This window comes from Eubalaena glacialis, chromosome X (genome assembly GCF_028564815.1).
Source record: "Eubalaena glacialis isolate mEubGla1 chromosome X, mEubGla1.1.hap2.+ XY, whole genome shotgun sequence".
NCBI lineage: Eukaryota > Metazoa > Chordata > Mammalia > Artiodactyla > Balaenidae > Eubalaena > Eubalaena glacialis.
In genome coordinates, this window is record NC_083736.1 from 117,496,519 (window position 1) to 117,608,496 (window position 111,978).

Below are 111,978 nucleotides of genomic sequence, written 5' to 3' on the forward strand. Positions count from 1 at the left end.
AAGCTCTGGAGTTTGACCAGCTAACATCTATTGAGGACTTGCTAAGTGTCAAGCCTATCAATCTTCACAATAACCCTTGAAGTAAATATTGTTATTTAGCACCATTTTTCAGAGGAAAAAAAGAAGTCTTGGAGAAGTTGAGTAATTTACAGCTAGTGAGGATCTGAAGGCAAGTATCTCTACTCTAGCTGCTCCTATCAAAAGTCTAACTACCCAGAGCCATGTTATAAAATTAACCACAGGGTCTGGTGGAAGGAGTGTTGTCCTAAACTCTTGTCAGTGCTGTCAGATTAAAACTTTGTTTCCAGTTCAACCAATGATTTTAGGTAATTTTGACACCAAGGGTTCCAAAGAATTCAGATATCTTTGCCAGAGTTTTTCAGATTGTCTTTTTTAAGAAGGTTCCAAGTCCACCAAATCATGGATAATCTCCCTGTTGCTTCAGCTCTATAGAGGAGCTGGGAGTGTTGGCTGACTCATTGGCCAGGTAGCAGGTCAGAGATGGCTGGCTTTCGCTGGCAGCAATGGAATTTTTAAAAATGTATAAACCCTAAAACAAAGGCAAAAGTAAAGAGACTATCACTGGACAAGAAATATCAGTAAATTTCTGAACACAGAAAGCAGATGTAGAAGTGGTAATTGATGAAGTGAGGCAGAAGAAGCAATAGCTAGAAAATGCATAGAGGAATACAGCCAAGAAAGGAGTCAGTATGCCCTCTATCATCCCACAAAAGCTTATTGTTCAGAAGCACCAGAGACAACAAAAAGTAGGAGTGAGGTGTGGAACTGACAACACAGGAATTAATTAAAAGTCTGTATGTGGAACAGTTGACTCTCCCCAATGTCCAAATGCCCATGAACAGAAATATTAACCACCAGATTTTTTCCCAGGTGAGGAAAAGGGGGCTTCTTCTCTGGAGAAATTAAACAGTCCTACAGCAAAGGCCTCTGCTTTCTGATCTTTGGGAGTTCCCTATCAGATGACTCTAGTGTGAAACATACCAGTTGACCAGCTTTATCCAAGCACAGAGTTCCCAAGCAGTTGTTTATATTTTATTTCATTATTCTTATACATGAACCCAAGGATCATCAGGCATTAGAAGAAATTTTTCAATGGAGAAGAGATCAATAATAAACAGGAAAATGGCCCCAAGGGAAACAGCAATAGTTCAGGGAATAAAGAAAAGTAAAAAAGCAATAAAAATAAAATAACTTTTTATTGTGTTAAGAGCACTTAACATGAGATCTACTCTTTTAACAAAATTTTGAGTGCACAATACAGTATTGTTAAATATAGGCATTATGTTGTACAGCAGATCTCTAGAATTCACTCATCTTGCATAACTGGAACTTCATACCTGCTGAACAACTCCTCATTTTCTCCCTCCCCCTAATCCTTGGCAACCACCTTTAAACTCTCTGCTTCTTTAAGTTTGACTATTTTAGATGCCTTAGAGAAGTCAAATCTTGCAGTATTTATCCTTACGTGACTGGCTTATTTCACTTAGCATAATGTCCTCTAGGTTCATCCATGTTTTAGGATATGAAAGGATTTCCTTTCTTTTTAAAGTTGAATAATATTCCATTGTACTTATATACCACATATTCTGTATTCATTCATCCATCAATGGACATTTAGGTTGCTTCTGTGTCTTGGCTATTGTGAATAATGCTCCAGTGAACATGAGTGTGCACATATCTCTTCAGGATACTAATTTCAATTCTTTTGGATATACACCGAGAAGTGGGATTGCTGGATCATGTGGTAGTTCTTTTTGGGTTTGTTTGTTTGTTTGTTTGTTTTTAGGAAACTCCATACTGTTTTCTATAGCATCTGCACCATTTTACATTCTCAACAACAGTGTACAAGGGTTCAAATTTCTCTAAATCCTGGCCAACATTTCTTGTCTTTTGTTTTTTGATAATAAAGGTTGTGAAGAGATAACTCATTATGGTTTTTGGGGGTTTTTTTCTACTTCTGCACTCTGTGTGCTACAATGCTCCCTAGATATTAAAAAACAGTGAATCAAATTCATTATGGTTTTGACTTGTATTTCCCTGATGATTAGTGATGTTGAACACCTTTTCATATACCTCTTGGCCATTTGTAAGTGTTCTTTGGAGAAATGTCTGTTCAAGTCCTTTGCCCATTTTTTAATCAGGTTGTGTTTTTCTGCTAATTGAGTTGTAGGAGTTCCCTGCGTATTTTGAATATTAACCCCTTATCAGATATATGGTTTGCAAATATTTTCTCTACTCTGTAGGTTGCCTTTTCACTCTGTTGATTATTTGCTTTACTGTGCAGAAGCTTTTTAGTTTGATGTAGTCCCACCTGTCTGTGTTTGCTTTTATTGCTTGTGCTTTTGGTGTCATGTCCAAGAAATTATTACCTATACCAAGGTCATGATGCTTTTTCCCTATGTTTTCTTCTAGGAGTTTTATAGTTTCAGGTCTTACATTTAAATCTTTAATCCATTTTGAGTTGATTTTTATGTATGGTGTAAGATGTAAGATGTCCAGTTTCATTCTTTTGGATCCCATTTATTTACAATAGCATCAAAAAGAATAAAATACTTAGGAATAAATTTAACCAAGGAAGTGAAAGACTTTTACATTGAAAATTACTAAACATTGATGAAAGAAATTAAAGAAGTCACAAATAAATGGAAAGACATCCAGTGTTCATGGATTGGAAGACTTAATATTGTTAAAATGTGCAACCTACCCAAAGCAATCTACAGATTCAATGTGATTCCTATCAAAGTCTCAATGGCATATTTTTACCAAAATAGAAAAAAAAAATCCTAAAATTCATATGGAACCACAAAAGACCCTAGTAGCCAAAGCAATTTTGAGAAAGAAAAACAATTTTAAATAACATCCTCATAGAGATTCAAGATATTGTATTCCTAAAACAAGGACAAAATGCTAAGACAAGGGACCAATGAGAAAAAAAGAAAGAGATTGTGTCAATTTAAAATGTAATTTCCAAAATAAAATTTAGTGACAAGGTTGAGCATAAAGCTGAGGAAATTTCCCAGAAAACAGAATGAAGGCACAAAGAGGTGGGAAATCTGAGCAAAAAATATAAGACACAGAGGATCAACTCAGAAATTCTAAATCTGATGAACAGGAGTTTCAGAAAAGAGAATTTAGAGAGGAAAGATAAAGAAATTATCATAACAAAGAATATAAGAGCATTTTATAGAGCTCCGTGAAGAATAGAGTTTCTATACCAAAGAGGCCTCCTCAGTATCCAGTGCAATGAATCAAAAACACTCCACAACAAGCCACATCATTGTGAAATTCCAGAACACCAAATATCAAGACAAGGTGCTAAAACTTCCAAAGAGAACAAAAGTGGTCATCTACAAAGGTACAAGAATCAGACTGGCATCATATTTTTCATCAGCAACACCAGATGCTAGAAGACAACTGAGCCACACCTTCAAACCCTGAAAGAAAAGTACTTTCCAATGAGAATCCTCCAACTACAAACTTATCAATTAAGTGTGAGAATAGAATCAAAACATTTTCAAACATTTAAAACTCAAAAAGTTTATTTCTCACACATTCTTTCCTGGGAAGCTACTTGAGGATCTATTCCTGGAAGAAAAAGTAGTTAACCAAAAAAAAAAAAAAGACACTGAGACCCAAGAACCAGTGGCTCCATCCAAGAACTGCAGTGAAGCGAAGTCCTAGGATGATTGCTGCTCCTTAGAACTGGGGAACAATCCAGGCAGAATGGAGCGACTTCTTGATGCTTTTTTTCATCAATTTTTTTCCTCAAACTTAGAGGGATTTATTACAAACTGATTTACCTTTCAGTGAATAAATATTTTTCCAAAGTATATAGTTTCTTCAGTTTGACCTCATTTTCTCCTTACTCCATTAAATTCTAGCAAAAGTAAATTGAATAATTTTGATTAAAAATATGTATTATATGATCCAAATTTTATCAAAAATTGGTTTGTACATAGCAGCCTACGTGCCCATCAAGAGATGTATGGATAAAGTAGATGTGGTACATATATACAATGGAATACTACTCAGCCATAAAAAATGAATGAAATAATGCCATTTGCAGCAACATGGATAGACCTAGAGATTATCATATTAACTGAAGTAAGTCAGAAAGAGAAAGACAAATGCCATATGACATCACTTATGTGTGGAATCTAAAATATGACACAAAATGAACTTATTTACAAAACAGAGACAGACTCACAGACATAGAAAATAAACTTATGGTTACCAAATGGGAAGCAGGGGAGGGATAAATTGGGAGTATGGGATTAACAGATGCACACCACTATATATAAAATAGATAAACAACAAGGATTTACTGTATAGCACAGGGAACTATATTCAGTATCTTGTAATAGACTATAATGGAAAAGACTCAAAAAAAGAATATAGATATATACATATATATGTATAACCAAATCACTTTGCTGTACACCTGAAATTAACACAATATTGTAAATCAACTATACTTCAATAAAAATAAATAAATAAAATTGGTTCTGTACATCTATCACTGATCTGTCTATATGTGTGCAATCAGATAGTCTAGAATGCTGTTAATCTCATGTGAATGGTGATTGTACCAGGGTGATGGGAATTGGGGTGGTTTTAGTTCTCAACTTTTTACTTTGAATTGTTTGAACTATTTATAACGAGCATGTATCATTTTTAGAAGAACAATAAAGTCATGTTGAAATGAGAGGATTAGACTCAAAGGTCTCCAAAAATCTCTAAGCTCTAAAAGTCTATGATTTAATAGTCTATGAAGCAAACACAGATTCATAATTCAGTGATGTCTCCACATTCTTTTTTTTAAATAATATTTCACTGAAACTTCTAGCCTCTTTGATCACTGATCTTTGTCTAGGCTCAAGGTCTATTGGAAAAACACTAAATGACCTCAAATAATTAACCTTAGAGGACACTGTGTTCTCATCAACCAAAAGCAATTTTTTAAATACAAACAAAAATTTTAAAACAGGAAGCAAACTATCTAATCTAAGAACAATAAAGAAACATCAACTTACACATAAAGTAGTTTTAATATTTAATTGTAATGACTGTAAACTGTCTACTTAGAGAGGTTGTAAATATATCTTACATTGGCATACTTTTCTTCAAAACAAGCAGTCCAAATATATTATCCAGTAGGAACATCCACTATTCCCCTAACCTCCCAGGTCTTTCAGACCTCTGTATCTTTGGACACATCCTAATGCTTTCTCCCTCATCTATAATTTGGACAAATGCCATTCACCTGGCGAAACTCAGTCCCTCCTACAACTACAGGCCCATAGCACTTGGCATATACCTCTGTTATAACAGTTCTCAGGGCCACTGTGTGTAATTGTGCAGGTTGTGCACTGCACAAAGGCACCCAGATGAGGGAGTAAGTAGGTGTGCAAATCTATCCTGAGCTTAGCGGCCAAGCCAGGTTGTACCTGCCTAGAGGAAGTCTCTTTATTAAATTTGAACGAAGGTATCTTATAGATTCACACTGACTTTTAGAGTTGTTTGGATTGAAATCAGAGTTTACTCATCTATTGCCCCTCCTAGAGTGTGCACTCCTCAAGGACCTAGCATAGAGTAGGCACTTAATGTTTGTTTAATGGATCCTGAACAAAGATAAGATATAAACAGTTCCCTTAATCTCTTAACATCAGAGTGAAAACAAGTGTCAGGCATCTTTCTCTCCCCTTATTTAGGTTGAAAAACATTTCTCATAAAGTTGTACAGAAGAAAATAAAACTAATATTTCATGAGTAGCAACTCAATGTCAGGAACTTCACATATATTATCTCATTTTATGTTCCAAATAACCCTACCTATTAAGTCTTACTAGGAGGGATAGTCAAAATACTTAACAACCAGTACAGCATGGGTACCTACCAGTCAGAGTGGACACTGGCCCAATCAGAACAGAGCCCAGCGGCAAACAACTGATCCACCCATGCTGGTAAGGTTCAGCTGAAAGTCAGCCCTGAGTATTTCATCCCCACATTACAGATGGGCAAATGAATGCTCAGAGAGGTTAGGTAATGTGTCAAGCTCGCATAGCTAGTAAGTGGAGAAGCTAGGACTAGACCCTGATAAGTCTGAGTCCCAAAACCGGTGCTCTTTCCCCAATACCATGATGCCCCTCCCTGGTCTCTAAAGCCCAGCAGAAGTGTGACAAGTTGGGCTTAAGTTTCCTGATGTCTAGTCCAATGTCTATTCACTAGACTACTTCACTTCCCCAAAGAGGGATAACATTGTTTATGACTCTAAAATAATGACCCTCATTCCATAAGTCACACACAACAAATAGTCCTGTTGCTTTAGAGTCACACCTCATATCTCAGTAATTCTGAACGAGACATTTCTATCACTTTATACATTGAAGAGGTTAGCAAAAGGAGACAATCCTTGAATAATGCTCCTAGCTCCCTATGCAGTTTTTAAAGTCTGTATTCTTTAAATCTGAACTACATAATGCAGTTCCTTTCAGCAAATACACTTCAACTGTTGAAGAATATACCAAATGTAATTTTGTTCTGTGAAAGTTCAGGGCAATACTTTGCATCCTAGACATTTTACCATCGGTTGATGAATACTAGCTTTTTCAAGACCTCATATGTTCTCTGAACATAGTTTCATTTTGGGATTCTGTTATTTACCCAATCCTTGCATCAGCCACTGCACAGCACTATGGCCAGACACTATACATCATGGCACATCTCTACTGGGAATGAAAACATTCAACAATGTTTGGTTTCTTCCAAGGTTGTTTTCCATTACAGCCCTGTAGGAGACTCTAACAAATTTGTTTCTCCTATGAAATCAGTTCTTTTCTGTAAAGAAAAGGGGATTTTTTCCTTAGGTCAGTTTTACTACAATATAATACTAACCTACAGGTAATTGACTCATTCTGATTTGTGACCAAAATTTATTTTTCTTGCAATAAAAGAGTGAACCTAAGGAAAGATTATCACTTAAAAATGCTTTTCTAAAGATCCGATTTCTCCTCTTTTTACAGAAATAAATGGTGAACGTTTTTAAAATGCAAAATTTGTAGAAAGACATGTTGAAATTGCTTTAAAAGAAATCAACCAAAGTATGAAATACATAATTTACAACTACACTAATGCAAGTATGCATAGAAAATATTGCACATATGCATTTTGTAATACAGGTTTTGGATCTTCTTTCCATGCAAGTCATGGGAATGGCATTCAAAATATTTAAGAAACAGTGTAGCATGCACATCAGCCAATCAAAATGGAGGCCATTCTAGCTCTGAAATAGAAGCCCAAACTCCTCTGCTAAACTACAGATTAACTTTTTAATTGCTGGGTAGTAAGAAGATCTTGGGGTTCCCTGGGAGGGGTCAGGTCATCTGGGGTTGGGGGGCACTTGAGGGGCTCAGGGAAGGAACTATTTACCAATCACTAAGAGGTATTCAATATGTTAATAACCAGTACAGCTGGTTATTAAACAATTACAAGTAGTATATTTTGATTTATATTTTAATATTATATTAGATATTACCATATCAATCAAAATAACCAGTATGGTGGGTACCATCTGAAAATCAACTTTGCCAGTCAATACACTATACTCAAAATGTTCATCAGTGCCTGCCAGGCCCCAGGCCCTTTGTCCAACTCCCCTACCCTTAGCCCTGCTGCCCAGGCAGCCATGTTCTATGCCATATTACTCTGCCCTTCACTGGCCACAGCCAACAGGACTCAGGGACTCACAATCCAAAGGCTGAAAATCCCTAGGCCAGCCAGCAACCGTTTTTGGCCTGACACAAAAAAATAACCTGGTCAACCAATTCGATTCCTAGTCTTAGAAATTTGAGTTAGGAAATACAAGTAGCAGTTAGTACTTTCCTGGCAGGAAATGAGAATGCGAAAGGTGATAATAAAGATATCACAAAATACACAAAGGATGGGAGGAACTTGGGTTGGACACAGTGGCAGCAGTTAATCATGGAACTGTGTGTGGACATCCCAACCGGCACCCGAGGAAGGGTGGCAAGCCAGGTGCCAGGAGGGACGGGACACAGGGAAAACTGTTTGGGGTTTACAAATATAGGGGCTCCCAGGCACACAAGTGACAGAAGACCTAGAGAAATTATCCTGGATTGAAACTACCAACAAAACCCCACTTCAACTTGATCACCAGAGGCCTGATTCAAGTACCCTAAAACGGCGGTTTTTAAAGTGTGATTCCTGCTTTGGATATACACACTACTATGTATAACATAGATAACTAATGAGAACCTACTGTATAGCACAGAGAACTATACTCAATACCCTGTAATGGCCTATATGGGAAAAGAATCTAAAAAAGAGTGGATATATGTATATGTATAACTGATTTACTTGGCTGTACAGCAGAAACTAACACTACATTGTAAAGAACTATACTCCAATAAAAATTAATTTTAAAATATTTAAAAATTAAAAAATTAGAGATTGGTTCAAGATGGCAGAATAAAAGGATGTGTGCTCACTCCCTCTTGTGAGAGCAACAGAATCACAACTAACTGCTGAACAATCATCGACAGGAAGACACTGGACTTCACCAAAAAAGATACCCCACATCCAAAGACAAAGGAGAAGCTGCAATGAGACAGTAGGAGGGGCACAATCACAATAAAATCAAATCCCATAAACACTGGGTGGGTGACTCACAAACTGGAGAACAATTATATCACAGAATTCCACCCACTGGAGTGAAGGTTCTGAGCACCACATCAGGCTTCCGAACCAGGGGGTCCGGCAATGGGAGGAGGAATTCCCAGAGAACCAGACTTTGAAGGCTAGCAAGATTTGACAGCAGGACTTCGACAGGACTGGGGAAAACAGAGACCCCACTCTTGGAGGGCACACACAAAGTAGTGTGCGCATCGGGACCCAGGGGAAGGAGCAGTGACCCCGGGGGAGACTGAACCAGACCTAACTGCTAGTGTTGGAGGGTCTCCTGCAGAGGCGGGGGGTGGCTCTGTTTCACCGTGGGGACAAGGACACTGGCAGCAGAAGTTCTGGGAAGTACTACTTGGCATGAGCCCACCTGGAGTCCACCATTAACCCACCAAAGAGCCTGTAGCCTCCAGTGCTGGGTCGCCTGAGGCCAAACAACCAACAGGGAGGGAACCCAGCCCCACCCATCAGCAGTCAAGCGGATTAAAATTTTACTGAGCTCTGCTCAAAAGAGCGACAACCAGCTCTACCCACCACCAGTCCCTCCCATCAGGAAGCTTGCACAAGCCTCTTAGATAGCCTCATCCACCAGAGGGTAGACAGCAGAAGCAAGAAGAACTACATTCCTGCAGCCTGTGGAACGAAAACCACATTCACAGAAAGTCAGACAAAATGAAAAGGCAGAGGACTATGTACCAGATGAAGGAACAAGATAAAACCCCAGAAAAACAATTAAATGAAGTGGAGATAGGCAACCTTCCAGAAAAAGAATTCAGAATAATGATAGTGAAGATGATTCAGGACCACAGGAAAAGAATGGAGGCAAAGATCGAGAAGATGCAAGAAATGTTTAACAAAGACCTAGAAGAATTAAAGAACAAACACCTAGAAGAATTAAAGAACAAACAAACAGAGATGAACAATACAATAGCGGAAATGAAAAATACACTAGAAGGAATCAACAGCAGAATAACTGAGGCAGAAGAACGGATAAGTAACCTGGAAGACAGAATGGTGGAATTCACTGCCACAAAACAGAATAAAGGAAGACAAATGAAAAGAAATGAAGACAGCCTAAGAGACCTCTGGGACAACATTAAACACAACAACATTAGCAGTATAGGGGTCCCAGAAGGAGAAGAGAGAGAGAAAGGAACCGAGAAAATATTTGAAAAGATTAGAGTTGAAAACTTCCCTAACATGGGAAAGGAAATAGACACCCAAGTCCAGGAAGCACAGAGAGTCCCAGGCAAGATAAACCCAAGGCGAAACATGCCGAGACACATAGTAATCAAACTGACAAAAATTAAAGAGAAAGAAAAATTATTAAAAGCAACAAGGGAAAAGTGACAAATAACATACAAGGGAACTCCCATAAGGTTAACAGCTGATTTCTCAGCAGAAACTCTACAAGCCAGAAGGAAATGGCATGATATATTTAAAGTGATGAAAAGGAAGAACCTACAGCCAAGATTACTCTATCCAGCAAGGATCTCATTCAGATTCAAAGGAGAAATCAAAAGCTTTACAGACAAGCAAAAGCTAAGAGAACTCAGCACCACCAAACCAGCTACACAACAAATGCTAAAGGAACTTCTCTAAGTGGGAAACACAAGAGAAGAAAAGGACCTACAAAAACAAACCCAGAACAATTAAGAAAATGGTCATAGGAACATACATATCGATAATTACCTTAAACGTGAATGGATTAAATGCTCCAACCAAAAGACACAGGCTTGCTGAAGGGATACAAAAACAAGACCCATATGTATGCTGTCTACAAGAGACCCACTTCAGACCTAGGGACACATACAGACTGAAAGTGAGGGGATGGAAAAAGATATTCCATGCAAATGGAAATCAAAAGAAAGCTGGGGTAGCAATTCTCATATCAGACAAAATAGACTTTAAAATAAAGAATGTTACGAGACAAGGAAGGACACTACATAATGATCAAGGGATCAATCCAAGAAGAAGAGATAACAATTATAAATATATATGCACCCAACATAGGAGCACCTCAATGCATAAGACAACTGCTAACAGCTATAAAAGAGGAAATAGACAGTAACACAATAATAGTGGGGGACTTTAACACCTCACTTACACCAATCGACAGATCATCCAAACAGAAAATTAATAAGGAAACAGAAGCTTTAAATGACACAATAGACAAGAGATTTAATTGATATTCATAGGACATTCCATCCAAAAACAGCAGATTACACTTTCTTCTCAAGTGCGCACGGAACATTCTCCAGGATAGATCACATCCTGGGTCACAAACCAAGCCTCAGTAAATTTAAGAAAATTGAAATCATATCAAGCATCTTTTCTGACCACAACGCTATGAGATTAGAAATGAATTACAGGGAAAAAAACGTAAAAAACACAAACACATGGAGGTTAAACAATACATTACTAAATAATCAAGAGATCACTGAAGAAATCAAAGAGGAAATCAAAAAGTACCTAGACACAAATGACAATGAAAACACGACGATCCAAAACCTATGGGATGCAGCAAAAGCCGTTCTAAGAGAGAAGTTTAAAGCAATACAATCCTACCTCAAGAAAAAAAAAATCTCAAATAAACAATCTACCCTTGCACCTAAAGGAACTAGAGAAAAAAGAACAAACAAAACACAAAGTTAGTAGAAGGAAAAAAATTATAAAGATCAGAGCAGAAATAAATGAAATGGAAACAAAGAAAACAATAGCAAAGATCAATAAAACTAAAAGCTGGTTCTTTGAGAAGATAAACAAAATTGATAAACCTTTAGCCAGACTCATCAAGAAAGAGGGAGAGGACTCAAATAAATAAAATTAGAAATAAAAAAGGAGAAGTTACAATGGACACCGCAGAAATACACAGCAACATAAGAAACTACTACAAGCAACTCTATGCCAATAAAATGGACAACCTGGAAGAAATGGACAAATTCTTAGAAAGGTATAACCTTCCAAGACTGAACCAGGAAGAAACAGAGAATATGAACAGACCAATCACAAGTAATGAAACTGAAACTGTGATTAAAAATCTTCCAACAAACAAAAGTCCAGGACCAGATGGCTTCACAATTGAATTCTATCAAACATTTAGAGAAGAACTAAAACACATCCTTCTCAAACTCTTCCAAAATATTGCAGAGGAAGGGACACTCCCAAACTCATTCTCTGAGGCCACCATCACCCTGATACCAAAACCAGAAAAGATACTACAAAAAAAGAAAATTATCGATCAATATCACTGATGAATATAGATACAAAAATCCTCAACAAAATACTAGCAAACAGAATCCAACAACACATTAAAAGGATCATACACCATGATCAAGTGGGATTTATCCCAGGGACGCAAGGATTCTTCAATATACACAAATCAATCAATGTGATACACCATCTTAACAAATTGAAGAGTAAAAACCATATGATCATCTCATTAGATACAGAAAAAGCTTTTTGACAAAATTCAACACCCATTTATGATAAAAACTCTCCAGAAACTGGGCACAGAGGGAAACTTCCTCAACATAATAAAGGTCATATATGACAAACCCACAGCAAACATCATTCTCAATGGTGAAAAACTGAAAGCATTTCCTCTAAGATCAGGAACAAGACAAGGATGTTCACTCTCACCACTATTATTCAACATAGTTTTGGAAGTTCTAGCCATGGCAATGAGAGAAGAAAAAGAAATAAAAGTAATACAAATTGGAAAAGAAGTAAAACTGTCACTGTTTGCAGATGACATGATACTGTACATAGATAATCCTAGAGATGCCACCAGAATACTACAGCTAATCAATGAATTTGGTAAAGTTGCAGGATACAAAATTAATGCACAGAAATCTCTTGCATTCCTATACACAAAAAATGAAAGATCAGAAAGAGAAATTAAGGAAACAATCTCATTCACCATTGCAACAAAAAGAATAAAATACCTAGGAATAAACCTACTTAAGGAGGTAAAAGACCTGTACTCAGAAAACTATAAGACACTGAGAAAGAAATCAAAGATGACACAAACAGATGGAGAGATATATCATGTTCTTGGATTGGAAGAAACAAGATTGTGAAAATGACTACACTACCCAAAGCAATCTACAGATTCAATGCAATCCCTGTCAAACTACCAATGGCATTTTTCACGGAACTAGAACAAAAAGTCTTAAAATTTGTATGGAGACACAAAAGACCCCGAATAGCCAAAGCAGTCTTGAGGGAAAAAAAACGAGCTGGAGGAATCAGACTCCCTGACTTCAGACTATACTACAAAGCTACAGTAATCAAGATAATATGGTACTCGCACAAAAACAGAAATATAGATCAATGGAACAGGATAGAAAGCCCAGAGATAAATCCACACACCTATGGTCAACTAATCTATGACAAAGGAGGCAAGGATATACAATGGAGAAAAGACAGCCTCTTCAATAAGTGGTGCTGGGAGAACTGGACAGCTACATGTAAAAGAATGAAATTAGAACACTCCCTAACACATACGCAGAAATAAACTCAAAATGGATTAGAGACCTAAATGTAAGACCGGACACTATAAAACTCTTAGAGGAAAACATAGGAAGAACACTCTTTGACATAAATCACAGCAAGATCTTTTTTGACCCACCTCCTAGAGTAATGGAAATACAAACAAAAATAAACAAATGGGACCTAATGAAACTTAAAAGCTTTTGCACAGCAAAGGAAACTATAAACAAGATGAAAAGACAACCCTCAGAAGGGGAGAAAATATTTGCAAACAAATCAACAAAGGATTAATCTCCAAAATATATAAATAGCTCATGCAGCTCAATATTAAAAAAACAAACAATCCAATCCGAAAATGGGCAGAAGACCTAAATAGACATTTCCCCAAAGAAGATATACAGATGGCCAAGAGGCACATGAAAAGCTGCTCAACATCACTAATTACTAGAGAAATGCAAATCAAAACTACAATGAGGTATCACCTCACACCAGTTAGAATGGGCATCATCAGAAAATCTACAAACAACAAATGCTGGAGAGGGTGTGGAGAAAAGGGAAACCTCTTGCACTGTTGGTGGGAATGTAAATTGATACAGCCACTATGGAGAACAGTATGGAGGGTCCTTAAAAAACTAAAAATAGAATTACCATATGACCCAGCAATCCCCCTATTGGGCATATACCCAGAGAAAACCATAATTCAAAAAGACACACGCACCCGAATGTTCATTGCAGCACTATTTACAATAGCCAAGACATGGAAGCAATCTAAATGTCCATCGACAGAGAAATGGATAAAGAAGATGTGGTACATATGCAGTGGAATATTAGCCATAAAAAGGAACGAAACTGAGTCATTTGTAGAGACGTGGATGGACCTAGAGACTGTCATACAGAGTGAAGCAAGTCAGAAAGAGAAAAACAAATATCGTATATTAATGCATATATGTGGAATCTAGAAAAATGGTACAGATGAACCGGTTTGCAAGGCAGAAATAGAGACACAGATGTAGAGAACAAACATATGGACACCAAGGGGGGAAAGCGGGGGTGGGGGTGGGGGTGGGTGGTGGGATGAATTGGGAGATTGGGATTGACATATATACACTAATATGTGTATGTATAAAATAGATAACTAATAAGAACCTGCTGCATAAAGAAGAGTAAAAAAAAATTCAAAAATAAATTTAAAAATAAATAAATAAAACTATGTAAGGAAATTCTTGCCGCAAAAAAAAAAAAAAGAAAAAAGTGTGATTCCTGGACCAGCAGCATTGATATCACCTGGCAACTTGTTAGAACGCACATTCCCACAGAAGCAGAAACTCAGGGTGGAGCTCAGCAGTCTGTGGTTTAATAAGCCTTCCAGGTAATTCCAATCCAAGCTCCAGTTTGAGAACCAACCCCCTCAAGCTGGCTTTGCCAGGACTGCCAGCATTACCTGGAAATGTACTGCTGCTGCCCTTAGGGCATCTCAGGGGTAATCCTCCCAGAGGCAGATTCTCCAGTTGGTCAGATTTGCTGATCAAGGAACTCACTTCTCTGCAGTATGTGTACGCCTACCAGTTCCAGTATAAAATCCACCATCCCCAAGCAGCTGCAGGATACAGTATATACTCTGAACCAGGAATCATAGACAGGCCCAGGAACTGAAGATTTGAAGATGCCACCTAAAAGTTATAGACACTGAGTCTGATGAGCAGCTTTTCATGTGCTCTTTTCATATTACTTCTAGATAAAATCGGGTTGCCTTCCTCCTGGAAGTGGGGGGAGCAGGTGTTTGTGGCTGAGGTGTAATAGACCGTTTTAGGCAGAGGCAACTTTGGTCCTGCATGGAGGAGAAAGGTTGGTGCACCAACGGGCAAGATGACCTTGTCCTCTAGCCATAGGGTGTATCCCCGACCCAGGCGCAATCAAATCAATCAAAACACTTACCTACGACGTGACCTGATGTAGAAGATGATCTGTACCCCTATGAGTCTCCCAGTAAAAAAGGTGAAGGCTGAAGCAGTTAGAAATGACAGCTGAAGCTTACCAAAATTGCCCTGAGGAGGAGCAGGATCTATGAAGGGTCATAGCAAGGCAAAGTAACAACAAAAACAGAATGCATTGCACAGCATGGGCTTCCAGGAAATAAAATCGGTAGGCCATCCATCCATTAAGGCTAATCACAGAGAGAAGCAGAGATACTGAGAGAGAATGACAGTGACAGGGACAGTGAGAGAGACGTCATGGAATCCTGGAGAGAGACGGAAAGCGTTAACTACCTGGATTGCTGTTGGCTGGTGTCCTTAGGAGAGCCACCTTTCCGTGTTTAGATGGTCAGAGTGACTGAAATGCCTGAGGAGGGGGCTATTTAAATTAGTTTGAGTGTAAGAGCATGTGAGGGCGATTAACAGGATGAGGGAGAGCCAGAGTCCATTAGAAAGACAAAGACAATGAAAGAAAGAAACAGAGAGAAATACACACAGACCAACAGAGACAGAGAAAGACAGTGCCTATGGATGCAAAGCTTGAAGGGCATTCTGTCAGAGACAGGGTCATGGCCACAACCCCTTCTCCCAGGAGTTTAACCCGAAGTCCAATTAAATGAAGAATGAATGAATGCATGCACAAATGAATAAATAATAAATTAATAAATTTTAAAAGGAATATGCAAAGCTAATGACCTTTGTCAGGATGGACACAGGTGACGCTGGCCAAGGCCCAGTGGCAGAAAGAGCAACAAAGCTTCTGAGATCAAATCAGTATAAGAGTAGAAAGAGATGGCACTAGTGGGCCAGACCTTGCCCAATATAGTCAAAGAGGAACAGAGGGACGGGGTCTGTGGGGTGGCAAACCCAGCAACCAATCTCAGCCCAGCTCTTCCGGTGGGTGTCCTGAAGAAAAGTTAGTTAATGTTTCTAAAGAGCTCAAGTGTTCGAATTTCAGACCAGTTTTGTTTTTTTGGCCATGCTGCACAGCATGTGGGATCTTAGTTCCCTGACCAGGGATTGAACCTGTGCCCCCTGTGGTGGAAGAGTGGAACCCTAACCACTGGACCACCAGGGAATTCCCCAAACCAGTTTTTGATAGAGCACCTTAACTCAGTGGTGGCCTGGGTGAGGATCTCACTCAGGGGCCTGGGAAGTGATGGGAGTGGGAGTGTTCTGCCCCAGACTTATCAGTTCAGTCATCACACGTGGCAATGCACAGTCCAACACCAGCAATGGCCTCAGTGGCAATCAAGGAATCACAAACCTTGCCAACTTCAGTGGCAGCAAAAGTGGCATGGAGGGACTTCCCTGGTGGTCCCACGGTTAAGACTTTGTGCTTCCACTTCAGGGGGCCAGGGTTTGATCCCTGGTCGGAGAACTAAGATTCCGCATACCTGCACAGTGTGGCCAAAAGAAAAAAAAAAAAAAGTGGCATGGGAAGCCTGTTCTGAAGTAAACAACTTAGGGTAGCAAAGGTGGAGGTTTCCAGCCTCAAAAGGGTTTATCTGAATTCTGGCCCAGTGCCAAGAGAGGAGTAGCAGGACCGGCCCTAGGCCTTGGTAAACACGTGGGGCCTTAGGGCATTCCAAGACAACACAGGACATTTGCTCTTATGGCCTCTATTCTGACCCTGCCATTTTGACCCCCAGGACGTTTTTGTTCTGAATTTTGCTCTTGCCTCCACCCAGAGTATGGACCATTCAGGTTAGAGGAATTTAATTTTACTAGGCGTTTAATACCTCTGTTTCAACTTATAAGACATTTCTGGGAATGTAACTAGGGATTTGACGCCTTGAAAGCAGCTGAGCCCAGGAGAGGAAAGACACCATGTGCTAATCTTCCCAGTTATAGAGTCCTCCTGCTTTACCAGTTTATAGCAATGATAACCTCCAGCATGGTGCCTGAGAAAGAAAAAAAAAAAAAAAGGCAGCCTCTGAAATCTGAAAGCTGGTAGCCTGGTGCTCACAGCTAGGCCATGTTATTCTTCTATTGGACATTAATAAGTTTGCATAAAACTAACTTCAAACAAGGTTATCCTCAGAATGTGAGACAAAACAAGGACACTTCATAATTTTAAGCAAAAGTCAAGGTCACTGTGTCCCAAACCAACTACCAAACACCGCCCCCTCTTGGCTAAAATGAGGAACTGCTATTTCTTTACCAGTTACAGCTTTATTCTCTCTCCAGCTGGCCCTCCCTATAAAAAAGATTTTATTGAGATACCCAGTCATAGAATTGTCCCTGATTTCTGACAGAATCAATCTAGAATGAACCCTCATTTCCTTAGACCCTCCCTCTACCTAACTAAAGCCCAAATCCTATAATAGGCTCTTTCTACTATCCTCTCACTGAGACACCCCACGGCTCCCCAAGGTGTGTACTCACCCTCCCTGTAACAAGTAATAAACCCAACTTGATCAACTCAGGTGTGTTCCCGGTGGGCTTTAGCTGAAGGGCATTGGCATGCCCCTATAATTCATGCTTTTAATTGATTTATTTTGTCTTTATTGTATGTTTGTGTGTATGTGTGCGTTTTGCATGGAAGGTGGAAAGACATAAACTTTCAATATCATATTTATGATTTTGGAGGGGTAATACAGTTTTACATGTTGAGTGTAAAATATCTACAAAAAGTTTAAGAAGAACAGGTAACCAGCCATAATTATATTAGGAGAAACTGCCTGTTTAGGCTGTACTATGATAAGTAATGTTAATTATTAAACCACCTGAGTCTTTTAATGGAAATTTGGTGATATTTTAACAAAATGGGTGTCAATTGGGGGGCTCAGGGATGCATAACATTTTTTCGCATTTAAAGTAATGGTAATGGTAATTGCAACTTTGATTCAGGAGGATTTGCACCAAGGGAAATTGCCAGGAACAAATCACAAGGGGAAAGATTATACTCATAAGCATTGGATGTGCAATAGCATAGATCCACCCTGAAGAATGGGAAATTTCTGGAACACCTGAGGGGAGGTGCTCACAATTTCCTCATGGAATCACCAAGAAATTAATATCAATTTCCAAGTCATAATAAATATAACTGGTAGACCTAATCAACACAAAATAAAATGGTCAATGTCTAAAACAGCACAGGGTAAAATTTATTAGAAACAAAAAACTGAAAAAAAGACATGTCATTTGTAACACTGGAAACTGAAAACTGACCTGAGAAAATTTAGACTTGGTGGAAATAACCACCATAGAAAAACATGGCAAGTTGTGAAATTGCACAAGATAAAATTTTTTACTGACTATAATTTTACAGAAAAATCACACGTTCTTAAAAAATTTAGACATGTAAAATTTGACCGAAGGAAACAGACTTTGATAAAAATAAAGTCCACAAGTTACAATTTACAATGCAAAGTAAATTTTACTATGAAAAATAGTTTATTGATAAAGCAAATCCTTACTGTAAACTTAAAATGAAACTAACGAATCCCAATGAAAATACTCTCAGCAGAATAAAAATACAAATGGAAAAAATCTGTACAGTTTAGAAAATCGATCAAGGACTTTAGCTGGCTTAAGGGAATTTGTTTCAATAAAAATTTGCTCAATAAGAAAAATCATCAATGTTGGGGTATTAGTTAGGATATAGCTCCATATACCAATGACAACAAAAATCAAAAACAGTGGCTTAAACAGATGGAAAACTATTTCTCTCTCAAGATAAAGTCTGGAAGTGGGAGCACCCAAGGGCTGGTCAGGCAGTACCATGGCCATCAGGGACCCAGGCTCCTCTATCCAGCTGCTACACCATCCTTGACGTGCATCCACGTAACTCAAGATGGTTGCTCAAACTCCAGCCATAATAGCCACATTCCAACTAGCAGGAAAGAGGAAAGGACGAAGAAAACCTCTCCTTTTAAGGACACTGTCCAGAAGTTGCAATGTCACTTCTGTTTACATCTCATTGGTCGAAATTTAGTATGCAGCCATACCTAGCCACAAAGGGAACTGGGTAATATAGTCTTTTAGCCAAGTGGCAATGTGAACATCTGAAAATAGATATTCTTAGTACTAAGCAAGAAGTAAAAGATGTATATTGGGAGGCAATTAGCAGTCTCTGTCTCTTTTAGCATAATTGTGATATACATGCTTGTACTCAGAAACAGGGCATCCAAATGTTCTTGTAGCTAAATAGATGGGGGATCCAAATTGTTGGCTCAAAAACACTACTAGTTCAAATGGTAGAGTCAAAAAGGCACGTACAAAATATCTTTGTGCCCTTCACGGACACATCAGGAAGGAAGGTTCTAAGTGACTGACTCTGGACTTTCCACTGAGCTGTGTACAAGGGGATTCAATGTTATAATTTGGGGTACTACTAGAGGGCTGTTATTTGCACACTAACTATAAAACAGGACACCTCAACAGCAGAAGCTCGTGGTAGATTCCCCTCCACCCCCATCTTGTATCCAGACCTTTTGCAATGTAACTTTGCAGCATCTCCCCTCGAGAAGTGGAGTCAATTTCCCTATCCCTTGAGTCTGGTCTGGCCCTGTGATTCGCTTTGACCAGTAGAATCTAGAATGAAATCCAAGCCTGGGCCTCAAGAAGGCCTTGCAAGCTCTTGCTCTTTCTTTTGGATCCCTGCCAAGCTGCTGTGTGAACAAGCCCCAGCTAACCTGCTGGATGATAAAGAGACATGTGGTCAAGTTACCCCCATTGCCCAAGCCAACAATGAGTGACTCCCCACAACCAGGGTCACCTAACTGACCATAGTAGACATGTGAGTGAGCCCGGCCAAGACCAAAAGAACCACCCACCTGAGCCCAACCCACAGAATTGTGAGTTAAATAAATGGTTGTTTTAAGCCACTAAGTTTTAGAGTGGCTTGTAGCAAAAGCTAACTGATGCAGAGCCTAACTAAAATAAAGCCAAACCAAGCTCAGTTATCATCAAAGCCTGAAGCTGACAATTCTGAATATTCTCCTTAGCATATTAAGTCCAAAGCCCTGCACCCTGGGAGATACAACCACTAGTTAACAGTTCCATGAGGCTTGGGCAGTGCCTCTTGCCATGCTCCAGCACCTAGCATTGTGGAAGATCTCCACATGAAGAAAATTATGGCATGTAAATTATTCACACATGGTTTATATTGCTTTTCTTAACTATAAAATAAAAGTGAATCTTTTAAAGACATAGTCCATCCATATTCAAATTTTAGCAGTAGATGTGCATTTATAATACAGCATATGAAAGAATCACTTTTTCTCCTACTATCATGACCAGCAACAGTTGCCACCTCCCAGAAGACTCAAAATACTGTGACACTGTCATACAATTAACCACTGTTCTCAAGGACTCATGTTCACTGACAAACTGTCTCACCGATAATCACAAAATATGGTAAATAAGAAATCCCACATAGGTGATACGATTCTCATGAGAAGTTATCAAGTTTGCATTCTTATTATAATGGTACTTCTTGTGATACCTTTTACGCTCATCAGTGTTCCAGCCATATACCAACATGGAATCAACCACAGGCCATAGGAACTGACCTGGCTACAGAAGCTGAGCATCTAGGCAGTGTAGCATAGTGTCCATATTGGCCTCCAGGGGAAGGGGTTCAGAGCTCCTCTCTGGTCCTCTTCCTATCTCTTACAGGAGTCGTGGAGGAATGCCGAAGTGATGGGTAAAATTCCCGAACACTTGTTGAATCACAGTTTCTTGTGGGTGGAGCCTTGAGAATATAAACAACCCCATATGGATGGAATGCCTCTTTCTGGATTCATTCCCTCTGGAGCTGGTAGCTGTGAGTTTTTTTCTCATAGGAGTGGCAAATTCTGAGATTTGATTTTGGCCTAAGGGAAATGCTATGCTATTCATCCTGCTTTGGTTCTGAGTTCCAGGCTGCCTCTACCCTAAGCTGCCTTGTGATCAAGCCCAGCTCAGTAGAGTCCTGAACTAGGGTTTGGAGCCAATGTGCAAGTTAATAAAATGTTACTTTGCATTCTTTTGACACTCTTTCATGCATATGCATCCCTTGTGGAACACCAAGAGTGGTAGGGCCAAGGCACAATTTAAGTATTCCTGAGTTCCCTGGCCTAATACCACCATAATTCCATCCCTTAGTAGTACCTGGACCTTATCTCCACTCCTAACACTATGGTCTCAGTAGACAGAGCAGAACTATGTCCCAGAAATGGACATTTAGAGAGCAAAGTCCACAAAAGAGATTGAGGTTCAGTTTCCAGACTTGAAGCACTGTTCTGCAGGCACAGACTATAATCTCCCATGAGTAACAGGCGGGTGTTGGTATTGGTGCAAATAATCATTTTAGGAGCTAGCCTTGTTCCTGACTTCAAAGTGCAGAAGCAGCAAGGTCTGCAACACGACCTAGGTCTCACGAAAAGAAGCAGTGTGACATTTTTGGCCTATAGGATGGTTAGATCCAAACAGTCATATGGCCAACTAGATGGCAGGTCCAGATTGTTCCTCTTAATCTTGTTTTAACCTGCATCCAGGGATAAAGAGAAAATGATGATGAGATAAAATTCTGGGGTATCGTGTGCCTTCTCTGAAGTTTTCTGAGTCCCTTCTCCACCACATGTTCTCATGCTGACTCTGATTTGGGCATCATCTAAATCCTAATCTACGAATTTGTAGAAAGAAGATAAAGGGATAGAGTAACAAAAAATAACTGTTAGTGATTTGCAAGGTTTAATCAGGAGACAATACATTCCTTGCGATGGCTGTTCTGATCACGTATCTTCAGTGAGCATTGGCCAAGTTCCAATCGTGGTTGTGGATTTCAGAGACTTCAACAGTGGGATGCAATCACTGCAGGGAGGTAGAGTTCACTAGTAAAAAAGATTGAGGCCTTTACTGCCTGGGGAAGGTAGCCTCGTGGACTGAGTTGGAGAGGAAAATTTCAGGAAAGAAAAAACAAGTCCAAAAGTCAAAAAGACTTTAAATAATGCCTATACCTAGAATGCCCTGGCTGTGAGAATTGGATGGCCCAGACACAGTGGAAGGCCTTTACCAGGTAACATGATTACAGGATATTTTAAATGAACTAAAAACTCTTGGCCAGGAGATAATTTGAGCTCTAGGAGTGGTGGAAGGCAAACTAGGAAAGAATTAGGAAATTAAGGAAAAGAAGAAACACTGAGGTCTCGGAAACCACGATGGACATATACAAAAGGAAAAAAGGGCATACAAAGATATAACCAGACCTAATTAATTGTAATCAGCTATCACGAATGTAAGGGAGGCCATCTATCCAACACACACTGGGAAACAGTAGATGGAATACCATGCCAATCTTAGTAGAAAATGGGTAAATTACCATATTTTGGCAATGCTCTCATATGGCCAGTACAAAAACTAAACGGCATTTGGAGACTTACAGTTGATTCTAGGACAGAGGTAAATAAGGTATCAATCCCAATTGATGATGATGGTCACATACCAAATACTCTAGCAAAGATGGGACCTTATTCAAAGATCTTTTCTGTCTTGGATATAGCAAATAGGCTTTAGTGTCTACCACTGAAGGAGATATGTTAGTTCAAAACTGTATTCATGATGGGAGGTAGACAGTTGGACATAAATAGTACTCACCATCAACCTCCCATAGATATATGGAGACACTAAAAAATAGGCCACATAATTTGATAGTCCTACATATAGACAAATCTAGTATCATGTCACAGAAGGAAGATCAGAAATTAGCCAAGCATACCTTGGGGGCAATATGGAAGGCAAGGTTGAAAGTCAAGGGAAAGATATAGCTTGAATCTGACTACAGTGGCCTAGATGAAAGTTTCCCCAGTGGGAAAGCAATGTATCAGGAAAGGGACAAATAATCAGGTCACTAGACCAACAGATGAAAAAAAAGCCTGCTATCACCAGGCTTCTGTAATGGTTACATGGCACAGTACGATGAGAAAGGCCAACACGTGGTCCAGTTACCTAAATGAACCACTGCTACAGCAAAGGGGCACCAACCAGCATGGAGAACACTTAAAGAGACAATAGCCCGGGTACTAGCTTTGGCCTTACCAAAAACTTGGGAACCTTTAACTTCTGCCTGATAATAATTCCCAGTACCATAGCTATCAGTGATACAAGAAAGTCTGGTTTGTTAATGGAGAGAAATGAGAACCCAGTACTTTGTACCAGTGCAAAATATCCTGGGCCAGTCACGTCACACAATGTCCACACAGGGGTAGATCTTCTAAGAACAGATCAATGATATACTATCCAGTCATTATTCTCCTTAAACACCCCACACCTTTTTATGAAATAACTAAGGGCTAAGAAGAGCTATGCATACAAGGTGAGTGTATTAATTTGGGTTTCCTCAGAAGCAGACCCTGAGACAAAGATTCTAATGCAAGTAGTTTATTTAGGAGTTGGCCCCAGAAAACACTCAAGACAGGAGTGAGGAAGTGAGACAGGGAAATGAAAGCAGTCAATAAGGAGCATGTTATCAACACAGCCACTACTGCGGGAGACTGGAGCTTCATCCCATGAGTAAACTTTGGGGAACCATACAGATGACATACCTTAGAGTGACCTTGCTTAAGGGGTGTGAGAGCTCTTGCACTTACACACCAACTCCAATCAGCTTTTGGCCACTCTGAGGTGTTAACCCTCTTCCAGCCTACTATGCAAAGGGTAGAAAAGCCTTCAAGGCCTCTGATAAAGCCCTCAGATAAAAAGATACTGGCAGTTAGAAATCAGCTGGAGCACACAGAAATAATACGGCGGAGGGATAGGGAACAACTACGTGTACCTGAACCACAGGAAAATCTTACCCCTTGTCTATTGGGGAGGGTAGCTTAGGCAGACTAAATGAAGGAGACACGGGGTAGAATACTGATAGAAGTTTGAAATTTGATGGCAACTGGAGGATTTCAAAAAAACACCTGGAGAGAAAGCATGCGGACACCAGCATCATCATTGAAACTGGCCCGGGAATCTGTACTAGTTGCCTTGGCTACTGCACCATAGAGGAGAAACAATAGACCACACCGGGGACCTTTGCCAATAACTGGGAAAAAATAGCATTTCATTTTGGTGACAGTAGATAGTTTCACGAGTTAGGTAGAGGCTTTTCAAACCAAACACCCAGCAACTAAGATAGCTGCAAAGATTCTAATCGAACAACTTCTCTTAACTAGGAGGTCTCATATAATGGACCAAATTTGGGGGCATATTTCATGGGAGAATGTGTAATCTGATAAGAATCCGGGTTTTCCAGACAGCATAAGCACTAGTAGGCCAGGGAGCCAGAAGGACCGGTGGGATAAAGACTGAGAGACAAGCAGCTATGATGAAAATGAGAGATTTCTGAGGTCTCTGCCTTCTTTTGATTCTAAGGAAATTAGGGCCCGAGTATCCAATGGATCAAAACAGATGCTTTACTAGGGCCTCTGTGGGAGCCTGAGGGTTACTGGGAAACCTATTCACCTCTTGTCTCCTACAGAGAGGCCCTGAGTAAAGGAAACCACTCAGAGTCTCTGTACTTCTATTCACTTCCCTCCTTCACATTCTCCAAAGAAAGAAGCAGGTTGGGTCAGATTCCAGTACAATCTGTAGACCGCGTTTACTGGTGGGCTGGATCACTGCGCATTTGTCAGATTGTATTCATAGATACGGCACTCTCTCCTGCTGCTTCTGGTCTCTGAGCAGCTGACTCAGTAAACTGACTATCCTGCTCCCTCAATCCAACACGGCAGCCAGGTCTAGGGTTACTATCCTATCAGTCTAGGCCTCTTGTGTGAAGTGGGATTTATTTGTTGGGAGTTTTAAATCTTCTTTGACACTTTAATTTCTCTGTGGAAAACTGACCATAAGAGGGGTTTCAAATAGAGACTTGGGGCATTCTGCATCCCCAACATTGTATTGTTTGGACTGTGCTATCATCAGGTGTTCACTGTATGGACCTCCCTGGTAGGCTATGTTCAACAATGATGCTGTACGTAATCTAGGAGAGCTAGATTTCACATCTCTTTGGTCCAAGAAAGAGCCATGATATAGCCAGGGAAATGGCCCCATGAAAAGACTGACAGAACTTACCTGCAGATTTTCTCTCTTAAAGTAGATGGTCACATACAGCTTAGCCATTAACCCCTTTGGGTTAACAGAGAAAGAACAAGAAGTAGAGATTGTTAAGTTTCCATGAAAGAAGTTCAAAGACCCTAATTGTACCTGCTCCCGCCCTCCATCTTCATTCCTCCCCAAGAAATGCTGAACTGATTGATCAGAGTCCGGTACCCTCACTGGGCTATTTTTCAGCGCACAGAACTTGGGGGTATTAATAAGACCCTCTAAGGTATAATTTTCTCCATCTCAGATGACTGGAACTTTTAATCTCATTGGAGTGGAAAATTCCAAGATTTCATTTTGGGCTTAATAGTTCTGGATTGAAGTTTGGAGCCAAAGCACCAGCTAGTGAAGTATTACTTTGCTTACCTTTGCCTCTTTTGTGGACCTTATAGAAAGGGCAGTTAGGCCAAGGACAGATTTGGATATCTCTGGGTCCCCTGACCTAATATCATTGTAAACTCATCTCTTAATAGCACCCTAATTTCATCCAACCTCCAACAGAGTACAAGAGTCTAAGTCCTAATAGTGGAAACAGTAAAAAAGAATCCTATCAGGAGCATGGCAGTAAGAAATATGAAGTCTGGACAATGAAAAAAGACTTGGAAGAGTCCAGCAGACAGTGGGTTGTCATTCTAGAAGATCTATTCCTATGTTGCAGAACCCCAATGAGAATGAGGATGTGAAAGACGCTGACTTGCACTCAGGGCTACCCAGGGTTTGCCAGTGGTACACTAAAGAGAGTCCGATAGGAAATGCAAAAGATCTTGGGAGGGGGAGAGAGCAACTCTTTAGTGGTCCAAATTTTGTTTTGAAAACAAACACCACTGTCCTGCATTCCCAGCTTTGCTTATTTGCTATGTGTTTCACACTAGGTTCTGATCCATTTTCCCTGTTCCCTTATAACCTGACCTTGACTCTGATTAAACACACACTAACAGTTTCGTGTGACAGCCCCTGTGGCAGAGGCAGTAATGTAAAAACATTCCATTTGTTCCCCTACATTTGCCAGTCCTCTTGCACATACACAGGACCATGTGACTAGTTTTGGACAATGAAATATAAATGCATGTGACATTTGTCACTTCTGGGCTGAGGCAATAAAGAGCCTATATGCGATTCTCCAGCCTCTTTTTCTCCTACAGCAGCAGCTGAATAGGCCACATGTTCCAGATGGTACGGCTGTAAAACAGTGGCGCCTCAGCCAGCCTGGAGCCTTGAGGGACTGTGTGGAGCAGATCGCCTCCCAGCGTGGGGTCTGCGGTGTGGGAAAGATAGAAGCTCTTGGTGTGTAAAACCTCTGACACTCTGAGATCATCTGTTATCTGACCATACTTGTATTCCTATGGAAGACCCTCCCCCTTTCTTCTGCATGCATAGCACTTACTTCATACTCTTAACTTAGTTGTTAATAAATCTACGTGTTATACCCAGACTCCCCTGGACTGGCTCTATGGGACAAAAGATCAGGCACAAGTCAGCAAGCAAAGCTTTAACTTTCAACCAAATACATAGTTGTGAGCAATTCAATTCAGTAAACACAACTATTTTCTACTGCACAAAAAACAGGAAATAATTAAATTTCTTATAGACGTTTCTTTATTATACTTTCCCACTTGAATATTTAGAGAATAATTTAAATGTAATGCATACTGACAGCAAGCACAGTATCAAATATTAGTTTTTTAAATTTTTTTCTGTTCTCACCCTTTATTCCTTTAGGAAAAAAATATTTAGATGACCTCAAAGAAACAATTATTATGCTAATCACAGTATGCAGTAACACGTACAAGCCCATACTCAATAGAAAAGAAAGCAACAAAGAAGTGAAAAAGTCTTTCTCCTCAAATCATTTTAATTCAATTTTCCACAGCCATATAAATTTAAAGTATGAAACAACAATAATACAGCTATAGAATCTAGGTTCTCTTTCAAAGCAGCGGCATATAAAACATAGAAAAGCTAAAACCTCAGCACAAGCTTCAAAAGAACAAGGACTGAGAGGGTTTTGATGAAGACATGAAATGCACAAAATACAGTACACAAAAATACTAGAATGCATAAAATATAAAGCTACACATTTCAGGTAGAAAGCATTGTAAAATATATAAAATATGCAAGAAATCAAAACCAAAGAGATTTTTCTTAGAGTACCATGAATACACTGGAACTGGCAATTAGCATTTGAAGATGGGAACAAGAAAATAGCAGTTTCCCATTTAAAACTTTATTTCTAGGCTTTAGGATTTCACCTTCTTGACATCCTTCTTTCCAGAGCTCTCAGTAGCTGACTCTGCTTTTCTTTTCTGTGACTAAAATGGAAACAGATTTAATGTTCTGCTCCAATATGCACATTTTTAAATGGCCCAACAATGTTAAATCTAGGATGTAAATGCATTAAAAAAAAATTTTAACATGAATATTCACTTAAATGTTATACTCACATTTAATGTTCTATATAGCCCAACAAACTATGTAACCCAATGTAAAATAACCTCCAAGCATGTTTCTTTTTAAGAAAAGACATAAAATACCCATCAAAAATAGTCATCAAGTTTCTACTTACACATGGTACTATAAATGTATGCTTATCTTAAAGAACTACTTAATACTTAGAGTTTTCTGGGAAAAAATGTTATTTATGAGTGTATTATTTTTTAAATCTTATGACAGATGTTAACATACCATATTTCATATATTCTATGATGCACATTTGTTTCCCACTTTAGCATCTCTGAAATCGGGATGCATCCTATAATTGATGACAAATCATAGTTACTTGGCAGCAGTTTTTCCTAGTGGCACATAAAATAATGCTGTGTCTTACAATGGAAGGCATCTTAGACTTGATGAAATATGGTAGTTTACTTAACCACACTCAAATAATATGATCTATTAAAGAGTATTTGAAATTGTAACTATACAAGGCAACCTGACTGAATTAAAATTGTCATCTTATTATCCAACAGTTAACTTATTACCAAGTAAACCAAGTAAAGCTTTGCTGTCTCCTCAGAGTTCTTATTTGCACTCATAGTTCCACAAAGATCAGAAAACTTATTTGATCAAATCAGAACTCCCAGTTTCAACCTCAGTCCCACCCCACCCCACCCCTCTCCTACTCCCCATGACAACTCTAGTCTCAATTCAAAGGATTTTACTTGCATTATACTTCTGCTTAAAAGTCATGAGGAATTTTTTTAAAATACTGAGCCCTGTTACTACGGGAGTTCCTAACCGTATGTTCTACAAACAAATAGGAAGCATGTGGTTGTAGTGTAATTCTTTTTCTGTCAAAAACAAATCAGCATTTCATAAAACCAGTTTTTATAATAGGTATCACTATGGCATTAAACATAATATAGGCATTTTAATTATGTAAAAAAAATGGGATCTACCTAAAAGTTAGGAAAATGCTGAAAATTTTACCATTGGAGTTTTAGTTGCCCGTTTCTTCTTTTCTGCTCTCTCTCTTTCCTCAATTTCCATATTTTCTTTCTCAATCAATGAAATCAGAGTATTACAGCGTCTCTGGAATTCCTAAACCAATTAATACAAGACTTTTAATTTCTTCAACCCCGGCACAATCTTTAAAAAGTGGTAATTCTTTAACTGTATCATTTTTGTGATACAGAATTTCTAAGTTGGTATTCTTCAGAACAATATTCATACAGAGTATATTCCACCAAAAATATGAGAAGTGAATAAATATCATTCAGTGGGTAAATGGGTAAACAAACTGTGGTACATCCATACCTTGAAATACTACTCAGCAATAAAAAGGAAAGAAGTATTGGTATACGCAACAACCTGGATGAACCTCAATGGAATGACGCTGAGTGAAAAAAGCCAATCTCAAAAGGTTACATACCGTATTGTTCCATTTATATAGCATTCTTAAATGACAGAAGTTTAGAAATGGAGAACATATCAATGGTTGCCAGGGGCTAGGGAAAGGGGGGGAGAGTGGGTGTGACTATAAAGAGCTAGCACAAGGAAGTCTTGTGGTGGTGCTAGTTACACGTATCTATGTGTGATAAAATAGCACTGAACTACACACACGTGCACATGCACACCCCCTCCCCCCCCCCCACACACACTAGTGCATCTATAACCAATGAAATCTGAATAAGCTCTGTGGATGGTACTAATGTCAATTTCCTGGTTGTGACACTGTACTGTATTTATGGAATATGTTACCATCTGGGAAAACTTGGTGAAGGGTGCATGGGCCCTCCCTGTACATTTCTTTACAAATTCCTGTGAATCTTAAGTATTTTGAAACAAAAAGTTAACAAAAATCACATAAACAAAAAAATAAGAGGATGTCCTATTGTCAAAGCACATTTTGGAAGTACTCAGTTTACAAAAGTCAAACAGATTTCTTTTCTACGGGGCTGCTCAGAGCCTTTAAGTTCCTCATGAGCACTGTCAACCACTAGGGTAGGCGATGTAAGAAGCAAGCAATTCCCCAAGCTATTCAAACAGCAGAACTCTCTTCTCAAAGGACATCTTATGGGATCAGAGTTCTGAGGAGGGCGTCTCAGGAAACACTGATGCGTTTGTTAATTCAGAGCGAACAATAGCTGAAAAGATTCCGCATTAACCTTGCCACTACCTATATTTCACTGCCAGCAAATCAATGCATCCAAACTGTAAACAGTTTTTATGAACATATGGTGAGCATTAAACATATGATTAATATGGATGCTCATATATATTAACCCTGTACACTTTGCTGTATTTTAAAGGTAAATAAGTTTAATATCAAAGGATAAATAATATTTAAAAATGATTTCGTTTTTGTATAAGCAAAAATATCTGATAAAATATAAAACAGCTAAACCCTCAAATAAAAATGTAGATTTATTGGCAATTAAGAACTCCAACCAAAAAATGGTCCAAGTACAAGAATAGAAAACTCATGGGACTCCCCTGGTGGTCCAGTGGTAAAGAATCGCCTTCCAATGCAGGAGACGCAGGTTCCATCCCTGGTCGGGGAACTAAGATCCCACGTGCCGCGGGGCAACTAAGCCCGCGTGCCACAACTACTGAGCTTGCGCGCCTCAACAAGAGAGCCTGTGTGCCGCAAACCACAGAGCCCACGCACCACAACTAGAGAGAGAAAACCTGCATGCTGCAACCAGATAGAAGCCCGAGCACCGCAACGAAGAGACTGCGTGCCATAACGAAAGATCCTGCTTGCCTCAACGAAGATCCTGTGTGCCGCGACTAAGACCCGATGCAGCCAAAAAAATTAATAAAAATAAATAAATAAAATAAATATTTTTTAAAACTCATAAAAAATTAAAATGTCCATATATTAAAAATTCTTTTTCAAAGAAATGCAAAGTAAAACAATGATGTATTTATTAAATTAGCAATGACACGTTCATGCAAGTGTGTGTGTGTGTGGTGTGTGTATCCGGTGTTGGCAATAAGATGAAATGGGAGCTCTCATTCACTGATGATGGGATGCCAATGTTAAAAATTGTGCCCCCCATAAAATCTGTAAGTTGAAGTCTTAACACCCCTGCAATGTGACTGTGTTTGGAGAGAGGGCCTTTAAGGAGGTAATTAAGGTTAAATGAAGTCATAAGGGTGGGGCCCTAATCCGATAGGTCTGGTATTCCAAGAGGAAGAGACACCCAGAGATCCCTCTTCTCTCTCTCTCTCTCTCTCCACTCACACAGAAAGGGTCATGTGAGGACACAGCAAGAGGACACCATCTACGAGCCAGGGAGAAAGGCCTCACCAGAAACCAACCCTCCTGGCACCCTGATCTTGGACTTCCAGTCTCCAAAGCCATGAGAAATTTGTTTAAGCCACCCCATCTACAGTACTGTGTTATGGCAGCCCAAGCAGACTAAAATACTATCTTTCTAGAAAGCAATTTGGGAATATCAATGATACATCTTAAAAATTTCATACTCTTTGAATGAACAATTCCACTCCTAGATACTTAATGTAAGGCAATAAGAGATGTATATAAAGATTTACAGAACAATATTTAGAGCAGTGCCATCTTTAGCAGAGAAGTACTGGGAACTAAATTTTGGGTACTTTGTCAATTACCGTATACACACATACACATCTTACTATATATGCATATACACAGCAGAAATACCTGAGAGAGTACTAACTACATACAGTGTTACTAGTGGTTAACAGCAGCTATTTCTGAAAGTAGGAGCAATGGTAACTTTAATTTTCTTCTTTATACTAGCATGTATTTTCTAAATTTTCTGCAATGAACATTTAGGTCTTAGGCAATCTAACATTTTTAAGAAATGGCAAATTTTTAAAATACATTTTATCTTTCCAAATAAAAGCCAGAAAAATGGCACACAGAAATATTATCAACTATTCAAGCATTTTCTACTCTGTAAAATTCAAGCCCAAAAGAAGGCAGAAAACCAAAGATAGTCTAGCCAGAAAAAAATTCTTCATTAACAAATTATTGTTTGACTATTAAAAATAACCTTACAAAACACTGGTACGTTCATGTTTCTTGTGCATCCTCAATTACCCAAGGTTAAATAATTTAGGAAAAATAACACTGGAATTTTCCTTACTTACCAAAACAATAGTGGTATCTTTAATACGCAGACCAAGCACTCTTCACAGCTTCATTCAGTAACACACATACAAATTAAACAGCATGTTATTCAATTTATCTATTATAGAAAGGGCTAAGTTGACCCCGATGAGATTTGATTGTTGGTTTCTAGGGAGACTAGATAGAGTCTTTATGTGAAGCTGATTCTTGAATCGTTAAGCTATACCCTCTGGCTATTATTATTCTCAATAAGTAATAGTTGCCTGTGACTGCAGATATCTTTAGATACATATTCATGGTTCATAATGGGTGATTCAGAAAAAAACTAATACTTTTGAGACAGTCTCATATGCAGTGAAACAGAATATTTCAAAATGATTATAAATAGACTGTATAATAAGTTCTTACCTTCATTCCTTTTAACCTGTCACTAACTACAGACAGAAAAATAATCTAACTCTCTGGAGAAAGGCACCAAGGAATGAGTGAGTCTGGATGTTACCTTCCTAGCATAGGTAATGCCACTTTCTCTAAAGATACCAACCCCATCTTTTATTCACATGCTTGAAAACTGCCTAACTAAACAGATGGTATCATAAACAGAACACTAGCTAACACCAGAAATTAAAAGGAGGCCAGATTACCAATAAAATAGTGATTCACTTTTTGAATAACTAAGTGACTATGAAATGACTATGAGAAATTTCATGATGTCAAAAGCACTTTTATCTTACATAATTTTGCCTTTCACATACATATTCCCCTAGATTCTTGTACCTTTTTAATCTTCCTATTTTCCTCGGATTACAGGGAGTGGCTCATGTGCTCTCAAACTGTTTCCACAATTCTGTAGTCTAATTATCTCTTTCTCTCACGATTTCCCCATGCTGGATTTAGGAATGAAATTGGAGGGAGAAAAATAGCACACAAGAGGAAGAGAGGAGATACAAAAACAATAAAGACAACAGAAGAGAGTAGGAAAATGACAAATGGAAAACTGTTCTGCAGTGTTAACAGCTGTGGCCAAAGGAAAAAAAAGTACTTTGTGTTCACACATGCGCAGGAAATGCTAGATTTTTAAAAGGTTAAACAAATTTCTTCATGGCAGTACTTCTCAGAGCTTTTAGCATTCTAATGTAGATTGGAAGGGTCAAGGGCAGGATTCAGTATCAGCATTTCCCAAATTTATTTGAACACAGAACCCTGTTCTGCATACTGTATACAGTAAGGCCCCTCCATACAAACCGAGAACTTTCAAAGATGCGAACGTGCGTTCCATCTTGCAGCTTGCCCTCCGTCTCCTACTGCTGACGATCCTTCAGCTCTACCATCTCCCACCTCCTCTCCCTCCTCCAGTCAGTAACTCTTCTTGCCTGTTCACTCGATGCCAGCCCCTGTATGCCAGCTATTATACTGTACTACTGTACTTTTCAAGGTACTATACTGTAAGATTTTAAATGTTTGATTTTTTGTATTTTTTATGTATTATTTGTGTGAAAAGTATTATAAACCTATTACAGTAGTACTATATAGCCGATTGTGTTAGTTGGGTACCTAGGCTAACTTTGTTGGACTTACGAAGAAATTGGACTTACGAACGCACTCTCGGAATGGAACTCGTTCGTATGTAAGGGACTTACTGTATTTGCAAATCCTGGAACAATGTTTGGTAGAAATCAACTTGGGAAATGCTGTGCAGGGTAAGAGTGATAGATAAGACTAAGTTTGAATCAAAATACAAAGAACCTAGAAGCTAAAAACAAAGAACTAAGCAATTTTACTTAATTCAGTTGACAAAAGGATCTCACTGATGATTGTTAAGCAGGAGGAGTCATGTAATCAAAGGTGTATTTTGCACTCTGAAATCTTCCCTTGATACAGAGTCTCAATAGTGGCAGCTCATAAAATTACAGACTCTCAAGATTGGAAAGGACCTTTAAAAATTATTCAAGTTGATGCTGAATCCCTTCTACTAGGTCCTTACTAATTAGCTATTCAGCTTGTCTGAATTCTTCCAATGACGGGGTACTCACTACCTCCCAAGGCTGTCTATCCCACCTTCGGACAAGTTAAAAATGTTCCCTTATGCAAAGCTACAATGTACTACCTTATAGTTTCCAACAATCGGTTCTAGGTCTAACTTTTGTAGTCAAATTGAACAAGCTGATTCCCTCTTCTGTATGACAATCTTTCAAATATTACAAGGCAGCTCTCATGGATCCATCACAATCACTGCAATTACCACCAGACCTGCCAGACATCCCTCTTTTAGGCCAAATAGCCTCCCCCTTTACCCATCCTTCATTTAACACTTTTCTTGAAGGACTGTATAACACTTATGTCTACCCTTGGTTATATTATTTCTTTCCTTCCACCTTTCTTACACATTCTTTTAAACCAGGAGTCAGCACAGCCTTTCTGTGAAGAGCCAAACAGTAAATACTGTCAGCTTGGTAGACCACATGGTCTCTGTCACGACTGCTCAGCTCTGCCATTGCAGCATGAAAGCAGCCATAAACGATGCATAAGTGAATGCGTGTGGCTGGGTTCCCATAAAACTTTACAGATACTAAAATCTGAATTTTGTATAATTTTCACACGTCACAAAATAGTCTTCTTTTGATTTTCTTTCAACCACTTGAAAATGTAAAAATCATCCTTGGCTTGCAGGCCATACAAAAACAGGTAAAGGGCTGCAGTTTGCCAAGCCCTGTTTTAAACTACAGTCTTTAGATTGACTTTAAACAAACTGTCTGCCTTGGTTTTCCGTATCTTTTTAATGGTTTATAATTCCATTCAATGCAAAGTCACCCAAGTTTCAACTTTTGAATACTAGGATATGTATCTCTACCTTTATTTAATAAATAATGGGATGTTTGCAGTAAGTGGCGCTGCCCTGTACTGTGTGGTGAATATCAATCACGCCAGGCACCAAGTTCAAACATCCTCTGCTCTGCCCCAATACTCAGCTTGAAAGCATCAATTCAAAAGGCACAGAAAGCATCAGTAGACTTGAAGTGACTTATTGAAAGAGATTAAAGAGACTCCACATTACATTTCCTATGTACTAAAATCCTAGACACTAAGCCTGCCTAAGTCTGAATGACAGAAGGTTGCTGCCCGTTATGGTTGAAAGTCAAAAGCAGGTGAATGAGCAAGAGCAAAAAAATAAATAAATAAATTGCACTCCACATCTGCACATCTAAATTGGTAGATGGTTCTATAAAGTCAGAATCTTCTTCTACAGTTCTTAGTAAAACAAAATGGGTGTTTTTTTTCTCCTTTGCTCTTTTATAAACTCCCTATACTTTACCTTTGGGAATTGATACCTTCAACTATACATTCTGTGGTATATTTCCTAGGTTCTTTGTCACTTTGGAATCTCTATCATACTAACAAAAAGCAATGGCATTCTATACTAAAATCTCAGGGCCCACGCACACTGGTAGTTAGATGGGAGTTATATATTCTAATAATAATAATTAAGAAATATATCCTATATTTCTTAAACAAGTATCAAATGTTATGATAGTTTTACCTAACTGCTGCTACTTAAACATCGCTATTTGTAAAATGTCACATACCTCTTCACAATACATAAATACATAAAACAAACTCCTGTTAGTGCATGTATCATATTTCAGATTGTTAGAACAATTCAGTCTTAAATCAAACACTATAGTTACTAATAAAACACATGATATTTACAACTGGCTACTCAAACAAAAGCTGCAGGGATTACAGCCAAGTAAAGTCTATCATTAGAAAAAGGTAGATGAAAAGAAAAGAAAGGAAAGGAAAAGAAAAAAGAACTCAAACCCGTTGCTACATTTCTTCACATTCTATCCAAATCTGATCCAACTGTAGGGGTCTATGAGATAGAAGCAAACTGAAGTACGAAAGTTCCATGCTCATTTATTCACTGAATGCCTACTTTGTGCAAGGGTTATGCTGGTACTTTTAGGTGTAACCATTTGCACCTGAAAGTTAAGAGAGCAGTAGTAAAAAATGACTCTGGGGCAGATAGTGCTATATTAGCCAAGGGAAGTAAAAGAAGAGGAGGAACAGAGAAAAGACAGAGATATAAATTTGGGAATTGTCAGCCTATATCGTAGTTGAGGTAGACATTTGCCGACTTCCACAGAACAGTATTTCTAAAATGTAAATCTGACCATGTCGCTGCCCTGTTAAAAATCTTTCAATGACTCCCCATTTCCTATAGAATAATGACCAAAGTTCAATACCAAGGACAGGGCTCTTCGTAATTTGGCTGCCAGCTCCTTCCTCATCTTCCAGGACTTCCCTACTCACACTCCAGCACAACCTACTTGCAGTTTTTGCATGTGCTGTGCTTGTTTCTACCTTTGCACATGCTGTTTCCACAGTCCCAGGGCCAACTCCTTCCTGGTCATTCAAGACTCAGTTCCAAGAAGGACCTCTTCTATGAAGCCATTCCTCTGACCTAACCCTCAAGGCAAAGTTAAACACAACCCCTTCTGTACATACCTCTATATAGGACCTTTCTGAAAATTAAGGCTGAAAGGGACATTTTAGTCTTTCAAGCACATTAGGAAACAATATATCCTTATAAGCATAAATATATTTTAATATTTTCATAATTCTACAGTCAAGAAGAACCCATCATTAATTTTACATTTTACCAATTTTGTGCATAATGTATTAATTCATATCCTCACACTTCATTAAGAATGTAATGCTCTAAGAAATCAATATTAGCTGTTATCACACAATTAAGTACTAATACACAAAATAAAAAATCATGAGTGGCCTTCTTTATAAAATTTCCTAGGCTATGCTGCATAAGCAACAAACAAAAGTGTTATTGTGACTATAAAACAGGTTGGAAAATTTTTAATTTGACTTTTGTTTTTCTAAAGTATCTATAAAGAAAATCCTTCTCTGACTGGACAGATAATTTATCAAATATCCTGTGCTGAACTAATAATTTAGTTAATGTTTACTATCAATGATAAACCTATAAAAAGGGAAGCAAGCTAATAAAGAGCTATAGTGATATTTTCTAAATAGTATTTTTTCTCCTACAATTCTGATGAGGAATGTCATGTTCTTAATTTTAAATAAGGAACACCTTCATTAATAATAAAGCTGTGATTTGAAAACAAACAGCAATAACATGAAATTTTTATTACATTGTATACAACAGTGTGTGATTCTCTCTCTGAGATACTACCCAAAAAATTCATTTAAACTACTACAAAAGGCAGGGTAATTGTAATAACTAATTACTAATACCCTGATTCAACTCTAAAGTCCATGGCCACAGGCTATGTACACGGAGCTTCTTGCGAGGCTAGGAGAGGAAAGAAAAAAGCTTCCTAGAGGCTAAAAAGTAAGAATATTTTTTAACTAAAATTAAGAGTCAAAGCAACCCTGCAAAGGAAGCATAGTGGCTATATCAAGAAATGTTCTTTATTTCAGAGAGCCAAATTCTGCTTTTTCTCCTTTAAGTACTTAAAAGAACCTAAGCAGGTCCAAAGAATTACTGATTAAACTTTGGATACTTTCAATATGTCCTTTCCAGTAAACTTATGTGCTAGATATTTTAGACTTCTCAGATTCTTTTCAAATCTCCCAGTCACGTTAGTCTGTCACTAAATGAACAGAGATAATGCCCTGACATTCATTCCCTAAAAGGAATTAATGAGCTAATGTTGGTAAAGGGATTGGCAACCTTATGGTATAAAAGGTAGTATATAAATACAAAGTATTATCTTTTCCTCTTACAGTCATCTGGCAAAGGTCCTTTTAATTCTGATAGTTTTTAAATGTCCTAAGACTAAGACCTCATTATAATACATATTTTTCTTAGAAGGAAAATGGTAGGGCAATTCATGTACTCTGAGCTTAAAAATCTAAATTGATCATATCCTTCCTACTCGTTTATGTAGTTCAATAGAGACTGATTACTTACTTAAAGACCACACAAGTTCTCAGAGAAAGAAATCACAGTCTTTTTAGCACAGAGAAACAGAACTAAAACTCATTTTCTCTTTTGTATAGCCAGCATTTTTAAATGGAGAAGAGCCTCAAAGAAATTTTCAACCTTTAGCTGAAGGCTTTCAAAATGCGGCATATTTAGAAGTGGAGGTTCATGCCTTTAAGTACTTTAAGACTGTTAAGTCAGAAGCCATGAATTCAGTACTTTGAGATCTCTGAATAAAATATAACTACCAAGGTTTCTTTTTTTTCCCCTAAGTATTTCACACTATTTATTGGTGTCTCTGGGAAAGAGTCATCTTTAAGCAAGATTATGTTTTTAAAGATAGCTTCTTTAGTAAGCTAAGTTTAAAGTTTAATCATTAATAAAATTTTAATTTGAACACAGTGACACACTCACATAATGAATCAAATTACATCCTCTTTTATTTCTAAGATGGGGTTTTTCAATGAAGCAAATTATTTTAATTTTGGAAATCACAAATGCCTCTTTCAAGGGGGAAGTTTCACTTCCTAGATTGTGAATGTGATTCACTATACAAGACCAATTATTTAAAATGAGGGGAAAAGAGATCATCTAGAAATAATAGTAATCCATTTCTTTAATTCCCTAATGATTTTTATTATCATGAAACGTTCCAAAAAGATGGTCTAAATATATTCATGCATATTTTAAAATATATTACTTATATTCTAAATCCAGAAATATACGCAAAAATTGTCCATCAACTAGGAGGGAAATAATATAGTAGAAAAGTTAACAAAAACTCTGGACTAAAATATTTAATATGAAATAAACTACTATATGTTTTTAAAGATTCTTTAGAAATCATAAATTCCACCTTCCAGAACATAATTAAGGACAGAATTGTCTTCATTTTTAACAGACAAAATAAAAGTTTCATTTTTCAATCACGTATGTAGTTAATATCCACTCTTTGGAAAACATACATTAGAGATTTAAACCTCTTGGTAAAGAAAGAGGTAAATGTTTTGTTGAAAGATGGAAGAAAAGATTCTTTACAAGGGAGTTCAGAGACATCTAGTGGTTGTTAATAATACACCGGGTTTCTTCCCGGAAAATGAAATAAGGTTATGTATGTAGTTCTACAGTCATGTTCGTATTACAAATAATATAAGATTTTCCTTGCTCTTTTGAATCTGTTTCATCCTACTGCTTTAGTTTAATGTTTCCAGAAACTGAAAACAGCATTAAACTCAACCTTTTAAAAAATTAGTAAACTATCACTGAAATAATACTCAAAATTCAGCAAATGTTCCATCACATAAAAGAGCATGTATGATCGAAAACATGATTCATCAACAAATGCAGGTGGGCATTTGTCTTTTACAAACTGCTGATGCCGCTCTAAATTAGATCATTATACACATAAAACCCCAAATGGCTAAAAATTTTAAATGCATGGCTTTTGAAAGGAGTTCTCTGCTGAACATGGTCATAGATGCACCGAGCTAGAAGGCACCTTAAAAGGCCAACTAGCTCACTGCCAAAGTCTTCAGACTGTCAAAATAGAATCTCATTTTCAAAGCTAATAGAAAGCTATTTAACACTGTTCTTCAATAATCTATTTCAACCATCCAAAGGACCCTGTCAAACAACTCTTCCCTACATCCAACCTCAGCCCTTCATGCTACAGATTAATTCCTATTTTTTTTATTCTTTTCTCAATTCTTCCTACTGTATCTTATTAACATATACACCTCTTCCTATTCTTTTGTACAAGTATAGCACTTTACATTCATCCCTACAATTGTCATGTTGCAAGGGAGATTCAATCAATTCATCATTCCAATTTCTCTAGTTCCTTTTGGATTCTGGCTTGATCCAAAGTATTTGCTACCTCTCCCAGCATTATGTATTCCATAAACTTGGTAGACACATTCTAATAATCCAGGAACCCTCTAAATTTGTGTTAAAATTTTAAGAAATATCTGATCTTATAAAGCATCCACCAAAATTAGCATCTTCAATATAGCAACTCAGAGTTTTCTTTTCTTTTCTTCAACTTGAACTGAAAATATAAAATGGGTCAAACAAAATGTTCAGCATTGCTTCACACCCCTATGAACTTTTGGCCAAGAAAACATTTATGATAGACAGAAACTAAAGAAAAATGTTCACTGTTTGGATTGTTAGTTTCTGGTTACTTTTAATGTTTAGGCTGTATGAATCTACTTTTGTCTTAATTACCTCGACTAACAAAAGACTGACGATGCCAACATTAAAAACATGTGGCATTTATTTCAATATCAGCAAGAACACTGCTAAGCAGCACTAGGATTTAACAGGAACACAATTCATGTTAGAAAGTAACAGTAAATTGCATGAAGCTAAAAGAAAATCTCTTCTTAATTATTCTGTCTCATAATATTCTTATAAAAACTCTACTTAGGCAATAATTCCTTCTCATTAAAAATAAATCTTTAAGTTATTCACACAGTCTCAAGTATCACCTGCCTCATTACAAAGGGGAAACTACCTTTAAAGTGAAGAGCTCTGATGGTCACCATATTAACCAAGTAATCAAACTCAGCATCACCAAGAATGTGACAACCTGACATAATGAGCCTCCTGATGTGATGCAATGAGAAATACACATCACTTAGGCAGCATTCCTGCCGAAAATGCTTAACCTAAATCTAACAGTGAGCAAACAATGAGATACATGTTGGGCATTCTACAAAATGAGTCTGGGTACCTTAAAAAAGTCATTGTCATGAAAAACAAAAAGCTGTAGACTGAAGAGACTAAAGAGACTCAACCAAATGCAATATGTGAACCCTTTCTGGCTCATCAACTTAAAAAAACAGCTATGAGAGACACTTTCGGGACAACTGGAAAATTTTGTACATGGACTGTATACTAGATGACATTACTGAATCAACGTTAACATTTTCAGGTAGGATGATGGTACTGTGCTCATGTAGGAAAACATTAGTTTTACTTAGGAGATAAATGCTGAAGTATTTAGAGGTGAACACTCATGATGTCTGTGACTTACTTTCAAATGGTTCAGAAATATAGATCTGTATATAGATTAATAAATATAAAACACAGATCTGTATTTCTGAATATAGATATGTTTCTGTATTTCTGAGTACAATATATAGATTCTATATGTATAGACAGATGCCATGTATGTATGTATAAGTATATACACACATATACTAGTGAGAGGAGAAAGCCAACGTGGCAAAATGTTAAGAATTAGAGAATCTAAGTAAAGGATGTATGATATTTGAAATTTTTCAAAAGAAAAAGTTGGAGGAAATAAGTAAGAAAGGAATACGTACCATGGCGGTTCTAGACTTGATAAACCAGTCAAATCTAAACTGAGGGGCATTCCGAACACACTGTCTTAATTCTTCATACACGTTTTCTCTATCAAAGCCCATTTTGTGTAACATACAAATCAAGAATCGATCTTCTTCCTCAGTATAGTTCTTTCCTTTGCTGGTTCCATACTGAATACGTAACTGATGAAATGGAGCCTTGTATCTTGCAATCTGTAGATTTAAACAAAATAGTGCTTTTGACTAAATGTGCAATAATAGTAAGTCAAAGCTAATCACCATTTAATCAATTAAAACAATCTATTGGTAATTTGACAATTATGAAATATACTACTTTGGCATCCAGGGCTTTCTTGATACTGATCCTTCGTTGAATTCTTGCTTCTCCACGTTCAATTTGAGCCATAATTTTCTCAATGTCTTGTAATTCATTGCAACGTTCCCAAAATACAGCTGAAAAACAGAGTTATTACTTTACAATTCTATCATCTTAAGTAAATGAATCCAAGGAACTGTAGAATGAAGAATTAGCAGGAAAGGATACAGTGAACTTACACTGTTTATAATTAAGATTCAAATTCATCTGTATATATATGTTCAATTATTAAATACTCCTAAGGTGTAATAAATGAGGGGTATTAAATACCTCCTTCCATTTAAAAGTAAGACCTCAACAAGGAGGTTTTAGGTTAGTGATTTTCCTTTCATGAAATATTACGAAGTTTTTAATTATCCATCCCAGATGACTAGAATTTCAAAAGATACTACAGATACTGATTTAAGCTATGCTTTTATTCAAACATTATATAGAAGGCACCAAACACATAAAGTGAAACAGAAGAGAGGGTGGTCATATAAACTTAGAGAACATAGTTTCCTAGCAAGCAAAAATAAAAATGAAACTATTATCAACAGGTCAATCAAACTTCCTATAAAGCAGAAATTTCTACTGAAACTGTTACTTCGCTTTTGGAACCACTCACTATTCTTACAGTATTTCCAGTGACATATAGCTTGTTTTTTAAACTTACTTGGAATAGCCTCTTCTCTTTAAAAAAAAAAAAAAAAAAAAAAAGGAAAGCCAAGTCACCCAAATTTTATAAATGAGCTAAATGATCTGGCTGCATTAATATGTCACATCTTATGACTTCAGTGAGAGGCCCTCTAATGACATATTCTACATTCTCAAATTTTTTCATTTTTAGAGTCTATCAAGAAAGGAATGTCAGTACTCTGATTTTTATAAGCACCTGTATTCATTTATTCATTCTCTCACTTATTCATTCAACACAATTTAAACGCCTACTATATATAAGATACCACGAACAGCCAACTGTACACATTTCATCTCTTATTGCAACCAACTACATAAATTCATTCAAATCTCCCCATCCTCTGACTTGGCCCCAATTAAGCTGCCCTGAGCTAGTCATGCTACCTGGCTTGCTGTCAATTTGAGGGAACATCTGACATGGTATTTTTTTTTTAAATAAGCTCTTTTTAAAAATATTTATTTATTCATTTGGCTGCGCCAGGTCTTAGTTGTGGCACGTGGGATCTAGTTTCCTGACCAGGGATCAAACCCAGGCCCCCTGCATTGAGAGCACGGAGTCTTAGCCACTGGACCACCAGGGAAGTCCTGACATGATATCTTTTTAAATCATTTTTTTCTTGCAATTTCATACACAATGATGCTATCCCCCTTCCTAACTTTTGAAGAAAATTCTACTTCAGAAAATCTCTCTGCACATATCCTTTTATACTCCTTTCATTCAACTCTTGCTGCTAAAATTTCTCTCTCTCCTCTATTTTTCCCCTCTTTAAGCCCCCAAATGTCCTAAACTTATGTGATAAATTTTAAGGGTAGTAGTAATGTTATACTGTTATCAAAGTAAAGGACGTTCATAGACTTGATGTTATACTACACGAAATAAAAACTCAAATATAATCCATCTCTCAAGTCCCTGGCAATCACCAGAAGACCCTTTCAGATTTCCAAAAGAAAAAAAAGTATCTGTTCTCTAATTATACATGGATTTATTCAAGCATTAGCACCATAAATAAATTAAAAATTGTGCCTAATCTATATTAATCTTTGGTATATTTAGTAGTATTTCAATGTTTCCTCCCTACTATTTTTCATGGCAAAAATGCAGAATTTCAGTTGTTAGGCTAAATAGGCTTTGAGAGACTAGCTCAGAAACCTAAACCTACTTTGTAACATTGTTTCAAAAACACTTTTGTTGGGAGGGGTAAGATGTGACAGGGTGAGAGAGTGGCATGGACATATATACACTACCAAATGTAAACTAGATAGCTAGTGGGAAGCAGCCGCATAGCACAGGGAGATCAGCTCGGTGCTTTGTGACCACCTAGAGGGGTGGGATAGGGAGGGTGGGAGGGAGGGAGAGGCAAGAGGGAAGAGATATGGGAACATATGTATATGTATAACTGATTCACTTTGTTATAAAGCAGAAACTAACACACCATTGTAAAGCAATTATACTCCAATAAAGATGTTTAAAAAAACAAAACAAAACATTTTTGTTGTTTCAAAAACCTACTTTGTAACATTGTTTCAAAACATTTTTCCCAAAACATGGGGGAAAAAATGCCCTAGATTCTCTACAGCTGATATTCAGACTAAATTTGAGAGCTCAACCTAATTGGATTTTAGAAACTTCCTATGTTCTTCTACATAAAGAAAATTTACTAGACATATTTACCTATTTTAATAAGATTTCTTTTCAGAAGCCTGAGGTTGGATGCACTGTGACATGGAAATCAGTATTAACTCCATATACTTCAGCACCTAATCTAGTTCTGGTCAAGACCAAAGACACAGCTAAGTAAGAGAAGGAGCTGATTCTAGGACCAATCAACAGATTTATTCAAGCAGTCTTTTCAGATCTACTCCAGCTTGCCTGGAGTTAACGGAATCCACACATAACTTGCCTGGAGCAAACTAGAACCCTGAGAGTGTTTGAGGATCTAATTATAGGAATTCTCTCCTTCAAGGACAACCTAGAAAGACAATAATTCCATCCACTGAAACTGAAGCCTTAGACTTGACTTGCCCAGAAGATGATCAAGTTCCAGAGGTGGGAAAGTAGGCATTTTGCCAGTGCTCATCCAATAGCTACCCTTGTTTTATCAGTGCTATACTTGGCTCTATTAGCTAACTAGTAGGGACAACAGCAATTTGTTTTGATAAATCTTATAATCTTTTCATAGAAATACAATTATATTTTATACTTTCACTTACAGTTTATTCATAAAAGTCTAAAGGTCTCTGAACAAAGGTAAAATTAAATTGACACTAAAGAAATGCATAAGGTTACAATTAAACACCATTTTTGTAGTTGTATACAAACCTGAATACTCCATGACCTCCTCAGGAGATTTGCCCTCCACCTCTCGAGCTATATTATCAATGTCATCTCTTCCATACTTCTCATTAGCTTTAATAAACTGATTAAAATCTCGCTTAGTCCAGTTTGTGAATCCCTGTGAACAAAAAATTAAGCATCATCAACAGAGGTTAAATCAACAAATCCAAATATTGTTCTATTTAGTTCTATACAATGATACATTAAAAACAGTTCAAAAGGCTTAAAATTTTCCTCCTTATAAAATCCCAGGTTTTTTAATGTTGGAATCAAAAGTTGAGTTAGTGTTATTAATAACTGCTTTTCTATCATGAAGAGAATATACTTCCCTCCAAGTACTAAAAACTGATTTATAGTTCCAAGATATTGTGTAGTTTTTAACTCCGTATTTTATAGATGCCTACTACATTAAAATACAAATGCATTAAAATTAAAATACTAATGTAAATGCTGAAGTCCTGGATATTCCAGTACTTCATTTTTTTCACAGACTTATTCCCATGTAAATTAAGAAAAAATGTGGATGCATTAAATCAAAAAAATACATGAAGGAATAAAAAAGACTGAAGAAAAATTTTTGTAGCTCTTTACATCATTCCAAACTACTGTGAACAAATAATTTCGGTTCAAAATTATATTCATAAATAGGATTCGATAAACAGAATGTTATTGGGCCTGCTCAATTTCTTTCCTAAAAGATAGAACAGTTCAACCAATCAGTGTTTTAAGTCTCTTTGGTATTTATTAGCATATCTCTGAAGTCACAAGATCAAATTTTTGTCTTCCACTCCTCATGTCCCAACCCACATAAATGTGATACCCTCGACAGAGCAAAACTCTATCCCTAGGCTTTAGTTGATAAAGATTTTAGATTATCCCACATTTTGTTCCTTTGTACTCCCATGATTTTTTAAAAGATTAATTATTTAGGGCAGTAGAGAAAGGTGATTAAAGATGACTCCAGGCTTCCCTGGTGGCGCAGTGGTTAAGAATCCGCCTGCCAATGCAGGGGACACGGGTTCGAGCCCTGGTCCCGGAGGATCCCACATGCCGCGGAGCGGCTGGGCCCGTGAGCCACAACTACTGAGCCTGCGCGTCTGGAGCCTGTGCTCCGCAACGAGAGAGGCCGCGATAGTGAGAGGCCCGCGCACCGCGATGAAGAGTGGCCCCCACTTGCCGCAACTGGAGAAAGCCCTCGCACAGAAACGAAGACCCAACACAGCCATAAATAAATAAATAAATAAAAATTTAAAAGAGAAAAAAGAAAATCAATAATTAAAAAAAAAAAAAAAAAGATGACTCCAAGTACTAGGAGGGGCAAAAAATTGATTTTGTTTCTAATTACAAACTAAAGCAATTTCTCAGTTGAGACTGTATATTCACAATATATTGTACATTCACAATATACTGCAAGCCAAGTAACATTCTAAGACCGTAACTTTATTTTTGTGTTCAGGAAATAAATTTTGAAAAAAAATCATGAATATTTAAATGTTTTATTTTATTCTGTGGTAAGTCGTAATATTCAACCAGTTGCAATTACATTTTCAAACTAAACTTTATGACTTCCAGGCATTTGGCTCAAAAATTATGAATGTAATTTGTAAAACTTCATTCAATAAAATTACATGTTATAACAAAGAAAAGACCTATATAATAAATAAGATATAAATATAAAAACTATCTTTCAATAATTAATGTGGAAAATTCCCTAGCACTGTGCTTTGCATATTGTTCAAAAGAATTTGTTGAATAAATAAATCTTGCTGGCTACTTTCTATACTAAGGTGGTATCATACAGTACACATGTTTGTTTATTATTTTCCAAGGATCTTTTGCACTGTAATTCTTTTTATCTTCTACAGATTATTTTGGAAGTATGACACTTGTAAAACTCATTAAAGCAACAATGACCAGAAAGCATTAATATGTTGTTCAAATCGAAATGTTCCCTACTTATTAACTATTAGCTTTTAACTATACAATGAGCACCTTTTATAGTTTCAGAAATTTCTCATCATTGTATTAAAGTTCTTTTCAAGAAAGAATATAAGGCATTTTCAGAATTATGAAATCATTCCATAAATAAAAGATTAGTAGAGTATAATTTCAGAGGACAGTTCACAATCAATAAAATAAATTAAAATTTTCAAGAATATGTAGTAATTACTGTCTATCAGGATTCATATGTGGATTAACTGACTTCATTATAATTGATAAAATGCATGTCTGATTTCTTATAATTGACACCTATATTTTGCATTTATATATTTTTTAGTATTTCTAGAAGAGTGTATTCTATAAAAGGGATAAAAAAATAGGGATATTTGGTCTAAATGTATGTTTACAAAATAGCCCTGAGTTGTGTTGGTGTGTCCAATCAGGGTACCAGGCCCATACAATAAAAAGTAAGTGTAATTTATAATATCTTTTTTTCTATTGGTTGACTAGAAGTATTTCAATCACTTAAAATATGTTACTTGTGTGAGAAGTTTTTCCTTTTCTTCAGTCTCTTCTGGTGTAAGAGGTTCAGCTCCATCAATCTTTTTTTGCTCCTCTCTTTGAGCCACAGCTGGATTTGGGATATCAGGATTCCTTGGGACCTAAGAATCAAGAGGTGTGTTATGAGTAAACTGTTGAGAAAAATTAATTAAGGGTATACATACTTATATCAATATTTAGAGTTATTTCAGCAGTAAACAAAATAAAGTCATACCAGAATGACACATGATCCTCTCCACATTTCTACTACCATGATATTGCCAAAGTAAAACTGTTCTTAAATGTGCCACGTGGTATTTTACAGTTAAAAACCAGTTACAGCTAAATGCCACATTATATTCTAGATATAATTACACTGTGGAACAAAAAAATCCTTATGATATTGTAATACATGGTAATAATAATATCATTATCCCCAACACCAACATTATACAATAAAATCTCAAGCCCAGAAACAAAAAGTTGGGTAGTACAAAAAGAGCCCATATTCACCTGGCAATACAGACCAGGGTACAGAAGTGGCAATGCACCTGAAGATTGTATCCAATGCTCTAATCAGTTCAACGTGCAAAAAGAAAGGAGTACTTTTATTGCCTTCCAGGATATGGAAAGAGACAGCATCTTCACATAAAATGCAAAGACTGAAAGAGTGACAGGATAATGAAGAAGCAAAAAAAGAGACTATATATAAGAGGGAAGGGGTAAGCAAAGCACACAAACAGCTGCGATGGGACCCGCAGTCAAGGGGAAAAAACTACAGTAGCAGTGAGCAACAGAAGGTATAGTGTATACTCTACAGCTCTGCATAGTATACAGAGCTGCAATACACTGACAACTGAGAAGAAGAGAGCTCAAGTTCAAAAGACTGAGGACAGAAGCTCAGCTCTACAAGGAAGCAAGCAGTCAGCCAGTCATTTGTATCTCAAAACTGTAGCCCCAGGGGCCTCAGTGTGTCACCATGAACTTAGACAACCCATACAGTTCAGCAGTATAAAGCAGCATTCATTGTACGGAGTGATAAACTAAGTCACTCAGCGCAAAGCCTCACATCATTTTTATGTGCATCTGCAGTGACAATGCAGCACATTGATTTACGAGGGCAGGTATATAACATGTATAGTACATTTTATAGCATCCATCAAACATGGCAAGAACAGGGTTGGCAGTAAGCCTTCCACTGTTTGGAAGGCACACCTATCATAAATGACTCATCCTCTAGAGGTATCAAATAGTCACGGTTTTACTAAAACATGATTATAATACATACTAGAGTACATTTCTCTAATTGTTATACATATTTCATAGAGTTTGAACCATAGCACTGTAATTTAAAAATAAGTATTTTTAAAACTATTGTATCCAATAGTTGTTTAAATATAAAACCTACTAACTGGGCATTAAAAAGACATACTGAAAAACAGATTCATTTGTACATAATCATCAGTACGAGACAATCAAATTAGGAAGTATTGACTAAATGTCTATTTTGTCCATAGCACTATGATAGGTGTTCACTGGAATATAAAAAATAGTGGACATGGTCCCTGCCCACAAGGAGCTCACAACCTAGTTGCGGAATTCTGAGCTATACTCTAAGAACTATAAGAATTTGGGGAGATGGAGAAGAGAGAAAGAATATTCTAGGCTGGAGCAGTAAAGCAAAAACGGTGAAGGCAAAAACAGGAAGGAGCATATAAGGTTTATGTTGAGACGGGATAAGAAACAAGGCCAGGTGGAAACAGAATTAGAGGGCCTTCTGAAACTACACAGTAGGCAACAGCAAGCCATTGGAGATCTTTCAACAAAGGAGTACTGTTTTCACCTGCAAGCCTTGTGCTGGATGGATTGAAGTGGGGAAGCGACTAGAGGCAAGAGAACCAGCTAAACTGTTGTAATCTAGAAATGAGGTATGATCACCTGGCCTAGGATGGTAGCAAATGGAAATGGAAAAGAAGGTGTAAATTAAAAATGAAATGTAGTCCAGTGATACGCATGATTTAAAATAACTTTTTTCAATAGCTAAATTCCACTTTTAAATCACAGGCACACCAGCAATTCCATTCCTAACATATCTATACAAAGACTTTTAGGAGAATGTTTATAGCAGCTTTACTCACAAGAGCCAAAACCCAGAAAACAGTCCAGATGTCCATCAACAAGAGACTGGATAAGCAAACTGTGGTATATCCTTACAATGGAATAGTACTCGGCAATAAAAAGGAATGCACCATTGATAATGGGACAACATGGATGAATCTCAAAAACACTATACTAAGTGAAAGAAGCCTTACACATAATATATGATTCCATTTATGTGAAACTCTAGAACAAAAAAACTAATCTATAGATGAAAATAATATCAGAACAGTGGTTGTGTCTGGGGCATGAATATGAGGATTGACTGGGAAGGGGCACTTTCTATATCTTTATAGGGGCTTCAGTTATGTAGGAGTATGCATTTGTCAAAATTCATCAAATGACACACAAGATTTATATATTTCAATGTATATAACTTTTATCTTAAAAAGAATCAAATAAATATTGAACTCTGGCTAATGATATGCATGTTGAAGTGTTTCCGGGTGAAATATACTTATGTCTGCAACTTTGAAATGCATAAAGAAATAAGAAGGATATCCATTTGATAGAAAGCTGAAGAAATGGACAAATAGGTGATAAAGCAAATACAGTAAAATGTAAATTGGAAAATATATGTGGTGTGTATATGGATGTTCACTGTATAATTATTTTCGCATTTTTCTGTTTGGAAATTTTTCATAATAAAATGTTGAAAAAAATTACAGACATAGCTTTAAAAGTTTAACAGACCCCTTCAGTCGCTGGTGAAATTACTTTGGCCTCAAATTTTAACTTTCATTGAGGAAAACCTCTTTAATCTTAAGATATTTCTCTACCAAAATGCTTCAAACTTTCCATATCTGACAAACCATACTTTAACAAAATATTTCATAAACATCTAATTTTATGACAGAAAATGGATAATATACCCACACAAAATAAACTTTTTATTCCTATGTAGATATCTTCAATACTAAAAATTTTCCACCTGAACTTTAATAAAGGCAAAATCAGAATATTATATCATACCATTAGATTTTAGGATCTACTGCCCATATTTTTAATACAGCAAAACTTTAGAATGACTTCATCAATGTCACATTTACAATTTTAGTTCTAAAAATTACTCAAACAGCTGCTAAAATTTTTAGAATTAGAAATGACTCAAAATTCCTAAATTCCTGTATCTCTTCCTACAAATAATCTCCTTCTTAATATTTATTATTTTTAAAAGGTATTCATTTTTTACCTCATGAGGTTTTATCGGCATTTAGCTTCCTAAAGTGATTTCAAAGTGCTATAAAAGAATTAAGTAGACGAATTATAGGCCAATAGGACTAAACAGATACCTAGGCGGTATCTCAAGTACTCATACTGTATATATTACTGATGACCCCCAGTAACACTTAATATACAAGAAGTTATCTTTCAAGGAAACAGCTCAATTATTATTTGGATTTCTAGTCAGATAGTAAGGAATTTGTGATTAAGAGCTATGTTCCATGGAAAAGTGAAAAACTTTTTGGGGGGTCTTGTTTCTTAGGAGCTTCAGCAAGCATTTCATAGAAATATGGAATACTGAATTAAATGTGACAACACACAAAATAGAAGTAGTACCCTGAAATCAGCTCACTGTATTTTAATTCTACCACAGCAAAACAGGTGGCCCACAATGATACATTACGGAAACTCACAAAGATTATAGAACTTCCTGCATTTGTCAAATGTTTATATCCCCCCCCAAAGAGTCTTTATTGAAGATATATATTAGAATGTTCTACAGCTTTCTTCAGCTTCTAATATGGCAAAACTCTTTCACTCCAGGTCTTAGACTCAATGGGACTTGTGGATACTCCGGAGTTTGAAAATTCTGCAATTGAAATTTCAATTCAGTCACCTTCTTCCAATGGAAGGGTTTTAGTGAGCAAGTGATTAAAAGCATTAAGTAACTCCTTTAAGTCACAAGAGCAATGAAGCTTCTGAATACGTCAACCTGCAACAAGGTCAGAGCTCAGACAGCAGGGAAAATTGGCACATAATGCACAGCTATCTACCAGGTGGTTAGGGCAAAACAAACAACTACTTCTCTCAGCCTCAAACAAGACAGAACTCTTTAATTCCAGATCTTATTATCAGGAATACTGCTGTGACCTTGTTGTGCTGAGTATTGAGGGGAAAAAACAAAACAGAAAATAAAAATGCAAATAAGCAGGCCCTGAAGAAAAATGCTGTTTACCAACTGCTTCAAGCCTACTGAGCCCTTCACTAACCACACTCCAAGTCACTACAGAATGTGACAGTGGGGACTCAAAATGGACAAAATGGAACCATACACCACAATGCCCCCAGCTTCAGACAAAACCTCTCTCCCCTGAGCTAACAATCATTTAAGCAGAAAGAGGGAAAGGAGTCCCTTTTTGAGAACCTAACTATGTAGAGAATATCAGGAAACTCCACTACAGCAGTCCTGTTCATCTGAGAACAAACTATTGTTCCATTCATATTGTGGCTTGGGTTAGTTTTCTGGAGGTTTAGTAGGGGGAAAAAAATCAATGCTAGGAATCCTTGAGAAGATATGCCCAACACTTATCAATATCATATCGTCCTTTATAGGAAGCTTTTGCAGGTGATTAACATGCCATGCTCATCTGTCTATACAGTCGGCCCTCCGTATCCGCGGGTTCTGCATCTGTGGATTCAAGCAACCTCAGATCAAAAATATTTGAGGAAAAAATTGCAGAAAGTTCCAAAAAGCAAAACTTGAATCTGCTGCATGCTGGCAACTATTTACATAGCATTCACATTGTATTTAAACCTATTTACATAGCATTCACATTGTATTTATACCTATTTACATAGCAATCACATTGTATTAGGTATTATAAGTAATATAGAGATGATGTAAAATATATGGGCGAATTTGCATAGGTTACATGCAAATACTACGCCATTTTATATAAGAGACTTGAGCATTCACGGATCGTGGTATCTTTGTGGGCTTCTGGAACCAATGTCCCGCAGATACCGAGGGACAACTGTACTCAAACATGAGACCCACCCAATTAAAGCACCCACCTTAGCTCAGGTCTGTAGCCCCTGGTAAAGAATGGAAGAGACAAGGTTCAGAAAGAACCAACATCCAGAATGTATTCTTCTTTGTCTTGTAAATCCCCAGCTAAGTATGCATACAGAGGATCAAGGCAAGTCTTAAGACAATACAAAGGCAATCCAGGATGGGGCTGAGGAGAGCCTGGGGCTAGGAGTGGAGTGGTAGGGGGTCGATTCTCCTTCCACCCCCACTGCCACCACCATCTTTTCATCTTCACACTGCAGCAGCCTCCTGGCTGGTTTCCCTGGAGAAACTCACCATTCTCTGCGTTGCAGCCAGAGTGATTTTTAAAAATGTAAGTCTGATCATATTCTACCCCTTATAAGTGGTTTGACCTTGAGCAAATTACTCAGGGCAAATTACTCAACCTCTGTATGCCTCAGTTTCCCCACCTGTAAAATGGGTATGTAGTTCCAGGGCTCTTCTGAGAATACTGAGCTAATCATTTTGAACAACTAAGAAGAGTAAGCAACACAAGTAAGGACTAAATAACTATCTGCTGTTATTATTCCATCACCCACCTACCCCTCTGCCTTAAAGACATCTCAAAGGCTTTCTTTGCTCTAAAGTTCAACCTAATTAATATGACCTATAATTAATGTTCAATGCTCCACATGGTCCAACTCAACCAACTCACCAGTTTCATCTCAAGTCATTCTCCTTCTCACCACTCCCTAGCAACACTGGCCTTCTTTCAGTTTCTGAAGGGGCAATCCTCCTTCCTACCACAACACCTTTGTACCTGTGGCTCCCCCACCTGAACGCTTCTGTCCCACACTTCACTTGGCTAATTCCTGTGCATCTCTCTGATCTCAACTTAAATGGTGGTCCTTAGGGACCACCTCCCTGATCTCCCACTCCACACTAGATACCCACGTTATGGTCCCTCATAGCACCCTTTGTAAGTACTGAAAACAAATAACGTCACTACGCTGTGCTTTCAGCTTAATGTCTGTCTCCTCCATTAGAACGTAAGTACTGTGCACTGAGGAACCCCCTCTGTCTTATTCGTCAGTTTATCCTCAGACCTTGACATAGGACCTGGCATAGGGGAGCACTCGATAAATATGTATTAAATGAAAAACAGTCCTCCTTTCACTCACACTCCCTCTCCAGTCACTTCTCTCCGGGAGGTGAGGAACAGAAAACAGTAAGGTGCCATAGCATGGATGCCGTGCCGTCTTCCCCCTGCTCGCTCATCCCTTTCCTCTCTGCTCACACCTTCCTCCTTCCTATCACCCTTCGCAGCTGTCCCTTCATTCCTCCCTCTTCTAAGGTTTCCTCTCTCCTCCGTCTCCTTCCAGCTGGCCACCACCCAACTGTCATGTAAGACCCTGACCCTTAACCACAAACTGCCTGTAATGAAAGGCACTATTTACATTAAAACCAGAGCTGTGGCGAGAATGTGGTGGGCACTGTATTATCACAGGGAACAGAATTTCAGTATCTCCAAAGAAGGAGCATAAACAGTTATATTAGCAGAGGTGATTTTTTTATTGCTGCTACTTGACTACCACTTGGCTCACCTCCCAAACAACATGTCAAACCACTGTAAACACAGTCCTTATTTAGGGCTGCAGAAAGAAGCAGAGTTATGTCACATGCAGAAATAGCCCAGAATGTCTGAGTGGAAAGAGCATAGCATTTGAATGCTCAGAACCTGTGTTTGAAACCAGCACCCTTGGCAACTCTGTTAGCTACCTGACCTTGAACAAGTCATTTAACCTCACTGAACTTGTTTCCTCACCTATTATATAGAGGTGATAATAACACCTATCTCACAGGGTTTCTAAGAAATCAAATGAAGTATGTGGTAAAGCATTTATTCAATTATAAGATGCTCTACACAGATATTTGGTTGATTACTGAGGTCTAACATTTCAACTTAATTCTCCTTTTAAGTCTCACTAATAATAGTCAATAAAAGTTAACAGAAAATAATGATCTAAACCTAAAATGTTTAATAATTCTTAGTGGGATCATGTATATATTTGTTTACCTTGTGAAATCTTATTCACTACTTTATTAATTTTACTATTTTTATTTTACATTGTAAACCTATAACTTGCCTGTTTCTTCTAACATCGCTGTTTTCACTTTCTTTGAAACTGGTTTTATGCCTGATCCGATGTTCAACCATGATTACTGTACTCTTCTACAACTTCCTAAGAAGGATTTTATCCAGTCCTGTTGGTTAAATACATTCAAATTTAATCATATTTCCCTAACCAGATTATAACTAACCACTTCATTTATATATTTTTATACTTATATTCACCCTAACTTTCTTGTTCCTATTTATATATATTTCCACTTATATTCACCTTAAGTTTCTTGTCCCTATTTATAGATATCTAAACTTTGGTACATAAATAGCAAGCAAAACTTTTTTGCTCCATTTCAAATGACAGTGCTCCCACTTTGGACAAATAGTAGAAACACTCTAGAGATTCACTCAGTTCAAAATATTTTTTTTAACATCTTTATTAGAGCATAACTGCTTTACAATGGTGTGTCAGTTTCTGCGTTATAACAAAGTGAATCAGTTATACATATACGTATATCCCCATATCTCCTCCCTCAGTTCCAAAATATTAACTAACTAAATATCTTATATATATATGGAGCTTTTCTAGGCATATTACAGTTACTAATCAAAATAACTGGTCACAGTTCCACTTGTGATAAAGGTTCACAATATAAATTTTAAAACACAGCTTCCAATTCATAAAACAGAAATCTTCATAAAATTATAAGTGTTAATACTTTTATAATTTTGTTCATACTATTGATTATTATTTGGTCATCCCTTTCCACTCACTAGGAAGCCAATTTCAACATACAGAAATAACCTGGTATGCTTAATCTCTCAATGTGATAGCTGTAAGTATGACAAACATTATATTTCACTCACTATAAACGGGTTCTTATCTACCTATATAAGTAAGAAACTTGAATTCCAAAAGATCATTTTTAAGTTCCATAATTCATTATCGTGTTTATCATTATTTTAACACCTAAGTGAACACAATCTACTAACCACCAACAGGGCTTCTATCAATCTATGAGCAATAAACACAAAAATACTATTTCTTGGTCATTTTGAGGAAAATAATCAAAAATTTCCTATCATCTATCATACATTCACTTCTATTTAAACACATACCTATTGTTTATTCTACATATTCTTTGAGCACTTGAACACGAGCATTATTTAAATGTTATTACTATTTTGAAATATTGGATAATTCTCCACGAATCTCATTTAGTGATGATCTTACTGGTGATTGGGTAGCTTGATGCTTTGCTTCTAGTTAAACCTCCACTTTGGTTTTAAAAACACCACCATTTTGACTTACTCTTAAGTTCTCTCACATTAAAATGGAACACTTTAGTCTAGCTTAATACATTATATTAGCTTAAAAGATTGTATTATGCTAATCCAAAAAACTGAAAAATTACCTTATAGCCTATGGTCTTCCTATAATAAAGAATTTCCTTCTCGAGGAGCTCAAATAAGCGTGGTGGGAAAAACTGAAAATCCTGAACATTTGGCTGTTTTGGAGGTCGTGGAGCCTGCGGGGGAGAAAATGCATTACATATATATTTGTTTTCAGTACATGAAGTGAACATACTTATCTTTTATTATTTCTTTTATATATAGAAAAATAAATACAATGGAATCCATTTATATGGCTGGAGCATATCAAGTACTTTTCTGTATTGTTATATTTTAGGGACTAAGATTTAGCACTAATATAAGTAAATCTGAATCAGAGACCACGTTACAAGAGAATTCTACTGTAGGACATAAAACCTGGCCTCATACTGCTTTACCTTTGGAATCTTTGGCTCACTAACACGTAAAGCCTCTCTGAAGTAGGCATCCACCGCATAGTTGGCTTTGCGTTCTCGTTTGGGAGGTTCAATCCATTCCACCATTCCAAGCTATACACGAAAACAAGAATGAGGAGTTTAATAATTCCAATTTGGTTTATAAATATCAAGCACATCAAGGTTGTAGAAGTGTGAGAAAACCAAAGCCATTAGGAAGAATCAAAACTTGCTTTGTAAAACTCTAATTGGAAAAGATACATGCACCCCAAAAGAATCTGAAAAAAAAAATAACTAAATCACTTTGCTGTACACTTGAAACTAACACGATATTGTAAATCAACTATACTTCAATTTAAAAAAAAAAAAACTTGCTTTATAAGTCACAGTGATACATCCCAAGTTCCAAAACCTCATACTGTATACCAAGTTTAGGTGCAAGTGCAAGGATGGTTTTCTTTTTTTTTTTTAAGTAAGTTTGAAACTTAGCTCTTCCTTAGTAATTGAGAAGAATTTGCATAATCTGGTTAATATTTTATGTCAAAATAAATAAATAGCGTCTAATATAGGTGGAAGACTAATATTGATTCTGGTAACTGTGTTAAGTGTATGAATTAGAAAATAGCTGAAAGGCATAAATAATGAATATCAACATGACAGCCATATATCCCTTCAAATCAAGAGAAATTTTAAAATAAGACCTCTTGGTAAGGTAGCTGTGGGAAAAGCCAGTGGAATCAGAAAGACCTGAATTTGAAGCCAGGTTCTGCCACTTTACCAACTGTATAACTTTGAAGAAATTATTTTCTCCATCTGTAAAATGGGAATAATAATAAAACCTACTCTGAGGATTAAATGTGACCATATACGTGAAAGCATTAGGTAAACTGCCAAGAGTTAAATGTAAGTTATTATTAAATATCCAAAGTGGGGTGAACAATGATTTGGTAGCCTTACAAAACTTTACCCCAATATCAGCTAGAAAATGCAATTTAAAAGTCAATATACAAAAGTGACAATATAAAGTTCTGGAGTCTGTAGGTATGCTTTTCTAGTTCAGATATTTTTCTTGATTTCACAGTGCCTAGCCTAGTACTTTTACACAAAAGAGGCCATTAATCTATTGGGTTGGCTAAAAGTTTTGTTTGGTTTTTTTCTGTAAGATGGCTCTAGTAGCACTTAGTTGTCTTTAACTTCATTTGAAACAATTCTGTTAGATTGTATGTGACAGCTGTCATATCAGCATGCATTTAAAAAAAAGACTTATCAAAATTGGTGAATTTTTGTGTAGCCATTTTAACATTGAAGATGGAAGAAAAAAAAGCAACATTTCCAGCACATTATGCGTTATTTTTCAAGAAAGGTAAAAACGCAACTGAAACGCAAAAAAAAGGTTTGTGCAGTGTATGGAGAAGGTGCTGTGACTGATCGAACGTGTTCAAAAGTGGTTTGCGAAGTTTCGTGCTGGAGATTTCTCGCTGGGCGATGCTCCACAGTCAGGTAGACCAGTTGAAGTTGATAGCGATCAAATCAAGTTATTGAGAACAATCAACGTGATACCACACGGGAGGTAGCCAACATACTCAAAATATCCAAATCAAGCACTGAAAATCATTTGCACCAGCTTGGTTATGTGAATCGCTTTGATGTTTGGGTTCCACATAAGTTAAGCGAAAAAAACCTTCTTGACCATATTTCCACATGCGATTCTCTACTTAAACATAATGAAAATGTTCCATTTTTAAAATAAATTGTGACGGGTGATGAAAAGTGGGTACCGTACAGTTATGTGGAACGGAAGAGATCGTGGCGCAAGTGAAATGAACCACCACCAACCACACCAAAGGTCAGTCTTCATCCAAAGAAGGTGATGTTGTGTATATGGTGGGACTGGAAGGGAGTCCTCTGTTATGAGCTCCTTCTGGAAATCCAAACGATTAATTCCAACAAGTACTGCTCCCAATTAGACCAACTGAAAGTAGCACTCGATGATTAGTCAACGGAAAATGCATAATCTTCCATCAGGGTAACACAAGACCACATGTTTCTTTGAGGACCAGACAAAAACTGTTACAGCTTGGCTGGGAAGTTCTGATTCATCTGCCATATTCACCAGACATTGCACCTTCAGATTTCCAATTATTTTGGTCTTTACAAAATTCTCTTAATGGAAAAAATTTCAATTCCCTGGAAGACTGTAAAAGGAACCTTGAACAGTTCTCTGCTCAAAAAGATAAAAATTTTTGGGAAGATGGAATTATGAAGTTGCCTGAAAAATGCCAGAAGGTAGTGAAACAACAGGGTGAATACGTTGTTCAATGAAGTTCTTGGTGAACATGAAAAATGTGTCTTTTATTTTTTCTTAAAAACTGAAGGCACTTTTTGGCCAATCCAATACAATTAATGGTCCCACTCTATTTGACCTCATCTACAGGCTGAGTTCTAACCTTGTTATCACATTTTAAGAGTGGATGATAAACTAAGATGACCAGAATGGTTAGAAATCATAAACTCTGTGTCTAGAGAAGTAAAGACTAAAGACAAAATGGTGGCATCCACATATGGAAAAGTCTATCAGATAGAAGAAAACAGTTCTTTGTTGATCCATAAGATTAAAACCAACATGGAAAGTCACAAGTAAGTAGATTGCTACTCAATATAATTTAACAAATATGTCTTAAGTGCCTACTTGCAAGTGTCAAGGATACAAAAATGAATAAAACAATCTCTTCCATCAAGGAGCTTATAAGCCAAATAAGAAGTATTTTGAGGGACTTCCCTGGTGGCACAGTGGATAAGACTCTGCGCTCCCAATGCAGGGGGCCCAGGTTCGATCCCTGGTCAGGGAACTAGATCCCACATGCATGCTGCAGCTAAGAGTTTGCAAGCCACAACTAAGAGTTTTTTGCCTGCTACAACTAAGAAGCCCACCTCCCTCAACTAAGGAACCCACGTGCCACAACTAAGGTGCCCACCTGCCTCATCTAAGGAGCCTGTCTGCCACAACTAAGACCCGGTGCAACCAAATAAATAAATAAATATTTTTTAAAAATAGAAGTATTCTGAGAACCAGAGAATATAATACAGTGAAATGAAATGTCCTGAGAAGAGTAAGAATCCCAACATGACCGAGTTCAACCAGAGGCTGGATGGGGGGAAGAAAAAAAAAAACAGAGGCTAGATAACTGTCCTAGATGCTATAGATGGGATTTCTTAATCACAAACAAGGTTAGACTAAATGTCTCTTTTACCTCTAAAAGTTCACGAGATGGATAATGTGAGTTATGTAAGATGATGAGTTTTGTTTTGTTTTTCCCCTCAGATGGGTTAATGTGAGATGACAGTAATAGAAAAGATATTTTTTAATAACCAATATTTATTTGTCTCAATTGGGATGAAAAATCAATAATAACTTAACTTTCTGAAAGTAATGTATTTGGCCATTTAACCTATACTTGTCTGAAGGTTTAGATATTCAAATTTGAAGTAAGTATTAAAGGCCAATTCCTGAACTTTCAAAAACAGAATAAATCATGCTGAATTAGTCTGTTTTAGATAAGACTACATTAATACAAACTTATTCAGGTTAATTTATCCAGAATCAATGTCAGTCATTATGACTTAATTCACCAGGTATGGTTATAAACTAATGCAACTGGTTCGACAAATCTTATATGAAAATCTACCTCACTGTGCAATTTCCATATGTATGAACAACATTCTTGCAGGTTTTCAATTCTCTTCAAAGGATAGTATGAACCTATTTTATGAACCTATCTAGAAAATATGGAAAGACATAATAAAATATAATTTCAACTCAGAATATTCAGAAAAAAATCTGATTTAGTCAGTCAATTATAAAAGTCATCATAATTGTTATCATTAAAATTTCTTTATATCTGTACATCATTATTTTGCTAGAATTAGAAACACAGGAATACTTGTTATATTAGAAATGGACAAATATTTTACTAAGCCTAATTTTCCTCTAAGAATGTAGGTAGGAAGCACCACCGATATTTAGACTTTTCACTGTTACTTTATAAAACACTCATAATAACAATAAGCTCACGGGAATAATTGTAAAATTAATAAAATTCATATCACATAATGAGATCTAAAAAGCATATTAGGAAGGTAGTTTCCACTCTGTGTATGCAGGCTATCACCTCCATCTCCTCAGAGTAAGCCATAAGTAGTCTGAATTAAGGTTATAGATAGAATAACCACATAGATTTTGGTCAAGATACTAAAAACTAACCAGAAGTAATGATAGCAACAAAGCATTATCAACATACTAGTTGCAATGCAAATTAAAATGGCTCACCTCTGATTTTTCAGTAAAATCAATACCCAAGAATAAGCTTTTTTATTTTAAAAAATTCATTCTGTCAGTTAAAAAATATAACAGCTTTATAGAACAATTTGAGTAACAAAATAAAAATGATAGAATTGTATTATAACTCAAAAAATAACTATCCTTGAGTCCATGTTGATATAAATAAATGAGTACATAAATAAATGGGGAGAAGGGACAGCTCTTCCTTACAGAAAAATCCCAATTAATAAATGTAGACGGAGTGAAGGAAATACAAAATTACCGTTAAGTAAACACCACAATAACTATTGCAGGCAAGCTCCACCAAGAGATGCTAAAACCAGTGGGCAAAAATGTGAGGAGTATCTCCCCCCACCAAGATACTTATCAATTACAAAGGGAAAAATGGGAACTCTACAGTGGAAAAACCCAGCAGACGTCACCTCAACAAAGTGATTAAGGTTACTGTCCCCAGTAACATGACATAGTGACGTCATATGTTCCCTGGTATGATGTACTGAGAAAGACGTAACATCCCTTCCAACACATTCTTGCTAAAAATGCATAATGTCAGTCAAATCATGAAAAAAATGTCGAACAACCCCAAAGTGAGATTCAAACTACAAGACAACTGAACAATACTCTTCAAGAGGGTCAAGGTCATGAAAAACAAAGAAAGACTGAGAACTATCACAGATTAGAAGAGACCAAGGAGACACAGCAACAAAATGCAATGTGGGTCAAGAGAATGAGAAGACAAGCCACAGACTGGGAGAAAGTGTTTGCAAAAGACATATCTGTTAAGAGACTATTATCCAAAATATACAAAGAACTCTCAAAACTCAACAATAAGAAAAAAACCATTCTGATTTTTAAATGGGCAAAAGATCTGAAGAGACACTTCCCTGATGAAATATACAGATGGCAAATAAGCAAATGAAAAGATGCTCCCCATTATGTCATCAGTGAAATGCAAACTAAAACAAAGACATACTACTACACACCTACTAAAATGGCAAAAATCCAGAACACTGACAACACCAAATGCTGGTGAGAATGTGGCGCAACAGGAACTCTCATTCACTGCCCACGAGAATGTAAAATAGTATGGCCACTTTGGAAGACAGGTTGGCAGTTTCTTACAAAATTAAACATACTCTTACCATACAATCCAACAATCGTGCTCCTTGGGATTTACCCAAAGGAGTTGAAAATCTATGTCCACACAAAAACCTGCACATAAATGTTTATGGCAGCTTTATTCATAATTATCAAAACTTGGAAGCCACCAAGATGTCCCTCAGTAGATAAATGCATAAATAAGCTGTAGTACATCCAGAAAATGGAATATAACTCAGCACTACAAAGAAATGAGCTATCAAGCCATGAAAAGACATGAAGGAACTTTAAATGCATATTACTAAGTGAAAGAAGCCAATCGGAAAAGGCTACATACTGTATGATTCCAACTATATAATATTCTGGAAAGGGCAAGACTATGGAGAAAGTGCAAAGATCAGTTGTTGCTAGGGGTTGACGGGAGGGTGGGATTAACAGGCAGCACACAGAGGGTTTTTAGGGCAGTAAAACTATTCTGGATATCATAATGGTGGATACCAGTCATTTATACATTTATCCAAACCCACAGACTGTACAACACCAAAAGTGAATCCTAATGTAAACAATGGACTTTGAATGATAATGATGTGTCAGTGTAGGTTCGACTGGTGTGGGATGTTGACAGTGGAGGAAGCTGTTGGGGGGAGGCAGATGGAATATGAGAAGTCTTTGTATTTTCCACGCGATTTTGCTGTGAACCTAAAACTGCTCTTAAAAATAAAACTCTGGGGCTTCCCTGGTGGCGCAGTGGTTGAGAATCTGCCTGCCAATGCAGGGGACACAGGTTCGAGCCCTGGTCTGGTAAGATCCCACATGCCGCGGAGCAACTAAGCCCGTGAGCCACAACTACTGAGCCTGCGCGTCTGGAACCTGTGCTCCACAACAAGAGAGGCCGCGATAGTGAGAGGCCCGCGCACCGCGATGAAGAGGGGCCCCCGCTTGCCGCAACTGGAGATAGCCCTCGCACAGAAACGAAGACCCAACACAGCCAAAAATAAAATAAATTAAAAAAAAAAAAACAACTCTGTTTTTAAAAACTGCAATGTGGGATCCTGGATTATAAACCCCAGAACAGGGAAAGGACATTAGGGGGAAAACATGTTAATTTCCTGGACTTGATCACTGTAATATGATTAAGTAAATTGTTAACATTAGGGGAAGCTGAGTGAAGGATACATGTGAACTCTTTACTATTTTTTGCAATAAAGTCTAAAGTCATTTCAAAATTAAAAGTTTTAAAAATTACAGCCATAATTTCAGTTTAAACAGACAAAATAAATAAAATTCCCATTTCTTCAAGAGACCTTTGTTATCCATGAAGTATATTACAAGGCATTCTTTTATAAATGAGACCACCTGTAACAAAGTCCTTCTGGCATTTAAGTAACTATATGTAAACAATAATATTATTACTAATATAATTAATACTAAGTGCTGCATATTTTGTTCTAATTACTCTATAATGTAATTACTCCAACCTCCATTTGATAGGTGAAAAAACTGATTATCCAAAGTCACTTAATTATGGTTACCAAAGGGGAAAGGAGGGGAAGAATAAATTAGGAGTTTGGGATTAACATATACACACTACTACATATAAAATAGATAACCAACAAAGACCTACTGTACAGCACAGGGAACTATACTCAATATTTTGTAATAACCTATAAGGGAAAAGAATCTGAAAAAAATACATATGTATGTATAACTGAATCGCTTTGCTGTATACCTGAAAGTAACACAACATTGTAAATCAACTATACTTCAATAAAAAAAACTTTTAAGTCACTTAATTAGTGATAGAGTTGTGATTTCAGCTTCAGAATCCAGGAACTCAACCACATCCTATACTGCTTCTCAAAAACAAAAGTGGTGGTAGTAGTAGTAGCAGCAACAGCAAAAATGATGTTGATGGTGGTGGTAATAATAATAATAATAAACCAGCCCTTAGATAAGATCATTTTGACATACATCACTTTCACTCTACAGCACAGTATTGTGATAGGTAAGTGCCAGTGTTTTGTTAAATATATAATTGTTACGGGAAGAAATGCTAATTTGAGAGAATAATCTAATGGTTGAGGGTAAAAAGTTACCTTCTGTTTTTCTCTATAATCTTCTCCTTCAAACTTGTACAAACTTTGTTCAGTGTCCATTCTAAAATTTCTCAGAGAAGACTCTCCCATTTTCTGCAAGCGTTCATTCATCTCTGCAGTCTAAAGTTGAATGCATTGAAATTAGAAAATTATCCCTGAATTACTTATAAAAATCTGTGGATTTTCTATCTTTTTAAAAGTCAGGTTTTGATATGAAATATGCAATCTGTTAATTTACAAAGTAATAATGCAATGTTAACATCAAATTTGAATATAAATTTAATTTGCCCCAAGTATTTTAAACACTTAAATGGTTCTTAAGTGTTCTCACTTAGGCTTTCTTTAAAATCTTTTGTCATTGAAAATGTAGCCATATTATAATTTCTGCTGCATAATTTTAATGGGACACATGGCTAATGCTAAAACAGAGGCAAACTTGGATTAAACAACACATTTGCACACTAACATGAAACACAGTAACACAAGATTGTTCAAATTCCAACATATGACCTCAGATACATGAAAAGGTACTAAATATAACTAATCGTCAGGGAAATGCAAATCAAAGCTACAATGAGATATCACCTCACACCTGTTAGAATGGCCATCATCAAAAAGTCTACAAATAATAAATGCTGGAGAGGATGTGGAGAAAAGGGAACCCTCCTACACTGTTGGTGGGAATGTAAATTGGTTAAGGCAATGTAGAAAACAGTATGGAGGTTCCTCAAAAAATTAAAAATAGAGCTACCATATGATCCAGCAATTCCAAATTCCACTCCTGGGAATTTATTTGAAGGAAATGAAGACACTAACTTGAAAAGATACCTACCTGCACCCCCATGTTCGTTACAGCACTATTTACAATAGCCAAGACATGGAAACAACCTAAGTGTCCATCAATGGATGAATGGATAAAGAAAATGTGGTGTGAATGTATACAATGGAATATTACTCAGCCATTAAAGAGAAGGAAATCCTGCCATTTGCGACAACGTGGATGGACCTTGAGGCTATTATGCTAAATGAAATAAGTCAGACAGAGAAAGAAAAATACCATATGATCTCACTGATATGCGGAATCTAAAAAAAAAGAAAACCTAACTCATAGACCCAGAGAACAGATTGGTTGGTTGCCAGAGGTGGGGGGTGGGAGGTCAGTTATGAAATAAATAAGTCCTGGGGCTATAATATAAATGTATGGAGATATAGCCTCAGAAACAAAAAATAGTGTGAAAAGTAAATTCGACCAATTTACAGGAAATACAGTAAATAAGTGAACATGGTAAAATACCCCGTGGGGATGGAATCAGCAAAATCTAGACTGTGAGCAACTCAAAAGGCAAACAATCCAGTTTCTTCACCAAATAAATTACAAGGGAAATAATACATAAATGGAGGGAGAACCTACAGATTAAAAAAGATACACATGACGTATCAACCAGTGACAATGTATAGACCTTATATGCATTCTGATTTTTAAAAAGAGTTTTAAAAAAGCTTAGCTACTTCTGAGATAATTGGAAATTGAATTATAACTGGATTTTTGATGTTAAAGAATTATTGGGGTTTTTCAGGTGGGACAATGCCATCATGATTATGTTTTTAAAGAGTTCTTATATTTTAGAAATACATAGTGAAATATTTACAGCTGAAATGATATGGCTGAGATTTGCTCCCAAATAATCCAGGAAGGGGGAAGATGAACTGGGGGTGTGAATGGGGCAGGACTGGTTGATGGTTGTTGGAAACGGGTGATAAGTACATGGGGGTTCATTACACTATTCTGTCTACTTTTGCTTATGTTTGAAATTATCCATAATAATTTGTGAAAAAAGGTAAATTCAACACAAAATTGCAATATTCTGAAACAGCTTATTATACTTTAACAAATAATGCTTTAATATTTTACAAAATGTTCACAAAAGTTTCAGTCGACACAATGTATCAGTAGATAATTTCTAATCCCATGCAAAAAAGTCACAAAAATGCAGTCCTGATACAAGTGATTAAACACAAAATTTTTTTGGCTTTTAAGTAGAGTAAATACCAATATTATAAGCATGAGATACAAGGTCACTCAGTTTTAAACTCTGGTTCTTACTCTTCTCACCAAAATTTAAACTAAAAAAAAAACCTAAATTATCTCCGGATATAAATCTACAAATTCTTAGAACATGAATCATTTGAAACATGCAGTTTGACACATGCATTTGAAACAACTCACTACAATAATCATGCTGAAATAAACTGATGTTAAAGCAATCCATCATGAAAACAAAATGCCATTTTAACTAACCTTCTTTTCCCCTCTTTCCAGAAGAGTTGTAATGTCTTCATCTGTCAGCTCACTTTCTTTAGAAGCAAAAACATGGGTGGCTCCATGACGTATCATTTGTAACATTTCCTCTTTTGCCATCTTGTTAGACTGCTGGTCAATAAGTCTTCCTGATAATAAAAGTAAAAGTTGTATATATTCAATGATATTCCAGAGAAAGCATAGCATATTAGTTCTAATCAGAAACTAGTACATTTAAACATAAGTAAAACTTTATAACGGAAAATTAGTGAGCTTTAAAGTAATTTTTTAAATGAACAACCCTGCAAGTTTTTCTTCTACCATACCTTCTATTTCAATATGAATTTCCTTCTATAAAATTCAGTTAAAACATAGAAGGACAGAAACATTTTTTCATGTTCAAACTTCATTTCTCAGATCAAATTGTTCTGTATGAAAAGGCACCCTCTAATACATGTTTTAAAATTTTTAAACCAAACATTTTATCTGCTAAATAATACCAAGTACTTCAAAAGACATGCCACTGACATTCAACTATAAGCTAGTGATGTTCAAGTATCTACTCCATATACTGAATGCCAGGTTTCAAAATAGGCAGATTTAAATTAGCATTTTTTTTTTAATTTGACTTTTTTCTTTTACTAAGTTTGCAGATTTTGGTCAACTTTCATTAAAAGTAATCTCCGGGCTTCCCTGGTGGTGCAGTGGTTGAGAGTCCGCCTGCCAATGCAGGGGACACGGGTTCGAGCCCTGGTCTGGGAAGATCCCACATGCCGCGGAGCAACTGGGCCCGTGAGCCACAACTACTGAGCCTGCGCGTCTGGAACCTGTGCTCCGCAACAAGAGAGGCCGCGATAGTGAGAGGCCCGCGAACCGCGATGAAGAGTGGCCCCCGCTCGCCGCAACTGGAGAAAGCCCTTGCACAGAAACGAAGACCCAACACAGCCAAAAATAAATAAATAAATAAATAAATAAATAAATAAAAGTAATCTCCTCTGAAGAAAATTGCACGTGTTTTTCAAAAAAAACCACCTAATTCAGTTTACACATATAAATACCTTGTTGTATGACAATTGAGTCAAGTCTCAGTTTTATCTCAGCTCTTTCAACAATCCTTTCTTCAACGGTGTTGTCGGTGATGAGACGAAATACACGTACTGGCTTCTTCTGACCGATACGATGTGCCCGATCCTAGTAGAAAAAATCCTAATATAAGACATTGGGTATTCTGGATAAAATGTATGGTATAGCCAGCTTATGCTATAAAATTCTGAAAATAAAAATTAGTTCCTGATCTCTCTAGACCTGCCACTTTTGAAACGAGGGTAAAGAATATTAAGAATATCTAGAGACCCCTGGGAACACAGAAATCTGCAAATATTCTGCCGTACCATTAATGGAAATTTCCAGAAGGACAACAGACAAAATCCCTTTAAGATGAGGACTAAAGAGAGCTGAAAGCTTCTGGATTAAGTTACTAAGTAACTTTAAGCCATTAAATAGAAACATCTTCCACACTAGCAAGGAGTTTTTTAAGTGAGGGGCAAAGTAGTTAATAAGGGTTGCTTTGGTGGCAAAAGTCAGCTTTCTCTCATCAGCAAGCAGTTCTTTCTGTTTACTGAGGCAATTCAGGGATCTGTAGTAAAGGGTCATAAAAATTAATGGGCTATTAATACCCTTACTGTATGGTCTTGAACTGGTCCTATGGTTTACAGTTGGTAAAGGTGTGACAGGTGGCAAGTTCTGATAACATATAAACAGCTAGGGGGAGTGTTTTTGTTTTTTGTTGTTTTTTTTTTTAAACATCTTTTTTGGAGTATAATTGCTTTACAATGGTGTGTTAGCTTCTGCTTTATAACAAAGTGAATCAGTTATACATATACATATGTCCCCATATCTCTTCCCTCTTGCATCCCCCTCCCTCCCACCCTCCCTATCCCACCCCTCTAGGTGGTCACAAAGCACCGAGCTGATCTCCCTGTGCTATGCGGCTGCTTCCCACTAGCTATCTATTTAACGTTTGGTAGTGTATATATGTCCATGCCACTCTCTCACTTTGTCCCAGCTTACCCTTCCCCTTCCCCGTATCCTCAAGTCCATTCTCTAGTAGGTCTGCATCTTTATTCCCGCCTTGCCCCTAGGTTCTTCATGACCTTTTTTTTTTTTTTTTTTTTAAGCAGCCACTATGGAGAACAGTATGGAGGTTCCTTAAAAAACTAAAAAGAGAACTACCATACAACCCAGCAATCCCACTACTGGACATATACCCTGAGAAAACCATAATTCAAAAAGAGTCATGTACCACAATGTTCATTGCAGGGGGAGTGTTTTTAAAACACAAGAAGCTGCCAGGGCAAATAGGTGAAGGGAGGAGGCTGGTCAAGAAAAAAAAATCAAAGAAACAGGGTTCAAAACAGCCCTTGTACTAAATATAAAAACACTAGAGCCAGTAACAGTTTCAACACAGCACACTGAGAGAGAAAGCAACACCCCACACATATTTACATTTCAAACTCAAATCAGTAAATCGTGAAAGATCAGCTATCCTCTAACACTTTTAAGGAAATAAAGTGTTACCAGTAAGTTTTCCAGTTCAGTAACACTGTAACTTACTGGGGCTTACTCCTACTTAGTCACATCAAACATGCAGTTAGGTACCTAAAGCAGTAACAATTATGCCAAAGCATGTGGATTTTAAAATGTCCCAATGGTCAATATTTTCAATTCTCTATTATAAAAGAAAAGGGACGACTTCTAAGCTCTGCCTCATTGGCATATGACTTTAATCGTTTCCAAAGACAGTCAGTTGTCCCATAAATTCCGGGGATTTTGAATGCATAGCTATGTTGTATCTTTTTACTTCTGAAATTATATATATCTCAAAACTTGAGTCACAGTGACTCAAGTTGTAGCTCTAGTTCAATAAATGATACCATGATGAAAGGTAAAAAAAGCTCCCTGAATCTTTTTTAAACATAGAGTAGTTTCTGATGGTGTCCTTAGGCAGCAAATGTTTTCCTGGAATATATTCCTTTGTTACCTTTTTACCTTCTTGCCCCAATTGTTTTATAACAGAAATTAAAATCCTATCTCTCCCAATTTCAGTGCTAAGGATTTTAATATATTTAGTTGTTAAGGAAAACAATACTGAAAGACTAATTTTTAAACCCTTTTCATTAAAACATATGTATGTGCCCTCTTCAATATTTAGGAGTGGGAAAAAATGACATTTCTGTTTCATGATAAAAGCCAAAATCAACACACAAATGCTATAGTTGGGCTTGGGGTGTATTTGTTTTTGTTTTGTTTGTTTTTGCAATTAGCACAGCAACTTTGTTTTCCAGAAAAATCTATTTTAACATCTACAAAACCCCCCAAAGATTGTTGTTACCCTTTTATCATAAATTACCTTTGTGCTGTATAAATAACAATAGTTTTCTGAGCTAAGGTAAATTTCTGATATCATTAAAGATTACTAACCATAGCTTGTAGATCAACCTGTGGATTCCAGTCTGAGTCATATAGTATAACCACATCAGCACTTGCCAAGTTAATTCCAAGACCTCCAGCCCTGGTACTCAGCATAAAGATGAATTTGCTACTATTAGGAACATTAAAGGCCTCTATTGCTTCCTTTATTTAATTGACAGGAGATGGAAGAAAAAGAGAGAAAAATCAAATTATATTACCAGAGTCCTTAAGAAAGAAATAAACATTTTAACATGCATGCTCAAAACCCCACTTTGTAATATTCTTCCACCTTCAAAAATATTTAAGCATCTATCTATAAACTGTACTATGTGTACAGTAAAAAGTGTATTACATAACGTTCCTAATCTTTAGAAGCTTACATCAATAAAAAGAACAATCACAAAGACAAATTTAACTAAGCAAGTAATCAATCATTTAAATTATTTTAAAATAATAATAGTGAAAATGTTTTAATTGAGTGGGAGCTAAAATATATCTAGGGGGTAAAATGTCATATATCTCAACTTCATTCCCATTAATTTATGAAGAATTAATAAAGAAGGTATAGAAGACCAACCAAGAGAGATAAAAGTTTAGAAGTGGGAATGAGAGCAACAGATAGAGGGGAAGGTAAGTAGATTTATTTCCATATGGTGAAAAGGAGCAAACAGGGAAGTAATGAGGAAAATCAGGAAAGTAATCCAGGGATATTCAGTGAAGAGTCTTAAAAATTAATAGGATGTTAATATCCTTACTATATAAAGATCTCATACAAATTAATTAGAAAGAAACACTAAGACCCCAATAGAAAAATGAGAAAAAAAAAGGACAGTACACAAAAGAACAAGTACGAATGGCTAATAAACACAAGAATAATGTTCAATCTCACTAGTAATCAAATAAATGCAAATTAAAACAACATAATACCATTTTTTAAAGATTAAAAAAATGATATACTCAATGTTGACGAGGGGGCGGTGAGACGGGCACTCTCATACATTGCTGCTGGGAGTGTAAATTGGTACAACCTTTCTGGAAAGCAATTTGGCAATATGCATCAAGAGTCTTAAAAGTGTTCATACCCTTTGACCCAGTAATTCCACTTCTAGGAATTTATCCTAAGGAAATAATCAGAGATGGGCACAAAGATTTATGTATAAGGACTTTTACTTAAGCATTATTTATAATAGTGAAAAATTGGAAACAACCTGAATGATCAACAATAGGGGGATAAATTATTTATTGTATGTCCACAGGATGAAATATTACACTAAAATTATTTTTACAATGATATTTTTTACTGATATAGGAAAGTACAACATAATGTTGAGTAAAAAGTATCAGGATACTGAACTTCATATGTAGTGTATAGAGTATAATATTAATTATTTATATATTATATATGCATAAAAAGATTGGCCAGAAATACTTTTCTTCTCAAGATTTCCTTGGCAATCATATATTACTTTCATAATAACAAAATACAGGAAGTTCTATTTTTAAGGAATGGAATGGCATGGTCAAAAGTTGCAGACAGAGAAGGTGACTCTGCCGCAGTCCATACAGCATGTAGAGGGGGCAGTACAGAAAGCAGCATGGTGTAGTGAGAGGCAATTTGGTGTAGAGGAAATAGCAAAAACCTGGGCGTGAATCATAACTCTACCATTTATTACACATGTGGTTCTCAGCAAGCATTTAACCTCTCTGAGACACAGTTTCAAGTGGAGAAAATTATGCCAATACTTTACTGGGCTGCTGGGAGAATTCAGCTGGAACTCTAAGTTGCCTAGCTCATAGTCGTTGCTTGACAAATGTTAGTTCCTTTCCCTATAAAAGTGAGGAGGCCAATACGTAAAGGTTACAGAAGCTAGCTGAATTTAGCTGTAGCAATGGAGAAAGGGCAAATCCGGCTGCTATTGAGAAAGAATTGCTTATTAACAGCTCGCAAACAAATCGAGTAAGGAATTAAAGGTAGTCTTCCCCTTCTTACTAGGAAAATAGATGAAATGCTTGTCTGAACAGCAACATAATGGGAAGGCAGGGCATTTCCAAAACAAAATTAACAGCTCTCACTTTGCTATCTCTTTTTTTTTTAAAGATTTTTTTTTGATGTGGACCGTTTTTAAAGTCTTCATTGAATTTGTTACAATATTGCTTCTATTTTATGTTTTGGATTTTTGGCTGCAAGGCATGTGGGATCTTAGCTCCCTAGCCAGGGATCGAACCCGCAGCCCCTGCATTGGAAGGCAAAGTCTCAACCACTGGACCACCAGGGAAGTCCCTCACTTTGCTATATCTAAAGTCAAAGAATGTGACTCAAAGTCTCTGAAGGGAGAACATTATTTAACATTTTAAGAAACCAGATAATTGGAGCATAATTAGGTAAAGTCCACATTATTCATGAGCAGAGAGATTAGACAGAAATGCAAATTGGCTATTTGAGATCAGAAAGCACCTACTCTTCTGCCTTAGTATCATCTTCATTCCGGGAAGAAGGGCCATCTTGAATGGTACTATGCTTAATGTGGATTTGGAGAAATCCATTCCCAGGAATAAATCAGCAAAAGCCCAATAAAGCTTCAAGTTACCACTTCAGAGAGGGTAAAAGACTAAAGAGCAGGGAACAGTATAAGCTTTGAAACGTCCTCATTTATAAATATTACCACAACTGTTTTCCCACAGTGGGTAGCAGGGAAACCCTTAATGTGAAAAGGGCCTGTGCTCCTGCTGTGGACACTCTCGTACACTATGCCAGGTTTCACTAAGGAGGCACACAAGGGACAGAGTGCCCACTGCAGCTATGGAAGGAGAGGGACACAGGCTGAGAGTCTTTGTGGCCTGAGAAGGGGTCCTAGAGCTGAGAGGTGAAAAGGCCTGTGTGCACTTTCATGACCTGTGGGCTATACTGCACTACACAGTACAAAAACTCTGTTCATACATATTATATGCAGTGATCCTCACAACACTGTCAGGAAAACAGAAGCCTAAGCATTAATATTACCCTTATAATAAAGAGTCAAAGATACTGAGGCTCAGAGGATTAAATAGCTTGCACGCATAGTGGTGGAGTTGGTGTTAAGTTCAGGTCTTCTGAAACCAAGTTCAATGCATTTTCCACTATACCATGAAATCACGATCTCTGCCCAGAGCATGAGTATAGACTTAAAACAGAGGCCAAAGACAGAGCCCTGAAGGATCACAGAAAAGAGAAGATAAATTAGCAAAGCCCTCTCCCTCAAAAAAAAAAGTGCTTCAAAGGGCTTAAAATACATTAGACCCCTGACATTCATGAGAAATCATCTAAAATTCTTTAAGAATTTCCAAATTAGAGAAAAATACTGGGTGCTAGGCAGGCTTCCTCATTAGCTAAGTGACTCATTCCTGCACACCAACCTTTTAGTACTCCAAAATCCAAATGCATGATAAGCTCCTACACCTATGTTGTCCATTTCAGTTGTACAAAATTTCTATAAGACTGAGATCATTCCCTTTACAAATTACTGTCTCATGAGTCTACGGTTGCTCATAAATTGAAACAATCTCAACTGTTAAACTCCATGAATGGCGAGGGTCTAATGTAGGAGGCAAATCAAGAAAAGAAAATGACATAGAATCAGGGGTCAAAGAGTAAACTGAGAAACAAGTAGTCAAAAGGCTAGAGACAGCAGTGATTAGAGGAGGTAAGGATGTAATAGATAACTTAGGATGTCTTTGAAAACCTTGGAAAGAATGATTTGTAAAGAGCCAGTGTAATGGAAGTCCAGCTAAAGATCTCAAAGAGAGAGAGATGGTAGTGAGAAATTCAATGCACCTAGCTAAAGAAAAGGCCAAAGTTCAAAACTACCTAATGATGAAAAACATGGCTTAATTGAACTCTGATTTTTCAAGTCTTGTTTTATTTTCTCTTCCTCACCTCTCTTTCTTCATGTGGGGTTTGTCCATCCAGTCGACAATACTCGTAACCACGCCACATACAATAATCCTCCAAAATGTCCAGCAAGCGAGTCATCTGGCTAAAAATGAGAACCCTTGAACCTAAAACATTTCACCAAAAAAAAGCAAGTTATTCATCTTGTGTAAAACTAACTTGAAAGTTACAAAAATAAAAGTAAACATCATATGCAGTATACATATATAGCACATGAACACTCCACAAACCACACACACACACACACAAACACAAACACACACCTTCAACGATACTATACAGAAGTATGCATTTGTTGAGTTACACATTTTTAAGGTCTTCAAAATCCTCCACGCATATTGAAATGATTTAAAATCTGCCCTTACTAGAAATAGAGACACAGATGTAGAGAACAAACGTACGGACACCAAGAGGGGGGAAGTGGTGGGTTGAATTGGGAGATTGCGATTGACATATATACACTAATACGTATAAAACAGATAACTAATAAGAACCTTCTGTATAAATAAATAAATAAAATAAAATTTAAATGATAAAAAAATAAAAAATAAAATTTAAAAATAATAAATAAAATAAAATCTGCCTTTACTCCATCCTGAGGATGTTTCTAGTCTCTCATCCTCAGTAGATACACCCCCATACTGCTTCCAAGCTTCTCTTCCTAACATACAAGTCTGATCACATCACTCTCCACAGCCAAATATTCTATGACCACCCCCACCACCTTCAAAATAGTCCAAACTCCTTAAATCATAGTGTAAAAGGCCTTTTGTAATGGCCCCATCCATCTTCCCAGACTCATCCACTGCCACTCTACCCAAATACCACAAGCTCCACATTCCCTTCTTTCACACCTCTGCTTCACTGAAGATGCGGAACACCCTTCCCTTCCTTTTTCTCATGGTTTACTCCTGCACATTCTCCCGTGCTCACCTCAAACGTCATCTTTGTGAAGACTTCCCCAACTCCCAATCTCTCAGCGTATCACAGCACTATCATAATGACCTGCAACTATTCCTCCTCACTGTACTGTGAGCATCTACAAGGCAAGGACTGTTGTCTTGTGCATCTTTGCATACCCAGCCCATAGGACAATTCCTGACAAACAGTAAATACTCAACAATGTGTGCTGAACAAGTGAATGAATGAATGACAAATGATTATGCAAAATGTTATTCATATACAATATTAAGTTACTTCACATTAATTTGAAGATTTGTAACTCACCCTGTTCTTTGAGTTTGGCCAACAGTTTATCAAGAACTACCATTTTACCACTGTTGCTAACAATGTGCTCATCAGTGGTATACGGTGGACCAGGTTCAGCACCATCAAACAGGTAAGGATGATTACAACACTTTCGAAGCTGCATCAGAATGTTTAAGAGCCGCATCTTGTCCATTTTGCCAGCAGAGTTTAGAACATCAATATCTTTCATCAGGATTTTTGTATACCTAAAATTTTAAACTATAATTAATCATCGACTATTATAAAGGCTTAATGCCATCAAGAAATGTCCCTTTGGAAAAAAAATTAATGTCCCTTTGGTGATCTGCTTAGATTCCTATTTAAAGAAAAACAAAAAGATTTGATTTGAGACTAAATTTGATCAGCAAAACCAAAAAATAGTGAAGATCTGAATATTTTAACTTGTATGTTGCCTGTAAACCTATTTCCTCCTGCTTTATCCATTGCTAAAAATTGCCATCAGCTGATAACAATTCAGACAGCTACATCTGAATATTTGCTGAAAGTTGGTATCTGGCTTTTACTTGTTTGAGCTAAAAACAGTTGCAATTTCTTATACCTGTCTTCATAGGTCATTTTTTTCTGATCCTATAAACATTTTTATTGTCTTTTCTAGACCTTCACCCAGGAGAAAACAAACCTACGTATCCACCTGGACAGTAATAATATTTAATTATAACGACAGCCAACTTGTACTGAGTGCAAGTGCCAGGTATATGAATCATCTTGTTAAATCTTCACAACTCCAAGATAAGTACTAGGGTCACTGCCATTTTACAGATGGAAATTCAGGCAGCTAAAAGAAGTGAAACAATTTATTCAGAGCCACAGAAAGGGACAAAGCGAGGGTTTGATCTTAACGTCTGAGTCCAGAGAAATATACTCTTTACCACTACTCTATACTGGCTTCAATAATAGAGAAGTCACTGTATATTATAAATTATCTAATTTTATTTATATAAGCAACATTTTGCTTCTCTTAGTAGCATTATTACATTATTAACATGTTTAATTTTATCTAATTTATGATTCCTTGTGACTCCTCTTGTCAATTTCCTGCTCTGCTTGTATTTATCAATACAAGCTTGCTTTTTTCATTGATGGAAAAAGCAAGAATAACTAACAAATGTGCCGGTGACATTATCCCCTTTAACCCTAACATCCTTATAAGTAAGTATTATTATCCCCATTTTACAGAAGGGAAACTGAGATTACATAACTTGTCCAAGCTAAATAGCTATTAAGAGGCAAAGCACTGACTCAAACACAGGTCTGTAGACTCGAAGGCCCATGCTCTTTCCTAAAGGTTAAATAAAATACTCATCAATTTTCTATTAAAATATCTGAACTACTTAACTTGGCATTTAAACATAAAAATGTAATTTTTGAACTAAAGGCACAACTGAACCACTACAAAGCTAATTTTTAATAAGTAAATTCTAATGGAAATAAAACAGCTCACCATTCTCGCTGCATTTTACTCAATCCCAAGTAAATCTTGATTTCCTTTTTAGGAGGCAGGCTCTTCTCTACATCAGTTTTTATACGTCGTAACAAAAATGGTTTTAAAACCTGAAAAGTGAGAGTTTTTATAAAAGTTTATAAAACATTCAATATTATAAACCATTTATTTCATTGACAACACCCTAATGTGAAATTTACTTCCCACTGTATAATCTGAAAAACACTACCAACACCAGTTGCCAACTTTCTTGGTAAAAAAGAACCAAGTAATGGCCCATTAGAGACTCAGAATAGGGGACCTAAATTAGACATTCATGATTTGATGGCAGAAAAGACATTAAAAATTAAGACAATAAGATTATTGACTATTGAAAAAGTACAAAATATCCTTTTTTTAAAAATCTGCTGTCATACAATATTTTTAAACCTAAGAGGAAATCTGAGGTCAGAGTATGGATCCAAGAGTCTCTAAAAGTGAAACAAAAATTCAAGCCATTTAAAAATGGTTAAATATATGAATGAGGAAAAAATGGTTCAATGTTAAGGAAGATACGAATGAAAAGAGAAAAAACATGAAATAATCAGTATATACCTGCAAGGCAAATTCTATCACAAGAAAAAAAAAATCTCTAGAGCACCTGCAATGTGCCAAATACTACACCATGAACTTGATAGAGTATTAAATCCTTACAATAAATCTTTGAGGGAAAGGCAATTATTTCAATTTTAGTAACGTCACCAAAGTCACCTTGCTAGTAAGTGGTAGAAGCAGAAATCAAACCCAGATCAGGCTGATTCCACATCCAGCTCAGTCCCTGATTAGCTGTTGTGAGCTGGGCAAGTTCTTTAACTTTTCCAAGCCTGTTTCCTCATCCATTCATCCAAAACATATAGATTTATGGCATACATGTATGCCAAGCGTTTTTAAATGGGGATAAAGATACCTATTTTCAAGGCTGCTGTGACAATTTGTGGTAGTACATGTGTAGAGCTTAACCACAGTAGACATCAGTAAACTGTGGCTATTATTACTAGAGATCCATGGGAGGTAAGGAAAAGGGAAGTGTAAAAGAAGACTTCTGGTTTCCTGCTTGGGCCTCTTAAATTTGTCTAAGTGGCATTTTTAAGAGTTTCAACTGCCTGTGAGACATTTAGGCAGAAGACTCAGAAGGCAGTGGGATATGTAAGTCTAGAGCTTAGGAGAGAGACAAGGAGAGAGAAATTTGGGAGTTGTAAGTATAGACGTGGTAGCCGAAACTATGGGAGTGAACCCCCAGGGAGAGCACATATGAAAAAGGAAGACAAAGACAAAGCCCTACAAAACACTAAACTTTCAGGGACAGAGAAAGAAAAGCCCATGATGGGGACTGAAAAGAACAGCCAAAGAGGTAAGAGAAAATCCATCCCATACCCCAGACACTAAACAGAAAGCTCTTAAAGCAGGAGTGGTTAGCGGTACTAAATATTACAGAGATGCTAGGGCACTGACCAAAAGGTATACCCTGAACTAAGTAACTGAAAAATCACAAACACTTGTGAGGTAAGTTTCAATTGTATTTAATGGATAAAAGTTAGTGGTCAATGGATTCAGGAGTGAATAGGACCCACCAGAGACAGAGTAAACATTCCCCAGAGTTGACCAAGTTCGTGCTATCAGAGGCCCAGCTGTACTACAACTTGTGTTACAAGATTCTTGGAAGATTTGTCTTCTACTCCTCTGCATTCTTACAATAAATTCCCTATTACATAAGGTCATTTGTTTCTGGACTTGTTCTGTTTAACTCTGAATAAATATTTACATAAAGTATGATGACTGTTAGGGCTTCAAGTCAATAAATGTTTAATGAGCAGTTACTCTGGACCAGGCACACAGGGCACAATGTGGTGGGAAATAGACAGGGTCTCTGCCACATCAAGTTTACATTTTTCCAGGGTAGGGGGAGAGAGGGAGAAGTGGACAATACATGGGGTTTTTTTTTAGTATTATTTGTAAAGAGAGATTGAGACTCTCGTTAAAAACAGCAGACAAAAAATAGCAAATGCATCTATACCCACTTCCTCACAAAACTCCACTAAGCCAATTAAAATTATAGGTGTACATTTTAAAAAACAGTGAATAGGGACTTCCCTGGAGGTCCAGTGGTTGAGACTCCACGCTTCCAATGCAGGGGGCAGGGGTTTGATCACTGGTCGAGAACTAATATCCCACATGCCGCATGGTGCGGCCAAAAAAAAAAAAAAAAAAGAGCAAATAGGAGATTTGGTGGTGGAGATAGAGGGGATAAACTAAACTTTCAAATAGCTTAGCCATCAAGGTAATAAACCAGAATCAGAGCTCGAGAAGGACAAAGTGTTGAGGGAGTACTGTTCTGTGTATGTGAGGTGGGGGCATCTAAGTGTGGGTTAGGATTTAATAAGGGAGATAATTGAGCATATTTACATGTTGAAGGAAAAGAGCCAACATGGAAGGAGAGGTAGAAAATTCAGTCAATAAAAAGGATAAATCAAGGGGAAAAGTCCATAAGGAAACAGGAAAAGATGAGATCCAGGGTTCACGTTGGAACAATTAGCCATCGCTGGGAGAAAGAAGACCTCTTCCACTCAAACAGGGGTAACACAGATGCAGATATCCTTGGAAGATGGATATCCTTGAAGGAGTTCCTACCTAATGTCTTCTATTTTCTCTTTGAGAAAGGAATGATGGTACTTGGTACTTGCTGAGAAAGGAGGAGGGCAGGGAACACCTGGATTAGAGGTCTTGGGGAGACTGGGGAAAGTCTGAAATAGCTGTTCTAGGAAATGAGAAAGAATGCTGAAGAAGGCCATGTTGAAGGATCACCAACATCATCAAATCCCAGCTTATGTTAGGGAACATGAAACTGTAGTGGCTCCAACCTGTACAGTGGGTATAATCTTCTTTATCAGTGTTGAGCAGCCCCAGTACAGAGCAGGTCACTCTGCTAGTAAGTGGTAGAAGCAGAATTCAAACCCATAGGACAGAGACACAGTTACATAATTCCAGTTTAGGGCTTTTAGGGCAGAAATGGCAGATCAAGAGAGCAAGGGAGTTTGAGATATTGGCCAAAAAAAGTGGTTCAAGTGATAGAAAATGGGCTCATTGCTGGATACAGAAAATGTAACAGAAATGGTCTGACGGATGGGGGTAAAGCAGGGGTCCAGGCACTGGATATCTCTGTGAGATAACAGGACAGGTACAAATGGAGTAATATGAGTGAAAGAGAAGGATACAAGAAGCTGTTAACAAAGAAGGGAAAACTGGTGTTCAATGAATGTGAAGGGGTCACCTGGTAATGAATAGATGACAGATAAAAGAATGGACGGAGGATGGACTTGCAAGATAACTTGAGCCTCAAAGGAAGAGTTTTACACATGACAGTGGAGAAGCAATGGTTTTGAAATGGCACTGAGGAACTAGGAGAATACTGATGCAATCTCAAGGACCTGTGGGGTACGGGAGAGTGAACAGCCTCTATGGGAGAGAACCATATTATCCAGGGGAGAGAGCCAAAGCAAAAGAGCTGTTCCATAGAGAAGCTGAGGATATAGTGGGAGTTTGCCTCCCAAAGAGGCTATTAGAAAAGTTGAGAGGGAAAAACCCTGAGACTGAGCCCAGAAGCAAATCCACAAGTTCAAACAGATTCTATAGCAGCTTGTTTTCTAACTCAGTTATATATATATAATTACTAAATTTTCCTGTCTGCTATTACTTACTGCGTGAAGTCTTTCCACAAGTTTTTGATCACCAAGACAATTTTTAGTGTCAAACCAAGAATCAAAGTCCTGTGGAGGGGTGAAAATTCTGCAGTAAGTGCACAGTTGTTTTTTTTAATAAATGCAGTATTCTATAAATTCTTATACAACTCATATAGCAATAATTCATTTTAAAAGCACTGTCAAAAATATGTTAACTGTGATGGCCAATATTATTTACTTTGAAAACAGATAAAATACTGGAGCAGTTAACAAAATTTGAACCGCATTATAGAGGCACTCCATCAGCAGTTTTTCCTTAAAAAGCTTTTATTAGGCTTCCCCATACCATAGTAGCATTATATCCAGTTAAAAGGAGTAGGAATAAGAATAAAAAATCGAAGACATGCTAATGAAAATGTTAATCAAACAGTAAAAATGAACAAAAGCAAGATAAGGTATACAAACCAATAGATAGCTGAACTTGGTACTTTTTATTATCAATTAATATCAGTAATGAGGAAAATCAAGCTCCAAACTCCTTAAATCATTCAATTCTGTTTGCTGCACTAGCATAACCTTGTGTTAATGATAAAAACAGTATAAATCATACATTTACAAAATATGTTGCTTTTCACATCACATATTATAAACTCTTTAGTACTCACCAAATGTTAATACCTGCAATAATTAAAGATTATTTCAATGACTCCACCTGCCAAACTAGTATGCAGAAAACCCTTCCAATTTAATTAAAAGAAAATTTAGAAAGCACTATTCTGAACTCAGTCTACCTTATGTCATAAATTGTGGTAGCAATGTTATTATATAGGCAAAGTTTAACAGGCAGGATAATCTCAAAGAAAAGAAACATTATTTCTCTAAATATCCCTGTTTGAAAAAATTTCTACTTAAGAGCACCTTTCTGAGAAAATCAAAACACAAAGAATTACAAGTGAAAAAGAACTATCAATTTCAATCTACATTCTATGCTTTGAAAACAGATGTCTGTGAACACAAGAAAATTACACTTAAAACGTATGACAAACTTACATCTGCAGAATTAAAGACATCAGGCAATAAAAAGTTGAGTAGTGCCCAGAGTTCATGCAGGTTATTCTGCAAAGGTGTTCCAGTTAGGAGCAAGCGGTTAGTTGACTTGAACTCACGAACAATCTCTGAAAGCTAGAAAAAGAATAGTTATGTCAACATTGTTTTATTTATTAGAATGTTCATCAGTTCTTCATCCAACCCAATACATTTTTTGAATAAAATAAAACTTGAAAATTAATTTTCTGTGGCAAAATATCCTGGTTCAGGTGACATTGCCACAGTGAAGCACAACTGAACAAAATATTCTAGGCATTTCTACACTTACAAGAATGCAGATCACAGTCACACCTGAGACCGTTCCCCCACTTTAAAAAATTTATTTTTTCCATTTTGGGTCCACAGAAACAGTCAGAACTCTATGGAATTCAGGCTAGTCACCTTATACAACAGTATCACCTTCTCCCTGCCAATCATGTTCATCCACCATGCCTAGCCAACTTCTAACTTGGCCTGGTCACAATTTTTAAGCACCACACTTGAGCCCATTTTCCCCGAATATCTTATATTAACTTTCTAAATATAAAACCACAAAAATTAAAGCACAAAAAGTATAAAAGAACAGTAATCTTATCAATAAAAATGCACATTTTTATAGTGCTCTTAAATTAACAATTATTCTCTAACATGCGTCCTCTTATCGGGTATTAACTCTAATTTGAAAAGCACCACCTGGTGATTTTGCTTCAGTTGTGTCCCTGGTTCTCCCAAAGCAGCCCAGTGATCCAAAGAGAGGTTCATCATAATAATTGACGCTTTTCCTACTGTTGATGGAGTTGAATGGCAAGAAATGTTGGTATTTTTCAATGTTAACACCACACTCTAATTCACACAAGTCAGATAATTCTAGGAAATGATTTTTTCTAATCCATATGAATACACGTAAGGTAGCTCCTCAAAAAATAAACCAATGCAAATGACATTTATACACCAAATATTGCCAAAATATTAAAATACTGTAGCATAACAGAGTTACTTAGGCTGCAACAGTTACAGCAAATGAACACCTAATTTTCTTTACATAAAAACTGGGCTCAATTTTCATTTGTCTTATATTCAATCATTTAAACTTCAAAATCATTTTAAAAACTGATTTTCATTCACATTCTGTGAATAAAATCACAATCTTCTATCACTTTTTAAATTCTGAATACAGAGAAGTAAACAAACAGAAACGGTAGTTAAAAGAAAACTTTAATAAAGATGTTGAGAACTAGCTTACCTTAGATTTTTCATTCTTTATTCTGTGAGCCTCATCGATGACTAGGTATCGCCAGTGAAACTTTTTGAATACAGATTTTTCTTTAATTACCATCTCATAAGAAGTAACACAAACATCCCACTCTCCTGGCATCATTTCATCACGAATAAAAGCAGCCTGATGCAAAATAAAGTTCCTTATATTAGAATATGTTGACAAGATGTCACAGAATTAAAGCATCAACAGACTATTAAGAATTCTAAGAGACCCTTGGAATCATTCGGTCTCATCCATTTTAGAGATAGGAAATCTGAGGCCCAAAGATACTTTTGTGGTCAATTATCTGTATGACATGCTAATATTTTTTATCAACAAAAGAGAAGCAAAGGCTTCCATTAAACGAGTACAGCATATTCAATGAACCGGAGAAGTTCATATCACCAGAAGATGACAATTACTAGGCTCTCTCTTCATACCACAGAGGATCAAAAGGACATGGGCAAAGGAACTACTTTCTGAATACCATACTCTTACCAAGATCCAAGCATTACCAACATGATAGCATTTCGATAAATGGAAAAAGCTCAACATACATGAGTGATTCCAACCTTTTGAGATCTCTTGTATGTCTCCTTCACTTTCTAGCAGGGATGAGTCATAAATTTTGTTAAGGGGTCATGAAAGCCCATTAATGTTTTTGTGAAATTCCTGATGTTATGAGGCTACAAATGTGATTTTATAAAGGAGACTTGCTTTATCTAGTACATGAGTCTATTTAAAACAGTGAGACTATTTAAAACTATTTTTAAATCTTCATAGGCAGTGGCCAATGTGGTAGCCAAGTTGATTGAAAGCATTTTTAACTTGTATTAACTGAATTCCAGATTATTTTTTATTACGGGTCAAAATAAAACCACAAAGGTTAACAGGGAGCAGCAAAAATCTACATTGAGAAGGGACTGGTTAGTACTGTAAACCTGAAATTACAGTGCATAAACAAAATTGACTGTTCACTGCAAAGTCAATATTTCATAAATTCAGTTATGCATCAAACACGCCAGGGACTCTTTCAACAAATATTCAATGAGTGCCCACTATGTATAAAAGAATTGCCTGGACTGAAGTAGAGGACAGATAAAAGGCCTTTGTAGATCTCAGCTGCTCCCTGGGAAGTGGTATTCAAAAAGTTAATTAAGACATTAGGGAGTTAGAGGCAAAATAAAAAGAACCAGGGTGCCAGACCCTATTTAGTCCTGCATATACCTTACCCTTATTTGATTTTGTGAAATACTCAGTTTAATGGTTCCTCGTACAGTTTCACAGAACATACACATATTTTAATTTAACTTAGCTCTTCTTTGAAATTTGTGTAACTACTTGATAGTTTCAGAGTTAAATACCTTGACAGAATATTAAAGATCACATAATCCAAAAGCTCTCATATTATAGGTGACAAAAATTAAGGCCCTTTGAGATTCATTCAACATCACAGTCAGTAGCAAAGCCAGAATTAAAACCAGATCTCCTGTTTCCATGTCCATGACCTTTGATGCCTCTGGAGTGTGAAAGGAAGGGGTCAAAAACTATGTTTAGGAATCATACCTCTAAATACTTCAGGACTACATTAGCTTCAAACAGGATCAGGATTTTCTCTAATAATTTCCTACCTCAATTAAATACCTACTGTGGCCTACATCAAATACTTTATTACCAAAATACTGACCTCATAAAGTGTTTACAGAAGGCCAGGAAAATAGAAAGATCCAAAATATCTATCCTATGTGGTACAAAGGTTCAAATCTGTCTATAAATAATGATCCGGATTTTCTCTACACATAACGACATCAATCTTTAAGTGTTGCATATGGCACATTAATTATTTATGTAATTAACAATTACTGGTTCTCAAACTCTTTGACCATGGCCCACAGTAAAATTGTACTTTAGGTCGCAATCCAGTATACACATACATGTTTGAGGGCGTGTATATAGAAAGAAGCAATACATATCCTCAATGCTACTTTCTACTCTGTTCTATCTCAATGTTTTAAAAAATTGTTGTCACCACCCACTAAACTGAACCCCAACCCATTAATGAGTGGAAATTTGCAAGACATTGACTTTGAAGGTTAGTTTTCATGATTAAGAAGTTTTTGAAGTGTCTAGAAGAATTTCAACCTCCCATGGGGTAGAGATAGGGCAGTCACCAATTAAATACATCCACCCTTTCTTGAAAACTCCCAGAGACACTTCATGAAACCCTTGGATTCCACATAATATAGTCAAAAACCACTGACATACATTTTTACTGAGACATGATGACAACACAAGCCTAGATATTTCTCAATATCTATGACCTTCAAGAATAATTTCAGGGACTTCCCCGGTGGCGCAGTGGTTAAGAATCTGCCTGCCAATGCAGGGGGCATGGGTTCGAGCCCTGGTCCGGGAAGATCCCACATGCCGCAGAGCAACTAAGCCCATGCGCTACAACTACTGAGCCTGTGCTCTAGAGCCCGCGGGCCACAGCTACTGAAGCCCGCGCCTAGAGCCCGTGCTCCGCAACAAGAGAAGCCACCGCAATGAGAAGCCCCCGCACTGCAACAAAGAGCAGCCCTGCTCGCTGAAACTAGAGGAAGCCTGCACACAGCAACGAAGACCCAACGCAGCCAAAAAGAAATAAATACATAAATAAATAATAAAACGAATAACTTCAGCAAAACAAATCAATACTTTAGAAATACAAAATTTTATAAGAAATGGTATTACATTATATAATAGCAGCAATCAGAAAGATTTCTAAGTGACTAATTTGCTACTGCGAAATATTAGGCATAGGGAAGAATCAAGCCTGTAATTCTATATTTATGAGCTCAGTATTTCAATATTTAAATTATTTATAAGTTAAATTTAAATAACTTTAAGTAATTTTTCTTCAAGCAAGACGATAAGAATAAAATCACATAATTCATTATGCTACCATTCTTCTGAGGATATCTTTTGATAACCTATCTAAATATGTAAAATAGAATAAATCTTTACTCTAAACTATGTTCTCTGGAGGCAAAATAAAGACCAAGTTTAATAATATGCTTTCTAAGCTGATTATTCATTTTGGTATTTTTGCATAATTCATTATTTTTAGATTAATTCAACAGTCCTAAAATAATTGTAGCCTACTAGATTGACAAATAGCTACTTTAAACAAGAGCCCAGAATTTCTGATATTATCTAAGAATGTATGCACACATGTATTTTTCTATTCAAAGATCAAAACTGAAAGCTGTGTCTATGCATAAACACAAAACACAAGGCTCTCTGTACAAAGAGAAAAAGTTCCATTCATGTGTGTGTGCATGAGCATGTGTGCATGTAAACAAGTCAAAGTCAAAAGTAAAAAATTTAAACAAAAAAATTGAAATGCAAATTGATACATTTTTGGCATCAAAACAGCACAAACGATAGAATCGCTGATAAGATATACTGTCAATAAAGTAAGATTTTTTTAAATAATCACTTAAAAGTGCAATTCAAAATGCTTAGGTTAATGAGCTAGTTAAAAGTAAATGCCAATAAGCATAATAATGGATTTTCTGTTATGAATAGGTAACACATCTACCTCACAGGAGTGTTGTGAGAATTAGCTTAATTAATATATAAAATGCACTTACAAAAGAGCCTAACAAAGAGTAAGCACAACATAAGTGATATTTAGTAGTAGCAGTCAACTCGAATGTCTTTTATAGCAATAAAACTTAACCCCAGAAATGATGTTATCCTTGATTGCCTTTTTAAACCTGTTTCTCACTTACTCTCGCATCCTTGTCTCCAACGAAACAAATAACACGAAGAGATGGGACCCATCGCTTAAATTCATTCATCCAGTTGTGTAAAGTCGACTTTGGAACTAAAACCATGTGAGGTCCAGGAATGTTTCGGTAATGTTTCAGGTAACCAAGCAAAGCAATTGTCTGTAAAGTCTTACCAAGACCCTGCATTATCATCACAAGGAAAAAAAATCCATAAACATTTTTTATTTAATGAAACATTTGTTAGTAGCAACTTTACAAAAGATATTTGCCAACTATCTCACATAGGGAAAAGTTAAAAGACTTTTTTTTTAATGAATAACCATTCCAATTCAATACTTACCCTGAGCACAAAAAGAAGCTAAGAACTTGCAGTTACAAAGTTGCTCAACAAAGCAATTTTCTATTTAGGAGACTTTTACTCCTAAAGGAGCTAGCAACCTATATTATTTTTTCTACTAGTTTACAAAATTAGGAATTTCGTGTATTTCACAGACACATTTCCTTTATCAGCCTGCTTAGATACCGGTCTTTCTTTCCCATTGACCCCAACATTATTACAGCCCAGACATGAAATATTCAGACTATGCATTTCAAGGGGCATGTAGCTCTATACTTGCATCTCACACCCTTGAAGACCTAAGGAATCATAAAAGAACAGAATATAAATGAACTTTGCAGCCAGAAAGGACCCTAGAGATCACCTAGTCCAGTGGACTTTTTAAAAAATAATATACTGAACACCCATGAATCCACTACTTAACCTATGGGAAAGGGAACTATGTCCTATGCTGTATGACCTTTCAAAACAGTTTCTGGCTTTATCTCTATACAAGGTATACATTTCTTTTATAAACCTAAGCTTAAAGCTATTTTTATAGCATTTATCCTATCTGATATTTCACTTATGAGTTTTATGGATGTTATGCATTAAAATCTTAAAATGTTTATACTCCTTAACCAAGTAAGTCCACTTCTAGAAATCCTATGGAAATAATTTGAGAGGTGCAGAAAAACTAAATTACAAGGGTTCTCATAACAGTATTATTATATATCAAATATATACATATATATCAACCAACATATACTATATACATATATATAATATATACTATCAACCAATCCATATGACCAGCAATAAGGGAGGAAATGAATAAAATTATGGAACCTCCCTAGGATTAATTATTATGCAGTAATTAACAATTATTTTTACCAAAATGTTTTAATTATGTGGAAAATATGTATGAATGTGAAGAAATCAGAATACCAAATCATATATAATATGACCTCAACTATGCAAAATAAATACAACCAGAGGAAAAAGACTAAAAAGAAATATGCCAAAATGTTAACTATGGTTATTTCGAGGTAACAAAATTATAACTTACTTTTAATTTTTTCTCAATTTTTTTCCAAATTTTCTATACTCAAAGTATCTTTCCCCTTTTTAGTAATTAAAACATAGCTGGTGTCAGCATAAATTCAATATGAAGGATCTTTAGACAGGCTGCAGTCAAGAGGAGCTTGAGATAAATCCTGATCTTTCTGTTGTCCAATTAACTAAGCTCCTCCCTGTCTGAGCTGACTGTAGTTTCCAACCCAGAATACTTAATATAAGGAGCTACAGACCCTTGATTTAAAGGACTTGCCACACACCTAACAGTTGCTTAGCCAGGGATGAGTACCTACGGGACTGACTACTACACTACAAGCTATAGAGCATCAATAGTCATGTGGCCAATATGGATATGTGATTGCAAATATGGCTCCAGAGTAACATATATGAGTATCACTGCCTTCTCTTAAATCCCGCCTTATTCATTTGGTCTTAAAATGCCAAACCAGGTCTTCATATACTCCTCTGACCTGATGAATTAGCATCTTAAATGGCCTTACTTTTTCTCTTTGGTCATTTTTTTACACAGTCTGCCCTCAAAATCCACAGGTTTCACATCCGGGTATTCAACCAACCACAGATCAAAATCCGTGGATGGCGAACCGCGGATACAGAGCACCCAACTGTACTACGCCATTTCATATAAGGACTTGAGCTTCCATGGATTTTGGTATCCCCGGGAGTCACAGAACCAATCTCCCTCGGATATGGAGGGACAACTGTATGTCCATCATTCCTTAGCTCATTTCCTGACTCCCAGCTGGCACTCTACTGTCAAGACTCAACAATGCTCTTCACTTTTTTGTTCCTTACACTTTGTTTGATCACACATGGAGGCATTTACATTCACTCATGCATACATTCATTCATTTAGCGTTTGGTTTCTATCCCCACCTCATTCCCAAAAGGATTTCAGGTAGCCTACAATGAAAACATGGAACATAAATTAATGGTCAAAAAGAAATAAAGAGGGGCCAAGGAAAGTAAGACTAAAAGCTAAAGAATAGGAAAAGGCACAAAGGACACAATGGGCAGACCATTAAAAGTTACACAGATGCTCCATTTTGGTATTCACTATGGCTCTGAGCTTCCTGGAGGCCAAAGTGCAAACATCAACAAAAGTACAAGGAGGTTTTTTTTATACCATCTGAGAAAATTTCAAAAAGAATTTTGTGGCCTGTGAAAGTATATGTTCTAGAGGTTACTTAAAGAAACAATTCTAGACTTCACAAATGCCTTTTATGTTATAACTAAATAAAACAATTAGCCTCCAAACCCCAGGGGGGAAGTTCAGCTCAGGTATTTCAAATTTACATAAAATTACTGATAACTGAGAATGTGTGTTTTAGCTACCAACTCCTTACCATTTCATCAGCCAAAATACCATTGACTCCATTTTCATACAAAGAGATCAACCAGTTCAGTCCTCGAATCTGATAATCTCTCAGTGGTCCTCCTTTCACATCTGAAAAAAAAAAAATCAAGGCTCTCATAATTTCATTAATACAACCAAGTAAAATTTTCTAAAACTAAACTGAAAACAAAAAACACCAACATGATGAAGTACTTACATGAAGGTGACACCTCAAATCTAACACACACGTTAGATGTTTTCCGACTCTCCGAGAGCAGCTCTTCATCTTCTTCTTGTTCTGTGCGCCTGTGACGGTAGCTGAAATGAAAAAAGAAACACCTTCATATTCAACCCAAATGCTAAGGTGTCAATTAAGTCAGTATACACTGTTAATATCTTTTATGAAAAAAGAAGGGTTATCTAGAGTCTTGCTTAGAAGTTGGTAGAACCAGCCTACATTTTTACTTATTGACTTCTACTGAGATAAGAAATATTGTTGCCTCCAAAACATACTTACACTGACAATAACCATATTTTTTGAATATAAAATCACACTGAATAAGTGAAGAAGGAAGGGAAGTATGAAGGGAGGTAGAAGGGGGGCAGGAGGAAGGGAGGGAAGGAGAGAGGGAAGAAAGTAGAGAGACAGATGCCAACATACTCTCCAATAGAAATTAAGCTCTGCTTGTCATCTTTCTTTATTCGAGGGCGTCCCAATTTCATGTTCAGAGGAGATGTTGGAGATTTCTGTGCTGAAGGTTGAATGAAATGTGCAAAAAGTTCTGTCTGCTTCAGTAAAAATTCAAATCTCTTTGCTCGATCTGCTTTCTAATTTACAAGACAAAAGAAAAAGTAATGACTTCCTTTTGTGTTCATTCAAAATTTAACAAATACTTATATTGCACTTAATTTGTACTATGTTCTAAGCACTTTAAACATACTAACCCATTTAATTCTCTTAATAAACCTATGAGGTAGGTACTAGTATTATCCCCATTTTACTGATGATAAAACTGAGGCACAGAGAGGGTAAGTAACTTGCCCAAGTTCCCACAGCTAGTAAGTAGCAGAATTTGAAAATGGTATTTTCAGATGGTTTGCGTAGAAGCCAAGTGATCCGACAGACTTAATAAATGCCTCAATAAGAAGTACTCTGCTTAAAGAATTGGGGTCAAAAGGCAAATCCTGAATGGGTTGGAAAGCCAACCAAGAATTTTCAAGCTTCACCCAGAAACAATTTAAATCTTAGAATACAGTGTCATCTTGTCTCAAAATACTTTCAATGTCATGGTACAATACATTTCTCTCTTCAAGTATAGTGATCTGGAAAATTGTGTTTTATGCTAAGAGTATATAAAGTTTCTCCCAAAAGTGAGGATTTGGAGAAAAAATATACACGCACACATATATAAGTGAAATAGTTGATATATGTTAACAATTAAAAATCGACCAAATGTAAAATAGAGAGCTAGTGGGAAGAAGCCACATAGCACAGGGAGATCAGCTTGGTGCTTTGTGACCACCTAGAGGGGTGGGATAGGGAGGGTGGGAGGGAGACGCAAGAGGGAGGAGATATGGGGATATATGTATATGTATAGCTGATTCACTTTGTTATAAAGCAGAAACTAACACACCATTGTAAAGCAATTACACTCCAATAAAGATGTTAAAAAAAGAAAGAAAGAAAAATCGATATATAGTTTCCCAATAAATTTTAAAAGGTCATATAGCTTATACCAATAAATGCAATAAAACTTTTTTTTCACTAAAAAAAATCTTAAAAGATCAAGATAAAGAAAAAAACGAAGGTGATTTTTTAATTCCCAGTCACTTTCTGACCACAGGGTAGAGAACATTTGATTACCAATGAAGGATGCATAATTAATAACATCAGAATCTTACAAGAATTCATTAACATAAATATAAGAATTAGACAAATACATTCAGACCAGTAGCTGGAAGGAGGCCAAAACCTTTCCATTTTACGTTATCCTCACTGGAATGTTGTTTTTAGAGTTGTTAAAACATTAACTGTCTACGTTAGATGTGGCCTTAAACATTAAGGAATGGAGTTCTGTAAAATCACCATGAACAACCAAAACATGTACTTCATCTCTACTAATTTTTATAATATTACTTCAAAAACAACCCCTTGACAAAAAAAAAATCAGTTCTAACTGCCTATTAATTTCTCTTTTCAGTTAACCAAGTTCACTGGTTTTGAATGATCCCAGGGCATAAAAGTCTAGTTAAAATTAAAGCTAAAATATGGGTTTTAGTGACTAAAAATTAAATAATTAAATGTAGAGCAAAGCCGTAGGTGGGTGTAATTATGGTTATACTGCTTAAGCATGTAATATTTTCATACATTGGGCAAATAGCCTTCCCTCAGGAAAATGTATTACCATATTACATGTTTCATAATGTGTAGCATTCATTCACATACCCAGAGCAAGGAGAGAGGGAGAAGAAAATACCAGGCTGGTTTTGTGACCTGCTTTCTCTCAGCCATATTGATATTGCCACTTACATTTTCACTTCGTGGATAAAATATTTCTAGCATAAAACACCCTATTACGGGGTAAAGAGTGCGAAACAAAAGTGAAGAGATGTGCCTTCCAGTCCCAACTATTCCGTATCATTTCTCTGATACTCTATTTCCTCATCCGAAAATGAGGAGATTCATTTATCCAACAAAAATCTATTATGGTGGTTGATACATGAAATTACTTTTCAATTCTAAAACCTATGATTCTGTATTCATTATATAAACACATATATTTTTTAATCTTTCACATGTCCTCTATACAAATCAACTACTGTATTCACTATCCTAGCCAAGAACATATTTACCATTTTCTCTTCATATTCTGGATCCATTTCCTTTTCAGATTTAGAAGCTTTAGCAGCAAGTTTGAGTTGAAATGGAGAAAGGTTTTTCTAGAATTTCAAAGAAAATAAATCATCAAATTGCAAAGCAAGGTCAACATTCTCATTTGAAGAAAGTAAAAAGTAATTAAATACTAAATAAATAAATCAACATGGGCCATGCCTGGACCAATGATGAGAGCATGCCATGAACAGGGCTTATGATTAATCCAGTTCTGTGCACCTGAGGTCCAATTAAAAAAAAATCCGAAGAATTGTGAAAGCCAGAGAAATAACATTAATTAAAATAAAAACCAAAAGGTGGGAAAATGAGCCTTTTCACCTACTGTCTAATTTAAAGTGTAAAAAAGTGTATAACCACCAAATAGGAGATTTAAAATCTAGACTATTATCAACCACAAACCAAAGAATTCAAGGAAAGTAAATATTAATTCTCAGAAACACTTCTTTATGTAACAAGCCAAACTTTCAGAAGAAAAGACTGTGGTTTCTGTTCCTGAAAAGATATGATTTTTTAATATTGTTTTATATTCTAATTAGAACATTTAAACTGTTTTATGTACTGCAATGAAATCATTTATATTTAAAATAATGAAATAGTACAGTTTCAAACTTTTGGTTTATGTTGATTTTCTCCTACTGGAAAGAAAACCTTTTAAAACTATTTATAAACACGAATATTTTGTAGAAGCATTTTCTCAGGGCTATTAACTATTAACCTTTGATATTTTAAAAAATTGTAATTTAGTGAAAAGTAATATAAATCAGCTACTTTAAAATACTGAAATTATCTAGGGGGTTATCTCATACATCCTATCCTTTATAAAGACAAAGCTAGTACTTGTAAATATAAATAGATAGGTAGAATACACCTCCTTCCCTGTAAGAAATCAAGAAATAAAATAATAAAAACACAAATCTACCCATTAGTACCAAAGGGGAGAGTATTGCAGTTTTAACACAGACTGCAAAGTCAAAACACAAATCTGTTTGTGAAAACTAAAGAAATTATGTCCATTTGAGCATGGCTTTTGACAGCCTGTTCCTGAAAACTTAGGTCATAAATCAACAGAGGAATGTGAACTTAAACATAAGAAAAACATGGCTCCAGTAGTTAATAAATGTTTTCTAACATTTACTAAAATTTCTATTTTGAGGAAATCCAGACTAAGATTATGGAATCTGACCCTGGTCAGGGTTCTCCTTTGGAGCACTGATCAGATATTGTTCAGTTATTCTTAGCCCAAATAACAGCCATCTTGATTTACAGCATCTCATATGTATGTATGTGGGATGTTTTGAATGTAATTCTGGATGGATGAGAATAGAAACTACTAAAATGCCCTCAATACCACACTTTCAAACTGTCACATATACTAGAAACCCTATTTTATTTTCAAAGCAACAAGGAAAACTGGATAACAAAATCCACACCTTTATCATTCCCTGAAAAGCTAAATGAAATCTAGTTTTCAAGTTTCAAAATTACTTTCCCTCATATACACAAGTATATATCTAATAATGTGGGATACAAATTTCACTTATAGAAAATTAAAGCTTTAACATTAGAAAAACATTTTACTCTTTACTTTTTTGCTTACCTTGTGGTAGAATACCATAAAATTTTAATTATATGCTAATTAAAATTCCTAACCTTGAGCATTGCCATTAAAAGCTGTAGGTAATTACTTAATTGGCACTATCTTCCACAACAAATTTTAAAATACCTACCTTCTAAACCTTTCCATTTGTGTCTGTATATGTTTTCACAAATAAACCCTCTCATACAAGAAAAGATAAAAGGTGACTAAGATATTCTAATGAATTCCTTATGGATTTTATCATCTGGTAGTCTAGATGCCATGAGAATGCAGCACAAGGTCACCAAGATGCCCTGTCTTAAAGACCATGACCTTTTTCTTGACATTTTCATTACCAAAAATACCAACTAATTTTCACAGCGTTAGGTTATCCAACTGTCACTTAAACCAAGGAAGTTCAAGAACCAGAAGGTAAGCAAAAATACCCTTCTGTAGCTAAATGTCACAAGATAATCCACTCTCATCTACTTTATGCATCACGAAAATGCTCTCATTCACAGCCTACTTTCTTTTATTTGATACGCAATTCCAGCAAGTTTGATAATCTGGCTTCCCATTCTACAGAGAATAAAAGCAGCAGCAAATGACTTGGGAACGACCACTAGAAGAAGGCACACTGGCAACAGCAAGAAAGGATGGCAGAAGCCCAGGACTTAAATTCCATTGCAGTAACAGCCCTTCTGCTTGGTGTTCGGGTTATCTCCCTCTCCCCGCTGGATCCCTTGTATTTTTGTATTTTACAATTGTTTTAAATGAAAGGTTTTGTTACATCTATGTCCTTTATCATAAACCCATTCTTTCTGATGAAAGTAGATGAAGTGTCTAAAAAGTGATAGTTAGCCTGACAATTGAGGGAGGAGACTGAGAAATTATGAAAAAATCAACACAATACCGAAGTGTCTGGGAGGTCGTTATTTAATTGAGGGGAAACAACCTCCTAGGTCTCAAATGCCTTTGTATCACTGTCAGAGTACAATAACTGGCGGACATGAGAAAAAGGTATTTAATCTGCACTTTTAGGACACCATTTAAGGCATCAAGGCAGTGTGTAAATATTTGGATTGGGGGGAGGTACCGATTTACTTTATTTGAAGCAATGGTACAAATGAAAGCACTTAAGTAGATGTTTTGGTACTATTCAGATTTTTAAGAAAAAATTTAAAAAGATGTAGTGACTAAATTAGTAAACTTCAGATATCCAGAAAGTTCCTTCCAGGCAGCACCTCATTTCCCTACGCTGAGCGGACAAATGAGGTACTATTAGTGCAATTTCTGATCAGGTCACAGAGTTGTAGGAATATATATGCATCAACTCTCAGTGATTATACAGGTTTTTTTATTGATTCCCAGTCTCTTCACAATTCAAAAAATTTATACACCCTGGAAATTCGACAACCTTTACTGCCATACAAAAGACGGCGGAGCACTTACATTTACCCAATCTAGGGAATAAAAGGCACCTAGACGCACTCCTGAATTTCCCAACATTGATTTATATTGATGCTTGGTATTTGGCCCAGCTTTAATCATCGATATTGTCTTACCGATCCAAGTGCCACATAGATCCTAATATGCGTATGTTTTCTATGGTTTTCACTTAGCACTACAATCGTCTTTCTGTTTAGTCAACCTTGTAACAGTAAAATATGTCACTGAAGCAACTGCTGAATTTAAAATTACTCTAATTCGCGGCGAAAGGTGTTAATTTCCCTCAATAGCTTTTCATTTGGTCGTATAGTATCATATAATGATCCAGACAAAGCCACTGGAGATCTCTAAAGCATAATTTTAATTACCTACCGTTTTTTTAAATTGCGATATGTCTACTCGTAAACGGAAAAAAATCCAGCCATAAACGATCCGTTCCACAATTTTATTATACATCAAAAATCCTTATGCCCCATTCTATTTTTTTATCTCAATTTTTTCAACGAGTTTCATAGTTTTATTTGCACGTCTCGGCCCATATGAAATATGCCTTATGGAGATAATACATATTTTTTCTGAATCTGGCTCTAATAGGTGTCAGAGCCGTCCCCTTATGTACATTAGCAGCAGTTCATCCTGGCGACGCTGAGTTAAAAAAAAAATTTAAAAAAAACCTGCGTGTGTCCAGGAGCCAGCAGCGCCCACTAGGAAAGGGAGGCGGAAGCCTGGAAGGCTTGGGGCCGGATTGGGGGACCATTTGGGTGGCCCTGGAGTGAAACACTATACCGTCGGGGGCGGGGCAGGAGAGGGTGAGGGTGCACACGTTGGAAATTTTCCTAAGCCAGCGTCCACCGTGCCTCAGTTTGGGGTTTGGACTGAGAGGAGGCGGGGGTACAACGCTGAGAGCTCATTTTCTCGGGGTGACACCCCCGCCTAACTCAGCAGGCGGGGACCAAACGAACAAGGGATGATTTTTTTTTTCCCTGCCACCCAAGGGGCCGACATTGCCAATCAAAGAAATAAAAGTCTCTCCTATCGTCCTCCGCCTTCCAACCACCGGCACCTGGAAATTCAAATTTCAAAAAATAAGCCCCCAGCAAAACCCCTTTTGCGCCAGTGTGGGATTGAAGGGCCCAGATTTCCCAGGCAGAGGCCGACGGGAAGGGGGGGGAGAGGGAGCGAGCGAGAGGAGAGGGAGAGGCGGAGGCTTTTTCCTGCACGGCCCCATCCCCCACCCCGTTACCCCAGTTCCGGGAACGCGAGGCGGGCCGGGGGCTGTGGAGGGGCTCCCCAGCCCCCAAGTCCCGGGATAACGGGCACCCGCCGCCCCGCGCCGCGCCCGCGCCCCGCCCCCGGCCTCCAGGAGGCGTAAAGGGAAGGGGGAGGGGAGCGAATGCTAGACTGTTCCACCGCCCCCACCCCGCGCGCCCGCCGCCCCCAGCCCAGCCGAGCTCCGCGGGTACCTGTCGGCGCCCAAAGGTCAGGGTCTGGGCCCCTCGGAGGGGCCCGGCGCAGGATTTGTCCACCGCACACACACCCCCTTCCTATTTACCTCCTTCTTCTTCTCGCCCTTCTCCTTGGCCACGGTGGCTTCGGTGGCCGCGGCGGCCGCTCCCTCCTCCTTAGAGGTGGACGGCCCCGGCTGCTCGTCCTCTATGACCACGATCGTGGCGGTCGCATCAGAGGCTGCCACGGTGGCTGCCACTGCGGCGGTGTCCGGCTCCATGGCGTTGGAGCGGGAACGAGGAGGGGGACGAGCAAGGGGACGAGGGCTCCTGGGCGGCGGCAGTGGCTGCACTGGAAAGAGCTAGATGGAGCAAGGGTGGGGAATCACTGGCTTCCAACCCCTTCACTCGGGCCCCCCTTCTTTAAATAACCCTCAACCCTGCCCCACTTCCGTCCACCCACCCTACGTCATGGCCTCCCCCCGTCACCCTCCCCCCTTCCTCCACCCCCCCCCCAACGATCGCGAGACTCCCCCTCCCCACCCGGAGCCCGGGCCGGCACCGCACGACCAACTGTTGCCTGAGCGTGGGGCGCGGACAGGGGTGCAGGCGGGAACCCACAGCCCGCGGCCCCCTAAAAATCTCCTTCCCCACACGCCCCCAGCAGTCAGCCTCAGCTCCCCTCGCAGATGTGTGCAGAAAGAATCCTCTTCCCCTTAAATCTGCTCTTTGTACCTCGGGGCGCTCTCCCCTTCTTGCACAAAGAACTTTTCCTCTGCTTATAACTGTACTGTAGAAGGTCTGTCTCACCATTTGCAAAGCCCAGAACCCCTCTGGGGACTTCCCTTTCCCAGGTCCCCAAAGGGGGACCGGTGGTGCTCTTCCCACCTTCGTAAATTCTGCAGAAGGACAAGCACTCCTTCAATCTCTAGATTGCAGCTGCAAACATTCACTTACAAGGCAAAGCGTGACCCGGGTTTTACGTATATTCGCTATGTTTTCAAGTCTGATACCTCTCAGATGGCCAATGTGCAGGAGCCCTTCTTTTGCCTTTACCACTGAATTTTAAAAGTCTTGGGGGGCAAGGTCAAGGTCCCCACAGAACCTCGGGCAACTCATGGTAGGTGCCTAATACTAATAATTGGGTTGAGTTATTGTGATTTTTTGTGTGTTTTATTCGTATCCCCGTTGTTATTTAGTAGTAATTCAACACCAATAATATGCATGATCACGGATATAAAAGCATTTTGTAAAGGGTATGCAAATGTCAGTTATTCAGTATTATTGTTTCTATTTCTCCCCACCAGTTATTTTGATCAATAACGGGAAGATTTACATCTTAGTCTTAAAACTTCAGTCATTAGGGACAAAAGATAGCAAAACATAGAAAACACAGTATACCAAACAACAATCACAAAACCTACAATTTCCAAAATGAAGCAAGTATTTTCCAAAGTGGAAAGAAATCATGATTAATTTCCCTTAACACACCTTGCTAAATTCCCAATCTGAAATCAAGTGTGATTTCTGCAAAGAGCAGGAAGGCACACAATTGCCCCCCAAATATATCCCTTTTTCCTGGGGATAATACCCTAAATTCCCTTTTGTTTTAAAGCTGTGACTCCTTAATGTGCAAAAACCTTGTGAGATTTTAGCTGTTTTTGATCATTTACACCTTAGTGTGAATGAGTGTGAGATCCTGTCCAGGGACTGGTTTTGAACAGAGAAAAAGAGGCAAAGAGCACGACAGGAGATTGAAGGCGTGTGCCACTGAGAGGAAAGGAGAGGCTGGTGGTTCTAGCTTTGCTCTGATTTTACTTTCATTATATTCTTCGCATTTACTTTAGATTTTGCCCCCAGTGCCCACGTTTCTCACCCTGAAGTACACATGTGTACTATCCAACAGGTATACGGAGTCTCAGTATTAAAAATAGTTCATATTTCTGAAGCGTCAACTTTAGTCCAAAAGTGGAATGGAATTAAGTCACTTAACAGGTCATTTGAAACACGATTTTTTTAAATTAAAATGTGTAGATGTATTAAGGAATGAACTGCAGAGTTTGAAGTATCTCCAAATAAAAGCTTGAGACTTGCAGTTGGATATCCTACCCCTTCCCCACTAACTGTTCAGTCTCCTTAGTCATTCAGAGTTGTCTGGTGGGAAAGTTCAAGAAGCGCTGAAAGAGAAGGATGCTGCAATGCATGCATCCACCTGACTTGAGAAGGACCCTTCCAGATGAGGGCAATGGAAGAGTTCTTTATTACCAAACTGCAGCTATGGGAGGATAGAAGTCCCCTTTCATTGCCTGGGGCTTCAAAGGAGAAAGACTCAAGAAACATTCGTTGTGCATTGATGTGTTCCTGCTTGCAAGGGTACTTTATCCTATTGTATTTCTCATTGCCAATGTATGGTATTTCAGTTACATCGTGGGCTAAATGCACTTTTGTGAGGAAATCTGGGAAACTCACATCCTTTCATAACACCTTTTCTGTGGGAACGTGTGTTCCAAGTTCCAAAAAAAGAATTTAGAAATTAATTTGGGGGATACATTGGCAATTTTTCTTGTATGTATATAATGTATCTTCCTTTTCACGATGATGTGGCTGAAAGTGCTACCAAGTATAAGTTTGGCTGGAAAGGTCAATGCTTGGTCCATAGACCTTGCCACTGGATTCATGTAAATATTGCCCTTTGGCTTGTGGCAACAACTGCTATTTACAGAGCATGTGCTATCCTTATTTGCAAATCTGCCTAAAATTCATGATCTGTAGACTTTGTTCTGCAAGAGTCACCTCATTTCTGATCCTACTCAACACCTTGCCCTGTCTGCTACTACTTTCCCGAATTATGTCTCTTCATTTGAAATGGTCTTGAATTGCTCTGCAACGTTGAGGTTGGAGAACAAAGCAAATTTTTTTTATAGAGAACCATGGGGTCATATTTGGGAACCTCAAAACAAATCCTAGTCTATAGGACAGGACAATACGTCCATTTGGCAGATTGTGAATATTGTAGAAGTTATCCAATAGTCATTTTCACATAGCCAAGCTTGTTTAGTAGCTACCAGAATGCATGTCCAGTGGTGGTATTAAATACTTTTATAAAGTTCATAAAGGCAAGGTCAAGGGCGTTCATAAAGGCAAGGTCAAGGGCGTTCCTTCTCTATCCAGTATCTGAAATTTATCACTGAAACCACAGTACGACAAAAAACCACATTGTGATCCCACTGATCAATGTTCTTCAGAAGCTGGTACAAAGGATTCTGGTGACAGTATCTTGCTTACCACTCTAGTGACCATTCTGTTCATATCAGTGAGCTTCTTCACCATTCTTGTCAAAGACATTTATGATAGTGGCATTTTTTTAAACAAATCTTGTGATGCATGCACACTTTGGTTTTAGAATTTTTTTTAACAAATTTATTTTATTTATTTATTTTTGGCTGCATTGGGTCTTCGTTGCTGCACGCGGGCTTTCTCTAGTTGTGGCGAGCGGGGGCTACTCTTTGTTGTGGTGCCCGTACTTCTCATTGCGGTGGCTTCTCTTGTTGCGGAGCACCGGCTCTAGGCGCATGGGCTTCAGCAGTTGTGGCTCACGGGCTTAGTTGCTCCATGACATGTGAGATCTTCCTGGACCAGGGCTCGAATCCATGTCCCCTGCATTGGCAGGCGGATTCTTAACCACTGCACCACCAGGGAAGTCCCGATAGTGACATTTTTGAAAATGTGCTGTTTCCTCGGTGGTCTGTATGTTAAGGAAAAGGTGATGGTAATAGCTAGTATATGTCTACCATTTCTTGAGTACCCACTATTGTATCAGGCACTGTGCTAGGTTCTTTACATATGATATTGCTAATCCTCCTGGTAATTTTATGAAATGAATATTATTATCCCTATTTTACAGATCAGAAAACAGAGGCTTAGAGAGGCTAAACAACTCATCTAAGGTCCCACAGCTGGTGAATGACAGAAGCCAGATTCAAATCCCAGACTGTCTGGCTCCAAACCTCACCTTTATTAAGTACTCTGTTCTTCACAAGGCTTCCTCCTTGACAGTAGAAATTATGTTGAGAAAATGACTGAAAAATATTTCTGCCGATTGTCTCCATGGTGTTCACTCTGGGTTTATTAGAAGAAACTGTCACTCTTAAGGCTCTGGTTTTATATACAGCCAGATAATTTCTTTAGCGCCACGTAAAAGTTGTTGTAAAGTGGAAGCTGGAGAATAACTTGGGATTCTTGCATGTACCCAAAGTAAATTCTTGGAACAGGAATGGACTCAGGACAGTTAGAGGTCAGGGAGGGGGGAAAACCTAACAACTTAGATGTCCAAGAAGAAGTGTTTGGCAGAATATTGTATAGTACATTCATAAATGGAATACTAAGCGGTCATTATGAACAATTATGTAATATATATTTGATGACATGGAAATATGCTTCTAATATATTGCTCAGTGAAAAAAAAGGCAAGCAAGAAAACAGAGTGATCCCATTTTTGCAAAAAGAAAGAAATTATTTACATAAGTAGATTTCCACAAAGGAAAAGTCTGGAAGGTTCCACTCTAAATGTTAACAGTAGTTACAGCAAGGTGGTGGGATTATGTGTGACTTTTTTCTTATTTTTGCTTTTCTAATCCTAATTTTCCTCCATGAAGGGATTCATGCTTATATAATAAATAACATATATATATATATATATATGTGTATATATATATATACATATATATATATATATAACCGAATCACTTTGCTGTACACCTGAAACTAACACAATATTGTAAATCAATTATACTTCAATTAAAAATACAGAGAAAAATAACATTTTCACAAGTGAATCAAAAAATATTGCTCAAAACTGGACAGGTTGAAATAATCCCTAACAGAAGGAGTAGGAGCTGGTAGACAGGGTAAGTCAAAAAAAAGGAACTATTTCATACTGAAGAGACAATGCAGTTATTTCATGTGTAATGTAACAGAAGAAATATAAATTACTGTGCTGTTTACATTAATGTTACCTGGTTAAGGAACTGTTTTCTGGTGGTTTTTTTTGACATTATCATTTTAAGTTGCGTGTAAAAGAATTTTTTTTACTTCTAAAAGTTATCACACAAAACCTAGCTCAGGAAAAAGTTATAGCCGGATTTTTAAAATACTTCCCACCCTGAAATTCTACACACACCACGCAAGCCCTAAAACATGAAACACATCCTAAGTAATCTGAATTGGATTTGCTAAAACCAAATGGTGAATATTATTAGAGGCAGAATAGCCAATTATTACCAGCTTGGGCTCTAGAGTTGGAAAGACTTGGAGTTCGAATTCTACCAAATTATTTAACTTCTCTAAGCCTCAGATTTGCAGCTGTAAAATGGATATAAAACCTAGCTCAAAGTGGCTTTATGAGGACTTAATGTAAAAGTATACGTAAAACATTTAGTATGGTCTTGGCATGTAATATGCATTCAATGGATGGTAGTTAACAAAAAGAAAAGCAGGGTGATGCTTTGAGCTTCAGACTGAGCCAAGGAAAAAGCCAAGATATGAGAAAGTCCAGAATTAAAGTCCTAAACTAAATTGGGGATAAGGCAGAATTCTTGTTTGCCAAGTGATTTTCTCTGTTCGTTATCATTTATTAGGGTCAGCAATTTGGTGCAATTACACTTCCTCGAAGGTAAGTTATGAAAAAGGCAGTAAGTGAGGGAGAAGAGGGTCAGGACACCTCCCTGCTTAGAATATGACCTCCTTGAGGACAGGGACCATATCTGATTCATCTTTGCTTAAAGGCTACATGAAATGAGGTGGAGGGAAGGGGGTCCAGGGGCTGGCTCCCCAGTGGCATTGTGTCTTCCACCCTCCACACACACCCTTCAGGTGTTATGCTGCCCTCTGTGGTTTCTCCCACTTTTCCTCTTTTAATTTTGCCCTAGGTGTCCATTTTGGACAGATTTCATATTCATAATAATATATTTATAGAACACTTTTCAAGGCTCTTTTACAGCTTACCCACTCTGTGTTAAACAGTACGTCAAGGACTATGATGACTTGCAGAGAAAATGGATTAGGCTTGTCTAGAGCCTAGACCAGTGGTCTCAAACATAAACACACCAGCATCACCTGGAGGGCTTGTTGAACACAGATGGCTGGACCCACTCCCAGACTTTCAGAATCGATAGGTTTGGGGTGTGGCTAGGAATTTGCCTTTCTAACAAGTTCCCAGGTGATGCTGATGCTGCTGGTACAGGGACCACACTTTAGAACCAGTGACCTAGAACAGAGCTCAGCAAACTTTTTCTGTAAAGGACCAGATAGTGACTATTTCAGGCTTTGTGGGCCAAAAGGTCTTTGTTATAATCATTAAACTCTGCTGCTATAGCATGAAAGCAGCCATAGACAATAGGTAAATCGTGAGCATGGCTGGCGTCCAATAAAACTTTATTTATGGACACTGAAATTTGAATTTCATGTGATGACATATTATTCCTTTTTTGACTTTTTCAACAATTAAAAAATATAAAAACAATTCTTAGGTCGAGGTCATACAAAAATGGGCATCAAGCTGTGTTTGCTGAACCCTACCAGAAAGAGAACTCATTATCTAAGGAAGATAAAACAAACACAAGTGGAAAAAAGAGGCATAACAAAGCAATAAACATGTGAGTAGGTGTTTCACCTTGATAGTAATCAGGGAAATGCAAATTAAAACCACAATAAGATACTGCTGCACATCCACTACAATGGCTAAAATTTTTTAAAGATTAACAATACCAAGAGTTGGGATGAGAAGCAATGGGGACTCTCATGTAGTGCGGGTGAGAGTGTAAATTGTATAACCACTTTGGAAACCAGTTTGGCATTATTTACCAGCGCTGAACACACATGTACCCTATCATGGTAGAGAAATGGAGGTGTGCCACCCAGATTCTCCTTCAAGAAAGGACATTCTGTGCAGATATGGGGAATGCCATCAACAACATCCAGCTGCCAGCTCCTTGAAGGTCTGCCTTAGCTGCAGAGAGTTGCTTTGCCCAGGGTCATGCTCTTCCTAAGATGAATGAGCAAGGCAGGAGTGTCAATGAGCCAGGCCTGACACAGAGCACACTGATGGGCACTACTTGTTCTGAAGCTCCACACCAAGTTGGCTCAAGCTTTGTCAGACTTGTGTCACAGTTCACCTTCTCCCTCGGCCCAACCCTCCTTCCTCTGCCTTTCTTTCATGGGTGTTGGTCCTAATAAACATCTTGTACTCAATACCCCATCTCAGGTTTTGCTTCTGGAGAGCCCAACCTATGACACCTCTGACCCAGTAATTCCACTAGGATAATATACCCTAGAGAAAATCATTCTTATGTACACCAAAATCTATGTACAAGAATATTCATAGCAACTTTTGTTTATAATAGCCAAATGCTGGAAACCACCCAAATGTCCATCAGCAGGGGAATGAATGTGATGTATTCACATGATGAAATATTATACATCAATGAAAATGGCAGCAATATATATCTACATGCATGACACAATATTGAGAGAAATAAGCAAGATATAAAAGAGTGCCTACTATATGATGCCATCCATTAAAAGTTCAAAAATAGGCGGAAGTATTTATGGCTGCATTCATAATTGACAAAACTATAAAGAAAAGCAAATAAATGATTACCACAGAAGTCAAGATAGTAATGTCCAGTATGATCTTCAAAATTTTAATAACTGGTATGACTCAAATCCAATCGGATAGAAGCTTTTATACCTCATGAGAGTATGCTGGCTCAATACCAACACTGGTTTAATTCTGGGTGGTGGAAGAAGGGGTGGTCAGAGAGAGAGGCACCTGGTTTGGAGGTGTCTTCCAAAATGCTAACAATGTTTGGTTTCTTGACCTGGCTAGAGGTTACATGGGCATTCACTTGGTAGTAATTTGTTAAACTGTACATACGTATTTTATGCACATTAAAAGCAGGAAAAAATAGACATACTATAGGAAAATATAAATGCTTTATAAACATTTACTTTAAAAAGTATAACTGTAAAGCACCGAGGAGATGGTGGGAGAGTGAAGATAAGAATGAAAAATGGGGCTTCCCTGGTGGCGCAGCGGTTGAGAATCTGCCTGCTAATGCACGGGACACGGGTTCGAGCCCTGGTCTGGGAAGATCCCACATGCCGCGGAGCAACTAGGCCCGTGAGCCACAACTACTGAGCCTGCGCGTCTGGAGCCTGTGCTCCGCAACGAGAGAGGCCGCGATAGTGAGAGGCCCGCGCACCGCGATGAAGAGTGACCCCCGCTCGCCGCAACTGGAGAAAGCCCTCGCACAGAAACGAAGACCCAACACAGCCAAAAATTTTTTTTAAATTAATTAATTAATTAATTTAAAAAAAAAAGAATGAAAGAATGATCAGAGCTCATCGTGTGCTAGCTCACTGTGTGCTTATTTGTTCTGTAACAATATGATACAAAACAGACCTTGAGAAATTCCAAGACATTCTGTAAGAGGTACAGAGAGAGAACCACTGTTGTTCAGAAGGAGCATTCTTTTCCAGCTGAGAGGTAACAGGAGGAAAGCTTCAAAGAAGAAGGATTATTTGAGGTGAGCATTGAAAAATAGTGACGATTCCAGCAGGTACAGCTGCAAAGTAGGTTTGGGGGAAAGACAGCTTTAATGAGATGTAAGGAAGAATGAATCGCATGTGATGAAGAAATTAGTCAAATTGACGAGAGCAGCATTTCCCAACTTGTTTTGCTGCTTAACATCCTTCGATGTTAGAAAATTTAGGAAATCCTGAATCATACATTATTTTCTGCAAGAGATACCTATATTGAATAACTACTGTGCTAGGTGCTAGGTATACAGCCATAGCAAGGCAGACACCGTCATGGAGTTTACACCGACTACATCGGGACTTAATTTCTTTCTACAGGCACCATTCTTCCTGAGAGCAGAAAACAATCTAGACTCATCCATGTAAACTCAGTCAATTCGATGTTGTTTTTGTGTGTGTGTCATTTCATATTTAAACTCGGTCAGATTTAGGAGTACCCTCCCTCCCTCCTTCATGACGCTCACGTTGACTTTGAACTCCAGAGTTTATGTAAGACTGAAATAGCAGTGGTGGGGAGGAGATGTCCACTTCTTAGGCTCTTGATATATTCTGCACTGGCCTTCCCTGAGATGTACAGTCACCCTGTCATCCATTCCTGCTGCCATCTGTGAAGGTGGCCAACTCTGCCTCAGGGCTCTAATCGCCCCGGTTCCTACTGCCGCCCAACGCTGCTTCCCCTTGTCATAACCACAAGACTCCAGCTTCTAAGTTTTCTTTTCCTACTTGCCTCCTTCTTCTCAGTTCTGAGGCTCTTAGGATGGAGGGATAGAGTGAGTAACATAACATGTCTTGCCCAGCGAGTATTCTTCCCAAATCTTTCTCTCTTACACCCTGGACCGAGACATAAAACAATAACCTAAAAACCAAGAGTATGTTCTGCCCTTCTTTTGTGACATCTGCATTGGAATTGAGACCAGCCTCATGTGTCACGTCCTGCCTCAAAAGGTCACAGGGTTGGGGTTAGAAGAGAGCTTGGGTAATCTTTATAGATCACCCCTTGGATCCATCAGAGTATAGATTAAATGCCGCAAATAGATAAAAATTGCATTCAAGACTTGGTTGGAATCCTTGAATTTTGTGCTTTAAAAAAAATATCAGCTTGCTTATTACTTTAATAATTTTTGTGTTTAACCTCCAAATGATGATATTAGAGAGATGGTTTTACTTTGCAGATGTGGCTAATTTTTATTCCTGATAAACGAAAAACTGAGTTGAATTCAGCCATAACTCTATTTTCTCTTTTAGGGTTTTCAAATTACTAGAGAAATCTTTATGTGCTATGTAAGAATTTTGATCAGATAAATGCAGCTTATGGGCCTGATGAGTATCATCTTGAGAATTTGTAGAATTTTAATCATTTTTACGGTCTGTATTTCAACATCAGCATCCCTTTGATTCTTTGCGGATATATGTCAAACAGCTTATGACCAGTAAAAAATAATTTAACACTCTATAAAGGTCAAGACTGAGATGGCAAGTTAGAAGTATTCAGCTGGATGATCAAAAGAGTACCTGAGTCATGAGCACACCCATCTGACTGCCACTAGCCACTGCACTTGTTCAGTTCCTAAGGGAAATGCTGGGTAGAGCATAACGTTTGTGAAGAGTAGACTTGGGAGGTAAATCTGGAAAGATTTGTTCAGGACAGAATCCTTTTTAATAATTTTTAACTCCAATTTCTGAGGGAAAGTAGGCCTGGGTGCTGCCAGACCTGGCTATGGGATTTGTGAAGCAGAAAGCAGATCCTGGTCAAGCAGAATGAAATAGGGGAGGAGGGTGAAGGGAATTAAGAAACTAACCAGGGCATGGGAGATCCCTGGTGGCCTAGTGGTTAGGATTCCGCACTTTCACTGCCATGGCCCGGGTTCAGTCCCTGGTCAGGGAACTGAGATGCGTGGCCAAAAGAAAAAAGAAAAAAAAGAAACTAACCAGGGCAGGAATAAAGTAGCTAAGGGAAGGTGAGATGTAGAGGGGAGGAGGAGGGTCTTCAGGGCCTCCTCCGCCTGCTGTGCCTGTCCCCTTCACATGAGTCTTTCTCACCCCAAATTCCATAAGGAATGAAAAGTATAAATGGAAATATATAAATAAAAATGAGCTCTTCATTATGCTGCTCTGCATGGAAAGCAATATCTATGTTGGATTTGTGTATATGAAAAGCAAGGCTTTTCAACTACTGGGGATTTAAAAATCAATGAATCATTTATGCCTCGGCTCGGCCTGCCTTCAAGCCTCTGGCTGCTGACTCACCTACTCGAATCTTCCTCCCCAGCCTCATCTGTGTTAGGCAGGCCTGTTTTTACCTTTGCAGGCCCTACGCTCTCTTACTGGTGAAGGCTTCAGCCAACATCATATTAAAATGCATCCCCGTCCTGCATTAAAAATTTATATTTTTGCTATAAATTTTTGAAAGGGCTTTTGTAATTTCGCTCTTGAAATTATTTGTCCATGCATAACTAATTTAATTTATAATGGCTGTGATTTCTCCATAATCATTATGCATACTTGGAAATTGGAAGTGAGAAGATCCAACCTAAAAATTATTTTCAAAGGCAATAGATTTTTTAATAAATTTACAATTAATAAACTTGATAAAATGTTATATTTTGTGTCCATTTAATTGAATTGTTATTTTTGAGTTTTTCATTTTTTTTAGTATTTTATAGTCTGTTTTTAAGATCTCACTTTTTAATTTTGTCTCCAGAAAGCCTGTAAGTCCTAAGCACTTAGTTATAGATGTTTAATGGATAAAAGACAGGCACCGAACACCCATTTACTCGTTTGTGTGTTTCGAGGGGGTGGTTGTGGTGATGGTGAGTGGTGAGACTTGGGCTTTCTCGAAGGTAGAGTTTCATTTATTTGAATTTTGTTCAATGACCATTTAACTCTTTGCATTGGATGCCTCTTGTATGTAAATACAAGTATAGGACATAAGATCTTTATTCAGTTAGGCAAAACGCCATCTGATGATGACAAGTGAGAATGATCAGAGCTATACCTTAAGGAATTTACTATAGAATTGACAAAACTTGAGTTATTGGATGTTAGAGATGAAGGAGAAGCAGGGTTCCCAGATAAACCTGAAGTTTATACAACAATTTGCTGCAGGAGCAGGCCTAGGGAAATGATGAAATTAGTCAAGCTTGCCTTCATCCCCCTCTGCTGGCCCTAGGCTGAGTAGATACAAATCTTTACTCAACTTTGACTCCAGGGTCAGCTATTTCAATATATCCTAAACACCACTTCAGACTCCCTCACCCCATGACCTTCTGCTCTGCCTGCTATACTAATTCCCAAACTTAATGTACCATCTTGGGATATTTTCCCTACTCCTGCTTTCCATCTGCCAAGCATTGCCAGAGACAGTTACAGACTCATGCTGATTTGGACCACTATGGAAATCCACACCATCTGCCTCCAACTGGGCTCTCTCTGTCGCTCTAAAACCTTTATTAACTTTTCTGGATTCGCTATCACTCTCCACCAGTAACTGTTCCCTCCTCCTCTGCCTTGCTCAAGTTCCTAAACCCTCTACTCTCAACTTCAATTTCATTGGAAATTTCATCAGATTAAATGTGGTCATTCAGGTAGAGCAGTTACCATAGTGCCTGGCACATAGAGGGTTCTAAATAAAACACGTACTGTTATGACTGTTAATATTGAATGAATGCCATAATGTGTTGGATTAAAAGCTCGGGCTTTGGAGTCAGACAAACCTAAGTTTGAATCCTGATACCGCCATCTACTAGCTAATGAGCAAGTTGCTAAACCTCTCTGAGTCTCGGTTTTCTTATCTTGAAAATGGAAACAATAATATTACTACTTTAAAGGAATTTAGTGATAATTAAGTAAAAGTATTTATGTGAAACCATGAGAAGAGTATCTGTCACATGAGTACAGTGTTAAGCCACCAGGATTATTATTGCTGTTATTACTGTTAATACATCCACTTATTACTCTTTTTTTTTGAGAAAATCATCATCTCCCTTGTGAGAGACCACAGTTTTTAATGACCTCACCTCCTCGGTATATTTCCATTCCTTCACAACTTCTTATTCTTTTTTTTTTTAAGATTTATTTAATTAATTTATTTTTTTATTGGCTGCATTGGGTCTTCGTTGCTGCGCATGGGCTTTCTCTAGTTGCGGTGAGCGGGGGCTACTCTTCGCTGCAGTGCGCGGTCTTCTCATTGCGGTGGCTTCTCTTGTTGCGGAACACCAGCTCTAGGTGCGTGGGGTCAGTAGTTGTGGCTCGCAGGCTCTAGAGCACAGGCTCAGTAGTTGCTCCGCGGCATGTGGGATCTTCCTGGCCCAGGGCTCGAACCCGTGTCCCCTGAATTGGCAGGTGGATTCTTAACCACTGCACCACCAGGGAAGTCTTTTGTTTTTTGTTTTTTTTTTTTTTGCCGAGAGGCTTGTGGGATCCTATTTCCCCAACCAGGGATTGAACCCATGCCCTCGGCAGCGAAAGTGGGGAGTCCCAACCACGGACCACCAGGGAATTCCTGACAACCTCTTATTCTTTACAATAAATATTTGAGTACACCACTGTCTGCTGGGCACTGTTTTAGGTGCTGGGATACTGGAGCCTTGGAGGAAGAAATCTCTCTTCTCTAAGGTCAATTCCTCTATCTGCACCTTGGATCCTTGTCCTTCCCAATCACCAAGGGATTTTTCTTGCAACCTTTCTGCCTCCCTCTTCTAGTATCTTAAATGTCCCCCTCTTCGTTGGCTCCTTCTCCTTTGCTTTAAAGAGGCTTCATGTTTTGTCAAGAATTTCTGTTCAACCCTTCTAACTAATTTGATTAAAATTGTATTTTGTTCCTTTTTATTTCCAAACTTCTTCAATACGTGGTCTCTCGTCTCCGTTTCCTCAGGATATCATCTCTCCTCAATTCCCTGTAACCTTGTTGCTACCCTCTTACTGACCACTTATCAAAACCACTTATTTTGTGGTCTCTAGTGAACTCCTTGAAACATCCAAAGAAAGTCTCTCAATCTTTATTTTCTGTGTCCTGTTTTCAGCATTTGACACTGCTAACTCTCACCTCCATATTAATTCTTTACTTTTCATTTTCATTGATTGCGAACATTTTCAAATGTAGGAAAGTACATGGAATAACATAACCAGTGTATGTACCCTCCACCCAGTTCTATCAAATCTGGCCAGATCCACTTTCAGATTGTGTTTAAAGAACTAAATATTTCAGATATAGTTGATATTTCTTGTATGCCCCTCCCCAGTCTCAATCCTCTCCCTCTCTTGAATTTGGTGATGATCCTGCCCTTTCATGTTTTATATATTATTACTATTGTATGTATGTAGCCATAAGCAACAGGTAATATTTTCAGACTTTATATACTGTACATGTTTTGTAATTTTCTCTTTATGCTCAACATTATATTTTTGAGGTTTTACTCTGTTCATACATGTAGCTTGAGCTATTCATTTTAATTTCAAAATAGTATTCAACTTCATGAATACCATGATTTATTTATTCATTCACCTACTGATGGACATTTAATTTGCTTCCTTTTTTTTTTTTTTTGAGATTACCAATCATGCTGCAATGAGCATTCTTTTACATGTCTCCTTGTGCACAAAGGTTAGAATTTTGCCCAGGTCTGTAGCTAGAAATGGAATTTCTGGGTTGAAGGGTATTGCCTATACAACTTTATTATACAATGTCAAATGGTTCTTCATAGCAGTTCTACCAACCTATACTCCTTATAGCAGTGATCAGAGTTCTATCTGTTCTACATTCTCAACAGCACTTGGTATTGTCTGAATTTTTACATTTTTGTCAAAGCAATGATTGTTTCATAGTATCTCATGGCTTGAATTTTTAAAAATTTTTACTGGGGTATAATTGATTTACAATGTTGTGTTAGTTTCAGGTGTACAGCAAAGTGAATCTATTATACAAATACATAAATCCACTCTTTTTTAGATTCTTTTCCCATATAGGCCATTACAGGGTATTGAGTAGAGTTCCCTGTGCTATACAGTAGGTCCTTTTTAGTTATCTCTTTCATATATAGTAGTGTGTATGTGTCAATCCCAATCTTCCAATTTATCCCTCCTCCCTTTACCCACTGGTAACCACAAGTTTATTTTCTACATCTGTAACTCTATTTCGGTTTTGTAGATAAGTTAATTTGTAGCCTTTTTTTTAGATTCCACATATAAGCGATATCATATGATATTTGTCTTTCTCTGTGTGACTTACTTCACTCAGTAGGAGAATCTCTAGGTCCATCCGTGTTGCTGCAATGGCTTGAATTTTTAATTTCCCTGAGTAGTAATGAGGTGAAGCACCCTTTCATGTCCTTTTGGCCCATTTGGGTTTCCTTGACTATGAATTGCTTATTCATATATCTTGTCAGTTTTTCTACTAGGTTTCTATCCTTTTTTTCTCACTGATTTGTAGGGGTTCTTATACATTCTAGATACGAATTCATTCATTCATTTAATCATGGGACTTCCCTGGTGGTCCAGTGGTTAAGACTTCACCTTCCAATGCAGGGGGTGCGGGTTCGATCCCTGGTCGGGGAACTAGGATCCCACATGCTTTGTGGCCAAAAAGCCAAAACATTTAATCAATATTTTTCTAGCATCTACTTTGTTCCAGGAATGGTTCTAGGCACTGGGAATGCAGGAATGATCCAAACAGATAAAAATCCCTGCCCTCATGGAACTTACATTCTAGTAGGGGAAGGTAAACAATAAACACAATTGATAAGTAAAATAGATAGAATAATGGATAATGATAAATCCTCTGGAGAAAAAATTAATAGGGAAGAGGGATAGGGAGCATGTGTGTATGGGAGTGGGAAAGGAAATTGTTGAACTGCAATTTTAAGTAAAGTTCTCTAGGAAGACCTCACTGAGAAAGTGAGTTTTGAGCAAAGACCTGAAGAAGGTAAGAGTGCAGGCAGAGTGAACAGCAAGTGCAAAGGTCCTGAGGCAACAGTGTGCCTGGCAAGTCCTAGGAATAGCATGGAGCAGTGTTTCATTAAGCTGAGTGAGTTGGAGAGAGTGGTGGGAGAGGAAGTCAGAGAGGTGATGACAGCTAGAGTGTAGAACCTCATAGATTATCCTTTGTTAGTTATATGCATTGAAAACATATTTTCCCAGTCTGTGGCTTGTCTTTTAAGTTGTTTATGTTATCTCGAAGTGCATACATTTTGAAATTTAATGTAGTTAAATGTGTCAATCAATTCCCTTATCGTTTGTGCTTTTTAGTGTCTTAAGTAATCATTCTCATTCCCTATTCCAAGGTCATAATGATATTCTCCTATTTTCTTCTGAAAGTTGTAAAGATTTGCTTTTCACATTTAGATCTTTATTCCACCAGATATTGATTTTTTTTCTCTATGGTGTGAGATAGGGATCTAATTTTATAATTTTCCATGTCGATTATCAATAGTTCCAGCACCATTTAGTGGATAATCCATTTTCCCTCACTGATT

At 37.4% G+C, this 111,978-nt stretch overlaps 1 protein-coding gene across 4 annotated transcripts; it reads right to left on the minus strand.

Annotated features, from left to right (window-relative positions):
- Positions 1-26,859: 26,859 nt before the first annotated feature.
- Positions 26,860-96,359, minus strand: SMARCA1 (SWI/SNF related, matrix associated, actin dependent regulator of chromatin, subfamily a, member 1). 4 transcript variants are annotated; one of them, XM_061179344.1, is made up of 25 exons: positions 96,019-96,359; positions 91,402-91,488; positions 89,210-89,376; positions 88,766-88,866; positions 88,559-88,659; positions 85,802-85,981; positions 82,011-82,166; positions 80,732-80,863; positions 79,700-79,768; positions 75,966-76,075; positions 74,483-74,709; positions 73,241-73,362; positions 70,410-70,445; positions 69,337-69,489; positions 66,915-67,047; positions 65,857-66,005; positions 63,558-63,677; positions 56,028-56,138; positions 55,653-55,766; positions 46,981-47,103; positions 44,486-44,618; positions 41,446-41,564; positions 41,112-41,324; positions 28,688-28,798; positions 26,860-27,570 (listed from the first exon to the last, which is right to left on the minus strand). In XM_061179344.1, the coding sequence occupies exons 1-25, from the start codon at positions 96,190-96,192 to the stop codon at positions 27,499-27,501; spliced, it is 3,213 nt and encodes a 1,070-aa protein (XP_061035327.1). In that variant the 5' UTR covers positions 96,193-96,359; the 3' UTR covers positions 26,860-27,498. The 4 variants fall into 4 exon arrangements, with proteins under 4 accessions (XP_061035327.1, XP_061035328.1, XP_061035329.1 ...); XM_061179346.1 differs by having other exon boundaries at positions 27,491-27,570; positions 28,657-28,798; XM_061179347.1 differs by lacking the exon at positions 26,860-27,570 and adding an exon at positions 27,575-27,639.
- Between the last annotated feature and the right edge of the window lie 15,619 nt (positions 96,360-111,978).

What these genes read in the sequence shown, in the direction of transcription:
- SMARCA1 (XM_061179344.1), bottom strand. Translation starts at nt 96,192, where the DNA reads ATGGAGCCGGACACCGCCGCAGTGGCAGCCACCGTGGCAGCCTCTGAT. An exon ending in TAAAGAATGAAAAATCTAAG is followed by an intron (nt 80,864 to 82,010) that starts GTAAGCTAGTTC and finishes TTCTTTTTCTAG; the next exon opens with CTTTCAGAGATTGTTCGTGA. An exon ending in ATTATAGAGAAAAACAGAAG is followed by an intron (nt 56,139 to 63,557) that starts GTAACTTTTTAC and finishes TTTCGTGTATAG; the next exon opens with CTTGGAATGGTGGAATGGAT.